Below are 126240 nucleotides of genomic sequence, written 5' to 3' on the forward strand. Positions count from 1 at the left end.
ACACTGATATATTGCAAAATTGATTGGCACTTCTATAGTGTTTTTTAAATTTACCTATTTTTTCCTTGTTGGTAAAATATGCATAACATAAAAATTACCATTTTTAAACATTTCTAAGTGTGTAATTCAGGAGCATTAAGTACATTCACAATGTTGTGCAACCATCACCACTACCCATTTATAGAATCTTTCATCTCATACAGAAACTCTGTACCACTTAAACAGTAACTCCCCACTTCCCCTTTGTCTATAGTATTTTTTATTTTATTTTTTTTAGTATTTAAAAAAATATTTATTTATTTATTTATTTATTTATTTATTTATTTAGAGAGACAGAGATACAGAGAGAGCAGGGGAGGGCCAGAGAGAGAGGGAGACAGAGAATTCCAAGCAGGCTCCATGCTGTCAGTGCAGATCCTGATGCAGGGCTCTAAATCACAAACTGTGAGATCATGACCTGAGCTGAAACCAAGAACCAAATGTTTAATCAACTGAGCCACCCAAGTGCCCCTAAATGTATGTAGAGTAAATACTTAAGACAATTATAAACAGGGAGGGCAGAGACATAAAGGGAGTTAAGGCTTCTATACTTGAGCTGGTAAAATGATGACACCAGTAGACTGTGATATGTATATATACTGTAATACCTAGAGCAATCACCAAAAAAACTATACAACAGGTAAAAAATACCCTCCCTGTTTATAATTGTGTTAAACATTTACTTTACATACATTTAAATGTACATATATGTATATATGTACATATATATATATATATATATATATATATATAGTTTGCTGTTTATTCATTTTTTGATAGAGAGAGAGTGAGTGGGGGAGGGACAGAGAGAGAGGGAGACAGAATCTGAAGCAAGCTCCAGGCTCTGAACTAACAGCACAGAGCCTGACGTGGGGCTTGAAGCCACCGACCATGAGATCATGACCTGAGGTGAAGTCGGACGCTTAACTGACTGAGCCACCCAAGTGCCCCTACTTTACATACATTTAGAACCACATAAAATAGTGTTATAATTTTTGCAACTGTAAACTTAGAAATTTATAAAACTCAAGCAGAGTCTATTGTATACAGCAATATTTTTGCTTATTGTGTTCTTTCTTCCTGGTGTTCTAAGTTTCCTTCTTTTATCATTGTCTTTCTGTTTAGAAAATATTCTTTTTGGGGTGCCTGGGTGGCTCAGTTGGTTAAGTCTCTGACTTCTGCTCAGGTCATGATTTCACGGTTATTGGGCTCACTGCTGTCAGTGCACAGCCTGCTTGGGATCATCTGTCCCTCTCTGTCTCTGCCCCTCCCCAGCTTGTGCTCTGTCTCTCAAAATAAATAAACTTTAAAAATAAAAATAAACTAAAAATTAATAAAATTGATTTCTCTTTCATTATTGAAGAATATTTCACTGGGTATAGGATTCTGGGTTGACAGTCCTTTTAATATTTGAAAAATATTGTGCCACTTCCTTCTGGCCTCCACAGAACCTCAGGTAAGAAATCTGCTGTGTTTCATATTGGTGTTCCTCTATAAGTAAAGTTATTTCTTGCTGGCTGCTTTCAAAATATTTTCTCTGTGTTTAGTTTTCAGAAGTTTAATTGTATGTTTTGGAGTGGATTTCTTTGGGTTTGTCTTTTTTTGTGAAATAACTTCTTAAATTTGTAGGTTTATGTATTTTGCCAAGTTAGAAAGTTTTCAACTATTATTTCTTTGAATAGTTTTTTAGTTCTTCTCTTTCTCCTCTGGTGATAATGATATGATTGCTACTTTTTTTTTTAAGTTATATATCTCAAAGTCCCTAAGATTCCATTAATTTTATTCCAGACTATTTTCTCCAATAGTTCAGCTTGAGTAAGTTCCATTGGTCTGTTCCTCAAGTTCACTGATTCTAAACTCTCTTATCCTCACTTTATTACTGAGCTCTTATGGTTTTGGTTTTTTTTAAATTTTACTCATGTATCTTTCAGTTCTATAATTTCTAATTAGTTGTTGCTGGTTTGTTTTGTTTTGTTTTGTTTTGTTGTTTTTAAGTAGGCTTCATGCCGTGTAGCCCAACGTGGGCCTTGAATTCACAACCCTGAGATCAAGACCTGAGCTGAGAGCAAGAGTCAAGGGATGCCTGGGTGGCTCAGTCAGTTAAGTGTCCAACTCCAGCTCAGGTCATGATCTCACAGTTTGTGAGTTTGAACCCGCATCTGGCTCAGTGCTGACAGCTCAGCGCCTGGAGCCTGCTTTGGATTCTGTGTCTCCCCCTCTCCCTGCCCCTCTCCCATTTGTGCTCTATTTCTCTCAAAAATAAATAAACAAACAAAAGAATCAGATACTCAACTGACTGAGCCACCCAGGCGTCCCTCATTTAGTTTTTTTATACTTTCTGTTTCTTTGCTGTAATATTTATTTTCAATTTGTTTCAAAAGTATTTGTAAATGATTGATGAAGCATTTTCATGATAGCTGCTTTAACATAATTATCAGGCAATTCCAACATTTGATTTATCTCATTATTAGCATCTATTGATTGTCTTTTCTCATTCATTCACGTTGTGATTTTCTTCATTCTTGGATGAGTGATTTTTTTTTCTTTTTTTTAAATCTTAGACATTTTGGATACAGTAAAACCTTGGTTTGCAAGCATAATTCGTTCTAGAAACATGCTTGTAATCCAAAGCACTTGTATATCAAAGCTAATTTCCCCATAAGAAATGGAAACTCAGATGATACATTCTACAACCCAAAAATATTCATATAAAAATTATATGATTTAATATAAAATAATAGCAAAAATATAAAATATAAAGAAAAATAAACAAATTAATCTGCACTTACCTTTGAAAACCTTTGTGGCTGGTGTGAGGGAGACAAGAGAGAGGAGGGTTATTGTGTAGAACAACTTTCACTATCACTAAAGGAATTACTGCTATCTATTGGCTGAATAGAATTTTTTCTTTTTGTGTAAATTTAACAACGAATGTATCCAATGAGGATTTTTGCCTCCTCTTGAGGATTTCGCAGAAATGTGACATTTCATTAGCAATCACCCACAATCCCGCAGTGAGAGAGAGAGAGAGAGAGAGGAAAATTGCTCAGTTGCGATCATGTGATGTTTGGCATCACGTACTACTCGTATTGCAAGACATTGCTCGTTTATCAAGTTAAAAATTATTAGAAATATTTGTTTATCTTGCAGAACACTTGCAGAACAAGTTACTTTCAATCTAAGATTTTACTGTATTATATTATAAAGCTCTAGATCCTTTTTAATCAATTATTTATGAATTTATTTTTAAAGCAGGAAGTCCCCTGTTGAGACTTAGCACATGGGCTGCTGGGTGTGTATGCTTAGCTTCTCTCTGAGCCCTGCCAACCCCACTTTGGCAAAAGTGGAGCACTGACTCACACTGCCTTGTTGCAAATGGGAGGGGTAGGAGTTCAGCTCTCCCCTTACTCCATTGACAACTTCCCAGTGAAAGTGGGGCACCAACCCCCACTGTCTTGTTGCATCTGAGTGGGGGCATAAACTCAGCTCCCCTACCAATCTGCTGATACCACCTGCTGGGGAAAATGGAGCACCACCTGCATTTGCCAGGCAGGAGGTGGAAGGTCAGCTCCCCACTCCAGCTATGCCAAAACCATCCTGCAGGGGAACTGGAATGCTGCCTCTCATGTCCATGTATTATGAAAGGTCGAATGGAAAATTAACTCCTTGTTTGCTCAGCTCTGCTGAAAACCATGTAGCTTTTCTGTCTTTGACTTTAGGACAAAATTGCCAATAAGGCTTTCCTTTGTTAGGCCACTCTTTTTTCTATCCTTTGGCTAGGGAGAACAGGCTGAGCTTTTATTGCCTGTGCTCATTCATAGTGTTGGGTTGGAGGATTTTATAGTGCTCTGAGATATGAGAGGAAATACGGAAACTGGGAAACTTACCATTGTGTCATTCCTCAAGTCTCCAGATTCCTATGCAGCCCAACTTCTCCTTACCTTCTTACCTTCCTAAATATTACTGTGCTTAGTTTTTGTGCCATGTCTAGGGTTTTTTAGGGAAACCCAGAGGAATGGGATTACTTCATGTCAGTTGAACTGGAAGTCTCCTTAAAAGGACATTTTTATTTTTATTTTTTTTTAATATTTCTTTATTTCTGAGAGAGAGAGAGAGAGAGAGAGAGAGAGACAGAGCATGAGTGGGGGGGAGAGAGAGAGAGAGAGAGAGAGAGAGAGAGAGAGAGACAGAATCCAAAGCAGGCTCCAGGCTCCGAGCTGTCAGCACAGAGCCCGACGTGGGGCTTGAACTTGTGAACTGCAAGATCATGACCTGAGCCGAAGTTGGACGCTTAACCAACTGAGCCACCCAGGTGCCCCAAAGGCCATTTTTAAATATTTGCTTAGTTTACTACCTAGAATCTCCCCAGGTTGTCAAAAGTCATGAATCTTGTATTGTAGCAATTTACAGCCTAGACTCTGCACTGAACAGATGCACAGGAAGATACCTAAATAGATGAATCAAATGCATACATAAAACGAAGAAATAACAATACCTTAAGTTTTTATGGGGCTTAATAGTTTACAGAATGCTTTGTATACATATATATATTGTATACATATATACATATATACTTAACCAGTAAATATGAGTGTGTGTATACATATATACGTGTATATACATATATGTGTATACACACACTCAATTTACTGGTTAAGTGTATATTTACTATATATTCATATCACTTCATAAATATAAATATTACTCTCAACAATATTACAAGGTAGGTAGAGCAGATATTGGTATTAAAAAAAATAAAGGCTGTTTGGTTAAGGTTCTTGCCTAAGGTTGGTAAGTAGAAGTGTTACAATTTTTGTGACTCTTAGTCCTGAGCTCCTGATACCAAACCACACTACCTAGGGTAAATGACCCTTTGTTGTAGTAGAAATCCTGTGCTTAACAAATAATCACAAAGCATAACTTTGCTTTTTGGGGGCATAGTGGCTTGTGGGCTATGGAGTCAGACAGATTCAAATTCAAATTCCAGTTCCACCATGTCTTATTTGTGTAATCTCGGAGAAATTACTTAACCCCTCTACACCTCAGTTTCTTCATCTGTAAAATGGGGATAACTGTAATAATATTTACTTCAAAAGGTTGCTTTGGATAATCACATATTTAAAGCAAAGTGCCTGGCATATGGTAAGTACTCAATAAATGGTAGCTATTATTATAATTAGGGCTAAATAAAGCAAAAAAAAAAAACCCACTGCATTTCCATAATGAGGAAATAATGATTCAGACTCAAAGCTTTCAAAAGCAGAGAGGGTGCATCTGTTCATTCCTGTTTGGTTGTGTCACACACCTCACATGTTGCTTAATAAACATCGGCATCTCTGTAATTTTAAAACTGGAAGGACCTAAAAGGTCATCTATTTCAAGCTTCTCATTTTATAGATAAGGAAACTTAGGTTGGGAGGGGTTGAATGAATTACTTCAGAGTTACAGTGTTAGCACCCTTCCTGCTACACCTGGTAAAGCATACAAAAGAGCGAGCAGGAAATAAAGTACAGAAAGACACCCCAGATTCCAGAAAGAAAAAGATTTGGGCCAATAACATCTGGGGAGGTGGGGACAGGTACAAAAGGTATAAATACTTCCCTAAAGGTTGGTCCCCATGAATGAGGGCAATGCCTGCACACCATCCTCACAGAGATCTATGGGGGGGTAGCTTACTTGGTGGACAACAAATTACAAGTGTCCTGGCTCCCGGAAGCAATGAAGGCTACACTGGAGAAGTTTTGCTGGTGAGAGAGGCAGTCTGTTACAAACATTAGTGGGGTTGAAAGAAGGGGGTGGTGGATACAGAAGACAAGTCATTGTCAACACTGCCCATCCAATTCCTAACAGTAGGTCATAATGGCAGGCGAGTATCATCTAACCAGCCAGCAGACAGGCATTTAAGTGGCAATGTGCCCCAAACCACAAAGGAGACGTAAAAGAAGTGGAAAACATTCACAAGGATATTTTTTGCTTGTCGTGGTACTTTTACCTACTTATTAAAGTGGTCTTAGTAACAATTTCCAGCAATGTGTGGAGAGTTTTTTTAGCTTGAAAATGATGAACATTGACTTTTTTTAAGTGATGAGAAGGAATATTTTTTGTAATTCAGTATTTCATTATCCATTTTGTCAGTTTACTCTTACTTTTATATTAACCATGAGCTACAATAGTCAGTAAATTAGCAAGATCTTTTCTACAAGGTCTTTATGATTATGATTAGAAACAATCTTTCTTAAGTGTATTTTTCATGAAAGTACATTTTTAAAGCAGTTTTTAAAAATAGTCTTAAATCTGAAAGATGAAATTTTGACTTTTTCTCATATTGTTTTAAGTTTATTTATTTATTTTGAGAGACAGAGCCTGAGCAGGGGAGGGGCAGAGAGAGGAGAGACAGAATCCCTAGCAGGTTCCGCGCTGTCAGCGCAGAGCCCAATGTGTGGCTTGATCCCATGACTGTGAGATCATGCCTTGAGCCAAAATCAAGAGTCAGATGCTTAACTAACTGAGCCACCCATGTACCCCTTGACTTTCTCTATCTTGCCTTTGTGTAATTTCAGGTTTTTAAGTATAAATGAGAATGAAAAAATATATATGAGATATGTTGAATAAGGGTGAGTGCTAAGCTCTAGTTATGTGCAACAGCTATTAAACATTTCAAAGGATGTCAAAAGCAGTTCTGGGGCACCTGGCTGGGTCAGTCAGAAGAGTGTATGACTCTTGATCTTGGGGTCATGAGTTCAAGCCCTATGTTGGGTGTAGAGATTACTCAAAAAAACAAAAGCAGTTCTAAGAACTTTTTTTTTCCTTAGAGAAATGTTAAGTGTACAACAAAAGCAGTTTACAAAATATATATAAAAAGAGCTATCTTTTATGAGAATGCACATATGGGTATATGTACACACACAGGAAAAATTCTGGAAATTCACCCCAAATGTAAAACATTTTTTTCTGGCTTCTGTGATTTCATGAGATCACAAAATATTTATGTATTTTTTTTCTTATTTCTTTACAATGAATATGTGTTTTGGTCAGAAGACGAAGGGTATACATTTTCCCTTTCTTTTCATTCATGTTTACTTAAATGTTACAGAGAATCCAATTTAAAGTGAAGGGAAAGACCAAAGTCCAGAATGATTGTAAATGAGAGGTTCTCCAGATTGAACAGAATAAGTGGGGCAGGAGTCCATTTGATACTAGAGTGGGGTTTTTGTTTGTGTTTGTATGTGAATTTTTTTTTAATGTTTCTTTATCTTTGAGAGAGAGTGTACACAAGTGGGGGAGGGACAGAAAGAGAGGGAGGCAGAGAATCCAAACCAGGCTCTGTGCTGTCAGTGCAAAGCCTGACATGGGGCTCAAACTCACGAACCGTGAGATCATGACCTGAGCTGAAGTCGGATGCTCAATGGACTAAGCCACCCAGGTGCCTTGTGTGTGAATTCTTTTTTGTTGTGTGGTAAAAATGCAACCATAGATAAATAATTTGCAGTTGTTCTGAAAACTGATTTTTTTCCCCTCTTGCTTCTAGAGATCCTACTCTGAGAAATCAAGGTATAGGCTTAAAGCAATTATGCACTGGGTAGGAAGGGCCAATACAAACTAAAGAGGGAACATAAAGATCTCTGCCCTTACAAGTACTATTTTTCTCTCCTTGGTTAAATTTGAAGCCTCTTCTCTTATTTATGCTCTTTCCTTTAACACCTAAAACACCTTTTCTATTCTGATTAAATAAAAAAGAAACATTAGCCCCGACCTAGGAGCTAACAATCTAATTGAGTAAACAAGGAACATATTGGAAAAGTTAACCAAGAAAAGAGCACTATGCACTTATGAATTAAATGACTTAACACAGAGAAGTCCTATAGCAGTCCTGAAGCAGGCTGGTAACTCCACTGTGGTCATGGTCTAGATCAGCACTGTTCAATATAACTTTCTACCGTGATGATAGTGTTCACTCTATACTGATTAGAACAGAAGCCCTTAGCCACATGTAGTTACTGAGTACTTGAAATGCTGCCTGTACAACCGAGGAACTGAATTTTTAGTTTTATTTAATTTAAAAAGTTTACATAGAGTTGGTGACTTACCATATCGAAGAGTGCAAGCCAAGATCTAGAAGGTACCAATAAAGTAGGACTTGTCTTGTTACTTGAAGAAAGGGGGAAGATTTGAATGGCTGAGGACAAAGAAAGGCATTCCGGGAGAAGAAAAAAACATGAACTGTGCTTACTTCACATTGAAAATGTGAAAACGTCCAGTGTTTGGATGGGGGGATTGTGATGGGTTACTACACCGGGCAGACCAGTGTAGATGCAGCTTAGAGTTAGGACTTGGAGCTGCAGGAAATGGGAGCAATTGGTTATTTCTTTTTAAATTGAGGTATAATTGATATGTAACATTATATTAGTTTCAGGTGTACAACATGATTTGGTATTTGTATGATTATATCTGATCAGTGTATAATAATAGCTCTTACTGTGGGTCAGGCATTATGTTGAGTGCGATAGATGGATTATATCTCAATTATTATAACAATCTTTTTAGGGGAATGAAGATTTATTTGATATCACCGTAGGGGTAAAAGAAGCAATTATAATCTTGGAAATATCTCTGAGGTACTGATGATGAGAATGTGGAAGTTAAAAAGCCTCATTAGGACATTAGGAAGTTAGATTCAATAGAACGTGACATCTGACTACATGTAGAGGGTGAATTGAAAAAGGGAGGAGACAATCTGTATCCCTAGAGATACTGATGAGGACAAAATCCTGGGGAACACCAAGGATTCTGGGGTGAATGAAGGCAGTTGACTTAGCAAAGCGATCTTGGCAAGATAGGTGGCAATGGAAACACATTAGTGGAGTTGACGAATCTGATAAAGAAAAGATTTTTGAGAGTCCTATAGGTGAATTAAAGACGAGAATGGAAAAGTGGCAGTCGTACCTGGGAGTCAAGGTAATGCGGACAAAAACTGAGTAAAAGGGAGACAAGTTGATTTTGAAGGGAAGTATCAATATTTTTTGACATGCTGACTAGAGGTAATGAGTCCTCTGGACGATGATGTCTTACTGGTTGGAGGGAATGTGAAGTTAGAGTTTATGAAGCAGATCAAGGCTGGAGATGGGCAATTGTAATATGTTGTCCCAGGACAGCAGGTAAAGAGAAACAAGAAGGTTGAGAATAGAACCTGGGGCAAATGCCCACCCACCCAGAGGGCTAAATGAGAAACAAGAGCCAGCAAGGAAGAAAGGGTGACTGAACCATACTAGGGCAATGTCAAGGGAGAATTTTACAAGTGGAAGTGAGTCATAATTTTCTTGCATTGCAGTGAGGTCAAGGGAAAAAAAAAAAACCACTGTGAAAAAGGTGACCGAGCTTATCAAGGAGATCCTTGGAGAAAAGGGAGGAACAAGTGTGAAGGATTTGTCTGGGCATTTTGGCTGTGAAAGGAATGAGAGAAAAAGGGAAACAGCTTGGAAAGGGATAAATAAAGATTACCTCCACCCTCACCGCCCCCCCCCCCACCCCAACTCCCCAGATAGGCGAGTTCCATTCAGTCTGAAAGCAGAAAGGAGGAACCCAGTGCAAAGCAGGGGAAGAATATCTGAACAGAGGTGAGATGAAGCCAGCAGGCCAAGGGTTGGCAACTTAGAAGGGAAAAGAGGCTCCTGTTCCTCCAGGTACTTGACAACAGTTCACAAAATTGATGGTGCAGACAGAAATACTTTGAGAAGAGTGGCAGAGGATGCTGGAGCTGAATGTTTTTTTATCTTCTCAGTGATACTGCAATCAGGGCCATCTGTCAAGAAAGAGAAAGTTAAATGGGTTAGGTGGGGAGGAGAAAGGAGATATATAACAGCAGTCTGGGGCTGCCCTTGAGAATCACCAAGAAATGAATGGAAGGATTGGGGACTACACCAACCTGATTGCATTTTAGGTTGCCATCCCAGATTTACACCTGGGAACTGACAATAGTAACAACCACCACCACCATTTATCATGTGGCTATTGCGTGCTTACTACAAGTGTTTTGATCTATTATCTCAATTTCCCAAGAATCCAATTAAGTATTAATTCCAATTATTTGCAAGTTATAAAAAAAGGAAATTGAAACACAAAAATATTTCACCTTAATTTAAATTAAAAAAAAAATCCCTACTACGTTGCCAGGCACTGTTCCTGGGCCAGGAAAAAGACAGGCAAGCCTTGCCTTTATAGAGATTTACTGGAGAGGTGCAGGAGAAAAGTAAACGGATAAATGAACCAGATCATTTAAACTTTTAATAAATGGGGTGCAAATACGAAAACTGGGGATACACTTGATAGCATAATAAATATGATTAAGATGATACAGCCACGGAGGAGTGTGGGAAGGTAGAGGCTTTATTAGTGGTCAGGGAGAGGGCCCTCCTCAGGGGACAAGTGAGCTGAGAACTTCAGGATGAGAAAGGTGTACGGTCAAAGGAAAGGGTAAATGCAGAGGCTCTGAAGCAATTTACTAACATGGCTTTTGGAGGAAAGGTAACGTTTGCGCCACTGAAGCTTAGTGAACCAGGGGATACAGGCCAAGGTTGGAGGCACCTCGGCAAGTCCGGGGAAGAATGTACGCAGAGGAGGTAACTCAATTTGTATCGATGGAATAAGGCGCCCGACAGCGGGAGCCAGGCTGTGGAGCCACTCTCCCACGAGAGTTTCCACCGCGGGAAGCTGCCTGTCCGCGCGGTGGGGAGGTTACCGGTCCGGAGAGGTCCCAGGCCTTGGGGCCATGGGGTTGAGGCCCGCGGGGGGTGGGGAGTGTGACCTCCCCGCGGCGCCAGCGTCCGGGCTTCACCGTTGGTCGCGCCGGGCCCTTCCCGGCGCCGGCCCGCGCGGGTAGCAAACAGCTCTCCTCCCCCGCCCTCCAGCATCACCTCCGCCTGGAATTGTCGTCAGTGACTCCCGCCCGCAGCACCACCCGCCCCGCCCGGCTCGGTTTTTCGTCCGGGGCGGCGAGTCCAGCCTTCAAAACTTCGGAATGACAGTGCTCCCAGGAGTAATGGGGAGATGACATAAATTATGACCTGGGCGAACTCCTACAGGAAACAGACCTTTTCATCTCTGTCTTATTTTCCCTCATGGGTTTCCAGAAACAACTTGGTTCCAGTATGTACTCCAAAGTCACCCCCTCCAACAGCGATACTATTGGTTTGGCCCCTAGACCCGGATTGGCTGAAGGTTTACGCCTCGGTCAGGGATTGGAGGACGTTTGTCCCTTAGGTATACTCCGCGCCCATTGGTTCTTTTTCCCCGTTTCTGGGCGGAGTGGTTAGGGACGGTTTCCACCCTCTTGTTTACGGAGAGCGTAGTTGTAGCGCTCTGCAAGCTCCGGGGCTGTCTCCAAAGTTCCTTATTTAGCTCCTTGGACCAATTGGGTTCTTGCTCCACCCTCGCCCTCTCCCTCGCACGCTTACCCGCGTGGTACTGCCCACACCTTTAGAGCGGCGGCGCGAGCGGAAGCCCGTCGCGTTCCTCCGCCCGCGCTCTCCAGGCTGCCCCCCCTCTAGTGTGCGCTTGGTACGGCCCGCGCCGCCTCTCTCCCTTGCTGGGGTGGCTGCCCCCCCCATCGGGTCGGCGGCGCTTGGTGCCGCCCGGGAGAACCAGGTCATCGGTCGGTTTCCGTGAAAACAAAAACAATCGGCGGCGCCGCTGCGGGCAGCCGAACGCGGCGAGTGAGGACCAGGGTCGCGGGGCCGGGTGGGGAGAGCAAGCGGGAGCGGCGGCGACGCTCCCGGGGGCCGTGGGGGGGGCATGGGGCAGGCGGGCACTGGCTGCGCGGGGCTACCCCGGCGCCGCGGCTAGCGCGCCCGCTGCCTCGGCCGCTTCAGCCGCCCGCGCCGCCCGCCTGGGGGACGAGGAGCAGGACGCGGCCTCGGCCGGGCCCGGGCCGAACGGCTGCGGATACCCGGGCGCCGGGGAGCCTGGCGCCGCCGCCGCCTCCGGGATGGATCAGTGCGTGACGGTGGAGCGCGAGCTGGAGAAGGTGCTGCACAAGTTCTCGGGCTATGGGCAGCTGTGCGAGCGCGGCCTGGAGGAGCTCATCGACTACACCGGCGGCCTCAAGCACGAGATCCTGCAGAGCCACGGTAGGGCGGCCCGGGTGGGCGCGCGGGGCAGGGCCCGGCCCCTCGGGCCCCGGCGGGCCAGCAGGGGTGCCCTCTGGAGGGCCGGGTCCCCGCCTCCCCCCGAAGCGCGGAGACCCCCTCCTCCTCAGCCCTCTTGTGACTTTTCCTCCTGTTTCCCTCGAACCTGCCCCGACCTCGTTGTCAATTGAGAGTGAGCGCGATCCACCCGGAAACCCATCCCCGAACCGCGAGTTCCAGCCGGGTTAAACGCGTGGGTGGCCAGTCCGTGGCACCTGCAAACTGCCGCCCTCCCGAGGTGGGCGCCCCTCACCCAGCCCGGCGCTCTCCGGTTGTCCCCGCGGGCTGAAGGTGCGCTAATTGCGTTGGACCCAAGGGTCTGGGTGATAAGAGGGTCAGTGCAGGAAGCCCCTTTTTCCTCTTCTCATGCCCCAGATCCTTGACCCAGGGACTTACTTTCCAAGTCTTTTTTTTTTTTTTTTTTTTTTGTCTTTCTTTTCTTTCTTTCTTTTAAAATTAGAAAGTCGAGTGTTATTCTTAGCTGCGGGTTAACAGAACAGCCGCTGCTGCAACTTCATGATTTGACTGCTGTGTGGAAGGAAGCAGCTCTTCAACTCCGCAGCAGCACAGACCTGATTCCTAGGAAGCTAGCTGAATCGAGCTGTTCAGCTCTCCTAGTGTAGCATGAGGAAGAACAGGCAACTTTGCTGAAGAAAATTGTGGCACGCGTTGTTAGTGACTTGCCTTACCTGGTCAGGTTTTTACTTGTTTTCCCTTTAGAAAACAGATTTTCTATAGAAGGTGTTTTACCTAGATTATTTTGTTATTGCTCTAGGACCTGGGGGCAGATACTTGACCGAAGTTTGCTTTGGAAGCTGATTGGGAAGGGTTTTTGGTTTTGTTTTTTTTAATAACATTGAAGGTCTGGTACCTTTAATTGCAGTATTCATAGAGGTGATTTCTTCTGATCAAAAAAGGATTTTATTTAATGGACTTATTCAAGAGTTTGGGGCAGTGTTCTCAGCTAGGTTGAACAGAAATTTATGGAACGGAAAGTTTGGTATTTGGGGTGAAATGCAGGACTTTGGCAGGTGACGTGAAGGCAGGGGCACCACCTGAGCTGCTGCTTCCTTCTGTGCCCTTCTTTCATGACTCCTTTCAGTTGAGAGCAAGTGCTAGCCCATGGTAAGGGAGTCCATAGCATCCCATTCTGGACATGGCAGTCACTTTGGAACTCTGGGGAAGGAGCAAGCCTGCAACCATAGTGGGAATAGGAGTTAAAATATTAATGCGGAAACATAAGCAGACCTAGATGGCTGCCTGTAAAGGGTGAAGTGGCGGTGGGAGTTGAGTGCGAATCCTGGGAAGGCTCTGGTGGATTTGGTTGTGGGACAAAGCGGAAGGGCTAAGGAGGATGGAGGCAAGGGCTTAATGTTTACTGGTGGCTAAAGATGCATAGTTAGAATCTGAGGGGAAAGTGAGGTCCAATATAGATCCCTGGTGTATCATTGCTACAGAGGAGAGTGAAGGAAGTCATGTAGACTGGAGGGAGGAAAGACTCCAGGGTCTAACCACACCTTGAACTCTTGGAGAGTGGAGGGCCATGGAGGAGCCAGCAGAAACAGAAAAGGGTAGGAGCTTAGAAAAAGAGAAGTTGGTCAGCTGGTATTGGGCCGTTGGGAGTCAGGGACCCTCTGTGCCTGGAGCTTCATAGAGTTCAAATAAACTAGATTAGTGGGAGTTGAGAAAACTGTGTACACAGAAGTGTAGGGAAGCCTACACTTTAGGGAAGCCTAAAGCTGTTTAAGTAAAGCGGTGGGAGGTGTGTGTGTGTGTGTGTGTGTGTGTGTGTGTGTGTGCGCGCGCGCCCTTGTGTGTCCACCTGCTTGTCCATCCGTTCCAGGGAATCTATGTCTTCTTAAAGGCTGAAAGGAAGAGAATGAGTCAAGGGTCTAGACTTGAAGAGGTGGAAGGAGCATTTCCTTTTTAGGGACCAGGTCAGGATTGAGGGGATGGATAGGCAGAATTTGAGAGAGAAGATGAAAAGTGAAATACTTTCCTGTAAGGGGGGGGGATGTTAATTGAAGGGGATGTGGTCGCAAGCCTCATTTTAGGGAATTTGGGACCCATCCTGGACGGATAAGATAATTGCCAGAAATTGCTGGAGCAGGAGTTTGTTTTAGACAAATTGTTTTTGCTTGGTATCAGCTAACTTTGCAAGGAATATATGTGGTCTGAGGGTATTAGCCACAGATTGTGCCATACTATTCAAACAGTCTGACTTGGTGAATTGCCTGTGTTCCACTTTCAACCTATTTTTTACTGTCTTGTCTACCAAATTGCAGTTTGATATTGCAATTCTTTAATTTTCTTGAATTCTTTATTAATAGGAACAAGTGACTAAAGGGAGTTATGAAACATAAAAGAAAAAATAAATACTGCAAGTGCCAGGTCTAGTTTCCAAAACAGAATGGTTTTTCTTATGGTGTTCTTAGGTGTGAAGGCAAACATCATGCTTTGGTATCTGGGTTATGGTAATTTTCAAAGCAGATAATTTCTAATGTTCCTTGCTCAGGATGTGGTGGGTATTACATTTGTATCTTAAATATACCCTTTCTAAAGTTAGGTCTACTGAAATCTGAATTTAGAACTGCATTTTCAAGTGAATATGCTTGTCTAGGGAATTGATCTTGTGGGCTCCTGTGACATGAGAGAGGGTCTCCAATTGGGACCATCTGTCAGGGCTTTGGATCTCACTCTCTGGGGTTATTGTGATAATATTCTCGTAAGAATGTAATGTGCATAAAGTAGAATCTCGGGAACCATATGGATTCCCCAACATGGCATCATACTGATGGAGAGTAACTGTCTGATTTGGAAGTATCTTTTTGGCTACAGTCAGGGGATCAGTATAGTTTTTGAGGGTGATTTACATTTTCTTGGGTTTAGATGTCTTTTTTCTAAAGTGAGCAAACCATACTAAAGGAGGACAGTTAGGATAGTTTGCGGTGGGAACTGATCATGCATAAATGAAGTTTAGTTAGGAAGCCCATTGACAACTCTTGTCCACCCTCATCACTCTTATTCCAGATTGTGAGACTGCCCAGAGGGGCTTGCCTGGCAGATGGCCTGGCAGTAGTCCTGCAGTGAGCCCTACAATCTCTTTTCATCTGCTCTAAATTGCCTCTATATAGCCTAGAATTCTTTCATATAAACTTTCTTTAATTAACTGTTTCTTTTAAAATGCACTTTTCTTAATTCAGATACCTTTGGGAGAATAAGGTGAGGTGGATGGTCACTCACACCTGGAGGATTAGTTTGTGCTCTGCCATTTAATCCACTCCTCACCAAGTCCAGCCTGGGAGAAGGAAATTTTTTTTTTTTTTAATTAATTTTGTAATGGGAATGTGAGGCCTGAGACCGAGGAGTAATTTCAGAGTATAAGGCTCTGACAGATAAGTGCAGGCTTCGACTGGGTCGTGGCCAGTGTTTTGGTGGTTGAGGGGCAACATAGCAGTAACAGAAGTGCGAAGAGGCAGTAAAGAATCACAGAGAATACTAAACAGAAGTTCTGCCGGAGCCTGACTCATTCCTCTTCCTGGAGACTGATCGACTGTAAAGGCTTTCTTCAGGCCCTAGAACTGCCTTGGAAACCTTAGGGTGGTAGATTGCAGGATGGGAGAGTGAGCCAGAGCCTGCAGAGTGAGGTATCTGAGGTAAAAGGGATTAGAGATGACTGTTCACAGCACATGAAAGGTCTGTGGAAAGGAATACCATTTTTTAGCGTCATTAGCCAGAAGTTCAAGGATTGTACCAAGCTCTGAGTCTTACCCTTACTTTATTTAAACTTCAGGTTTGCTTAATTTCCGTAACTCTTAAGAAAGAGGAGAGCACTGGTATCATTTAGTTGTACCAGCTTTTCAATGAGTTCCCCCGTATGCATGAAGTTTGAGCTAGTTTAGGATTCAGTATGGTTGATTCTGTTTGGTGATCATTCCTGGTGAGCCCTTGATCTTTGGGTAATGCACAAGTGGTTCTCAAACTTTACTCACACATACGCACTCTTTTTTTTCCCAGATAGATTCATGATTTCACTTAAATAGATTTAGCCTCATTGTAAGCACTAGTATTTGTGAAGTCATTGATTTGGTGTACTAGGTATAATAAACTATTAAAAGCAAATTCATAACTATTAAAATATTGTTTCACATACAGTTGAAGTCACCATTTGCATCAATGGTATGGAAACCATACTTTGGACAACCCTTAATTAACAGTATGGATAAATGTTGGTGATTTGACTTGTGATTATTTGTATGCTTTTTAGCAATTTTTTTCTTTTGGCAAATACATTTTGTTTCCCACTAGCACTTCTGTTCTGGAAGGGAGAGCAAAAAAGAACTATATATCATGTTTTGCTGGTATTCTGATTTCACATTTGGTGAGTAGAGAATGGACTGAAACAATAGAGTAGCATTTATGATGTGTCTGAAGTATATTTTGGAAAATTACTATCTTTGTAAGAGTCAAAAGTGTGTAGTATTTTAAAAAATTATTTCTAGGCTATTACAGACAGTTATAATGTAGTTTCTGAAAATGAGTCTAAGTGAATTTTCTAAATTTTAATTTTATTTGAGTAGGTAGTACGTTCAAATGGTATAAATTCAAATAATAAAAAAGGATACTCACTAAGAAATCTCCTTCCTACTCTTTCTTATTTCTGGACCACCTAGTCTTCTACCTCATACAAAGATGCTAGCTTGCTTCCAGGAAAATTTTAAAGAAAATTCAGGGAAATGGTAATTTGTCACTATTCCTTTTTACTTTGAGGTACGGAACATGTAGTTCTACTTACTGTGATTTAAGCTTAGTATTATTGCAGTTTGCAAGCTGGTAAAGACAACTTAATTTGTAGGAGTGATCAATACATGTATTTGTTAGCTTCTAAAACTCCTTGTGTGTGTGAGAGAGAGAGACACAGAGAGACAGAGAGAGAGAGAGAGAGAGAGGGAGAGAGGGAGAGAGGGAGAGGAATAGGGAGAGGGAGGGAGGGAGAGAGGTATGACTCCTAGTAGTAAAACTCATTTAAACCATAATCGTCCATCTTTCTCTCTTTGGTGATTCAAAGAATATTTAGTTACTAGTTGCAGAACTGCTTCCAGTTTTTAAAATTTGAAGGTAATAAATGAGAAGGTAAGTAGGCAATTAAGCATGAAAGAAAAAGCAAATTATGGTGGTCATGTTTTTCACTAATTTCTATGGTATGGTTTGTATCAGTAGACAGAACACAGATTCAGGGCCACATGGTAGGTATAACTTTTCATTCTAGAATTTGAGTTGTATATATTGAAAAGTATGCTTATTTATGCACGTAAATTCTCTGTGCTTTTTAGAGCCTCCCAGGGTCAAATGTGTTATGTTGAATGAATTGTTAAAGGATCAAAGTTTGGTAGAGGAATAGTTTACTTATTCAGTCTCACTCTTTGGTGTACTTGGAGTAAGCTACGGTATCTGGTCTCTCATTTGTCAACTGAACTTTTTGCTAAATATTAACAAGATTGAGAGATAAGGACTTTAAATTTTGAATTGAATAAAATTTGATATCTACATTTAACATCTAGTGTGGAAAGTAGCAGATAAGTAGGTCAGAAAAGTTAGGGTGGATAACAGTAGTCATTGTTCAAATACTCTAAGAGAAGAATAGAGCAGTTAAGGCACTACTTGGGCTGTTTTAGATGGTGAGAAGAATAGGTTCATGTGGGCATTTCCAGTTAGGTTTAGAAGCAGATTTAACTTTGTCAGTCATTCCTTTCCAGGCTCTTTTAGGAGATAATTCTTTGTTATTTGGCTCATTATTCATTCATTCAATACACCAGGAGACTAGTATATTACTCAGGATTCTTTTGATTGCAAGTGGCAATCAAATAGTTTTAATTAAAGTGGGCTTTGTTGACTCATGACTCATGAGGTAAGGCCAGCTGGCTCCAGGACTAGAGAAGGTACCATAAGGACTGGTCTTTTTCTCTTCCTCACTCACCCGTGCTTTCCATGGTTGGCTTCATCCTCAGAGGAGCTTTCTCTACACGGAAGTTAAAGGTGGCCAGTGGAGTTCATGTCATCCTTATCCTGCTAGTGATCCTAAAGACAGGAACATGCCTTTTTTCCCCTTGTATTTTCAAAAACAAAATTACCAGGGAGTGTCCGTATTGCCTTGGTAAGAGTCATAAACCTTTTCTTGAATCAGTAACAGGGGCCAGGGCATGGAGTCCATTGGCCACCTTGGGCTGTCTTTGCTTACCCTGTGTACGGAGATGTACGGCCGTGTGATCATAGAGAGGAGAGAGTTCTAAGAAGGAAAACTTGTATCCAGACAAAAGTGATAGATGGCTATTATAGTTGAGCAGCTGCAAGTTAGACTAATAGCAATGTTCTTTGCAATGTTTTCTTAACTAGCCAAACCTTTATTTCTCAGTTTTTGTCTTGCCTCCTAACTGTAATGTTCAAACAGTTCAAATACTGAGTTGTTAGGACAACTTAATCTATAGATTAAAAAATATAATTTGGTTCATGTTACCTTTGGGAACTTACATGAAATTGCCTGTATGCTTGGCATAATAAAATCATTTTCCTAAGGTTATTTTATATCTTAAGTAGTTTCTAACCCTGGATAATAATATTTGTGAAGGAGAAGCTTGCTAATACTTCTGTGATACTATCATACTAGAGTATATAGAGAAATCTCCATTGTTTCCATGTCTTAGTCTCTTAGTTGTTAGGAAAGTGAAAATGCTGTTTTAGTAAACTATTCACTTAGGACATTGAAACTGACTTGTTTTTATTTGGGGCCCTGCTTCTTCATCTGTAAAATCTTTGAAAATGACCCTAAAATGCAGTATAGGGGAGAATTCTAGAGGGTCCCGGCCCTGCGCTGTGTATTGGAGCCCCATGGTACTCTGTGTAACCCCCAGAAGTTGATAGATACCCAGGGACATGATGCTCTCTAGGCTGGCATTTTTTGGAAAGCTCCAAGAGTTTGTAGAAGAGTGGCATAAACATCTGTCGTTTCTCTTGGATTCGATGCTCGTCTAATGCCACAAAGAACAGAGACTAGAATCTCCAGCAAGACCTGAAGCTTTTAGAAATAATAGTTTCACCTTATTTGGGTTTGGTGATAGTATGGCTGAGCTCAGAGTGGTTCTTAGGTAGCCTTATCCTGGGAGTCCATAAGACTGTATTGCAAAGTCTTTTAACACCTAACATTGAGCCTGAATGGTAATTTATTCTCATTTTGGGGCACAGTGTCTGGCTGTGTGTTATCTTTGAAGAGTTTGCTCTATCTGTGGGATCTATATAGATTCAGTATCTTATTGTTTTTTTTTTTTAACTTTTAAATTTCATTTAAATCCAGGTTAGCTAACACATGGTATAATAATGAACTTATTAGTGATTATATGAAGGTATTCAAGAGGAGATAAGGAGTGATTTAAAAGAAGGATTATACATAGCTTTAGCCCTCTAGGAACTTGGAGGCTAGTTAGGGAGATAGAAGATGAGAAGATGAGTCTGCCACTTGGAGAGTAGACCATGAAATATTGTCCTTGAGCTAGGGAGATCTGGGTTTGAGTCTTTGCCACTTTGCTGAGTGGTTTTATAATCTTACTTAACCTATTTCCTCTTCAGTAAACTGGTAAGTTACATTGCAAGAGTTAACGGGCATTAAATAGTCAATAGGTATAAACTGGCTTTAAAATCTGTGAAACAAGGTGTATTTGTTATTTTTAAGATCAGTGCCCCCCCCCCTTTTTTTTTTTTTAGGTCTGTGCCTTTAAGTAGTGTTAAGCACTGTCTTAATTAAGACGTTTTGACTATTAGGTATCTTTTTTAACTGGTGTATGTTAGCTACCATTCTGTGCCCAGTGGTCTGCCTGTAACACCATAAGGAATATTCAAAAGGTATAAGAAACAATCTTCAAGGAACTTTGGTTGGCTAATGAGACCAGACATGTACATTTGAGAGGGGAAAAGAAAGTCATGGTCTTGGCACAGTATAACAGTGTTTCTGGTTGGTATAAATACTAGCAGTTCAGAGAAATGGGAGGAGAAGAAACCTTTAGAAAGAATGGCTGGGGGTAGGGGGTTGTTATTTCACTTGAGTTTCAGAGCACCTGGTCAATAGTTACTAATCGCCAATTATATATATATGTGGGACTAGGCTAACTCTTGTGGGGGTTAACAAAGGACAAGGAATCGTTCTCGTGCTCTAAGAACTTTCTGTCTAGTCAGGGAGATGACATTGGTGTGTTTTTAACAAACAGTGCCCTATAATGCAAGGCCATGTATATTGGCCAATGTTGATTGAGTGGTACTGGCAAGAAGGGGTGGGATTTGAAACCAAGTCTTCTAACCTGTCAAGTTTCAGTAACAGAGATTGAATGTGGATAGTAGGAAGGTAGGACAAAGTGCCAGGAGTGGAGGTTGGCAAGAAAAAAGATGCAGAAGAATGAGAATACAAGAGGCATTCTGGGAACAAGGAAGGACCAGGGTGGGGAGAAATAGAATAAAGAATTAAAATTGGAATCAGGGTTTACAGACTCTTAGATACCAGGGAAAGTAGTGTAGTAGACTGAGAAGACTTTGAATGACTTGGGTGGGTGGTACATTTCGAACAGGGACTGGGCAGGGACTTGATCGGAGACCAATTAGCAGCATTTAGGTTGACTGGAGTTGGGAGTGCAGTTTGGCTACAGGCAAGATGACTAGTTAAGTGCCAACTTAGATCTGAGGAAAGAGGGACCTGTCTTTGGGTAGTGGTGGTAGAGATTGTAAAGGGACCCATGCATGGGATCTCCTGAGGGAAAGAATTGCCAGGACTCGGTGCATGGATGCAGTCTGGCAGAATCGGAGAGAAGGGTTGGAAAAATCAAAGGTTAATCTAAGGTTTGAGCATGAGTGAGAGGTAGACAGTTATGGAACTAAGAAGAAAATAGGAAGTTTATGAGAGAGAAAGGTGGAAATTTGAGTTTGATTTTTAAGTATGAAGTTTCACATTTAAAGACTAAAAGAAACTTGATCTGGTTCAGTCATTCATTTCAGAGATAAATAAGGAGATGGTTAGAGATTAATTCTATTTTGAATTAGAAGGGAGTGAACAGGCTCTATAAAGTGGGACTGTCTCACAGACATTTCAAACCTGGTGCTTTGTGTCCTCTTTTTTTTTCGGTCATCTCTCTCAGTCTTGCCTCATTGTGTATTTTTGAAGTCTTCCCTTTCTTCCCTATGCCACTCATTTTGATCTAGCTCTCTGCTCTAGGAGCACTATTAGTCTGTACCATGTAATTTCATTTTTAAATATAAAATCCCCCCCCTCCCCCCATGGTTGGTTTTGCAGCACACTAGGCCGCGATTTGCTGCACTGGATCAGAACACACCTGTCTGAACCTTTATTTTGTTCTGAAAGGTCAGGGTTGACCCCCAAAATACTGTACTTTGTAGATTTACCACCAATTAATACACTGAAAATTGTTTTCAGTGTATACTGCCCCTAGAAACAAAAAAGGGTGTGTTCTATTTGTGCCTTCCCTTTCCTCCTTTGAGTGAATCTCTGTGAGCAGCTGCTGGGCCTTAGGTGCTGAGGTAGCTCTTAAGAAGCCCCAAACTCCAATCGGCCACAATTTAGTTTGCTACTCACAGTATGAAACAGTCCTTTTATTGTTTTTTAAATACAAACCTTACCTTTTCAGGATTCCAGTTTCTCTATTTTAATATTTTACAAGTAGATTCATGTTTACCTTGCCAGTGACTTTTGTTTTGTTTTGTTTTTAAATGCTTTATTTACTTATTTTGAGAGAGAGAGGGAGAGAGAGAATCCCAAGTAGGCTCTGTACTGTCAACACAGAGCCTGGCGCTGGGCTCCATCCCACAAACCGTGAGATCATGACCTGAGCTGCAATCAAAGAGGCCTTTAACCAACTGAGCCACCCAGATGGCCCTTTTCAGTGACTTCTTTAGAATCAATCTTAGACCATTTTATTCTTTCTCTTTTTATTCCCATCCTAAATTTCTTAATCTGTCTAAAATACTTGATCTGTACCTTGAACACTACTGACATGGGTATTCTGCACTCAGTAAATTGACTCTGAATGTCATGGTTCTCCCTTTTGACTTTAGTGTTTTGTTGTTGTTGTTGTTGCTGTTGTTTTCTGTTTTGTCTTTGTCTAGTCTCATTTTGTTTATTTTAAGGTATTAAGACTTTTAAAAATAAGAGTGGTATAATGTAATGGGATAATGTAGCATTTTTTGCCCCCTTACAGCCTTCTTTTGACTTTTTTTATTTTAATATTTTTTAAGGAACTAAACTAGAATGAATTCTGGGGTATAGCTCTATGAGGTCTGGGTTTTCATTCAGACACAGTTATGTTGACTAAATGAATTATGTTTACTAAGTGGATTTCTTTGTATTAATATAAAAACTTGTGTGCCATTTTGCTTTCCAGTTAATTCCAAATTTAAGATCTCTGTCCATTTTATGAAGTGAAATTAACTTTTAATAATGCAAAGGAGCTCAAATGCAATATATATAATATTTATAAACTTGGATATTTAAATTTTTTTCTGCCTCCATGATATTCATAAGATTGTAAAGTCAAGTCTTCGTGATTTCTGGGGAATGCTACTATTTGCTTCTATCAAAATATTGTAGTCCTAGGTGGTAAGGTTTTCAGCCGTTTTGGACATCTGGGTAATCATCATCATAGTAGTCACCTTCCTGTGTTGTGCCTCACCACTTTTTTATAGAATGCTCTTAATTATAGTCTCATGTGTTGGACTCTTAGGCAGCATGCACTGCATAGTGTAATTGACACCTTTAAGCTGCCTTTTACAGACCAAATTAGAACTTTTAATTATCTGTCCATGAGCAGACATATCAAGCCACACCATTATAGTGCTGCCTACCAACAAGCTGTTTATCTTTCTTTAACAGTATGTGCAATTATTTGAGGTTTTTTTTTTTCCTCCTGATACCATAAAAATAAATGGCAAACAAATTGAAAATGTAAACACTGAGTAGGGATGAGAACATAGCTTTCAATCATCTTTGTCTTGATTATATTAGATTAGCCAAAGTGATGAGTAAATCTTGTCACATAGTTGGACCTATGGTTGTCTTAAGCCATGTGATTAGTACTGAAGGGAAATAATTGAACAAATAAATGTAAAAAATGATAGACTGCATTGAAAAGTTATTTATAAAAACCAAGGTATAAATAGGAATTTTATAATTTTTCCCTTTGTGGGAACAGGGCACTCTTAATTGTGTAAGTTTGTCCTGCCTTCCTACATTTTGACTTGGGGTGTACTTTTATAGGAACATGTATCTACTAAAGTTGAAATGTGTTTCATTTTTTTCCACACACCGTGGCATGATTTTGTTCTACAAACACAAACTGGCTCAGACACAAGCCTTTAATTTTTTTTCCAAGTCTTTACGTACTTATTTAAGGTTTTTGAGGGGAGGGATTGGTCATTATCTGGAAAGGGGAAGGTGCTTACAACTGTGGGGACTTTATTCTATGAATGTGTTTTATTTGGAAATTTGTGTGTGTGTGTGTGTGTGTGTGTGTGTGTGTGTGTGTGTGTGTGTGTGTGTTTATTTGGTATTTGGAAAATTTAAGCCGTAATGCTGTTGTGTAGTATGCACTAAACATCCTGGAAGGAAGTGGAAGGTGAGTGAGCTGCTGAGTGTGACACTGCCTGCAGTTTCAGAGGGAGTTAGTTCAGAGTATGTCATAGTGCCAGGGGTCTCCAGTGCTGGGCTTGAAAATTAGAATATGTAATAACATAATTTTTAGGGGCCCTTGGCTGGCTTGGTTAGTAGAGCATGTGACTTTCGATCTTGGGGTCATAAGATAGAGCCCCACGTTGGGCATGGAGCCTTCTTAAATAAAAAAAAAAAATATTATTTTTCTATTCCTTTGGTAAATAGTTATTGGATGCCTAATATATGTCAGTTACCATGCTAAACACTGGAGATTAAGCAATCGAGTTTCCGGTCTTCAAGTAATTTCATGGGGATGATAGACAAATATTTACAATTAAGTCTGAAACTCTGATAGGGAAGTACAGGATGCTATGGAAATAAGCATTTTTCTAGTTTATTTCTCTGAAACTAATGGACATAAATCTTGAAATCGCTAGGCAGTAAATGAAGCCCAAGGCAGAGCTTGAAGTCATAGCTGTGCTCTATTAAAAAAAATGGTTTAGGAGTTCACTCAGATATGTTTAATTTAGTTTGTCTGATTTTGGAAGAGACTATGATTATTCTAGTTTCTGAGAATATCATTCTGTTGTATTGAAAGACCAACCATGTGTGTTGGTTCTTTGCTTGGATTTAAAATCTCTTATGGATGTACCAATTATTTTATCTGTTGAATTAAATAATGATAAAAGTAATTTTAGGGGTGGCTCAGTCAGTTGAGCATTTGACTCTTGATTTTGGCTCAGGTCCTGATTCTAGGATTGTGGTATTGAGCCCTGAGTTGGACTCCACACTGAGCATGGAACCTGCTTAAGATTCTTTCTCTCCCCTGCTTTCTCTGGCTCTAAAATTTAAAAAAAAAAAAAAAAATTGTAAAAAGTACTTTTGTGGTACAGCCACTTTGGAAGACAGCTTGGCAATTTCTTACAAAAGTAAACACTACTCTTACTATGAAATGCAGCAGTCGTGCACCTTGGTATTTACCCAAAGGAGTTGAAAACATGTCCATACAAAAACCTTCACAGACTGTTTATAGTAGCTTTTAATTCATAACTGCCAAAACTTGGAAGCAACCAAGATGTTCTTTAGTTAGGTGAATGGCTAAAGTGCAGTACATGCAGATAATGTAATATTATTCATTGCTGAAAAGAAAGGATCAAGCCATGAAAAGACATGGAGGAACCTTAAAAATGCGTATTACCAGATGAAAAGCCAATCTGAAAATGCTACATGCTATGTGATTCCAACTATCTAACCTTCTGAGGAAGGGAAACCTATGGAAGGAGACAAAAGAATTAGTGCTTGCCAGGGGTGGGGTGGAGGAGAGAGATGAAGAGGCAGAGCACAGAGGATTTTTAGGGCAGTAAAAATACTGTGCATGATACCATAGTGAGGGATATATGCTCTTACACATTTGTCAAAACCCATAGGTGCAACACCAAGGGTGAACTCTACAGTAACTGTGGACTTTGGGTGATAATGATGTGTCGGTGTAGGTTCATCCTTGGTTTAAAAATAAAGTACGTTTCCGGGCGCCTGGGTGGCTCAGTCGGTTAAGCAGCCGACTTCGGCTCAGGTCATGATCTCGCAGTCCATGAGTTCGAGCCCCGCGTCGGGCTCTGTGCTGACAGCTCAGAGCCTGGAGCCTGTTTCAGATTCTGTGTCTCCCTCTTGCTGACCCTCCCCTGTTCATGCTCTGTCTCTCTCTGTCTCAAAAATAAATAAAACGTTGGGGCGCCTGGGTGGCGCAGTCGGTTAAGCGTCCAACTTCAGCCAGGTCACGATCTTGCGGTCCGTGAGTTCGAGCCCCGCGTCGGGCTCTGGGCTGATGGCTCAGAGCCTGGAGCCTGTTTCCGATTCTGTGTCTCCCTGTCTCTCTTTCCTCCCCCGTTCATGCTCTGTCTCTCTCTGTCCCAAAAATAAATAAAAAACGTTGAAAAAAAAAAAAAAGAAACTTGACAATAATTTAAAATAAATAAATAAATAAATAAATAAATAAATAAATAAATAAATAAATAAATAAAACGTTAAAAAAATTTAAAAAAATAAAGTACATTTCAGGTGGGGGATGTTGATAATGGAAGAGGCTGTGCATGCATAGGGGCAAGGTGAAAATGGGGAATCTCTGTATCTCCTCAATTTTGTTGTAAACCTAAAACTGCTCTAAAAAAAAACAGTCTTAAAAAAATACTTTTGGTCACTGTAAGTAATGAGCACTGCCTCAGAACTATTTCTTTTATGCTTGTGCATGGCGCTTGAGTCCAAAGAGGTTTACTGCATGGAAAGGCAGTTGGCACAGGACGTCATTCTGGGTAAAAAGTGACCCTTGCAGCGGCCAGTCGGGGTTCTAACATATACTTTCACATCCAGTTTAGTTATGGTAAAGATGGTTGTCACAGTAATCCTCCCACTTTATTTCTAGGAACTAAATCCAATTAGATTTCTTTCACAGAAAGGTTCTCCTAGAAGCAGGTTTCGTTTTAAGACAGAGAAATCAGAAGAACATTAGAACTCTCCCTTTAGCACTTAGAGGTTTGGTCTCAGTCAATTTGATTATTATAGTGATTTCTAAACCTGTTTTTACCTTTGGCTGCTTTCCACTAAATCCATTTGAAAATGCATTAGTGGAATCTTTCTCTTTGAACAGGGCTTTCCCAGGGTTCTCTTTCAGATTATTCCATTGTACTTTTCCTACACTTCCAAATACATTGTAGAAATTACTTTTCCTTGGGGCATACTGAAAACTCTGTGTTTATTAATTGACCTTATGCTACTAGTGTCTGTCATTTATAAACTTGAAAAACAAAAAGTGGCGGGTCTTGTAGATGGTAAAGGAAAAAAGATGACAAAGGCACCAAACTTCAGACATTTAAGTTGCTGAGATTGGAAAATGATGGATTTCAAGATTGGGGCTTGGAAGTTCAATTGGTAAATTCCAGATGACCTCTATCCTCTGCTTTGGTCTTTGCCGTTTTGTTCTTTAACCTTTTGCTTACTTTGCTGTCTACTGAGTGTAGGAAAAAAAATATGATAGAATGGATAGGACTTACAGCTTGCATTTTTAAGATTTTTAAAATTGAAAAATAGTTCACATACCATAAAAGTCACCCTTTTGAAGGGTATGATTCACTCACTGCCTTTCAGTATGTTCAGAGATGTGCACCCATTACCGTTATCTAATCCCAGAACATTTTCATCACTCCGAAAAGAAACCTCATACTTATTAACAGTCATTCCTCATTCTACTCTTCCCCAGCCTCTGGCCCCCATGAATCTACTTCTGTCCATGGACTTGGAGATTTCATATAAATAGAACCACACAACGTATGGCCTTTTGTGTCTGGCTTATTTCAGTTAACACAGTGTTTTTGAAGTTCATCTGTGTTGTAGTATGTATTAGTGCTCCATTCCTTATGGCTAAATAATATTCCATTTTATGGATATGCCCCACTTATCTATTCATCATTTGGACCTTTGGATTGATTCCACTTCTTGGTTAGTGTGAATAATGCTGCTGTGAACATTCATGTACAAACTTATGTGTGGACCTCTGTGTTCATTTCTCTTGGGTATGTACCTCAGAGTGGAATTCCTGGATCATACAGTAACTCTTTAACTTTCTGAGGAACTGTCAAACTGTTTTTTTCAGTGCTACACCATTTTACAGCCACCAGCAATATATGAGGGTTCTAAATTTTCCGCATCCTCCCCAACGCTTCTTGTTGTCCATCTTTTTCATCATAGCTATCTCAGTGGGAGTGAAGTAGTTTCTCATTATAGTTTTGATTTGCATTTTTCTTTTGACTAATGATGTTGAGCATCTTTTCCTGTTTTTATGGTATTTTGTCTTATTCTCTCTGGGAAGAAAATGTCTATTAAAAATTCTTTGCCCACTTTTAAATTGGGTTGTCTTGTAAGGTTCTAACAGTTCTTTATATATTCTGGATACTAGGCCCGTATCTGACATATGACTTGTAAATGTTTTTTCCCATTCTGTGGATTATCTTTTCACTTTCTTGGTAGTATTTGGAGCACAAGAGTTTTTAGTTTTGGTAAAGGCCAACTGAACAAATGAAGGAATTAAGTAATTAATTTATCTATCTGGTTTTTGTTGTTGTTGTTGTTGCTTGTGCTTTTGGTATAATGTCTAGGAAGCCATTGCTCAATCCAAGGTCGAGAATGCTCTTATTCTTTTCTAGGGATTTGATCGTTTTGGCTTTTATATTTAGATCTTCATTCCATTTTGAGTTAATTTTTGTATATGGTATGATTCTTTTGCATGTCTGGTTATTCCAGCACCATTTGTTGAATATGGCATTCTTTTTAACTGTTTTTTTCTCTCTGCCATCAATCCAAATACTTACATTAATAGTGCATGAAACTGCAAGACAATAGGATAAGACTGGAATACACAGTTAACAATAAGAATCTGTCTTCCCTTCAGGACTTGTATCTAATTGAGATGGATGATGGGATTATACATAAAATTGTTGAGTGGGATATGATTCAGTGCCAGAGGAATGGTGGAGAGAACAGAATTCATTAGGAATTGAGAAGACTGAGTGAATCGGTGAACAGAGAGATTTATAGAGGAGATGAAGCTATTGACGTTAGGTAAGGTTTAGATACAGAAATGGCCACAGTAGAGCTACTGAAGCAGTTAGATTCTTTTGGCTCAAGGTATATATGGAATACCTTTTAGACAGATTTTGAAATTTTCCTGAATTTCCAGGTCTTCTCTTAGCTTAAATTATGTTATTAGATGTTGGAAGCACCTGATACATACTTCGTATAATTGTAAATAGAGATCAGGGCAATTTATTTTGGCCACATCATACTGGATTGCTTACTTTATGGACACTATTTTCTGTCTGCTTATCGTTTTTACTTCTCTCAGTGGTTGTCACTGAACCAAACATATTCCCTTCTTCATAGTGCCTAGAAGTCCCTAGGTTTGGTTTCTTCCCTCCCTCCCTCTTTCCCCTTTCCTTTCCTTTCCTTTCCTTTCCTTTCCTTTCCTTTCCTTTCCTTTCCTTTCCTTTCCCCCCCCTCCCCCTTATTCTTTCCCCCTTCCCCCTTATCCCTTTCCTTTAATTTTGAGAGAGGGACAGAGAGAATCCCAACCAGGCTCTGAACCGTCAGCATAGGATCATGACCTGAGCCAAAATCAAGAGTCAGACAGTCAACCAACTAAGCCATGCAGATGCCCCTTCTAGGTTTCTTTTCTTGAAACTTGAGAGAAACTGTTCTTGTCATGGTCACTCTTAACTTCCACATTATAAATCCAGTGGTCAGCTCTTAGTCCACATCTTACTTAACATAGCAGAGCATTTAATACACTCGGTTACTTCTTCCTCCTTGACACATTTTCTTTACTTGGCTTCCCCAGCACCATACTTGATTTTTCTCCTACATCACAGTGTTTCAGTTAATCTCCTTTTCCAGTTCGACTTTATCGTGGTCTTATAAACTTGGAGTTTCCAGGACTCTCGTCTTTTACTACTTCTTTGTGTCTGTACTAATTCTTTTGATGATTTCATTGATTTAGCCTCATGGCTTTAAGTATCATCTACATGCCAGTGACTCACAAGTTTATATATCCAGCCCTGTTTTTGCTCTTGAACTCCAAGTTTGTATGTCTAACTCCTCCTCATGTGCACTGAAGTGACTACTCACATACGAAATTTAACAAGCTGAAACTGAACTCTATCTCCTCTTCCTCTCATACCTGCTCAGCTTTTCATCTATATTCTTCTAATTGAAGACAACTCCATCTTTCCAGTTGACTTAAGCTAAAAAGTTTAGAGTCATCTGTAAGTCCTTTTCTTTCCTCATACTTAAGTCAGGAAATCCTGTTGGCTTTATCATCAAAATATATCCAGAATCCAGCCACTTCTCACCACCTCCACGTCTAACACCCTGGGCTGAGCCACTGTCCTCTCATCTAGATTGCTGCCACAGCCTCGTAACTACTCTTCCTGCTTCTGTCCTTCTACTCCTGTCCTGAGCCAGAATGGCCATACTAAAATGTGTCAGTTTTTGTACCTGCTGTGTTCAAAACCTTGCAGTGGATATCCCTTTCACTCAGAATAAAGTCTAAGAAGCCTTTTATAATGCCAAAAAGGCCCTGCACGATCAGGACCCCGTAATCTTTTAAACATTTTCTCCTCTTTTTCTTTGCCAGACATCTACTTTAGCCACACTGGCTTCTTTGCTGTTCCTTGAATAATCTAGGATATTTCTGTAAGGGCTTTTGCTCCTTCTGCCTGGAATGCTTTCCCCTGAAGGAGAGAAAAAAGAATTGTTCCTCTAACCTTGTGAGTTCTTGGCTGAGACCCCTGTAATAAAAGGCAGATTAACAAGAGAAAAACAGTTTATTAACATATATACCTCATGTATACGTGGGAGGTTCCCAGAGAAAAATGAGCAAGTCAAAAAGGTGGCTTAGAGTTCAGGAAAGGTGTGGGGAGACCAGTTTATCAGGAAAAGCACAGTAAGAGTAAAGTTTGTTACTCAGATATAAATCTGAGCCTTCTTCATTGATAGGTTTCTTATGATTTAGTGCCATTTCTTCTTTTCGAGGTATAGAGAGGGAGACATTCTTACTGATGGAGATTTCTAAATGTAAATTTCCCTTACAAAAGGGTAACTTTTACTGTTTTCAGTTTTTCCTGCATCTGCTGTTTCTCACAATAATACGCTCAAAATAATCCTTATGCCAAAGAAGCTAATTTTAGGGTGGCAGATATGCTGCCCTTCAACCCCCACAGTAGCCCCAAGGCTGGTTTCCTCATTTCTTTCAAGTATTTACTCAGATACCACTTTCTCAGTGAGGCCTATAATGTCCACTCTAAGATTGTGATTGTTCAGCTCAAATGCACTCCCCATCTGTTCTACACAACTTTTCCTCCCCCAGTAGCATATATCATCTTTTGTCATACTGTATATAATTGATACTTTGTGTTGTTTATCTTGCTCACCAGAAGGTACGTTTTAAGGCAGCTTAGGTACTTGATGGTGGTACTTGATGGTTTTGCGTCACTGCTATACCTGTCACATAATGAGTTCTCTATAAATATTTGTTGAATAAATGAACATCCTAGGACTACTGTAGTTTTGGGGTTGTTCTTGTTCGGATTCTTGGGCCCCATCCCAGAGCTCTTGAATTAGAAACTGGGAGTGGGGGGGGGGGGTCAACTCTTTTGTTTTAACTAGACCTTCAGGTGATTCTGATGTAAATTACAGTTTAAGAATCACTGTTATAGTGAGTAGGGGTTTAGAAGCCAGGCCTGTTACTCACAGTGGGGATATGTAGATAGATGAGGTAATTGACAACATGACTCAATTTGTTCTCTCTTCCTCCCATCTTCTTTTCCTCCCTTTTTCCTGAGGAGGTAGCACTGGGAAAGAGGATTTAAATTCTAGTAACTTTCCATTGATTTGTCATGTGTATCAAGGTCCCCAAGACCACCTTTAGATTCCAGTGATCACTAGGAAGACACATAGGACTCAGCATGTAGTCACACTCATGGCTAAGGTTTATTATATAGCAAGAGGGTACAAAGCAAAATCAACCAAGGGAAAAGGCTCATGGGGCAAAGTCCAGAGGAAACCAGGAGAAAATTTCCAAGAGTCCTCTCTCAGTGTAGTGTCACACAGGCAGGGCACATTTAATTCCTCTGACATCAAATTGTAGCAAGTTTGAAGTGTTGTCCACCAGGGAAGTTCTCTAAAGAGGTAGTGCTCAGGGTGTTTATTGGGGACTGGTCATATAGGCACTCTCTGCCTTAGCGGATAGCGTAATTCTAGACTCCCATAAGGAAAGCAGGAATTCATCATAAACCACATTGTATACACTTTAGGGCACAGTAAGCCTCTGTTATCAGGTAGGGTGGTGGGAACCCTTATAAGAATGGCTCACTGTGCCTTATACATGGGGATATGATAACTTTTTCTGCTATGTTCATGCTTTTCAACATGGTATCCAAAGAAGTTTGTTGGGTTTTTTTCTATCTTTCATATAGAATATAAAGCATTTGGACTAAATAATCTCTTCAGGAAATTTAGTAACGATGAAACTGTTTTGAGAATAATTTGAACAGTTTAAGTGGATTGAATAACTGAGTTTATTCACTTAGACATATTTTTTGAAAAATGCCTTGGCAGTATTATTCACAGTCTGTGCTATTTTGGTAATTACAAAAGTGGTTTATTTCCTAGTAAAGTTTTCTTATTTATTCCAAAAAATAAATTAAGATAGCTTTCTTAGCATTCACTTGAAAAATGTTATCTGTGAGTGTGACCATCTGCTTCAAAGCAGATATTTGTTTTTCTTCACTTTTCTTCCAACTCTCATGTTCTAAAGGGCCCATTTGAAATTTGCTGTCTTTTGGGTTTGCTTTCATGAGTAACCAATCTTCCTTCTTTCTTTTCTTTCTTTCTTTCATTTTTATAGGCCAAGATGCTGAATTATCAGGGACACTTTCACTTGTTTTGACACAGTGCTGTAAAAGAATAAAGGATACTGTTCAAAAATTGGCCTCAGACCACAAAGACATCCACAGCAGTGTTTCTCGGGTTGGAAAAGCCATTGATAAGGTATGGTGTTGAAGGAAGTGTTTGAGATTTTTAAAAAGCATCCTTCATCTCCTGTCACTGCTTTGATAACATTTGCTTTCTCCAATTATTTTATGCTTGCTTTTAACAACTTCTGCAGATCTGGTTTTATTATGTTATTCTTAAAGTTTTCTGTTGATATTTTAAAAAAGAAAAAGAAAAATACAGCAAACCTTGTTACAGCCTTGTTGTTTATCCATTTGCTTGTATGATTGCAGTTCCTAGTATCATGATGAGTAAATTTACAAAGAAATTTTAGCTACTATGAGGGAGTGTGTTTACAGGGGTAACTTTTCCTACTTCCTGAGCAGTTCCTTGGCTGTGTCTCTCTTATGGGGCAGTTAGAATAACACCCTTGCATCCGTCTCCCCTGCATCATCCTAACTGTTGTCTTCCTGTGGACATGCTAGCTGCTTTTCTCCAGTGTTGTGTTCTGTGTGAGTGAGTGGGCTGGCTGCTAGCCGGCAGGGCCAGTCATTTCTGTTGGGTGATTGTTCCAGTGACATCTCTTGAATCTTCCTTATAAGCAGTTATTTTTAGCACTGGACCACTTTTGCCTTTGGAGTTCATAGTCCTAGTGGGGCCTAAGAGAAGAGGTATAAGGTTACTATGTGATACCCCTGACTACATCAGCCATTGGGGAGTTTGTAACTGGTTATGGACGTTTTTGTTGACCCATTGTAAACTTCTGGGAAGGTAGGAAGAACTTTTGGGAAGAGCTTTTTGTAGCAAAAACAGTCCTAGGAGTTGCTTAGTTTGTATATAAGAGAGCTAATAGCTATGATGTAGATGGAAACTCATGGAATCCAGAGAGTGGCTTTGTCTAACTCAGGGGTAAACCTAGCTGTTAGAAATTACCCTATAAAGCAGTAGTATTGAAGGGCTAGACAAAGCAGCCTAAGGCAGAACTATATGCTTCTAAGGAGATAGATCTCTTTAACTGGTAGGTACAGTGTGGCAGGACTGTGTGTGTGGCAGAGGCTCTCGGGATTGTTTGGGTAGCTGTGGTTTACAGAAGTGTTAGCGACCTTTCAGAGAGCTTTTGCCACTATCGTAGTGCTGAGGGTTTCAACTCAGCAAACGAGGCCAGAGAAGTAGTGTTGGCAGCAGCAGCCCCATTTTGGGTTAGTGATGGCATTTGCTAGCAAAGGCTGGGAAGGCAGTGAGTATTCTCTGAAATAGCTTTGAGGTTGTGATGCCTATTTGGTGACTCCAAGTGAGTGAACACAGCATTGGAAGTGGCTTTGGCATTAGACTTTTTGGGGGCTATGGTATGGAAGTCTTCAGTTGGCCTATACTGGCTTAAGTACTTACTGGAATGGTGATGGGGCCTTTAGAGACAATCTTAAATCACTGTGGGTGAGGAACTGTCAGTTTCTCTAGGTAGAGTAACTACTGGTGGTATTTAGGAAGCTTCAGGTTTTGGTGGCTCACAGTGGTCAAGGCAATCTAATGGTTCTGATGGTTCAAACCTAGAGGTTGGAGGTTCCTAGACGTTCCAGGAGGCATCTGCTTGACCATCAGGCTGCCTGTAGTTATGACAGAGTGGGGGGAGAGTAAGACCAGAAGATGGCCATGACAGTGACAAGAGCTGAAGTTTTCACAGCCAATCAGAGAAAGAATCTGAGAAGAGATCTGAGAATCGGGAGAGGTGAGGATGGCCTCAGCAGCCATAGCTCAAGTACTTGGACTGCTGGCCACTAGGATCTGGAGCATTTGGGCCAGTAATTCACTAGCTCTGTATTCTACCACTGACAGGGTGACCACCTGTCCTCATTTCCTAGATTGTGCCTGTTGTCCTGTCATGATTATCAGAATCCTCTTCTTAATTCTTGTTCCTCAGCTATCAGTGAATTGGGAAGTATGTCTTCCTTCTGATCCACCAGGTCTTTACAAATATTCATAATGCTTGTCAGATATTTTGGCTAATCTTTGAGACAAAACATTTAAGTGTATTTGGTACTAGAAACAAAAGTGTCCCTTTTTGTTTGGGACAAACAAACATGGATACCCAGGGAATGCATGAGGAGTAATCTACGTTCTGGCTTTTTTGGTGGGGATGTGTTTGAGGTGGATATTCCTAGTTATATATTTTAATTTACTCATTTCTCTTTTGAGGACATTTTTTTTTCATGTATGTGGAAGTTATAAGGGCTTTTTCAAGTAAAAAAAAAAAATGTTTTTTTTGTAGCTTTGTGTTGCTGTGAAAGTAGTTTAGGTTCTAGGTGACCTGGATTCCAGATTCTTCTGATCCGTCCTATGAAACTACATTGTTAGGTTGATACTGATAACTGTTTGTTGAATTATAGTCCTGGATAACAGAAGAAAGCCTGGATCTTTTAGCCCACTTCCACTTCTCTAACATGTTTCACTGCATTTTCTCCTTCCCTCCCCCTTTTTCGGGGTGGGAGTATCTGCTTGGCCTCAGCTGTAGGAAGCTGTTACCCCACTAGAACGAACCAGACATTGTGCTTCTGCATACATAAGGAATTCTGTGTAGGCTGTTGTAGAAGATTCCACTGACTTGTAAAGTCTTCCTTTTCTTTTAGCTTAGAGCTGGTAAATAAATCTGTACAAGCTTCCAGGGCCACCTGTTGTAACAGGGCAGGGTGGACTCCTTTGGGCTGGCGGTGAGCAAACAGGATGAAGCTGAAGCCATTGCGGCACAAGCCTTTAAGTACCACAAACAGACTTGAGTAATGAACTGGAATGCTGTGAAGCAGCCTGTGAGCACCATGTTATGGACACATTTTTCCACCCTGCCAAGAGGAGGACAGAGAAGCTGGTGACTCCTTTATGAGCAGGCTGGTTTTGAGTGAGGAACATGAGTAAATTTTTGACATGCTTGATGGTTTTTCTTCTTTAATGTTTTAATGCTTGTTTTAAAGTTCTTTAGTCATCACTTAAAGTAAGCAGAAAAGAAGTTTGTGGCATTAGCTAAGGCACTTTCTGGCTTTTAATTATTGTGAACATAAAAAATTATTGAAGATTTCTGCCTTAATGTGTTGACTCTTTTCAGATGCCCACAGTATGATCACTATTTAAAATAAATAGTATCAGCCATTGGGTTCTGTGGCAAATTATTTTTAGTAAAAACAATGTGTTGGGCTATTTCTTATTTCCTTTCCCATTTTAAGAACATCTAGAGTTCTCTCCTGCTTAGGGCATTTACTTTAGTGTTTTACTTAGTCTTTTGGCTTTTTTTTTTTTTTTTTAGTTTACTTCCTAAGTAAGAAAAGTCAATAAAACCATTACTGCTTTAGATATGTGATTACTGTTTTAGGTGTGTGTGTGTGTGTGTGTGTGTGTGTGTGTGTGTGTGTGTGTATTAAAATAAATAGTGTTAAGATTTGAAATTGTCTGAAATTTGCTGTGGGGTAATTGAAAGCAAAATACATAGTCCATGTTCTTTAGAAGATTATGGTCTAGTTGGTCACATAAGAGTGCTGCTTGTACACGTGAAAGAACTGGAAAACTTCTGAGGCAATGTAAAATAAATTTGCATGGGATGGGCTTTGCTTACTGTAAATGGAAGATCATCGTGCCCTTGTTTAAGTTTTGTGGAGTTGGTATCTTAAATTTGACTTGGAAGAACAGGTAAGATTTCAAAACAGCAGAGTGAGGTGTGGTTTTCTGCAAGGCTGAGAAGGAGGCTGAACAACAGTGAAATAAATGCTGGACTGTGAAAGACTCTCAGGGACTGACTCAATTGGAGTGGCTGCCTTATCAGGAAAAAGCAGGATCAGGTTGATGGAAAGCCTAATGATTTGAGATTAGGGGAAAAGGGAGGGAATGATTTAAGCAGTTGAGGATTTGCTTGCCCTCATTAAATAGGGTGAAATTAGACCAAGGAGAAGTCAGGAGTAGGAAGATAATAGCTGTCACTTACTGAATTTTGACAATGTTCCAGCTACTGGGCTGAGTGCTGTACATATATCTATATTCTATGATGCTGGTACTTTTTTCCCATTTTAAGACTCAGATATTAAGTAACATACCCCAGGTGTGCAGCTTGGAAGTGCTGAATCAGGTTTTGGAAAAAGATCTCACTCATGAGTCTATGCTTAAACACTGTGCTAGGAAATCAGTTAGGCCTTTGCCAGGGCAGTAGTGTTTTAAGGGCGGAAAATAAGGGTTAAAAAGTAGTTTTAAAAACTATTGGCCTAGGTGCGCCTGGCTGGCTTGCTCAGTTAACTGTCCAACTTCAGCTCAGCTTATGATCTCACGGTCCGTGGGTTCAAGCCCTGCGTTGGGGGCTCTGTACTGACAGCTTGGAACCTGTTCAGATTCTGTATCTCCGTCTCTTTCTCCCTCTCCCCTGCTCGTGCTCTCTCTTTCTCTGTCTCTCAAAAATGAATAAACATTTAAAAAAAAATGATAAAATAAAAACCATAAGCCGAAGCTGATATTCTACCAGTAGATGGAGCATCTGCATGGGTGAGGCAAAATGCTGACTATGTTAAAAAATGGCATGAAGCTATAAAAAGTGAAATGTAGAATATTTAAGATAGTTCTGTGTGAACCATCTGGAACTGCCTTTTATGTAGGTTTGACTGTGGCATGAGAGGAGAAAAAGATACCAATGGGAGAAAAGGTGTTGGATTTAGCCATATAGATACAGAGTGGGTGAAGTCAGATATGTACTAGCTCTAAAGTTTTGTTATGTAATGGATAAATCCTTATGTAGTAGAGAGATGTTACTGGTAATGAAGGAGAAAGGAAATTAAAATGACTAGAAATGGAAATTTCACTCTGAGAAGAAAAAGACCTAAGTTGAATTCTGAAATATAGACAGATAATTTGATAATATATTTTGAGTGGAATTTTTAGAATTACTGAAAAGGAATGGTTAACAAAATTATGAAAAAGGCAACAATAATAAAAAGCCAGGAATATAGTCCCCTAGAAATAAAACATGTCAAACTAACTCCTCTCCCCAAATTACTACTTAGTAATGCAAGGAAATGGAATAGACTATGTGTTTAAATAAAAATCTCATACCTTTGTGGTCAAGATGGAAGATGTTTGTTTTTAAATTATGTGATTTGACTGGGAGCAGCTGCATTCTCAATACCTCGTTGGGTTTGGCCACAGTGCATGGTCTGAGGATGGATCTGACCCCCCCCCCCCCCAGGCTTGGCCACAATTGTTTGCTCCAGGGTGAGTACCTCAAAGTCCTCTTGTAGGACCTTTTTCATTAGAGCTCTTAATGGAAGGAAGGGCTGGGAATATGTGAGCCTAGAAGTGATTAGTAGTCCTTGAAAGAGTCTGGTCTGTTGTGGAAAACAAAATGCTTTCGCAGAGAGAAATAGAGGCAAAAGGTGGGGAGGGAACGAACATTTTTTGAGGTTCAGTTACCCTCTTACCTACCCCTGGTTACCTGGGCGTCCTTCAAATCCAACTTGTGTGGGCAAAAGAGACTTCTGTTTATAAGAACGAAGAGTCCTGACTCATATAAACAGCTAGATGCTCTCTGGGTCTCTTCACTTGTGTTGGGCTCCATTTTCTCTGAAACAATACTGGTTTTGCCTTTTTCAGTCTGAAGATCATTCTCAAAAGCGAAGATGAGTTAAGTTCTGTTTTCTTTGCCATCTGTTACATTACGACATTAGCTGTAAGCTCTGGGCCTGTATTGTTCTTACCCTGTTTCAAGCGGAATGAAACTATATTCTTTAGTTGGTAATGATAATTATTTGCATTAAAGTATAGTCCACAGAGGAAAGCCTACACCTTTGCAATCACTTCTCCTATTAGGATACAGGATCAGATAATCCCACTGAACCTGGAGGTGGTACAGACCCACTTTGGCCTGAGGCTAGAAGATGAAATAGCTAGCTTGTTCTAGAGTCCTGGTCAGGTTGGGTTGAGAGGGAAAAGAGATCTTACACCCAGTAAGTTGTGCCAACTAATCCAGTGTGTAATTGTATTCAAGTGATTTTTAAATTAATGAATTTGTTATTAATGCTTCTGTTAATGTGTTTTTTGTTTTTATTTACGTTTCCTAAAATGAAGACTCTCTTAAATGTAGAATCAGGATTTGGTGGCAAGGCCTGGTTTTTGATTCAGCTACTGTGTATTGAAGGCTTGTTGTGGGATAGGTCCCGATAGATATTTTAGGATAAGTTTTTATCAACACTTTGTAAGATAGGGATGATTGTCCACAGATACAGATGGGAAAACTTTGATCAAAGAACTAGAAAACAAATGGAGGAACTGGGTAAATACTCAGATTTTATGACTTTGAAGAAACTTCCTCAGTTGGAGTTCCTTGAGAGAATTAACTCCTGGTGTCCTTGGGTAGCCACTGTATGTATGAATTTCTCTCGTGTGGAAAGAGGTAGGTGACATCTTTGGGAGAATTAGTAAAATAGTCCCTCAGATTTCTGTAATCTGTTCAGATAAGGAGGCAGTCAGACCAGAGCAGGAAGGTATGTAAAATAATTGTGAGGGATAAGGATGCAAATGTGACAGATGGTTAGATTGTGGAGCATTTTAAGGATTTTAAAAAGCCCAGCGCAGAAGTCTGGCATATCTCTGACCACACCACATTACTCTCCCCTTCGTTTACAAGGTTAGAAGTTACTAGTGTGACTTTCCCCTCCTCCTTCCTTGATTTGGCACAACCTACCTCTCTATTTTGAAAATAAAAATAGAGGTATGAATATCCTACAGAGGACAGAATGGAATGTCTAAGAAGGTAGTATCTACATCTAAAAATTCATCTACAAATGCTTATTATGACACACTACTGAGTTTATTTTCCAGCCATAGTTTGCAAGGCACTGCTGGCTGGTATATGCCCAAATATGGGTTATTTTCATCTGAGGCCTTGTGCCTCATCATCAGCTTTACTAGGTTTGCTGCATTTTTCCCTGAAAAGCTTATACCAAATTCCAGTCCTACCAAACATGTACGGTAGCAGCCCTGTTTTCTCACTTCTCACCTATACTTGGTATTATCAGATTTAAGATTTCTTAAATTAATCAGATGTGAAATATTATCTAGTTGTATCAATTTGCATTTCCATCACCATCTTCGGGGTTGAACATCAATTCGTGTGTTTGACTATCAGAATGTCTCTCTTTTGTGAATTTCTTATTCATTGTTTGTCCATTTTTTTCAGTTAGGTTGTTTGTCTTTATTATTGATGGGGGGATTTTGATTGTTCTCATTTTGGGAGGAATTTAAAAAAAAACACCTCTTTTGGATGTATGTAAAATATGTACATATGTTAAGTAGATTTCTTTCTCTAGACTGTGTGTAACCAGAATTCAGGTCTTTTTATTCCCTATTAAGCATTTTTTGCAGTTTATCTCTTTCTCTCACTGCTAAACCAGATTGACTGGATGCTTAGAAGGGAAATTGATTCCTGGTATGTGCAACAATAGCACATTGTTAGGTTTATAACACCAATTTTTCTTCAAAAGTAGGTAGTTTTTTAAAATATTATCAATAGTATTAAAGAATTTGTACTTAAGAATTGAAACATATACTGAGTTTTATCATGTATTGTTACCACTTTCTCAATAATTATAATCTCATGAACTGTATTTCGGAAGTGTATTGGTTTTGGATGGTGAACAGTCAAAAACAGTCCTTAAAGTTTAACCAGTGTGTAAGCATGTTCGTGATGTGGCCAAAGAGGATGATCTGTTTAGATTTCATAGTTTTGTAATTTTTTTTTTAAGTTTATTCACCTATTTTTTTTCAACGTTTTTTTTGTTTGTTTGTTTTGTTTTTTTATTTTTGGGACAGAGAGAGACAGAGCATGAATGGGGGAGGGGCAGAGAGAGAGGGAGACACAGAATCGGAAACAGGCTCCAGGCTCTGAGCCATCAGCCCAGAGCCTGACGCGGGGCTCGAACTCCCGGACCGCGAGATCATGACCTGGCTGAAGTCGGACGCTTAACCGACTGCGCCACCCAGGCGCCCCTATTCACCTATTTTGAAGTAGAGAGAGGGAGCACAAGTTGGAGAAGAGCGGAGAGAGAAAAAGAGAGAATCCCAAGCAGGCTCCTCACTGTCAGTTCAGAGCCCGATGAGGGGCTCAAACTTAAGAACCTGAGATCATGACCTGACCTGGAATCAAGAGTCGGCTGCCTAACCGACTGAGCCACCCAGGCACCCTTCATAATGTTTTATTAAAGCTATTTATTCCTTCTCTGTCTCAGCTTCCAGATTTTAAAACTTAAATTCATCAAAAATATGAATGACACGAAGTACATATATGAGGTAGTATATGAATTCGTGTATCCTTGAGTTTCTTTCTAAGCTATAACATCCTCTTCAGACAGACACACCCTTGAATGTGTGCTCTTTTGCTTTTGATTCATGTTTGAATCCTGCTTTCACCTTTTAAGAACCTCTTCTCATGTCCTTTTTTCTTTAAAAATATGAGAGGGAAAAGTACAGTAAAACAGAAGTACTAATAATAGATATTTCTTTTTATTAGCCACTTCTTGGCTTCTGTGCAATGCTACTGATTTCCTGCAGCCATGCAAACGAATTTGGTCACCTAGCAACAGAAGCTGGAACTGATCCTAGCACTGATGCAACAGTAAGAACGTGCAGTTATAACAAAAGGAGTTCTAACACTGTGTTGCATTTCCTCAACCTCTTTTTATAATTTTAGCTGTAATTTTTACTATAGGTGAACAGAAAATAAGCTATGAAAGTATTTTATTTTCTTAGTAGTCTATACTGGAAAGTCAGAATGGCAGAAGGAAGCTCAGAACATTTCATCTAGTGCATTGCTTATTCATGCTTAGTTATATTTTCCGAACCTATCAAATAAGTTATAGAACTTGAATGTAGTAAAAAGACATCCTGAGCATGAGTGTTTGATTTTTTTCTTACCCGTATAACAGGGACCATGGCATACCTTATGGAAATAAAGGTATGTGAGGGGCATAGTAAAATTGTTCAAATTTGTTTAAATATTAAATTCTAACATTTCCAAATGGTCGAATTTTACTTTTTTATGTATATTAAGAGAAGATTTGAAGGATTTTTTTTTTTTTTAATGTTTATTTTGAGAGAGAGTTGGGGAGGGAGGGAGAGAATCCCACCAGACTCATTGTGGATCCCGACTCGGGTCTTGATACCATGAACTATGAGATCATGACCTGAGCTGAAATCAAGAGTTAGAGGCCTGACTCAGCCACCCAGGTGCCACAAAGGAATTCTTGAGCAGTTACTATCTGATGGTAGCTCTTAAAATTTGGACTTAATGTATACTACCAAATGAAATAGTTTCTTTTCACATGTCCTGTCCTTTGAGCTGATGAGTATGTCTTCCAAAGTTGTTTCATTTCTTTCCTACAGAACAGATACCTTATAAATTTGTTGGAGATTGATGGGATTGGAGAATAATTATTAAATGAATATTTGGAAGTCTGAAGACTATGTTTGGATTGAATGAGGTCGACAGATCAATGAGGAATCTTTCTTATGTAGTCTCAATAATTCTTGCTTATAGGTTACACTTAGACATTTAAAGAAATACTGGCAGATTCCTGAGTTTGTTATAAATGAAATATATAAATATATAATATAAATGAATATATAAATATGTATGAAATATATAAATAAATGAAATATCTATAAATGAATATGTAAATATATATAAATCAAATATATAAATGAAATCATCTTCAGATACCCATTCCTTTATTCGTTTGAATGACCATTTGCCTGGGGCTTTGTGTACCCACAGATACTGGACAGTATTAGAAGAGGAACAGAATTAGCACCACCTCTACTTCTAGCATTCTAGTGGTCATAGATGGCATAAAGCTACAATAATCTACTCAAAAGCATTGGTAAACTGTTATGAAGGCATCTCTCAACAGGCAGAATCTCATAAGCTGATTTGAAATTAGAGAGCCTAATCCAAGCATTTGTGGCCTTTTCTTCAGTGCTAGGGGCAACCTAGATTTAGTACGCGTGTGGAAGCTATTGCTTTAGCATCTCGGTGCTTTGTATTATTAATATTCTTTACGTTAAGTACTAGACCAAGAAAGATGTTTATAAAAAACAAGTAAATAAAAATTTAGACTCTGACAGTAATTTTGGATTGTTCATTTTGGTTTTTGTCTGAATAAGTCTTAGTCTTAATATATGTGTTGACATCTAAAAATAGGGTAGATAGGTCTTTAAAGAAAGAGATGCTCAGTTTGGGAGAGGACAACTCCTTCATTGTGGTAATTGTAAATGGTAGGTGATTAGTAGTTCCTGCCTGTTGTTGTATGTGCTATAAAATAATCCTGTGTTTCTTGGTCTGATTTAAGCAGTGATTTCCTAGGATTATAATTTCAGTTAAATCTAAATGATCTTATCTAATTAAATTTATGTACTTAAAAAACGCAAGAAGGTTATTAGGGGGTAATGCCTATGAAAGATTTAGGGAATGGAAATAAAATTGGTCAGGGAAAGCTTTTAGACCACAAAGTAGACTTTTCTTCCTTTACTCTTGATGTTCAGAGTTTTCTTACGGTATCATTTTCTATCTAGAGAACCTATTATAACAGTTGTTTCAGAGCAGGTCTTCTGGCAACAAATTCAGCTTTCCTTTATCTGGGAATGTTTTTATTTCATCTTCATTTGTAGAGGATATTTTTACTTGACATAAAATTCTGGGATGACTGTTCTTTTCTTTCAGTACTTGAAAAACATGCCGCTTCTTTCTAGTCTCCATGGTTTCTGTGGAGAATTCTATAAGCAGTGCATCACTTTTCTCTAGCAACTTTCAAGATTTTTTCTTTGTCTTCAGTTTTCAGCAGTTTGATTGTGAGGTGTCTGGGTTTGAATTTCTTTGAGTGTATCCTTTTACAAGTTTGATGAGCTTCTTGAGTCTGTAGGTTTATGTCTTTTGCTAAGACTGGGGAATATTTTTTTCTACATTACACTCTTCTCTCCTTCTGATACTCTGATGAAGTGCCTGTCAGGTGTTTTTTGTCCCACAGGTCTCTGACGCTCTCTTCATGTTTTCCAGGGTTTTTTTTTTGTTTATTTTCATTATTTTCTTAATGTTTATTTATTTTTGAGAGAGAGAGCACGAGCAGAGGAGGAGCAAAGAGAGAGGGAGACACAGAATCTGAAGCAGGCTCCAGGCTGCAAGATCATGACCTGAGTCAAAGTCAGACACTAACTGACTAAACCACCCAGGCACCCCTTTTTATTGTTGTTTAGATAGTTTGTATTGATTTTCACTGACTTTTTGTGTTATCACCTCCATTCTGTTATTGAGTCCATCCAATGAGTTTATTTTGATTACCGTATCTTCTGTTTCTTTGCTAAGACCTTGTGTCTTTTGTTTGAAAGTGTTTGTTCTTCCTTATTAGAGCAGTTTTATAACTTGATATCTAAAGTCTTTGATGATTTCAGTGTCTTTGTTCTCTTGGCATTGACGTCTGCTGAACATTTATTCCCATGTGAGTTTAGATTTTCTTAGTTCTTTGTATGCCAAGTAATTTTGAATTGTGTCCTGGACATTTTTAAATACAGTTGACCCTTGGGGCGCCTGGGTGGCTCAGTCGGTTAAGCGGCCGACTTCGGCCCAGGTCATTATCTCGCGGTCCGTGAGTTTGAGCCCCGCGTCGGGCTCTGTGCTGACAGCTAAGAGCCTGGAGCCTGTTTCAGATTCTGTGTGTCCCTCTCTCTGACCCTCCCCCGTTCATGCTTTGTCTCTCTCTGTCTCAAAAATAAATAAACATTAAAAAAAAAAAATTAAATACAGTTGACCCTTGAACAATATCCTGCACAATTGAAATTCTGCATATAACTTTTGACTCCCCCGAAACTGATAACTTACTGTGACCAGAAGCCATACTGATAACATAAACAGTTAACACACATTTTTTAAAATGTTTTTATTTTATTTTTGAGAGAGAGAGAGAGAGCAAGCAGGCGAGGGGCAGAGAGAGAGAGGGAGACACAGAATCTGAAGTGGGCTCCAGGCTCCAAGCTGTCAGCACAGAGCCTACCTGACACGGGGCTCGAACCCACAAACTGTGAGATCATGTCCTGAGCCGAAGTAGGACGCTTAACCGACTGAGCCACCCAGGTGCCCTAACACACATTTTGTATGTTGCATGTGTTATATACTATATTCTTACAGTAAAGTAAGCTAGAGAAAAGAAAATGTTACTGAGAAAATCATAAGGAAGAGAACATACATTTATCTTACTGTATTTATCAGAAAAAGAATTCACATATGAGTGGATCTTGGGGCGCTTGGGTGGCGCAGTCGGTTAAGCGTCCGACTTCAGCCAGGTCACGATCTCGCGGTCCGGGAGTTCGAGCCCCGCGTCAGGCTCTGGGCTGATGGCTCAGAGCCTGGAGCCTGCTTCCGATTCTGTGTCTCCCTCTCTCTCTGCCCCTCCCCCGTTCATGCTCTGTCTCTCTCTGTCCCAAAAATAAATAAACGTTGAAAAAAATAAAAATAAAAAAAAAATAAATAAGTGGATCTTTGTAGTTCAAACCCATGTTGTTCAAGGGTCACCCATATTATGTTACGAGATTCTGGGTCTTGTGTAAATTCTATGGAGAATGTTAATGTTTTTGTTTTAGCAGACAGTCAACCTGGTTGGGTTCAGGCTGTAAGTTCTGATCAGTCTTCTCTGAGTTGTAATTTCAGTGTCTGAGCTATTTTAATGTGTCCTGTTTGTATGCCAACCAACAGCCATTCTGGGACCTGGAATCTAGTTCTGTCCCCTAGTTTAGTTTTCAAAGTCTGGCATATTCCTTAGGGTCAGACCCATGCACGTGAAACTTGAGAGTGAACCTAAGGGTTCAGAAACAACTTTAAAGGGTCATGTTGTTTAATTCTTCCCTCTCTGGGATCTCCCTATGACTTTATGGTTCTCTGGGGCTGCTGTTTTGGTCATTCAGCCTGAAAGCTGGGGCTTTGTTTACCCTGCTCTGTGCATTTACAGAGATTATGCCTGTACCTGGGGGTGGGTGGTAGAAGGACAGAGAGCAGATGCAGTAGAGGTTTTTGCCCCTCCTTCTTGGGACCACAGCTCCTCTGATTAGAGAGAAAGGACCCCCCCCCCCCCCAGAGTTTTAGGTTTCTCGCTGTAGAGGTAGATTTCTAAAGATATCCTCCCAAGATTCTTGTCCCCTGGTTATTCAGACATTAATCTAGTTACCGCTGTGAAGGGACTTTACAGGTATAATTAAGGTTACTAAGCAGTCGACCTTAAAATAGGGAGATTATCTAGGTGAGCCTGGTATAATTCACATGAGTTCTTAAAGGCAGTAGAGGTTGGTAGAAAGAAATTCGAAGTGTGAGGGATGTCACCTCTGTTGTTGGCTTTGAAGATAGAGGGGGCCATGAGCTAGGGAATGTGAGTGGCTTCTGTAAGCTGAAAACACTCCCTATGCCAGTTAGGAAACAAGGACCCTGGTCTTAAAACTGCATGGAACTGCATTCTGCAAGAACCTGAATGAATCTGGAAGCAGATTCGTCCCATATTCTCAAAACAAGAGCCTAGGTCACTGACACCTTGATTTCAGCTTCGTGGGGCCTGGAACAGAGAAACTGCTGGAGCCTGTTGGACTTCTGATCTATCAAGCTGTGAGATAATAAAATTGGTTTAAATTAACAGTCAAAAACTAGTGCACCTACAGACTGCCTTGAGCTAGAGTTGCAAGAAAATGGAGGGGAAAAACATGTGATTTCCCTTCCTGTCTTTCTGAACAGTAGGAGAAACCCATTCCTGTTTCTCATGCCAGAACTAGAGGGCTTCTTCTGGAGTTCTGTGTCCATATTCTGGGTGCCTCGTTCAGTGTTTTGGCTGTATTGCATCCAGGCTGAGAGGTAGTGGTGGGAGAAAAATAGTAAACTCACTACTAGTTCTGTGACCCTCTTCTCAATCCACTTACTACTGTTATGGTCCCTGACTTGCGATGATTTGACTTAAAATTTTTTGACTTTATGATGGTGTGAAAGTGATAGGCATTCAGTAGAAACTGTACTTGGAATTTTGAATTTTGATCTTTTCCTGGGCTAGTGATACTTTGCAGTATGATCTGCATTACAGTATTCAGTAAATTACATGAGATATTCTATACTTAATTATAAAATAGGCTTTGTGTTACATGATTTTGCCCAACCATAGGCTAATGTAAGCATTCTAAGCATTTTTAAGATAGGCTAGGCCAAGTTATGATGTTTAGTAACTTAGGTGTATTAAATGCATTTTCAATTTACCTTATTTTCAACTTATGAGTTTATCAGGATGTAATCATAAGTGGAGGAACATATGTAATTACTTTTTTAAAAATTAATTAATTAATTGAGAGAACAAGCAGGAGAGGGGCAGAGAGAGTGAGGGACAGATGATCCAAAGCAGGCTCTGTGCTGACAGCAGCGAGCCTGATCTGGGGCTTGAACTCGCAAACTGTGAGATCATGACCTGAGCTGAAGTCGGAAGCCTAACTGACTGAGCCACCCAAGTGCCCTTGTAGTTACTTTTTAATGTCCTTAAATGGCTGCTGCATTCATTCTGTCCTGATTTTATAACTGTATTCAGTGGGATAGAGTAGAATGTGTTTACATGATCTTACCCAGAACTGGAACTCAACATGTGTTTTGAAAAAATCCTTTATTTTCTTATAAAAGGAACATTTGTTCTTTGTGTGGAGAGTGGTAATCTCCAGTGATAATCTCTGCTAAAACTTTAATGTATATTCTTTCAGGCTTTTTCCTAAGCTTTTACAAGAATTTCTTTCTTTCTTTTTTTTTTAAACAAAAATGGGGTCATAATTTTGTAAAACTTGCTTTTTTCCCCCTTAAGGTGTCCTGGGCATTTTTCTGTGTTAGTAGATGTAGAGTAATGAACCACACTTTTTCATTGTGAATGGTAATACTAGAATAATAGCAACTACCATTTCATTTAACCAATAAGGGAATGTATTAATTTGCCAGGGCTGCTGTAACAAAATGCCACAGACTGGGTGGCTTAAACAGACCTCTATTTTTCCACAGCTCTGGAGATTGGAAGTTCAAGATCAAGATGCTGGCAGGGTTGGTTTCTTCTGAGACCGGTCTTCGTGGCTGGTAGATAGCCATCTTCTCCCGGTGTCTTCACATGGTGTCTTAGTCCATTTGAACTGCCAGAACAAAATACCATAGACTAGGTTATTTAAACAACAGAAATTTATTTTTCTCACAGTTCTGAGCACTGGGAAGTCTACGATCAAGCTGCTGGCCAATTCGTTTCCTATTGAGGGCAGACAGCCTCCTTCCTGGCTTATAGATGATTGCCTTCTCACACTGTCCTCACAGGGTAGAGAGACAGAGAACACTCTGATGTTTCTCCTGTTGTCTGATAAGAGCCCTAGCCCTATCAGATTAAGGCCCCACCCTTGTGGCATCATTTAACTATTATCACTTCCTCACAGATGTCTCTAAATACAGTTACTTGGTGGTTGGGGCTTCAATGTAGGAATTCGGGAGGGGTGGAGATGGGGACATCTAGATATTCAGTTAATAACACATGGCTTTTCCTCTGTACCTGTCTGTGTCCTAATTCCCTCTTTTTATAAGGATACCAGTCCTGTTGGATTAGGGCTCACTGTAATGACCTCATTTTAATTTAGTGAGGTACTGAGAATTAGGACTTCAACGTGGGAATTTTGAGAAGATGAAGTTCAGCCCATAATAGGAAGGTACTTTTATTTTCTCCACTTAAGGAAGCTGAGGCTCAAAGACTTTGACTAATTTGGCGAAGATCACACAGCTAGTAAGAGAGAGAATGAGGATTCAAACCCAGGTAGATTAGTCTCAGAGTCTGCTCTCTTAATTACTTGGCCATTTTCCCTCCCCCCAACCCCTACCTTGGCACGGCAGTTGTTGGGCCTTGCCATGATTATTTAATCCTGTGTTGGACGTATGGGTTTTCTCTCTTTTCCAGTTAGACAGTGCTGTATTGAACATGTTTGTATAGTTAGCACTGTATACCTGAAAATATTGCTGTATTCACTAGAAATCAGTTTATCCACAGAAATGACTAAATGTATGTATTTTCCCAAATCCCCTCTGAAAATGTACCCATTTACTCTTCCAGCAATAATCAGTGAGGGTGACAAGTTTTGGAAAGCAGTGGAAAAACTACTTCTTGTGGTAGGCTGCAGATAATTTGAATTGGGTACTTACTGTGGATATCTGAGTGAAACGAAGGGTACTCTTTCTGTTAGGTAGGGTGAAGATCATATAAAATGGTATATCCTAGTCAACTCATGATTTGTTTTCTTTTTTTCAGAATTTTGATTCTGACATTAGCAGTGTGGGAATAGATGGCTGCTGGCAGGCAGACAGTCAGAGGCTTCTCAATGAGGTGATGGTGGAGCACTTCTTTCGACAAGGGATGCTGGATGTAGCTGAGGAGCTCTGCCAGGTAACGGTGTGCCTGCTAACAGTGTGCCGGTGGGTGAGAACATGATACAAAATGAGGGAACTCAGGGGAGTTTTGAGTTTTCTTTTGGCCACAGACAGATTTTTAATATTTTAAGTACCAGGGCCGACCTCATTTTACTAGGAAGTCCTTTTTTCTTTTCTTTTCTTTTTTTTTTTTTTTGAAGAATTTTTTTGGTTTTATTTTTGAGAGAGAGCGCATGAGAGTGCGAGCAGGGGGAGGGGCTGAAAGAGAGGGATACAGAGGATCCGAAGCAGGCTCTGCACTGTCAGTGTAGAGTTCAGTGTGGGACTGGAACTCATGAACTGTGAGATCATGACCTGAGCTGAAGGCAGATGCTTAACTGACTGAGCCACCCACATGCCCCATGTTCTAGAACTTCTTATTTGAGTTGTTTTTTTTCCTTATCCCTGCCTCATCACAGCGGTCCCAGGTAATCAACCAAGGGGTCAAAAGTGATACTACTTTCTCCATTTCCTCTTTTGTTAGGGAAGGTAGTATAGCAGAGAAGAAGAGGATAAAGAAGTTTACGTATGTTCTGCTGATCTGGCCCAACTTGCAGCATTTTGTTTATCAAATAAGTTTCAAGCTAAAATTTACTTCAGTGAGCAGCTTTGCCTTTTATTGCTAGTAGATATGAGCTTAAGGATCTCAGAATAGTTCATCCATTCTACCTAGTTGTAATAATGGCAGCTGCCATGTATTTAGAGCCACAGGCCAAGCCCTGCCTTTATTCCTCACTGCAATCCTGTGAGGTAGAAATTGCTTCCATTCTACAGATAAGGAACCCGAGGTCTGGAGAACTAGCTTGCCCAAGGCCATATGGGTTCTTCGTGAAGAAACTAGGATTCAGTCCCAAATTCATGTGTCTTCAAACTCCCTTTTAGTCCACCATATGTTACTGTATTTTCTGTTTAGAAAAGTGAAGGACTATAAAAATTAAATAGTTTAATGTCAGTGTGTAAGCTAGACTTCTAATCTAAGCCTTTTCTTTTTTCTTTTTTCTTTTTTCTTTTTTAAGATTTTATTGTTAAGTAATCTCTACACCCAGCATGGGGCTTGAACTTACGCCAGGATCAAGAGTTTCATGCTCTACTGACTTAGCCAGCCAGGCACCCCTTCTATTTTAAATAATTCGGAAAGCCAATAATTCAAGTCTTTCTCTGTACCTTTATGGGAATTTTGTGTGTGTCCATGTAAATTTCCTAAAGTGAATTGTGTCTTTTAGCATTAAGCTTATTTATAAGTAACAAAGACCCAAAATACCACTGGCTTAAAAATAATGGATTATATTTCTCTTGCACAGAAATAGGAAGTAGTAAGCCATCCACAGCATGTATAGTAGCTATGCTCCATGAGGCTTTTGGGGACCTAGCCTCCATGTAGCTCTGCTGTTACTAAGGTGTCCCCTGTCCTTATGGTCCAGGATAGCAACCAGAACTCTAGGTACACCTTTTGGTATTCCAAGAAAGGGCAAAGAGTACATGTTTGTATTTCACCGGCCAGAACTTCCATCTCGCAAAGTCATACTCCATACAGTTATGGAGTACAGCAGTACAGCTTTATTCCATACAGTTATGTACTCGGCTAAAATCTGGGGGCTCTGCTACTTTGGGAAAGAAGAAGGAATGTTAGTAGGACTCAGTCATCAGTCTGTACCATAGAAACACACGTTAAAAATTATTTTTTAATGGCTTGCCTCATATTTTATAATTTAGAATATGCTTTTAATATATTTCTTTGTCTGATTACTGCTAACAAAAGTTCTTTCTGTTTTTTCAGGAATCTGGTCTTTCTGTAGACCCAAGTCAGAAAGAACCATTTGTGGAGTTAAATAGAATTTTAGAAGCATTAAAAGTCAGAGTTCTGAGACCTGCTCTGGAGTGAGTTCCTATGTTTGTTTTCTTTTGAATACTTGGGGAGAACTCTCTGTAAGGAAACTTAATTAGAAAACACATTAGAGATTTTGACATATATCTGTACCCTCTATATATCTCACCTGGGGTAGACTTCAGAGAAAGTGAGGAAGAATTATTTTCTTTCTTTTAGCAAAGTGAGAATGGGGGATGGACAAATATGAGAAAATGGTTAGAGCCTTCTTATCAGTTGATCTGAATTCCCAGAAGAGAAAAAGGGTTTCCTGTATCCAGGCTATTCTACTGCTTTAGACTAGCATTATAACTGAAGTACTATTGTTCAAGTGGTCTCAGTTTGATATTTGAACCTCCATAATGTGCGGGGTTCTGTGCTAGCATTCTAAAAAAAACAACTTAATTGGCTATTGGAACTAAGTGGTATGCAGGAAGACTGCAGATATTGTTATGAAGGAGTTCTGTGCTCATTACTACATTATAAAATGTAATGATTCACTGTGAACTTGTCATTGATATGAATTATCTTAAATTACTGAGTAAGCTATGATAAGTAATACCCTAGAGCAGGATCAAGAAAGGTTTTTTGTCAAAGGCAAGACAGTAAATATTTTAAGTTTTGCAAGCCACATAAGGTCTCTGTCACATATTCTTCTTTGCTTTATTTTACAACCCTTTAAAAATGTAAAAAAAAACAAAACAAAAAAACCCACAAAACCATCTTGGCCATCTGGTATATAAAATGGGCAGCAAGCCATATTTGAACCTTAGCCATAATTTGCTGACCCCTGTCCTAGAATTTTTTAATGTGAGGATTACCAGGTGGTTTAAAAAAAAAAAAAACAAAAACTCATAAAATAAAAGGAAGAAACTGGATGATAGAAACAGTGATACTGTTATGGGGTTCTAGGCATAGAATTCTGGTATTTTAAAATTGGAAGTATTTGAGATTATTGTTTTCAGAAAAAAAAGTAGGTGGGGAGATTCTTGATTTTTTTTTTTTTTGTAAAATTCCACTAACCTATTTAATTCTGCATATTTAGTTTTCTGTTTCTGATCATTTATCAGTTCTTAAAAGATTTGCAAAGTTTTGAAACCAGCTCAGATGAACATGTAGAGATAGATTCCTGTGTACATTTATAAATGATAAATTCCTGTATACATTATAAATATGAGGCAGGTAGGTCCTGTATCTTTATTTATTTATTTTTTTAATTTTTTTTTTAACATTTATTTATTTTTGAGACCGAGAGCATGAACAGGGGAGGGTCAGAGAAAGAGGGAGACACAGAATCTGAAACAGGCTCCAGGCTCTGAGCTGTCAGCACAGAGCCTGACACGGGGCTCGAACCCACAGACCGCGAGATCATGACCTGAGCCGAAGTCGGATGCTCAACCGACTGAGCCACCCAGGCGCCCCTAAGTCCTGTATCTTTAAAGATAGACATCAAATTGTACCACTGTGTATGGCATACATTACCTTTACAGTTTTTTTGGGTTTTGTTTTTTAGCAGATATTAGATTTTGACACACCTGGGAGATTAAATTCTGTCAAGTACCAGTCATAACTCTTAAATAGCCACTCTCCCATCTACTTTCATGTTTTACCCATATGATTAAACATCTATAGAGAAGAGTGAGGGAGCCTAAATATAGAAATGTATGGGTTTTCCAGTTGTTTCATAACGATTTGGAAATAATATTTGGGTTATTCAACTGATAGTCATTTATCCGTTAATTTCTCAGGATTTTTTTCATCAAATTTTTGTTGAGTGCTTACCATGTGCCACAGACTGTGCTGAGTATTTAGACCACCTCAGCTCTCAAAGTACTCAAGGCGTTTCCATTTTGGAGTGAAGAAAATTGATAACACCCTTTTAACTTTGTGCTTTTTCTGTAAAATCTAAGATTCTTACTGATAACCATATCATATGTATCAATGATTTCGAAAGGAACTTTGGAGAGCATTAGCTATCAGTTGCAAATGATAAGAGACAATGGAAAGAAGGAAGAAAAGAATGTTGGTATGGCAGAAGTGGCAGAACAACAGCTAATTATATACACAGAGCTGGTTAGGACACTGCCTACTCTTTTGTTCCTGCCCCCTTATATTTCTGACTTTGTATATGGGTTTTTCTTCTCCAGATTGCCTTATCTATTTTTTAAGTTCTTCTTGGCACCTGGCATGGTGCTTTACTTCATAAGCGTATGGCATACTTCAGTAAACGATGGAATAGTTAGAAGGAGAACTTTGAGCAAACGTGAGACCTCTTCCTTCATGGGGGAGATAGAGGTCAAGCCAAAAGTAACTTGTGTCGACAAGAGAGTAATAGCAACTTAACATAAAGGGATGGAGAAATATTAGAGAAACAGAAACTGTTGTTATAGGTATGAGCCAGTTACTGACATTTTAAGTGCTGTCTTCAGGGGAAGCCTGTCTTCAGGTTGCCTGCCTTAAAGGTGTTTCAAAGAGTAATACCACCTTCTTGGATTTGCCACAGTCTATGGTCTGGCTTACAACCTTGCAGACTTGGAAATCTGGTTTTTCAACACCGAGGAGTAGGCCCAGGGGCCCCCAGCACTTGTTTAGAAGAATTTGCAGTTTAAAAGAGTTTGCAAAGCCTCAGTAGAACACTGTGAGGGAACAGAAAATAACTGAATGGTTATGAGAAGGAGACAGAGAGAGAGAAATTAAAAGAATTTTTCACAGAAGAGAGAAAAATATTCTGTTAGTTTAGACCACAGAAGAATTTTAGATTGGACAGGCCATGAACAGTATGAGGCAGCCTGTTGAAAAATGAAAGGACTCCATCTCTAAGCCTAGTGATTAGGTGGGGCTAGAAATAAAAACCACAGAGAGATTATGATGAGCTTAACCATTGTAGTTTCTTTGTGGTATGAACAGTGGATCTAAGGAGAAGGAAGTGTTTGCCAGACTTAGAGAAATTGTAGTATCTGTGAATAAAACACCAGTTATAAGCGGAGAAAGTTTTTAGAAAATGAAAATGAAGGCAGCAAGCTGAAGTACCTGATCACAGAGCCTTGACTACCACTGGCAATGAGGGTGACAATGATTAGGCAGTTTCTGGTATTTGTTTTCTTGTTTTTAGTTTTGGCTTCCTGTAGGTGGGCAGTCTTGCTGACTCAGACATTTTTTAATAGCCACATAGAACCACAGAAGAAAGAAGGCTCTGATAGATATACCATTGGAGAAAAGGAATCCAAGTTGGATTTTTTTTTTTTTCCCAGAGCTTGAGTTTTTTGTTTTTATTTTTGTTCTTTTTGGGTTTTTTGTTGTTGTTGTTGTTCAGGATGGTTCTTAATTCTGAAAAGGCAGAAAAGGTGAGTTAAGTGATACATTTTTAACTCACTGTGCCCATGCGCTAAGTCTGGTGGAGACGGAGCTATTCTATTAAAAAGAAACCAATTGAGGTGCGCCTGGGTGGCTCAGTGGGCTGAGTGTCTGGCTTCGGCTCAGGTCATGATTTCATGGTTTGTGGGTTTATTTATTAGCAGTAAATAAAAAGCATGTCATATTTAAGAACTTTATTTAAAAAAAATCGCTAATTGGTAGAACTGTGTCGTCCAGCATGGTGGCCACTTGCCTCACATTGCTTTTGGGACTCTTACCAGGCACTGCATTATGGAGAGGCTCAAATTAAAAGTGTACGTGTTGTTTGTTTTGTTTTGTTTTGTTTTGTTTGAAGTAAATTAAATGCGTAACACTATAGTTTGTATTTAAAAACAAATTTTGTTTTTAACGTTTATTTATTATTGCAAGACAGAGACAGAACATGAGCATGGGAAGGGCAGAGAAGGGGGAGACACAGAATCCAAAGCAGGGTCCAGGCTCTGAGCTGTCAGCACAGAACCCGACCCAGGGCTCGAACTCACAAACCAGGAGATAATGACCTGAGCTGAAGTCGGATGCTTAACCGAGCCACCCAGGCGCCCCTGTATTATTTTTTAAAATAGCATGTAAGAAGGACAAAGATTCACACCAGTCTGAGATGAGTAAAATGTTAGTAGTTCCAGTGATGAACTCAGTCCATATCTGAGAAACTGCCATTTGCAAATATTTCAGAAAAGAAATGTTAAGCTATTCTTTTTGGTCTCTAAAGCAACGTTATAGGATTCTTAACCTTTTTTTGGCTGAACTTTGATTTTTGTCATTTTTGCCATTCTCTGAATTTTTTAAGCACTTGATTTGGTCACCAATAACATTGAGCCAAGTCCACGTCTGTGGAGTAAATAAACGTCATTCATTTCACCGAACTTAAGCTTGTACACCATCCCCCCCCCCCCCGCCCAAGAATATAGCCCTAGAGGAGAACAGAAAAAGAATATATTTGTAAGCCTTTTAAAAATGTTCTGAAAGGTTATAGTGGAGTGTCTGTGGGAATTGGCAAGAGATATTTTTCATTATTACCAGAAATAGACACCAACCCAGATTGGCAAAATTATAAAAGGAGTGAGGTAAATAGATGAGGCTGTCAGTTAGGTTCCTGGGGGACAGCAGCTAACTGTGAAGGTGGGATCTTGTTTTAATTATTTTTGGAATAACATGGAAATTCTAAATATGGAGCTAACAATGTGCCAAGTCTTTTCAGAGGCCTGACAGTTAGGATAATTAATGCTTAATGCTTTGTGGGATAATTGTGTGGAGTGGGTTGCTTCTAACTTAGTCACCTAAGTCAGTAGTATTGTTTTGGGGTCTTTTTATGGAAGAGGCACAAAAGGTCTCTTTATTAGGGAATGGAGTGGCAGTGAACAGAGATAATTGTGATATCAGTGACCTTACTGGGTGCCTTTTAGCCCTTTTGGGGGGGTTGTCTACAGTGTCTTTTTTTTTAATTTTTTAAAATGTTTATTTTTGGGGGGCGGGGGAGGACAGAACAGGAGACACAGAATCCAAAGTAGGCTCCAGGCTCTGAGCTGTCAGCACAGAGCCTGACGTGGGGGTCGAACCCACAAGCCGTGAGATCATGACCTGAGCCAAGGTTAGACACTTAACCGACTGAGCCACCCAGGTGCCCCTACAGTGTCTCTTTAAATTAGGAATAGTTCTAAAGCTCATGGTGCTCTCAATAATCCACATAGGAGATTTGGGATCAGAATTTTTTTTTAACAAATCACAGTGAAGTTACAATTGAATGTTTAGTTGGCTTTTTGGTTGTGTATCGTACTAGTTGTTTTCTTTTAAAAATTAAAAATCAAAAGTTTTCTGCTGGAAATGCCATTATCTAGAAAATAGCATTCTATTTCTTAACATCTCAACTATTTTTTTGTATGTGTCTTGTATTGCTTTATAGGCAGTGGGTTAAGTTTTGGGGGCCAATTATGTTTCGTGCTTTTGTAGTTTCCTGTGCTTTGGATTTGGTTATTACCAGGTTAATTAAGGCTCTGATGGTCTTCTACCTCTTATTCCTGCTCAGAGAAGCAAATACCCAAGTGAATATTCAATGTGAACTTCTAGCTATAAAAACTTGAATGTTTTGAAGAGGATTAACTGATACATGGATATCATCATATTCCCACACAGTTGAGACTATAAAAACCAAAGCAGCACTGAGTATTACATGGAAGCGCCCAAATAATTCTTGTCTTTTAAGTATAATTTTCTTATTAAAAATAATGACTTTGAAGAACCATTAGAGTTCATTCATTCAGTAAATACAAATTAAGTTGCTTATTATTGAATATCTATTTGTGCCCATCTCTGTGCTCAGCGCTTTAACTAGCCCCCTTGTTCGATGCCCACAACCCTTTGAGGTACCCCCATTTTACAGGAAGGAAACAGATTTTAGAGAATTGAGTAACAGTTGCCCAAATTCACACTGCAGAGCTAAGATTAAAGTCCACGCATAGTTGACTCTACTAACCTGTATTCTTTATCAGTATACCTCATTCAGAGTAGGCAGGGTGTGCCGAGATGAGCAAGACAGAGTCCCTGCCTTATAAAAGACCAGAAACTATCCTACAAATGTGAGATGAGCCATGTGAGAGGTTCAGATACAAGGGACATCAAGAGTTCTGTGGCTGCAGAGATTATTTAGGAAAGTTGTAGAAAATGTGGCAATTGAGCCTGGCCCTTGAGTTTTTCTGCTCTATTCTCAGCTACTCACTTTTTGTTTGATTGTTCGTTTGCAAAAAATTAACCAGCACCTCCACTGGGAGGTAGGATCATGGCTTCTCACTGCACAAAGCAAACAGGTCTTCCATCTAGACCAGCTTTCATTCACTTGGACACACCACTCTTGATGGTAATGAAGTTTGCTAAATCAGGTTATCTGAATGTGTTAGGTTCAGATGTCAGGTTCTTGGCCTGAACCTCTGTCTCCATTCTAGTCTCATTATTTTCCTCCTTTAATTTGTCACACCACATGACAAACACCGCTAATTTCTCCTATTGGCCAACCACTTCTTGCTCCTGCCGACACCCACCCCTGTGCTGCTTAAGAAAAGTGGAGGGGCAGGGATCTTGGTGAGAAAAAGAAAACTAATCTAATTTTCTTTCTTTAAGAGTTGTGCCGTAGTGAGGGCGCCTGGCTGGCTCAGTTGGTGGAGCGTGCGGCTCTTGATCTCAGGGTCGTGAGTTCAAGCCCCACATTGGGCATGAAGCCTACTTTAAAAAGAGTTGTGCCATAGACATGTGGACTTGCTTATTAGTTCTTCAAACATTGCATCTTTCTCCTTTGTGCCACTCTGGGCCTTCTTGGCTTTTATAAAGTTGGGGTGTCTCGGTGGCTCAGTTGGTTAACCTTCTGACTGCAGCTCAGGTCATGACTTGCCGTTGTGAGTTCGAGCCCTGCATCAGGCTCTGTGCTGACCGCTCAGAGCCTGGATCCTGCTTCGAGTTCTGTGTAAACTGTAAGTAATTGCATAAGCTACAAACCTTACTCCCAAATCACCACATAAATAACAAATCACCACATAAATAACAGATGTGCATCTTGATCACAGCCAACCACATCACGTCTTCCAAGTCTGTCAGTGATTGGTCACCGCACATTCGTTACCCCTCAGCAAGCGTGTAGTTGTCTTGCCTCCTCATCCCCCAGAGATAAACACGTGCAACGTATTACAGAAATGGATTTTTGAAAGAGGAGCTTGGTCAACAAAGGTGAATTGCTAGAAGTGAAATTGCACGTGATTAGAAAGAGTTGAGGGGCGCCTGGGTGTCTCAGTCGGTTAAGAGTTCAACTTTGGTTCAAGTCATGATCTCACAGTTCGTGAGTTTGAGCCCCACATCAGGCTCTGTGCTGATGGTTCAGAGCCTGGAGCCTGCTTCGGATTCTGTGTCTCCCTCTCTCTCTCCCCACTGCCCCCTGCCCCCTACTCACACATATTCTCTCTCTCTCTCAAAAATAAATAAACATTAAAAAACAAAAAAAAAAGTTGAAAATGCCATCGACAGAGCGGAGCCAGGATGAGATGCAGGCCTGAACAAAGTCATGATAGAAGCCGTACTGAAAAAAGCACTATGAATGTGAAAAATCAAGGTAGAGCCACTTTGACATTCTTTAATTTAAATTGCACTAGGAACGGAAAGCTGCTTATGGTTTAAAAGGAATGTTTACTTCTACTTTGGATTGCAATTTTTTTTTTTTTTTAAAAGGTTAGTTTGGCCATGTGGCAGTTGGCCGTATTGAAAGAAAACAGTAATCATAAGGAGATTGAAGAAGAACTTTACTGCCAAAGACGGTTTCATCAATTCAGAAGTCATCATTAACTGGCTAACGTTTAGCTCTCTGGGGAGGCTGCTGGTGTAGATAAAAATGCTGCTGTGAAATTTGTACCCAGATTCCAGAGATTAGTTAAGGCAGATGTTCTGATTGTCAAGGAAGGCAATCATTAAGAACTTCAAGCACAAAAGATACAGGATCATGAAGTGATCATGAAGGAGATAAGGGATAGATGAATTCATTTATATGAGACACCACAAGAGTGTGACTTTAAAACCCATGTTTACCTGGCCAGTCAACTGTGGCCAAGGAATTGGGGTCAGGACAATACAAATGTGGGTGCCTGGAGGTATGAGGGAGAGGTGCTATAAGGCAGGGTTTTCACCTTAATGCTTACTTACATATGTTTACACGTTTGAGAGCAGAGATCCTTAGTGTAGAAAATGACATTTTGCCAGGAAGGGAGAAGCTTAGAAATGGTTAATCTAATGCTTTGCTTTGTGAGATTTAGGCTTAATATAATATTCAAAAGTTAAGTGAAGATAATACATTGTTTCAAGACAGAAGGTCAAGAAATGTAATTTAAGAAATACATGACAACTTGTATTCTGTGAATTTGGAGTTTGCATTTTCCCCACATTTCTCCAGCTCCTTTTTGTAATGAAATAGCTATTTACTTTTCCTGAAAATTTCTTGGTGGGCCTGGGGTTTAGGAACTAGCAATGTTAGCTTTTTTTCTGATTATTTTATAGCCTTGTTTATAGCTAAATTTGAAAGTGAGTATAAATAAGTGATAAATTAGGAACTACATTGTCCAGTATTTAAATACCTCTCCAAGTTAAATGGGTTACATATATATATATATATATATATATATATATATATATATATATATATATAGTTTGCAGAGCTTAAAATCATATGTGGAATCATTAGATTGTGTACCTGAAACTGATACAACACTGTATATTAACTATACTGGAATAAAAATAAAAATAAATGTACTCCTTGGAACTGGAAATCATGAAGGTCCCTGACAAGCTAGATATTGCCAGACACTCAGTACTTTTGGTACTGACAGTTGGCGTTGGGCATTCATGAAAGATCGCTGCCAAAAGTACGTTGCTGGTGTCAGCAGGATTTATCTCAGACTTGGTGTTGCGACCAGGCAAGCTTTCAAAGCTTACTTAAATTTAAGTAAATATTGCCAAAGTCTAAGTGATGAATATAGTTTTAAAATATTTTTAGCAAGAACCTTGATTTTGAAGTCACAGAAACTTCATGTTTGGACTCTAAGATGGGGATGCATCAACAGGTTGATTAGAATACCCATGTGCATGTGGAACCCTTAGGGTAGGATCCTGTAACAGTAGAGTTCTGTGAAGTCTAATCCCATTTAACTGATCATTATGAGGAACCTGAAACATTTTACTTTTGTAGTTTGCAGAGCTGCTCCGGGTTTATAATCATACCCAGTTCACGTTCCATTGGTCCTTGGTGAAATGGGTTAGAATATTTGTCCAACTGAAAGTCAGATGAAAAATATGATATGGCTCCTACATCTTAATCTGTTTAAAGAGATAAAGTAATGCTTCCTTACCATTTGATTGCAAAATTGATTTTAACAGCTGGTTGGTACACTTTTCTGCCTAGTGCCCACCTGGAGTGGTAGACCCAGCTCAACATTGGTTATCCCAACTGTGTGTACTGGAGAGTCCTGAGTCCCTGTACTTTGGATCTTTCAGAATTGGATATTCTTTCCTTCGTTAGCAGTATGTTTGTACAAATCATTATGGCACGGTGTGATATAAATGTGATATGTATGTAGTTTTATCTGCCGGATTAGACTGAAAACACCTTGAGGCACAAATAACCTTGTTTGCTGTTTTCAATCTCAAAGTGTGCAGCACAAAATCTTGTGCCCCCAAAAAGTCTAAAAATAGATGGTTCCCTTTCAGAATCTTATGATTCATTTATAAATATGCCATGCCAGTTTAACAGGAAAAGAGTAGTGGATACGGGCAATTGAGTAGTGAATCTCATGGCTGACACCTGCTTCAAAGTGGGCCTTGTACAAGTTCCAAATATATCCTGTGACTCATCAGAGTCCATCTTGTCTTGGTATAAAACCTTACTAAATATTTAATTGTCATCTGACTTACTATTTTTATCTTACTTTCACTAGCTGAAGTGTCTCTTTGGGTGTAGTTATGTTTATTTTCTTTACAAAAGTCTCTGGGCCAAGGGATTGATGTTACCACTGATTTCCACAAGATGGCAGACCAGACCCTTTTTTGTGTGTTGTTAGGTTTCAAAGAATTTTTGACACTCTTTGCCGGCTCTTAATTACTGTTAAAATCTTTTCTGCTTTTCCTTTAGATGGGCAGTATCAAACCGAGAAATGCTCATAGCCCAAAACAGTTCCTTGGAATTTAAACTACACAGACTGTATTTTATTAGCTTGTTAATGGGCGGAACTACAAATCAGCGAGAAGCATTACAATATGCTAAAAATTTTCAGCCATTTGCCCTAAATCATCAAAAAGGTGAGTCTAGAGTCAAATGTTTTTAATTGGAGCAGACCTATAGCCACCACTGGGATTTAGGTTTATCTTAAGGAGATCTAATACCAATTTGCTAAGGAACTAAAATAATTGTAGATGCTAATCGCTTAGATTATTATTAGATCGCTGAGTGGACCTAGAACAAAAGTAAAACATTGAAGCCTCTTGGATTCAAAGTCAGAAAGAGACATTGCATTTTGGGGATTCTGTATGTAAGAGATAGGAGAAAGAGCAGGCAGGCATGCCACCACAAAGTATCCAAAGTGGCAGCAGTGACACCTAATGTCAGTGTGGGAGTCCTGGCCAGTTCTACAGCCAGAAATGTTTGGTGGCCCCATTTACGACGTTATCATTACTCATCTAGATAATGGTAGTTACACTATGCTGTGTATAAGAGTAAAGTAACTTGAAGTTCGTATTCAGTGTTTTCCTTTTCTTCCCCTTTCTCTCAATGCTGTTTCTTTGATTTACAGTGAAGGGATAAACCAAGCTTAAGGACCAGAATTTTAAAAGACATTGTTAATAACTTAGGCTATGTCAGTTGGGGGAATTTTTGCCTTTCTCAGCTTCCCACCCCCACGTCAGCCCCTGTTTCAGGAGTGCTCATTCATACCTCCAAATTGTCACTGGTTTTGTTTAGACATTCAGGTTTTGATGGGAAGCCTTGTGTACCTGAGACAAGGGATTGAGAACTCACCATACGTTCACCTACTTGATGCAAACCAGTGGGCTGACATCTGTGACATTTTTACTCGGGACGCCTGTGCCCTCCTGGGGCTCTCGGTGGAGTCCCCGCTCAGCGTCAGGTATGGAAATGGGTCCTGCTATTGAAATATGCACTGCTTGCTTTAGTTTTTCTTAATTTCCTGTCTCGCTTTTGAAGAGAACGTTTGTCTTTCTGAAGAAGAGTACGGTTGGTATTTCAGGAGATCATCACAATTGGTGATGAAACAGTCTTAGAGCAGTGTCATCTGTGAACCTCTGGGGGTCCCCCAGAGCCTTTTTCACTGTGCCGATATTTCCACAGATGGTGCAGCAACAGTGGTGTATTAAACTGCTTGAGCCTTAGCTCGCAGATCAGCAGAGCGGTCCCAGACTCCTAAAGGACTTGGCATATTCCCCACACATCATATTTCACCACACACTTCCAGTTTAAGACACACTAGTTTTACTTAAGACTGTTCTTAAAAAAAAAAAAAAAAAAAAAAAAAAGATTGCTCTTGACAAAACATTTAAAATTATTAGTTTTATTACATCTTCACTTTTGAGTACACACCTTTTTAATATTCTGTGTGACAAAGTGGGAAGTTCTCATAAAGCACTTCAACTTCAAGCCAAAGTATCCTCTTGTCTCAGAAAACACCTGTGTATGTTGCTTGATTTTTATGAGCCAATACACTAGTTGTTGTTGTTTTTTAATTTTTTTAACTATTTTTGAGAGAGAGAGAGAGTGTGTGTGTGTGTGTGTGTGTGTGTGCGTGCGTGCACGCGCGCGCGTGCAAGTGGGGGAGGGTCAGAGAGAGGGAGACACAGAATCTGAAGCAGGCTCCAGGCTCTGAGCTGTCAGCACAGAGCCTGATGCGGGGCTTGAACTCACGGGACCATGAGATCATGAGCTGAGCCAAAGTCGGGACGCTCAACCAACTGAGCCATCCAAGTGCCTCCACTAGTTGTTTTTTTCATGAAATAGTTCTTACTTGAAAAAAATCACTACAGCTGGGGCTCCTGGGTGGCTCAGTTGGTTAAGTGTCTGACTTTGGCTCAGTTCCTAATCTCACAGCTCGTGGATTCAAGCCCTGCATCGGGCTCTGTGCTGATGGTTCAGAGCCTGGAACCTGCTTAGGATTCTATGTCTCCCTCTCTCTCTGTCCCTCCCCTGCTTGTGCTCTGTCTCTCTCACTCTCAAAAATAAATAAACATTAAAAAAAAAATTAGAATCACTACAGTTAATTACACTTCGGTTTTTGGCAGCTGTTTTTTCACATGTATGAAGTGAGCCTGTCATGTCAAGGAAAGCAACTGACTATATCTTTTTGTATCTTTTAAATTCATGAGTTTAAGCTAAGATAGCAATTTTGGAAAACTTGTATCTGCCACTGTGGGCATGCAGCTTCCCAATACTGTTCTTTCTCCTTGCCTCCTTCTTTTCCTTCCTTCCCTTATTTATCTGAGAGAGAGCATGCAAGCGAGTGCACAGGTGAGGTGAGTGAGGGGCAGAGAGAGAGAATCCCATACAGGCTTTGTGCTGACAGTGCTCCTGCAGTGGGGCTTGAGCTCACCCAGTGTAGATTTGGAACTCATGAACTGTGAGATCATGACCTGAGTTGAGCCAAAGTCAGATGCTTAACTGACTGAACTGCCCAGGGTCCCTTCCCAATACTTTTCTGATGAGATTGGTGATATTAATGAATTTGATTTTTTTGAGATTGTGTAATGAAATGTGTTAACACTTAGAAGATCTTAATTCACTGTGATCTTATAAAATCGTGCATGAGTAAAAGATTCATTCTCAGTGTGAGACAGACAATTGGATTTTAATGTAGCAGGAAACAAAAAAATTCAGTGGCAAGGATTCACTACACTCTGCAACTAACCTTTAAGAATCTACTACTTGTTGAGTTTTGGTGTGACATTAAAGGAATATCACAATTATCTGAAAAGGCAATTAAATTACTGCCTATCTGTTTAAAGCCAGATTTTTTCCCCCATTTATTTAAATCAAAAGAACACATTGCAATAAATTGAATGCAGCAGAAGATATAAGAATCTGTCTTCTATAAAGCTAGGCATAAAGAGATTTGTAAAAATGTAAAACAGTGCCAGTCTTGTCACAATTTTTGGATTGGAAAATACGGAGTTTTTGTTTTGTTTTTTGGTAAGAATGTTATTTATAACGTGATATATTTATTATTTTAAACAAATTGATATTTTTTAAATGTGTCAGTTTTAATTTCTAGTACAATAATATAACCCACAGAAACAAATGCCTTTGAGATTCTTAATATCTAAGCATGTAAGTGGGTCTTGAAAACAAGAAGTCAATGAACCTGTTTAAGAAAATAACTTCTTTAGCTCTCCTATTTATTTAATGCCTCAAGTGTTTTAGATCCCTGCTATGTGCCAGGCATTGTATGAGCTACAAAGGTGAACAAGGTACCTTCTGCTTTCCGTGGGGTGTTCCAGCTGAGCATAGGAGACACTGAGGCAGTTTGTTATATAATGCATGAGCAGGCTGCAGGTCAGGTTCTCTGGGGGAAGAGTGTGAAATGGTGGAGATGACACGAGGGAGGTCTGTTAGGATGAGCCCCCGTGGCAGAATGAAAGCATCAGGATTAGGGTAAGTTGGACTGCAGAGTAGTCTTATCAGAGGCCTCAGCACATCCCTGAGGAGCTCTGGCGCCATGGTGGGCCTGTGAAGCTGTTCCAAACAAATTAGGGCGACAAGCTGGGCTTCTGTATCCTCACCCAGAGCAGTCATCAGATGTGACCCTGGTCAGGTGACTTGCTTCAACTGAGGGCAGTCCTGAAGAGGGACTCGGCTGAGAGACGACTGTGAGCATTTCTGGGTCTGAGAAATGAGCACTTCTGCCCTGGACAGGGGCATCCTGGTCTAGGGTCTACAAGGAGGCTGAGCAAGAAACTGTTTCAGGATATCGTTAATGACTGATAAGCAGAGCCTATTGAATCTGGTGGTTTTGTAAAATGTGAAGGTTTTTTTTTTTTTTTTTTTTTTTCTTGGCACTGATTTAACAAAGCAGAGGGCACTGTGCCCTGTCCAATGGCCAGGACCCTGTGCACATGGAGTCTGGAGGGATTGATGTTTCCTGGGACCAAGCTGTCTGACACCTGGCCTGGCACTGACATTTCCTCTTCTCTCCCAGTTTCTCAGCAGGTTGTGTGGCACTGCCAGCGTTAATTAATATCAAAGCCGTGATAGAACAGAGGCAGTGCACAGGAGTTTGGAACCAGAAAGATGAATTACCTGTGAGTTCCACTTTCTACCGTTCTGTTTTTTCCTGCCATGAGAAGAACATGGATGCTAAGAGTTTAAAATGCCTGTTTTGCCTTTTAACGAGAGAACGTTGTAGCCGTTCAGCCAGGATTCTTGTATGTCATGTGTAGACATGATTAAAAACAATAGAAATGGGGAGCTAGTACATTTTGGAGGCGCTGGAGTTTCTGGTTTTTAATTTTGACGTAGAAAAAAACGAATACAATTTTGACGTAGAGAGCTAGTGAAGGAAGACATCACAGGTGTGCGTGGCGTCTGTACTGTGGCATGCAGTGTGTTCTGCAGGGCCCTGGAGAAACCACTCGGACTACGTTTTTTTAAAATAGAAGAGCGGTGAGTCAACTGGTTGAATTTAGTTTTGTGTTAAGCATCGATATTTATGAAATCATGGGTTTGTGCTTAATGAAAATAAGCACAGAGCTGCTAAAATAAAGGTTGTCCCTGGTACACGTGCAGTCCTCAGCGGCCCTCCAGTGCTGCGTGTCCACTGCTCTCCTGGCCGTGATTTTAAACATCACCTCTAGTCACTTGCCAACCCTATTACTTCTCTAAGCAGTAGTTTGTGGTACCTTCCTTCCCTTTCTGGGGCTGTTAAAGACTAGAGACAATATTGGTATGCTTAGAATAACATGGGACACATAGTAGGGACTCCAGCTTTGCTGCCATAGGATTTATGACATGGAGTGGCAAAGGCCATTGTATGTGACCTTTGACAGTAAGCACTAAAACTTGGACTGCAGTTATCATGCCTGTCACGGTTGTGTCACGGACCCTAAAAGGCTAAATACGCATTTGGCTTTTGCTTTTTGTCTGCCACGCCTGTGCACAGGTTTATCCACAGTCACCTTCCAGCTGGTAACTGTCGGTTGGCTGCCCCAGCTCCTCCTCAGAGATCTGTTTTGATTAAAGACACAGGTGCATTCCCAGTCTGAGTGTGGTCAGGACACAGGCAGCACCCCTCCTTGACTGCTGCTTATTTGAACAAGTGAAAAGAACTTGAGCCTGCACTTGCTTTGCTGAGGAAGGTGCCTGCAAGAATCTGGCAGCTTCCCAGCTGTGCTATGTGCATCTCTGACATTTGTGTATGAGCACAGAGCACGCTGAAGTCTGAATTCACCTGACACCTGTGTAAAGCAATGGGAGGTGATGATCGGGCCATTATTTCTCAGGATTGTTCTGTTACACTTGGTCAACATTCTTGAAAGAGTCTGGGTAATAGACTTTATATTGATAACCATTTTGGAAGGAAAGAAAACAGAAAGAACTGACGTTTGTGGAGCCTGCTGTCGTGTGCCAACCATTGTGCTAGGTGATTTCATAGCTTCTGTTTGTTTTGTTCCCTGTGAAGAGAATTGACTGGTACACCTACCATGGCTCTGATGTACAGATTGTGAGAGGTCTTGCTGAACTTGAGCTTAAAGTCCTTGTTTCAGGTAGTTTCTCTGGACCATTATACACAGAACATGGGAAACTCAGATCTGAACCTTGCATAAAAGTAAGCCTTGTTTATTCTGTCTTTAAAGGAATTATTACACTGAATTTTACCACCTACCTGAGTGTGCTGCAAAACAGGGTTTCTGGTGGGCTTTGCTCTTAGGGTATATCTATTCTGACAGATTTTCAGGAGTGTTCGACATCTAGAGCATTGCCTGCCTTTGACTCCTCAGACATCAGAATTTAGTTTGAAAAGTAGTGTTATAAATAATCTTGAAGGTTAATTAGAATTATGAAGTAAGCCTTGAATCCCTAAGACTGCCTGTCTTTGAGGTAAGAGTGCTGTAAAAAGATACATTTGGATGAGTAGACTGATAAATGTTTTTGCTTCCCAGTGCATATTGACATGTAGATGGTTTTCCGAGACGTAACTTGAGCCTTTTTACTGTTTTTTGAAGATTGAAGTGGACCTTGGTAAAAAGTGCTGGTATCACTCTATATTTGCCTGTCCCATTCTTCGTCAGCAAACAACAGATAACAATCCACCCATGAAATTGGTCTGTGGTCATATTATATCAAGAGATGCCCTGAATAAAATGTTTAATGGTAGCAAGTAAGTGATTTTTTAAATGTTGGTAAAAAAATTTTCTTTTGAAACTTAGTGGGAAGGTGGTATCTGATGTTTTTTCTTTTCTTTTCTTTTCTTTTTCTTTTCTTGTCAGTCTTTTTATTTGTTCATGAATTTGATGATTAGATTTATAAGCATGATCTTTAACTCTTAACTTTTGGGTAGGCAGTACATTGTCATTTCCGCCCTGCCTTTACACAAATGGTAACATACCCTATATGGTACTCAAGTTTGCTTTTTTTACTTAATGATGTATTTTGAAGGTCTTTTATATGCTACAGAAAGAGCCCTCATTCTTTTTTTAGAGCTGCAGAGTATTCTACCATATGGAAATGTGATAATTTATTTAACCAATTCCCTATCAATGAACATTTAAACGTTTTGTTGTTGTAAAGAGAATTACTTTATCTACATGTGATATATAAATTGTAGACTTGGAATTGCTAATTCGCAGGGTATATACATTTATAATTTTTATACTCATACTGGGCCCAACTTATAATAAAAAGAAAAAAGGCACAAAAGCCTATTTCTAGCTTAGGCAGTTAGAACATTTTTCATTGGAGTTCACTTGAGACCTGTTATGGTAAAGTCTTTCTTTTAAAAGAAAGTCTTCTCATGTAATGAAGCTATCTGTGCCCTTCCCAGACCATGCAGCAACCCTGGTGGTGCCGGTGGGTGGTGACTAGACCTTGCTGGTTCTGGGCGTCGTTCTTGGTAGGCAGCAAGCCTTCTAGGCTCAGCCGCTGGCATCAGATTTGCTGCACTTGAGTGGATTGTGTGACCAGTCCATTTGAAGCTTGTTCAAAGACAGGCACAGCCTAAACTTTGGAGGAGGAAAATTGGGCTTACTTTTGAAACTGCAAGAGTAATTTTCAAAACCGTTGTCTTTGTTTTGTTTACAAAACAGTTTTCACTTATTTCTGCTGGAGGAAAGCCTTCAGTTTAGCACCTGGCTTGATTGGTATTTATTTGTGACCCTTCAGAGCTTGGCTGGTATAATAAGGGAAAGCACAGTTAACCCTCAAAACAAAATACAGACGTGAGTGTGTGGAGAGTGTGTGACTGTTAAAGACATTGACATTCCGTAGAGGAAAATTGAATGCTCAGTACTGATCCTGTTCCTTGATTCAATGTTTTCTTTCTTGTCTTTAGATTAAAATGTCCATATTGTCCAATGGAACAAAGTCCAGGAGATGCCAAACAGATATTTTTCTGAAGAGATAACTTTAATTTGCGATTTGTAAGTGAAACTGAATTGTGGCGCATTTCAGAAGAGAACGTTCCATTTAATGCAGCTAACTGAGGACTCCCGTGTTTATATAAGCTAATGCTCCAGAAACTTTGCCAACATTTTAGTGTACACACACTGAGGGGAGTGCTCCAGACGAATATTATCATAGGGCTTTATTATATTCTTGGTCTTCATTTTTGATCAAGTAAATACACCAGCAGTTGTCATTCAATGCAGGTTTTTGTACTTAATTATATGGTGATTTTTTTACTTTTTAAGAGCAGAAACAGAAATCAACCTCCCTGCCATGTGTTTAATATTTCTCCTGCTTTTACTTTAGTCATTTCTTGATAATTGTAAGGTTTGAGAATGTTTGTGAAAAAGTTTTACTTCCTGTTATGTATACAAAATTAAATGAAAATTCTTCAGAAAAAGTTTGAAAAACTGAATTGTGGTTATAAAACTAATTTGCATTTGTTTTGCTTAAGGAAGAAAGCTGTGATAGATGCCCAGTTTGCTTTTTGGTGTTTTCCTCTGCTCCAGCTCTCCCCGAGAAGTTAGCAGACCTGCATTTGAGCTCTGCTTGTAGCCCCAGTGGGCTGCCTGTTTCTGATTCCATCATGAATTTAGCAGGTTGGTGTGAGAAGTCTTCCACTAGAACAGAGTGGAAGGAGTACTCGTGTTTCTTTGCTTTTATTGCCAAGAGGTGCTTGTTTTAAAAGGTGTGTTCAATAAAATGAAATTCTGAAGTTAGAGGTGTTCTTAAGTTAATATTTGCTCTCTTGGTCTTGGTAGCCCTATTCTCTGAAATCTGCCTTCAGGACTTGGCTGTCTGTCTCTTTGTATATCATTGCAGACACAGTGTTGTGTGTGTGTGTGTGTATATATATATGTGCACCGGCATCAAACATTGTGTCCCTGGAAGGGAAGAAGCATGTTCCAGTCCTAAAATGCAGTTACCAGACTCATTACTTTAAATCCTTAAAGTTAGAAGTTAGCATATTTTCTGTAGTGCAGAATATGTTTATTGCTGTTTTTGTATTTGAATAGTATACCGTTCAATGCCTCTCTTCTGCAAAGTGTATCATCTCATTGACTGTGAATCTGTATATTATTCTAATGGATACAGATAATGATCTTTTCTCTTGTGAGGTATCTTCGTTTAATGCACTGTCCAGAAATAGCCATGTGTAAGAGTCTTTCTCTATATGATGAACGAACTACATGGAAAGGACTTCTTTGGACATACTTCTGACTTAAGCGCGTTAAGTCAGTTTGACTTAAGCGCGTTAAGTCAGTTCATTACGAGAAGAATGTTCTGTGGAAATCACCAAATATTTTGCAACTTTATTTCATCTGATGTGGAACTGAACGTCAATATAGGAAAACTTTGATGAGAAAATGGAGAAAGAAGAAAACACAGAAGTAAAGAGGACTGGGACACTTTGTGTTTTAAACTGCAGATTGGTTTCTTCCGCAGGGAGGGAGAAAACAGGTTTGGTGCTGAGTTCACTGGAAAGTGTCAGCATTTGCAGTAGCGTACCAGCCCATACCAGACCAGGCGGTTTGTCCTGAAATGTTTGTCTGGGAGAGCGGGGGTGCGTCTAAAGGAAAGGAGTACCTGCAGGAGAACGCTGCTTGACTGCTGTGTGTGGTCAGGCTTCCGGGTGACCGCTTTGGGCAGCGTTAGGCTATCCAGGCACGACGCTTGCTCTCTCTGGCCTCAGTCTTGGCCCCACCGGGACTTTAGCCATGTTTCTGCTTTCCTGTTGGAACCCTCCCTAAAGTTTCCCCTCTATCCGGTTAAGCAGTGAAGGAAGAGAGCAGAGAGAAGCTCGTTGGACTCCATAACAGAAGGTAGAGAATTCCAGGCAACTCTGGCTGAGGATGTAAAACAGGTTTATGACCTATATTTTCCTTTGAATTAAAATCCAGAGGTTGTTTGTTTGTTTGTTTGTTTGTTTACTTCTTTTTTCTCACTAGGCCAGATTTAGCTTTACTCACAACTCTTATTCTCACCTTTCCACCTGAAAAATGTATAAAATATTTAGGCTTCAGATAAGATTTGTACAATATAGATGTTGCTCTAGAGGCTGGTGGTAAATATTTCGGGGGGCCACACACTTCATATAGTTGGCTCAGGCCACTTTTAAGGACAAAGTGCTCTGTCCCTCTCCCAGTGTTGGGAATCCTGTTGACAGTTTTCTATGCAGCTCATGAAACTTTAAAAAGAGCATGCTTTTCACTGAAGCATTGGATTTTACAGTTTCCTGTGTAAGGTCCTTACAGTCCTACTGGGCAGGGTAGGGCCAGAAATTTGAAACTCTTGATTTGACATGAAAACTATGTCTTGTGACCTTTAACTAAAGGCATGGGCTTAAAACATTGGTGACTAAATGGGAAGGAGAGGTGGATTTGACAAGGCCAGACCTTAACCAAAGATGCTGAAATACAACATGTGGTCCTTTCTGCTCTGGAACCCCCTTCACCAGTGGCGTCAGGACCTGATCGCCGAGGCCGTGTAGTCAACAGTGCAGGAGGATGCTCTTCGCCATGCTCTTCCTCTGTTTGCAGAAGGCCATGACAGAGCCAAGGGTTTTTTTTCTAGGCAGACTAATTATAATAATATACATCGAAAACAGAATTGCAGAGTGGTTTCCTCAATTACCTTAGGAACCATTCCATTTACCAGTCACGGACAAAGGCCATGGGACTATGCGAAACCAAGAAAACCTTATTAGAACCTTAGATTCTAATTTAGCCAGAGCGTCTGTGCTTTCAAGTACAGTCTGAAATATGGCGGCTAAGTTTATCTTTCGATCTTTTTCTCCTTTGTGTGATCATCACCAATGCCATTTCTGTCGTTTTGGTGGTGATTTTGTGAGACTTCTAATACATAAATGAACGGGTATTGGTGCCTCTTGATTTTAAAAATGTTGAAGAGAAGAGCCACCTCATATTCATAGGGCGTGTGACTATTTTGTGAGTGTATGAGCATTTAATTGAAAATAAGAAAGTTACGGAGTTAATCTTTTTTTTTTTTTCTTTCTGTAGCAGCTGATGTACACAGAGACACTAAAACCCACAGCACATCCTGTGGGGAATGAGGATCCTCTTTTCTCTCCAGGCAGTCCCGCAGGCTGTGTAGTTCGTTCAGTATTCTTGATGCTGTGAGTTCTTTCCACCTCAGTGGTTCAGCCTTTGGGACAATAGATACTGCAAAAACCAAGAACTCTTGGTTATCCGCACAAGACAAGCTGCTGGTAGACATTAGCCCTCTGGTTTTCCAGCTCAACCTCTGATTAGTGGACTGACAGTCGAGCTGGTCAGTTTGCGTAGTCAGCAGACTCAGGTTATTTTCAGGGAAGGCATGGTTTGGTTAATTTCATCACCAGGATGTGTAAGGTGAAGACACAAACCAAATACCTTTCGTTACTTAACTCTACGTACATTATCCTTGGTAACACTAGGATGCTGTGGTCTTGAGCGAATGTTAGCAAGGAACACACACGTAGAAGGTTTGGTGCTTCATAAGCCTGTCCAGCCGTGGTGGGTTTTATGTGGTACAGTAGTGTTTACTATAAGCAGGTACAAACTTCATGAACTGTTCTTACTGAACTATGATTGAATAGATACCAAAAATAGAATGACAAATGTATTTTAATAGCAGATGAGGCAATTAGTTTTAGGGTGAGTTTTCCGCTGTTGATTTTACTTCAGGGGATAGGGAGGGAAAACAGTTTTGTTTTCAAGACCTTTCCCTCTACAGTTGTAAACTGTAGTGAGCATATGCTTCGTTTACTTCCAAAGAGGCAAAAGCAGCTGGAATTGGCTTACGGCACATGCTTTGTTTCATGTTGTGGGTGAGGATTTCTACTCTTATTTTAGCAGTCCCTTCACGTTCTCCAGCAAGGCAGATGTGGGGTTCACTAGGATTTAGTGCCTGATCTTTTCTTTGGGGAAGGGGTGGGAGTGAATGTATTGGGGATGGGAGGGAAGCAGGAGTAGATGGGAGTGTGAGTGCGTGTGCATGTGTCTGAAATTCACCATAGTCCCCCACCTGTGTCTAGCAAGGAACAGGTATTTAATGTATTTTGCTCATGACTGCAGTGTGCATGTATCTTTTTTTTTTCTCCTCCGTGTTTTCTAAACTTACACTAAAAGGATTCATTAAATCATCTTGTTCAGATGGCTCAGGATTGTATTTCTTTTGCTTACGCTGTGCTCTTGGGTTCTATAGTATTTCTATAATTATGTAACAAAAATAGTGTTGCACTGTAATCTATCATATAGAGCTATATGTATGGAAAATTTTGATCAGTTTTTTAAGAAATGTATCCTGTTTGCAAAGGCACAATAAAGTTGCATCTTATAGACTATAGGCAATAAAGCTAACAATAAACCTTATTTAACACAAACCATATTCATATTCTCTGTTCATTTGATTTTGGAAAAAAGTCCACTGCATCCAGTAGTTTCAGGGATTTCATTTTGACTTTAAAAGTTCTGCTATACTTAATTTATAAATTTCAGACTGATATAATAGAATTTTGGAAAACTATAACAAATGCTTTGTTAATGTGTGTATTCCTATGTAAAACACATGGCTTCTCCTGTGTATATTTTTAAAAATTAAAGAAATGCACATTTAAAAAGTGTTTTGTGGAACCCGTCTGTATAAATGTGACAGCTGACAGAGGTACGAGGGCAGGGGAGCATGGAGGCGTCAGTTGTAAGAAGAGGACACTGCTGCCTGTGTTTGTGAAGGACCTGCATGCCAAGAATTTAAGAGAATCTCTTTGTCTCCATCCCATCCTGTTCTGTGCCATAGCAGTGTAAGAAGAGGAGGTGGCTGGTCACCATCCCAATTCCTAGGGCAGGCTCACATCAGTGTTTGCAGGCTCCTGTACCCTGTGCATAGCCGGGACCCTTTGATGGGAGTGACCGATTGCGTGTCACCTGGAAGAGGAGCCCTGAGACAGCTGTACTCGGGCTGTCGGTAGAGTGGGGCACGCACGGTCGGCATTGCCAGGGAGAAGAAGCAGGCTCAGTTGTCTATCCTGTTCAGTGATGAGCTAAGGTGGTAGAGACCAAGGATCCTTGTGTGCTGCTTTTGTGTATTTTTTAAGACTCATTCTTACGGGAGATTTCAGAATGTTTCCTACTTGGGAACAAGTGGGTCCTGGCTTGGGTCCCACCCCGTTGCATTTGGAGCTAGTGGCTCAGGTGGTATATAGGTGAGGTCTGGCCAGCCCGGCCAAAGAGCTCGCCACCTATCCCTGCAACGTGCGGGGCTCTCTCGGACTCAAAAGTGGAGTTTCCAGCAGTGTCGGCATCACCCGAGAGCTTGTGAGAAAGGCAGAATCTCAGGCCTCAACCCAGATCTGAATCAGAATCTGCAAGCTTGTGAGAGAACTGGCTTCCCTTACGAGGAGCCTCTCAGATGCTCCCTATTTTCTGAGGTAAGGCCCACTGGACAAAATTTACCCTTTTCTTGATGATTAAGACTTGAATCCTCAAGAAAAGTTAAATTTAGTGTGCTTTGAATTCAGTTTGAGTACAGTTACTTTAAAAATGAGTGTATTTCTTTAAGCACCCAGGCAGTTGAAAGGAGTGTTGTATTTGCAGCATGGCAAAATGCATTTCCCATCCCCTGCCCACTAAAATGGGCAATGATGATCACCAAAGATGGAAAACTGGATTTTTTGTAATGGCAAGATAAAGCCTGGAGACGCACCCTTAGACCAAACTAAACAGTAGCTTGGTGCCCCTCACCCTCTCACAGAGGACACACTGTTTTGTGGCAGCCAGTAAGAAAATATAACCCTGTGTACACATAAAGTTTATAGTTCTGAGACAAGTTTTACAAAATGAATGCTTCTAAAGTGTGATAACACTGATACTTTAGATTTCTTTGTTAATGTTCACCAAGTCTCTAAGTTGATTTTATGACCTGCTAATGGGTCGAGATCCAGTTTTAAAAACTTTGCATTAAAGGACAAGAGAATGATCCATTCGCAAAGCTACTTTGAAATCTCTGTCAGTATATGTATGACAGAAAGTATTATACTCATTTTTTTTTAATTTTTTTTCCAAAACTTTTCCTTGTAGTGGGGTGTTCTTAACACTCCTATGAATCTTCTATGCTAACGTAACATACCTCAACATTGTAAGTAGTGCTAGGAAAGCGCTATGTGACAGAGAATTTTGAGTTTCCTTGGAAAAGAAAGTGTTTCATTCTAAATACTGGCTTGTGCATTAGAATCCTTTCGTTTAATAACAGACAGATGTGTGTATGGTTTTTTTGCTTTTTTTAAAAGTCATTAAAAAATTTTTTTTACATTTTTATTTATTTTTGAGAGACAGAGCACAAGTGGCGGGGGAGGGGGGGCAGAGAGTGAGGGAGACACAGAATCCGAAGCAGGCTCCAGGCTCCGAGCTGTCAGCACAGAGCCCAATGCAGGGCTTGAGCCCACAAACCATGAGATCATGACCTGAACCAAAGGCGGATGCTTAACTGACTGAGCCACCCAGGCGCCCCAGATGTGTGTATGTTAAATGCAGAAAACATCTTACATACAATGATATGGCACCTTCAGTCATTTGACGTGGGTTTTTTTTAAGGCATTGAGAGAGAACAGGGCCCTGGGCCTCCTGCAGCTTAGGACTGCTGGGAGGTAGAGAAAAGTAGAGCACCAAGACCCTTCTGGTGAGGTTAATTCCCACCAGTGACCTAACTACTGGAGGACAATGGGAGGGATGAGAAGGGAGAGATGTAATAAGTTGTGTATTTTTTTAATGTTTACTTATTTTGAAAGACTGTGCACACGTGGGGGAGGGGCAGAGAGGGAGAGAATCCCAAGCAGGCTCTGCGTTCAGCATGGAGCCTTATGAGGGGCTCGATCTCAGACCATGAGATCATGACCTGAGCTGGATTCAAGAGTTGGATGCTTAATCAACAGCCATCCGTGCACCCCATAAGTTGTGTATTTTTAAGGCCCACTCTGGCTACAGTAGGATGAAAGATGGTTGGGGAGGGGATGAGGTTAGAGCATGGGAGGCCAGTACAGTAAGCAGTTAAAGTGAGTATTGAGCATTGTATGTCCTGAGAATAGAATGGTGAACAAGACAAACTTGGTGTCTACTCAGTGGAGACCCAGATACTGTGAGAGTGAGAAATCCAATGAAGAAAACCCAGCAAGATGTTTTATCATAAAATGTCAGTGCTCTGAACGTTTTTATAATTTCAGAGAACCAATTTATGGTGAGGTCTCTTAAATGATGGGCTTCCTTGCCCTGGTGTTCTAAAATACACTCTCCATTCTTTCTGTCGTCTACATTTTCTAGAAGGGTGAATTTCTCACTTCAGACTCTATATGTTGGTCTCTACACTACATGGGTTGTATGATTTTCTGCCAATTTCTAGTCAGGAGGGATCTTTTTAACTCCGTTTGAAGGCTGCATTCAGCCACTGTGCAAGGGCCGCCGTTCAAGGAAAGGACTTTGATGTTGTTTCCCCTCTAGAAGAAAAGTGTTCTTTAAAAGGAACTGTTATTTGTCAGTGTTCAAGACTAATCATTTTGGGAGTTTCTGAACATGCATTTTAGGTTTCCTTTCGTTCTTAAGACCCTGTTGCTTCTAGTGATTTTAGATTAGTGAGCTCATCAATTAGTCCTAAAGAGGAATTGTACAGGACATTATTAAATTGTCATGAAAGCTTTGAGAAGTAGTACAGGAAATTTGGGCAAATAGCCTTTGACTTGACTAGTGTGTACCAGTGGCATGTGAGGAGTAGGCAGTCTAGGGTTTTTGCCGTCAGGGGCCCGGGCTCCTGTTCTCCACAACCTTAAGGTGTGGCTTCAGTTTCACCTCTTTGTTAGACATATAACTGTGTTAGGCAAAAAGAGGAGGAAAGGGGTGGGAAAAGGAGCTTGCAGTTGAATTAGCCCCTTTGAAGAGTCTCCTGGAAGCTCCAGCCAATGACTTATTAGCCACACTTGGCTGGGGGCAAGTCTGGGAAATGTCTGGGCACGTCACCCCCTGTAATACAACAAGGGTTCTGCTGGTAAGGGAAAAGTGGAGAATGGTTGGTAGGCAAGCAACCTGCGAATTCTACCCCCATGCACTGTGCATCTCAGCCAGGAAACAGGTGACATTTCATTCACATAAAGGAATAAACCATCAGCACCAGCGGTCAGTGCAGCCTTCCACCTGCCCTGAGATATTAGACAAATGAGGAGTTAGCTATCCCTGAACCATCTCCATGAGCTGCATTTCTTGGCCCCTCTTGGTATTTGTTTTAGAAGCAGAGCCCTCACCCTAACTTCAGACAGGATCCCTACTCTACTCTTGTTCTAGAACATACTCTTTCCCATTTGTTTGATTTCAGAGCAGGTGGTAACCCTCGTTTTCTACCTTGGGCAGCATAGGTGAAAAAAAAAATACTTTTGGTTTGAGGTGCTTACAGAGAGTTTAGAGAACTTCTAAATTTTAAAATTAAAAACAATGTAGGGAATATAGTCAATGGTATTATTAAAACATTATATGGTGACAGATGGTAGCTACACTTGTGGTGGCATAGCATAGTGTATAGAGTTGTTGAATCACTATGTTGCACACCTGAAACTAACATCGTGTCTTAACTATACTTCAATTAAAAAAAGGTGGGAGGGGGGGCGCCTGGGTGGCTCAGTGGGTTAAGCATCTGACTTCGGCTCAGGTCATGATCTCACAGCTCATGAGTTCGAGCCCCGCGTCGGACTCTGTGCAGACTGCTCAGAGCCTGGAGCCTGCTTTGGATTCTGTGTCTCCCTCTCTCTCCCTCCCCAGCTCATGCACTCGCTTGCTCTGTCTCTCAAAAATAAATATTAAAAAAAAAAAAGGCAGATAAGATACTCAGTAATAGCGTAGCAGCTGAGAGTTTGGGCTACAGGATTGGACCTGAGTTCAAACCTTGATCCCACCAGGTTCTAGTGTGATCTTGGGCAAATGACCAAAACTTCCTATGCCTTAGTTTTCTCATCTGTAAGAAGAATAGTACTAGTTCCTACTTCATCGTTCTGATGAGGCCCGAATGAGAGAGCGGGCCCATGCCGAGTGCTAAATAACTGGTAGCTATTATTTTATTTCAGTCGCTAAAACATAAGAACAAATGACATCTGCAGATCACAACCACCTAAAGGAGAGCAGAAAAGGGGAATTAGTAACTGGCCTGCAAAAGTGAGGTTTCCCAAAGTGGTGGGGGCTTCAGTAGGTGGTGAGGTGACAAAATGGTAGAACACACAGGCTTTTTCTGCTCTGCCAACTTTATTCGACGGCTGTAAGCATGGTGGAGCTCTCTTGCAGCAGGGCGGTGGGGGGCGTAAGGGGTGGCACTCAGAAGGTGAGGCTGAGGGGAGCTTCAATGACAGTGTGAAGGCTGTGTGCATCTGGGAGTGAGCTCTCCTGAGGTGAGCTGCGCAGGAAGGGCTGTCCTCCCTAGCACTGGGATGCTGAGATCCCTGGGTACATACATAAATGTGTATCTGTTGGAAATGGTTACTGTGTGCCCATTTCTGAGAATAGGAATTGGGAGAATCAGGTGACTGCATTCAGAGTGTAATAGGTACTACACCAGTTTTGAAAAATTCAGTACTTTTTTCGTATACATCTTGTTACTATGTTCCAGGAGCTGTTCCAGGAGCTTAAAAATACATTTGAACTCATATCCTTCCCAACAACCTTTGAGGTAGGGACTATCATTACCCCCATTTTACAAGTGGGGAGACAGAAGTTTTGAGGCCTTAAGCGCTTGCTAGAGAACACGCAAAGTAGCAGAGCCAGGAAGCTACGTTCACAGCCTCTGCATTTAACTTAATCTAAGGCAATCGTGGCCTCCTTCAGTTCCCTTTGGTGGAGAAACATAACTCAAGCCGCTTTTAGGAGCAGGTTAGGTGGTACCTAACCCTGGTGGTCACAAAACTGTGTGCGGGGAAGAATCTGCCCCCGGGGCTGGAGGAAGGGGTGGCTTCTTGCTGGTGAAAAAGAGAGACTTCTCCCCGTCTCAGTGGTTGTGGAGTCATGCGGGATGTTCAAGTGTAGGGTGGGGATCTCTGAAGAGCAGTGTCACAACTGGAGAAAGAAACGACAAAGTTCTCTGACTTTTTTTCTTCTGCCAATGGGGTATGTTTTGTTGAATGAATGAATGTTAAGTGAACTGCCTTGGAGCTGTTTCCAGCCAACTGTGACCAAGTTAACTGCATAATGGAGAACTCATTTCTCTACTTCCTGTTTTTCAGGGTCCAAAGAATGTGTTGTCGGCATCATCCCCCAGGGGGAGTTTGTAGAACCAATGCTTCAGGCTAGAACTTGCAAGTGAACCATGACCTGGACCTGAGGCTGCCGACTTTGAACCATGAGGTGCTCCTTGTGCCTGTGCAGGATGAATGGCGAGGTGCTTGTGGTCGCCAGCAAGCCCTGAGCCTAAATTCACAGCCCACCTTGAACATGCTTTAGGCCTCAGCCTGCACATTGTTTTTCTATTTTCTCCCTGGTCCTGAGCGCCAACTCTAATGCATACCTTTTCCTATGTTGATACTTTGAATCCCCAAAGTAGTGTTTACCATCTTAGTTGTGGTAAGTATGGTGTGGTAAGTTAGGGAGTATGAAAAAATCAGTAAGTCTTGAACCCTCTCCAGAGCCTCCCCAGTGCGGCTTCCCCGCTGCTCATCACCTGAGCTGAAAGCGGAGGAAAGGAAGGCCCTTTTCCTGCCTTCACCCTGGCCCTGGTTCTTTGACATTGGCCCTCCACAGCCAGCGCCATGAGGAGGCCGGATGCTCCTTGTCACCCTTTTCAGGGACCCAGGGACAGCTTCCACAGGCAGCTCGGAGCCTGGAGCCAGCTCTGAGCTGAGTCTGAGTCCCTGGACTGGCGTCTGGTTCTGGTCAGCTGATGATGTTCGGGGAGGAGGGGGGCAGGGGCAAGACTTTGTCTTACGAGAAGTTTCTTAGCTTTCACAACTGCCTTTTCACATCTGCGACACTTTTGCCTCTTGATTTCTGTTCCTTGAAACTGTTTTGGTTTTTGAAAATTAAGGTTGCAGAAGGCAGTTTTAGGAAGGCAGGGAAAGTTCTCTGTGGACCTGGTGCTGGCTATGTTGAGTGTTTTCACGTAATGATGTCTTGGAGCTGCCGTATACTTAGGATTTGGGCACTTTTCAGTATGTATATTTGACCTCAACCACAGCCTGAAGATTTTATGCTTCCTTATTAGAGGTATCAGCTCATCTGTTACCACGAAAGAACAAAAGACAAGATGTTGCGAGAAGACGCTGATCAGTTTTTCTTTTTAAGTTTATTTATCAATTTTTGAGAGAAAAAGCACAAGCAGGGGAGGGGCAGAGAGAGGGAGGGAGACACAGAATCCAAAACAAGATCCAGGCTCTGCCCGAGCTGTCAGCACAGAACCCAATTCGGGGCCCAAACCCACAAACCGTGAGATTATGACCCGAGCCAAAGCCAGATGCTCAACCGACTGAGCCACTCAGGGGCCCCAAGGCTAACCAGTTTTAACTGATGTGGAAATAGGGGAGTGCACAGTGAAACTAGGGACCAACCCAGTCATTTTACTTTTAGGTTTTTACCCTAAAGAAACAAAGCTGTGTGCAAAGTTTTGTCAGCGTTATTACAGTAGTGAAAAACTGGAAACTTCAATCCTGAGTAATAGTTAAATAGATAAAAGATGCCACAATCAAAAACGGAGTGCTATCTTGTCCTTAAAAAGCATGCCATAAATGTTTGTTTTTTAAAGCCATTTATAAACACACAGTGCAATCCCACTTTTAAAAAACGGAAGTATGTACTTCACATACATGCATAGAAAATAGAGAATGTACACCGTAATATTAACAATGGACTATACCCGAGACAAAGAATTACAGGTGATTCTTATTTCCTTGTCTATGTTTTTTTCTTCCAAGCAGCACTCACTGCTTCCACAAGTCCATAAGAGAGGAAGTGTGCATGTAGGGCAGCACGCTTGGCTCTCAGCTTCCTTACCAGACTGACACGCAAATCACACTCGGAAAGGAGTGGTCTCCCCTCCTTCAGGGGCCCCTCTGCAATGCAAGGGCTGGGCGAGCAGTTTTGTCCCCCTCCCCTGCAGATTTCACAGAGATTTTCTTCATGTGCCAGGATTCAGTTAACCCTTTCCATTTTGAGGCATTCCTGCTCCATACAGTTTCACACTTCATAATTTAAAAAGTCTGATACTATTCAACTACATTATCGAACTCTGAAAGGCAGAAGTTCTCTTATTCCCTTACCTCTTTGGGGCTATGGCTCTATCACTGGTGCTCAAGAAATAATTTGTGCCCTTGAGGTTTGAGACACAACACCCCACGCTGAAACAGAAGTCTCCAGAAGAAAGATCTGAATGGCTGGAGGAAGAGCCCTGAACCTTGCTGTGACTCTGATCAAGCTGCCCCCCATCCCTGGATGTCCACTGAAGAGGTTTGGGCTAAGCTATGTCAAGGCTCCCTCCTCCCCCACCAGCTCTAACCGCCAGATTCTGAGAAGATGGCTCACAGTAGCTCTGGCCTGCCCACCCTTTACCCCAGTGCGTGCACACAATGGTCTCGTAACCCTTGTGGTGTACTGTAGATATACAGTCTTGTTTTGTGTCAACTGAGGAAAACACGTAAAGAAAAAGTCACTTCCCCACCCCACCCCCATGAAAATAATAATGAGAACAGATACATTAAGAAGGAAGCTGGAAAAACTGAAAGGGAAGGACTGTTAACTGTCCTCATAAAGAGAGTTTTATTTGGTCTTGTAGTGGCTGGTGCATGGGGCCCATCTCCATGTTAGACGTATCTCTCTGACGGGCTAGGCTTGCCTCCTGCTCTGACCACGGGCCTGAAAGAGAGACAGGCGACCAACTGTTACTGCAGCAAGAGCCCCCACGGTGTGATGCAACATCCATGCATGTCTCCCCACCCTCTCCAGCCTCCCGGCCCCTACAGGGCCTGAGGACTTGTCCCTGGAACACCAGCATGGGGCTGGGTGAGTGATGTCAGCAACCCTGTCAAGCATCACGTGTCTGTCGTCTCGCGGTCACAGCTACCTGAAGAGTGAGGGGCACTGGGAATGAGAGACTGGAGAACTTGCCCAAGGTCACATATCTAGGAGGTGGTGGAGCCAGGGTCTGAACCCAGTTTGTCTAGCTTCTTGGAGCCTTTGTCAGGGTACCCATGGAGGTGACAAAAAGAGGCTGATAACCAACATCATCAGTTGACCTGATTCTCAGCCCCTGGGAGGATCACAGGGATAGGGGAGGATGTGAGCAAACCACCACCATCAGCCACGAAGAGCTACTTTATCTCACACAAACAACCCACATTTGATGTCACACTAAAAATGTGTGTTAATTCAGTACTGGGCTAGTGCCTCCTAAATGGGCTAATGCATCATGAGTGTCATGTCTACGCACACCATCCTCCCAAACGTCTCTGTGGAAGCTGAGCTACCCTCAGTCATCACTAGATATGTTAACTCATGCATGTGGATCCCTGAGATATGCTTACTCAGTATAGCTTTGCATTCTAGGGCAGAGTTGTGTTCTCAGTTCCTTTTTTTTTTTTTTTAAGTTTATTTATTTTGAGAGAAAGAGTGCATGGGAGAGGCAGAGAGAGAGAGAGAGAGAGAATCCCAAGTAGGGTCTGCACTGTCAGTGCACAGCCTGATGTGGGGCTCAGACTCACCGTGAGATCATGACCTGAGCCAAGATCAAGAGTCAGACATTGAAACAACTGAGCCATCCAGGTGACCCTCTCAGTTCATTTCAAAATGAGAATTTTCAGAAAAGATACAGATAAGGGATGATCCTCCTCCAAAAGCTCCCAACTGCACCCCAAGTACTTGAAAATGCTAAAAATCTTTCTCTGTTTTGAAAGGGTCTTTATCCCCTTGTTATAGCATTTAAAACAGGCATTGGAAATTCATTACATTTCCATTGTTATATATATATATATATATATATATATATATATATATATATATATATATATATATATAAAGATATATGAGATAGTGAAGTTGGCTTCCTGCAGGGAAATATCAAGGAGTGGGAAATGCAAACCCTAGGAATGAAACTTGAAATAATTTGGGGGCGCCTCAAAAATTAATGACTCGGTTAAGTGTCAGAGTCTTGATCTCAGCTTAGGTCATAATCTCACAGTTGGTGAGTTCAAGCCCCACATCGGGCTCTGCACTGATGGTGCAAAGCCTGCTTGGGATTCTGTCTCTCCCTTCTCTCTGCCCCTCCCCTGCTTGTGTGTATGTGTGTGTGTGTGTGCGCACGCCCATGCTATCTCTCTCTCAAACTTAAAAAACAAACCTTGAAATATTTTTATCTACTGAAAGAAACCAGTGAATATAATTCTTATATGTTATCCTTAAACAACCCCATCCCCCAACCCCCCAATCGTAGGAAGCAGCCTGAGTTTTGGATAGAAGTCGCAGCTCTGCTACCTGCTGATTGTATGGCCTTGGACAAGTCACTAAATGTCCTACCCATTAGTTTCCTCATCTGAAAAATGGTGGTCATGGTAACTACTTGTAAAATTGTTATGAAACTTGAAATTAATATATATATGTATATATATGGCTAGTAGTTGGGACTCTGCAGGCTTTTATCAAGTGGTTTATTATTATCAATAATCTGGGTGTCATCATGTCTCTGCCGTCTTTGGTGGGTTTCTTGAGCTGAGCTGCTAATCTGTGAGATGGGACTGTGGTATCTCTCACATGGGGTTGCTGTGTGGATAAGAGAGATCCTGAGTGTAGCCCCACCACAGTGCAGGGCTCCAGTGGTGCCAGTGAGATGTTAGGGCAGGGCTGCCTCAGCCTAAGTTCAAAGGACTGTGGAGACGGAGACCTCTCTTCCAGACACTGGTTTTTGTTTTTGTTTCTTTTCCTGATCATTTCAGAATGATCACAGCCTGGAATTGGATCAGGGAGTCACTTGAGCTGCCAGATAGTTAACTGCCCCTGCCTCTGGTTCCCTTTTCTTCCAGTCCACTCCTTGGTCATAAATCCAGGCCCTGCACTGACACAGGGAAATTAGGAACCTAGACCATTGTTTATTTGGTTCCCTGATAGAAGATTGGCTCTCTCTCAAAACACTAGACTCTCAAAAAATCTAGAACAAGCAAGTGGGAAGGAAAAGTTTTCTTAAGAAAACAATAAAAGCCAGCTGGAATCATCCAGATGAAGAGACCTCAGGTCTTTGAGGAGCTAGGATTCTTTGGGCGAATGCTTCAGACGGGATTTCTGGTGCTAAGCCAAATAAGAGGGAGATTTACTATAGTCACACTGCTCTTCCCGTTAGCCCAACCTGTGCCCCCATTTCCCCCACAGTGCCTGCCTTGTGCCTCTCTTTGCTCAAGAACTATGCTGATTCCCTGCTCCCAGAATTCCACTGCTGTGGCCTCTCTCTGGGAAGGGTTCCCACCGACTGCTGTTTGGGAAGCCCGGCCTCTGCCCAGGGCTGCCCAGTGTTAGGCCCAGGGATTACAAAACACTCACCTCGGACATTTGCAAACACGTCTTCGGGTCCCTGAATAAGAAAAAGAAGGGGTAAAGCGACTGACTCCCCCCCTCCACCAATAGTCCCCAGATAGAGTTTCTCCCTCCCTTTTCCTATTTCTTTAGGATTTTAACTTTTGAGAGCCAGGTAAGGGAGTTTTCCTTCCCTCTTCTCATCAATTTTAAAAAGCATTGAAAATACAGATGTGGGTTAAGATGGGTTAGTACAGTCACCCACGGTGGGACCCAAAGTAGTAGGGGATTCGCGAGGAGGTGGCTAAGGGTCAGTCTCAACTCGTCATGGTTTTGACCAGCCTTCCTGGGCACTGGTCCCAGGGCCACAGCGGCAGCCTCCCCCGCGGGCGTTTGTGATAAGCCAGGATCTGTGCGCTCGCTTGTCCTTAGCCGATGGACTCACCACAGCTACGGCCCCTGGGATAAGGGCTCTGTCGTCGGGAAAATGTCCCGGAGAGTGGAAAGCAGAGGGACAAGGGACTTTCTTGAGTTCTGTCTCCAGGAAAAAAATGGGCTCTGCCTTACCCTACAGTGCAGCTCGGAGTCCCAGAAATCTCCATCCCGTCTGCGGGCAAGGGCTGCCTGGAGCAAGCCGCGGAATCGGAGCCAGTGGAGCAGACCGCTTCCCGTAACTCCGCGCTTCCCTAGGACTTACTGTGGTTGCAGATGACGGTGATGACCAGCGACAGGAGAAGGAAGGCGCAGGTCCCAGCCAGGGGTGCCCAGATGTAGATGTCACAGGACAAATCCAGCCCACTTGCTTCCACTGAAGACACCGAAAACGCCGACATTTAGGAGCCGGCCCGCGATCCTCCCACCCCGTACCACCAGCTTGGGCCTGTCTCTCGGGTCCGGGTCTGTTTTCCCACCACGTGGACAGCTTTCGCCTCTACCTCCAGGATCAGGGCTGGCCCTAGCAGGGGCTCTCCCTGCGGTCCGCACGGCCCCTGGCCGGTTCCCGCCCCGGGACCTTGTGCCTGTCTCACCTGTGCTGCCCGCTGAAGGCTGGCAGGTCCCCGGGCGCAGAGACACCCGCTGCGACGTGGTGATGGGCGCCTGCGTGGGCGGTCGCGGCGCGGGCGTAGTGGTGGGCTTGACTGCGGGAAAAACACAGCCTAGTTGGAGTCGGACCGGGGACATCTACCTTAACCCTCCCCACTGCCCCACGCGCCTCTGCCCCAGGGGGCGCCTCCTCCGCGCTCGCGGATCTCTGCACTCAAGGCGGGGAGACGGATTAGGGACTTGGAGGATTCGCGCTCACCCCTTTGCGGCGCGCGCGGTACCCTGCCGAGTCCCCGGCTCCGCCAAGCGCACCCGGCGTCTCGGACCGGAACGCAGGAGCCCGCTCCCGGTCACCCAGCCTCTCTCCATGGCTCAACCCGCAAGCTTGCGGGCTTGGGTTGATATCCGCCGGTCACTGACGAGCAAACGCTGGCTCACAGAATTTAAGTAACTGCCCAGGAGTAGACGAGCACCCGGACTCGAGCCCAAATCGGCCGGACCTAAGAAGCCATCTTCAGCCTCGACCCAGCCGCACCTTAGCCTCAGCTTCCTCGTCTGTGAAATGGGAGCAGTATTAAGGAGCCCCCCCCCCCCCACACACACACACAAGGTCTCTAAGAGGCTCGAAAGCGGGGGGTTCGTGTGAACACGGGTTCAGAGAGGAGTCCTAAACCGCACACCGAGAGGTGCCGCGCCCTGGGCGCTCGGACCTGGCAGGAAGACCGGGACGAAGGCGCTGAAGTACAGAACGGAGTTGCTCACGACCAAGCAGAAATAGTAGCCTTCTTCCTCCTTGCGGAATCTGTGCAGGGTGAGACTGTAGAGGGTGTCCTGAATCCTCTGGCCCGAGATCTGTTTGGGGTCCAGCTCCTCGGCCAACTTGGTCCGGCTTCTGGAGAGGTACGCCAGGAAGATGGGGCGGGCGGCAGGTTCGTTCTTCTGGAAGAGCCAGGTGCAGCCCGGCGCCGCGCTGGACAGCAGCACCTCGCACTTCAGCTCCACCCGCTGGCCGAGCCTGCCCTCCACCTTCACGGGCGATAAGCGGAACGGGCTCGGCCCGGCGGCTGCGGCGGCATCTGCGGGTGGCAGGTGTCCAGACTGAGCCGGGAGCCCGGCGCCCCGCGTCTGCCCCGCCCCCGCCCTCCCCGAGGGTCACCAACTCACGAAGCAGCAAGGCCAGCGGCAGGAGCTGGGCAGTCACCGGAGAGGCCATGGCGCACTCGGCGCTGAGCGACACGAGCGGACGCGCGCAGGAGCTGGTGGGACCCCGAGGGGGGAAGTTGCGCCCTTCGCCGGCCGGCCGAGGAGCCAGATTTCGCGTTCGGAGGATGTGATGTCACCCGAAGCCCCGTCGAGGAGAGTGGCCCTGTTTTTCCGCGGTTGCCACCTTCCAGCCCGGTGAGGGGGCTGGGAGGGGGGAGTGGTGGTCCATGATCTAGATGGGCCGTCGAAGTAGGCTTTACAGGACAGCTGGGGTCAGTGGAGAACTGCGGGTTTGTGGATGAAGAAAAAGGCTTGCAAATGACCCTTGGGAAAGGCTCTCTTGTGGGGGCGACGGAGACAGAGGTTTACAAGAGGTGAGGGTGAGGGTGAGCAGGAAAGCAGAGCACACACGTCCCCTTCCTCTGTAGTCACTCAGAGTGTCTCTAGCAAGATGGGCACTGAGGGTTGAGGACGGAGAGGTGTTGAGGATTTGCAAGCTTCTCTGGCCAGGAGCCTCTGGGTGTTCCGCCGGAAGGAGACTACCATGGGGCAGGGGCCACTCACGCCTTGTGTGGTACTGGCAGTCAACTGCTGACCACACCCGTGGAGATTTCTCCCTGCTGCTAAACTTCACCTCACAGGTTTTTTTTTTTTTTTTTCTTGTATGGTGTAGCCACTGCAAACAGTGGGGCCTCTACACCAGTGCCTCTCTTGGCTAGACCTTGGTGACCTGTGTCACCCTGCCACAATCATTATTCTCATAAAGGGGATCTGAGAGTGTCACTCCTAGAGGTGCCTACGAAATCCGGGACTGAATGGAAACTGAAACAAGGGTTGGCTGCTCCCAACCTCTGCCCAGTCCCCTGGCCCTGCATTCTCACGGGGACTTGAGGTCCTCGAAACTCCTCTTGCCTTCCTTGTTCCCTTTGCGGGAAATACCATTCTGTTTAAGCCCTGGGGCCGGCTCCAGTGCTGTGGGATTTAGACCTCATTCCTCTGTGTATGTACCTGACTTTAGGTGCTTGGCAGGGACATGTGTGTAGCCTGGGTGAATGCCTGGGGGGAGACAGTTTTCTTCCCAGGCTCCTGCACACCGTGTCCCCTTCCTTTTTGCAGATTGCGGTCCTGAAACCTCCCTCCACCTCCAGTGGATGCCCCTCCTCCCTTTTCTTACGGTTGCCTGAGCCTTTCTGCTTTGAATCCCATAATGAATGTACCTCACACTGTTGCTACTTCATTCTAGAGTTGAGCCACGTGGCATTATCTGTGCCATGTGTCTGCCCCACCTGTGAGTTTTGCCTGGCGAAGACTGTGTCTCAGACACCCCTCCCCACCATGTCACATCATAGCTTGGGGTGAGCTGTGCTTGCAAAACTTTAAGTGTTGAATGGGCTATAAAAAAAAAAATTTTTTTTAATGTTTATCTCAGAGAGAGAAAGACAGAGCATGAGCAGGGGAGGGGCAGAGGGAGAGGGAGACACAGAATCCGAAGCAGGCTCCAGGCTCTGATGCAGGGCTCGAACTCATGGACCATGAGATCATGATCTGAGCCAAAATCGAGATGCTCAACTGATTGAGCCACCCAGGCGCCCCTACCTGTTACATTTTCAAATGGAAGATGAGGGAGGCTGGGGAAGGAAAACCTTTTGTAATGATGGTTATGACTGTGGCTCACAGTAGGGCATCATCCCCTGGCATATAGATGTATACATGTGTGCGTTTGTCCCTGGCTGTGTATACACCGTGCTGTGCCTTAACTCACATGAATGAGGGTGATGGAGAAAGAGCCAAGACCAGACAGGCCATGTCTATCTCCTGAAAGAGAGCTGCAGCTGGCTTGGAGGCCTTCCAGCCTTGCAGCTAAGAAAAGTGTCAGCCACGAGGGTGGCAGCCCCTTTGTACAGAGCACTACAGAGGGTTGAGGGGAGGGGGATGCCAAGGCAACGTGTGAAACAAAGGAGGCTTTGTGATATTTTTTTTTACAGAATGTGGCGGATTCTCGATGCAACCACGAGGACATCCGCTCCGCAGCAAGCCGGAGAGCAGATGCAATCCGCGCGCAAATTCGGGGGATACTTGCATGCAGTAGGGCCAGGTGTGCAGAGGGCTGAGCGGGGCCTGCCCTCCCCTGCCAGGTGCATCCCCTACCCCAAGCCACGGCACTCCAGTGGGGTGGCGTGAAGACCCGAGAACTACACTCCGCCAGGCGAGCCCCTTCTTTTTAAAAACATCCAGAGAGAGACAAGGTAGGAGAGTCACCAGTTTCTGTGCTGAATTGAAGCAAGTCTTTGTTTTTCTGGAGGTGTTCGTTCTTAAAACGTGGAAATAAAATCATCTTAACTGACATGACACGAAGACACTCAGAAGGCATACACGGGCAGGGCAGGGGTACGAAATTAATCAGGGCTCCGTGCCACAGCTCCTAAGACACTGACTACACGGACAACTTGAAATCAGTGGCCCTGCTGCCTCCTCTTGCCAATCCAGCTCTGTGGGGACAATACTGTCTCCTTGGAAGGAGTTAGCTTGTTTGGGCCTAGAAAGGCCTTTGGGTTCTAGAGTTGACAGGGCTTTGCTTTACCTCAGTGACAAATACCTGTCAACGTCACTCCCACTTTTTCTGGAGAATGTTTCAATCTACAGACACATTGTCATATTGTATGTCTTTGAGTTTGCATTGTGTTGTTACATATAGATTTAGTTCATTCATTTAAAATGGTGTATAGTAACATTATCTTGTGACTACACGACAGTTCAGGGGTCCTCAAACCAGAGTATTCACACCCCTGGGGGACAAGGAGGCTGTCTGCGGGGATGCACGATATTTGAAGGGGCTCATTTTCCAGATCCTCAACTGCCATTGGTTCTCTTTCCTAAGACGGATCTGCCCAGGAGCAGATGTCTGTGTCTTGTCTTCGTGTTGATTCTCTTTCCCTGCCTTCTTTTTCATAATTGCCGTTTGCTTGCTTTAAAACAAAAAGGCAGACCTGCTACCATCCCGTACGTTACTGTGGGGCAATGCCCAGGAGGTTCGAAACCCTCTGTGGGCAACAAGGGGAAACACCCAGATATTTTTCGTTCCATGCCCATTCCTTTAGGAATAAGCATTTCTCCTGAGGAGAGTCCCTGAGATCCTGGCAAAGAGGGTGTCTGGGAGAAATGCTGGAAGCGGAGCACTTTATGGCCAACTCCTTGGCCCCATCACTTTACTCACCTCTCTTTTGGAGAGCTACAATGCAGAAGCCACACAGTTACTATGGCAGGTGCGCTCATTCCTAACGTGTTCATTAGCATTGCATTGCAAAGGGAACCAGGCTTCCTTTTCTTTCTTTCTTTCTTTCTTTTTTTTTTTTTTTTTTTGTTTATTTCTTTTGAAAGAGAGAGAGAGCAGGGGAGGAGCAGAGAGAGATGGATAGAGAGAGAATCCCAAGCAGGCCCGCTCTGTCAGCGCGAAACCCAATGTGGGGCTCGAACTCCCAAACCGTGAGATCATGACCTGAGCCAAAGTTGTATACTTGACCGACAGAGCCACCCAGGTGCCCCCAGACTTCCTTTTCAACACACAGTCTGATTTGCTACTTGGTTTGACATTGAAGACTGGCTTTGCCAGTGACATTAGTTGGCAGCATTTTTATTTGTAACGAATCAAATGAGGTAAAAATCCTCAGCTCCAAAGTTTTGATGAAAACAAAGTTTAAAGTCTATGATAAAATAAAAACATTTAATTAAAATATAGTTTTGTCAAATCTGTATTGAAATTAAAAATATTTATATTTCCCCAACCCCTTCTAAGTCCATCAGTGAGGGCAGTTGCTTCTAGGTGAGATAAGAATGGTACAGTTCAGGGGCACCTGGGTGGCTCAGTCGGTTGGGCGTCCGACTTCGGCTCAGGTCACGATCTCGCGGTCCGTGAGTTCGAGCCCCGAGTCGGGCTCTGGGCTGATGGCTCAGAGCCTGGAGCCTGCTTCCGATTCTGTGTCTCCCTCTCTCTCTGCCCTCCCCCATTCATGCTCTGTCTCTCTCTGTCCCAAAAATAAATAAACGTTAAAAAAAAAAAAATGGTACAGTTCATAGGTATGAGTAAATAGGTCTTGGTAAAGCCTGTCTTAGTCGGCTTCCAGAAACTGAGAAGTGAGTAACTCTAAAGATAGTAATCAAGCCACTTGCAGTTCAGTGGTTCCCAAGTCTTTGCTTTCAACACAATTGAAAGAAGACCTACTAGATTTGCCAGCTGTTAGGGGCTGAAGTGTGTATGTCCCCTGAAAATCCTAATTTGAAATCCTAACCCCCAGTACCTCAGAATATAACCTTATTGGAGATAGGGTTTTATTAAAGGTAAAGTCAAATTAAAATGAGGTCATTAGGGTGGGTCCTAATCCAATATAACTGGTGTCCTTCTAAAGAGGGTACATTTGGATACAGACACATACCCTGGGAGAATGGCATGTGAAAATAAAGGCAGAGATCACAGTGATGATTCTACAAGCCAAGAAACCCAAAGATGGTGGGGAACGCAGCAGAAAGTAGGGGAGAGGGAAAGCAGATCTTTCTCACAGCCCTGAAAGGGAACAAACTCACCCCTGATCTTGGACTTGTAGCTTCCCGAAACTGTGAGACTATATACATTGCTGTTGTGGAGCTGCCTGGTTTGTGGTACTTTGTTTACAACAGCCCTTGCAAAGTAACAGAGTAACAACTAGATCATTAAAATGGCTTTTTGTTGGTAGCTCACTATTGTGGTTTGTTTTTTTTTTAAATTTTTTTTAATGCTTTATTTTTTGAGAGAGAGACAGAGTGTGAACAGGGGAGGGGCAGAGAGAGAGAGAGAGAGAGAGGAAGACACAGAATCCGAAGCAGGCTCCAGGCTCTGAACTGTCAGCACGGAGCCCAATGTGGAACTTGAACCCACCCATGAACTGCAAGATCATGACCTGAGCTGAAGGTGGATGCTTAACTGACTGAGCCACCCAGGTGCCCTGTGGTGTTCTTTTTTTTTTTTTTTTTTTTTTTTGAAAAAGTTAAAAGATTTAGCGTCTCTGCTACAACCAAACCATTTATAAGAACAAGATTTCTCAGTGCTTACACTGGATGAAAAGAAGGTAGGAAAATAATTGATGTTGAACCCCGTCTCATTTTAGCAATAGGTAATAATTTCTTATGGGTTCATTAACTAATTGGGCCTGTCCATCTCTTTAAGAGCTGAATTTCCCCTAAAAGTTATTTTTTTATAAAAGTTCTTATTTTGGCACTGCATTATAAGAAACAATACAGAGCTCTCATATACTCTTTACCCAGTGTCTCCCAATGGTAACATTTTGTAACTATAGTACAGTATTACCAAAGGCTACTTTTTATGTTTAACATTTCATTTTCAATGTAACTTCTGTTGTTTTTGAGCAGTCTGCACTGCCAATAGCTGTAATGATGGCATCATCTAAATACACTTTTAATACTTGGAAATTCATGGTTATAGGAAATTAAGATTTCATTTTATATGCTTTTCTGGCAGAGAAGTCTGATCAATAAAAGCTCTTCAAGCATAAAAACATACTACATTAGGATAAACTTCTATGCAGGAAGATGGGTAGAATTCATAAATTAGAGGGAAAAAAGGAATGATGAAAAATTTTCAAAAGTTAAAGAACATGTTCTTGCTTTTAAAAACAGGTGAGGGTTGGGGCGCCTGGGTGGCTCAGTTGGTTAAGCCTCCGTCTCAGGTCATGATCTCACGGTTAGTGAGTTCGAGCCCCGCATCGAGCTCTATGCTGACAGCTCAGAGCCTGGATGGAGTCTGCTTCGGATTCTGTGTCTCCCTCTCTTTCTGCTCCTTCCCCTGCTCATGCTGTGTCTCTCTCTGTCTCTCTCAAAAATAAATAAACATTAAAAAAAAAAAACAAAAACAGTGAGGGTGGAAATAAAATTGATACATTATTCATATTCTATCAGAAAAAGTTAAAAAGTGATGTAAAGGTTTTATCTTAAAACATTAATATTTACAACACATTGGAATTATATATTTTACATCTATTTATGATGAAAAATGCTTGATGTCAAGTTAAAATGGAGTGAAGGAATATACGTACATTCATAGCAGCATCATTCACAAGAGCTATGACGTGGAGGCAACCCAGGTGTCCCCCGATAGATGAAAGATAAGCAAATGTGGGAGGTCCCCACAATGGAATACTATTCAACTTTTAAAAAGGAAGGAAATTTTGACATATACTACAACGTGGCTAAACCCTGAGAACCTTATGACGAGTGAAATAAGCCAGTCACAAAGGGACAAATACTGTGCTCAGAACCATAGAGACAGAAAGTAGATTGGCAGTTGCCATGAGCTGGGGGGCAGAAGGTTGGGAAGTTATTATTTGATGAGTACAAAATAGGAGTTCTGGAGATGGATGGAGATGGATGGTAGTGATGTCTGTACCATAATGTGAATGTGCTTAATACCACTGAACTCGACACTGAGAAATGTTAAGATAGTAAATATTATATGTATTTTACCACAATAAAAACTTCAAAAAAAAAAAAAAAACAAGTAAAGGAGCACAGAGTCTTTTGTCTTTGGGGTGGGATACAAGAGCAGTAAAATCTGATAACAACTGCCACTCTTTATTTATCCATTCCTTTGTGTTTTTTTATTTTAAAAAATTTTATGTTTATTCATTTTTGAAAAACAGAGAGAAACATAGCACAAGCAGGGGTGGGGCAGAGAGAGAGGGGGACACAGAATCCGAAGCAGGCTCCAGGATGTCAGCACAGAGCCCAACGCGGGGCTTGAACTCACGAACGCAAGATCAAGACCTGAGCCACAGTCAGATGCTCAACCAACTGAGCCACCCAGGCACCCCTCTCTGTTCCTTTCTTAATGGATCTTCAGGCTGTTTCTAGTTTTGCCGTTATAAACAATGCTACAGTGAGTATCCTTGTGAATATTTCCTACAGTCTATGTACAAGATTTTCTCTAGGGTGTCAGCTTGGGAGAGGAAGGGTTTCAAGAGGATGCCAACTGACCTGGAACATGGGCTTCTCTTCAACCTCCCTAGCTATTGGCAAGTTTCTCTCCAAAGTGAGGATACCAGTTTATCCTCACACCAGCTGTGGATGAGTTTCCATTTACCCACGCGCTTTATAATTCTCAGTTTGGTCAGTCTTTTCAATTCTGTCACTCTGATAGATGAGTTGGTATCTTGTTGTTTAAACTTGCATCTCCCTGACTAAGGTTGAGAGACAGTGTGTCCTTCCCATGCGGCCATTCAGCTGACCTCTTCCGCCAAATGCCTGTCTGCATTCTTTGCCTACAGGTCTGTTGAACATTTAAAAGACAAATTTTGTTGGTGCTTAGAGAACCTGATTTCTTTCTAACCAGTTGTGCAGTATTGATTCCACAATAAATGAGGCTTCAGCTCTCCTTTTTCTTTCTGGCTCTGCTGAGTCCTGCTGTACTCATGGTTAAGGCTCTGGCAAAAACAAACAAACAAACAACAACCCAGGTGCAAAATAAACTTACAAAAAAGGCTCACTTTCTTCCTTTCTTCCCTCTTTCCTTTCCTCCTTCTTTCCTTCCTTTTTCTTCCTTTCTTCCTTTGTTTTTTCTTTCTCCTTTCCTATCCTATCCTTTCCTTTCCTTTTCTTTTCTTTCTCTTTCTCTTTCTTGAGACAATTTGTTGTCTTGACCCAGTGTATCCAAGAGAGAAACTTGAAAAGTCAGTGGAAATGTTTCTTTGTACACAAGATGGTTACTTCTTTACTTGGGCGCTGGTGGAGGATCCATGAAGCTCAACGCAACCATGAAGCTTTCACTCTCATGTTTTATAAACTGTGACCTTGCCCGTGGGAAGCCCCCGTGCTACTTTCTGAGGGCATCTTCGCGGTTCTCTTCAGATACCTGCTGGGTGAGCTGTGGAAGCTGGAGGGCGCAGCAATGGAAAATTGCAAGGGCGGGGTGGGAGGCGATTGTTTCCACAGCTAACCACCCTCGCCTGGGGCAGGCGGAAAAGGTTCCAACTCGTCCTACAGCCCACTGACCCATTAATTACAGTTTCCTCCTCTGCGAACAGGAAGACTGGAGAGTGAAGAGGAAGGTAGAAGGCGAAGCTTGAGAAGGAGAGAAAAGACCTGGAAACCCGAGGGCTCTCCCCATCCTCCCTCCCTCCTCCTGTAGTCCTCCAGCTCCTCCCTCCTCTTTCCGTTTTTCTGGGAGCGGGGTGAAAGGGGTGAGAGGGTTTCCCAGGAAGGTTTGCAATTTCTCAGGTTAGCAGGAATGGGAGAAATGAGCCTCCTCTCCGCACCTGACATTGAGGCGAACTGTCCATCAGGAACATTCCTAGCGCAGAGCGGTGCAAGAGGACTCCCTAGGCCCCACAGTCAGCTTCTAACTTGGACTGTGGAGAATGTGTTCCCATGCCCCCCCCCCCCAGGCGGGTGTGCAGTAGAGGGGAGCTACTTGGAGCCGGGGTGCGGGTGGGGCCTGCAGCTGGTGTCCTGCTTCACTGCACCGCTTCCAGTGCTGCAGGTCCCCAAGCCAAAGGGGACAGGCAAGGAAACACGTGATACCAGATGGGGGGTGCCAGGATGTGGTGGGTGCAGCGAGGACAGGAGCCCAGCCAAAGTCGCCACCCTTAGCAGGGGGGCGGAGGGAGGCTGGGGGAAGGCGACCAGGGCGACCAGCGCAGCTGCACCTGAACCCAGTCTTCACCGAGGCGGCGACGTGCGGCGCTGGGGAGCCAGGCTGAAGGCGCACGCAGCTGCACAGGCACGGCGGCCTAGGCGGAGCGGAGGGTTTGGGGAATCCGCACCAGCCAGGTCGCTTGAGGCAGAGTTGAGGGACAGGAGGTGGGGCCATTGTAAGGGGTTTGCACCCCCTTCCCTTCTCAGTTGCTCATTCTGCACCATTCTCTGGGCCAGCCTGGGCAGATGTCTAAGGTATCCACCCTGCTTGATCCAGGGCCGGGATCCCTCCTACCATTTCGCACAGGATTTATTTTTCTGTGCGTAGCAAGCTCCCGAACAGAAGCAGCCAGCACATTTCCCACTCTTACCCCAGGAGACAGTGGCCCCTAAAGAAAGTCAGGGCTTGGCCTTCTGCCCCTGCCCCCCCCCCCCCAGAGAGGAAGAAAACATTACATTACATTACATTACATTACATTACATTACATTACATTACATTACAAACGTTACATTATAGAGGAAGAAAAACGGAGTCCCAGGAGGGTGAGCATTTTACTACAAGTAACTCAGGAGGGCCTCCCTAAACTGGGCCTCCCTAAACTGGGTCTAGCAGCCCAGGACGCTCCCCACCACGACCGCCCGGTGCCCACCGTGGATGAAAGCTAACGCGCCGCTCCGTCCAGCAGGGGGCGATGTTGCTCTGGTTTTTACCCCCCTCTAGTGGGGAGTGGGGATGAGGGGTGAGGGGTGGCGGGGGGTGGGTAATCCGATTCAGTCCGCGCTTGACCACAAACAAAACGGAAGCAGGTGCGAGTTCCCACCGAGTGCCCAGCCTCGTTCAACCTCCCCACATTGCCTCAGTCTTCCCCGGCTGTAGCTCCCCCCCACTGCCTTTCTCAAGATCCCCACTCTGACTCCCTAGTCCTTTTCCAGGCTCCTTAGAGCCCTATTTTTCTTTGGCAACGGGGATTAGTATTGGGAGGGGGGTGGGGTGGGTGGAGGGTGGGTTTGCATTTTAACAGGGGATCAGATGACGAGTTAAAGATGGAATTTCTGGCCCAGTATTGGGGGAGGGGGAGAGATTTCAGGTAGACTCTTAATTGCCCCCAATGTCTGAATAGCTACCATTAGTCTCAAGCCATCTGTGCAATGCCTTGTCCCTAGAAATAGCTAGAATGTCAACGCTTTAATGGTAGGTAGGAATCCCCACTTTGAGAACCCCTCTTGTTTGGGCCAGGCTGCGATTTCTCCCAATTCAACATCCCGAAAAGGGACCGACTGGAGATCGGAGATCCCGCGCCATCCCGGGAGCCGGGAGGCCCGACTGGGGGGTGACCTGGTCGCTGTCTGGGGCTCCCCAGGTGGGGACGGCTCGGCCGAGGTACGGAGGGAACGCGGGCAGAGGTCCCCAGGCTTGGTCCTCCGGACCCGGAGCCCCGAGAGGGGGCCCTAGGCCAGGGGCGGGGGCGGGGCCGTAGGAGAAGGGGAGCGTCGGGCAGGAAGCGGTTGGGGTCGGTCGGGGGCGGGAGGGGGGGGGGGAAGGGGCTCGGGGTTGTCCTTGGGGCAGGCGGAGCATCCGGTCTCCGGCCTCCCACCCACTCGGGGCTTGGAGGTAGCTGTTCTGGGATGGGTCCGGGCGGCGGGTGCAGGCTCGCGCGTCCCGGACTCGGGTTGGGTTTGCGAGAGGGGGGGAGTCTTGGAGCGCTAAGGTGGGTGGTGACAGGAGCCGTGCCTCTCTGAGGCTCCCGCGACCTGTTCACCGATTTCATTCCGCGTTTGGTTTCAGTCTACTGGAGGGCCCGGCCCTGAGCTGGCCCTGGCGGTGCTCGGAGCCAGGGCCCCTCGGTCAAAATGCGTCATGCTGTCAGCTACTGACAAGTCTTTAGGCCCCGTCAGTTTCTTCTGCTGGCGTGAATCCTCGGTTTTGGTTATTCACGTGGATCCCGAGCTGATTAGACCCAGCAATGGGGGGGGGGGGGGAGCAGGGGTAAGGGGTGGACAGTGCTTCGCTCAGACCTCTAAATCCCTCCCTGCCTCAGATGTACACAATCGGTATTTACCCTAAAAAAGTTTTGCCTTCTTTCTCAGACTAAAAATATTTTGGAAAATATAAAATGGAAAAGAAAGAGAAAAATAATCACTCATGGTGTCAACAGTTGGTTTGGTATCATTTTGTGTCCTTTTTTGTTCTGATCCTATACTGATGTATTTTTTATTTTTTGTCCCATCATTGTCATCATATTTCGTCTTCAGGTTTCCAGCCTGCTTTTTAAAATTCCTGTATCATACACATTTCTTTGATAACAGGTGCGTCATGAATCTCACCTGATATCAGCATAATATTCTGCTCATATTTTGCCCAGCCAGTCCCCAGTTAGCCGGACATGTAGGTCGTGCCTACTTTTTCATTATGACATAGTGATTTCCAAATAGTATGTAATTTTTAATATTTTTTCTTTTTTTTCTAAATAGTATACAATTTCAATTTTTACTTAATTACCTCAAGAGTTCTTAAAAGGTGTTAACAATTTTCTAAGTGGGTAGATTTTCCCCATTTGTTTTGCATTTTATTGCCCTCTAGTCTGAGAATGTGGTCCATGTGGAAGCTTTCTGAAATTTTTTCAGCTTTTGATTGATGGTTGATTTTGTCAATAACTTTAGGCATACTGTTGAATGAATGATTGAGCACGAAATTCTGTATATTAGATCAAGCTTAGTAAAGTACATTATCCATTCCTACTCTGTCCTTTATTTTTATCTACTTGATCCGCTAATTTCTGAAAGAACGGTAAGTTTTCAAACTATGTTTGTGCATTTACCATTTCCTTTTTATAGTTCTTTCTAACAGTTTGTGCCTTACATATTTTATTTATTAAGATGTTTTCCAGCTTCATTGAGGTGCAGTTGACATGTAACATTGTGTAAGTTCAAGGTGTACAATATAATGATTTAATATATGTATATATTGTGAAAATGATTATCACAATAAGGTCAGTTAACACATCCATCACCTCACATAATTACATTTTTTCCCCATGTGTGTGTGAGTTGAGAACATTTAAGATGTACTCTTAGCAACTTTCAAAGATACGATACAGTATTGTTAATTGCAGTCATCATGCTGTACATTACATCGCAAAAATGTATTCATCTTATAACTGGACTTTGGACCCTTTGGCCATTTTATTTCCATGTTACGATGATAAACAAATTGGGACCATCTGAGTGCCTTAGTGGGTTTTGGTTGGGGTCGTTATCTTACGGGTTCATGAATTACTTCAGGGGCACTTGGAATGCTCTCTTTCCCCATCCCCTCCCCCCACCTGCTGCCCCTCCTCCCTCTCAGAATAAGTAAACTTAAAAAAAGAACAAATAAACAAATTGGCTTATATATCTTTTTATGGATTTTGAATTATTTTCTCAGTCTGGATTTTTGGAAGGAAAGGGTGTTGAAAGCCGAACTGGGATTTGACAAATCCTGAGGATTTGACAAATGCACACTGTAGGCTGCCACAGTTGGCTTGCTTTACTAACTCCGGTCGGCAGCAGGTAAAAAAAAAAAAACAAAAACCCAAAAAACAAAAAGAACAACAAAAACAAAAGAAAAAAAGAACAAAGAACAAAAACAAAAGCAGGACATTATTATTTTTGAGGTAGGATATGGGATATTTTAAAAGATTTGCTTTGATATTTATTGAAGTTGACTTTTTTCCCCCTGCAAGTCTGATAATCAGTTGAGTTTTCTTTGCTGTGTGTGGATTGTTTGTTCGTGTCCTTTTGTGTTTCTGTTTTCTAACTTGTAACTTGAGGAGTTTAATCTCTTTCAAGTCGTACATTCTAAGAATTATGTTTGCATTTATTTGACTGCCAAACACCTTATTGAAAAAGAAAAAAATCCAGTGATCAAGCCAGATACCACAAATTCTCCCTGACTGCCTCCCACCCTGCTACCCCTGGACCTGAGCAGACCTTTCAGTGTAGCACACAAAGCAGGTAGGGGTACTGTGGAGCCTAAAGTTTACACAATTAAGGGGGAGGGTGCTTTTTAAGATTTTTTTTTTTAGAGTGGTGAGATTTTAGGGTAACTGGGCTGAAATATGGAGGAAAGTGATACCCACTGAGATTACACGATTTTCCTGGTATTGATACATTCCTGTTTCATTGTCCCTAAGGTAAAGGGAGTTTGGTGGAGAGGGAGGAGAAAGTAAGATGTGGGAAGCTGGAGGGGCACCTGGGTGGCTCAGTCAGTGGAAGCGTCAGCTTCAGCTCAGGTCTTGATCTCATGGTGTGTGAGTTTGAGCCCCGTGTCGTGTGTCGTGTCGTACTCTGTGCTTGCTGACAGCTTGGAGCCTGGAGCCTGCTTCAGATTCTGTGTCTCCTTCTCTCTCTCTGCCCCTCCCCTGCTCACGCTCTCTCTCTCAAAAACAAAATAAACATTAAGAAAAAAAATTAAAAAAAAAAAAAAAAAGGTGTGGGAAGCTGAGTCTTATGCTTTTTTTCCAGGACTAAGAAGATGAGGAATAGCCCAGCCTGTCATACGCAAGTGGCCCCATCCATTTATCCTGTCCAAGTGATCAGTAGAGATGACCTTCTTTCATTTCTGATATTAGTAATTAGTGTCTTCTCCCTTTCTTTCTTGGTTAGCCTGGCTAGCAATTTATTAATTTAATTGATCTTTCCTAAGAACCAGCTTTTAGCTTTATTGATTTTCTCTATTGTTTCCTTGTTTTCCATGTCATTGACTTCTGCTCTCATTTTTATTTCTTTCCTTCTGCTTTGCTTTAGGCATAAATTGCTTTTCTTTCTTTCATTTCTCAAGGTGGAAGCTTAGGTTATTGATTTTAGATCTTCCTTTCTTTTTAATATAGGCATTTAGTGCTGTAAATTTCCTTAGAGGCACTGCTTTGGCTGTATCCCACCTATTTTGATAAGTTGTATTTTCGTTTTGGCCTAGTTCAAAATATTTTTAAGTTTCTCTTGAGACTTGTTCTTTGACGCATGTGTTATTAAGAAGTATGTTGTATGGGGCGCCTGGGTGGCGCAGTCGGTTAAGCGTCCGACTTCAGCCAGGTCACGATCTCGCGGTCCGCGAGTTCGAGCCCCGCGTCAGGCTCTGGGCTGATGGCTCGGAGCCTGGAGCCTGTTTCTGATTCTGTGTCTCCCTCTCTCTCTGCCCCTCCCCCGTTCATGCTCTGTCTCTCTCTGTCCCAAAAATTAAAAACAACAACAAAAAAAAAAAACAACAAAAAACGTTGAAAAAAGAAGTATGTTGTTTAGGGACTCCTGGGTAGCTCAGTTGGTTAAGCGTCCGATTCTTCGTTTCGGCTCAGGTCATCATCCCACGGTTCATGGGTTCGAGCCCTGTCAGCCCAAGAGCCTGCTTGGGATTCTCTTTCTCCCTCTCTTTCTGCTGCTACCCTGCTAGCACACATGTGCACACACACACACTCTCTCTCTCTAAATAAATAAACTTAAAAAACTAGAAAAAGAAGTATGTTGTTTAATCTCCAAATATTTGGGGATTACCCAGATATCTTTCTGTTATTGATTTCTAGTTTAATTTCATTGTAATCTGAGACCATACTTTGTACGGTTTCTATTCTTGTAAATTTGTTAAGGTACGTGTTATGGGCCAGAAGGTGGTCTGTTTTGGTAAATATTCCGTGTGAGCTTGGGAAGAATGTGTCTTCTGCTCTTGTTTGATGGAGTGTTCTATAAATGCCAACTAAATCAAGTTGGTTAAAAAATGCTATTCAAGTCAATTAACTCATTACTGATTTTCTGCCTGCTGCTTAGAGAAGGGTATTGAAATATTCAACAATTATAGTGGATTTGTCTCTTTCTCTTTGCAGTCAGGCCATTTTTTATCTCACATATTTTGACGCTCTGTTGTTAGGTGCGTACACGTGGAATTGTTAAGTCCTCTTGGAGAACTGAGCTCTTCAACATGATGTAATGACTCTTTTTAATCCTGATAATTTTCCTTGTTCTGAAGTCTGCCCCGTCTGAAATTAAAATGACTACAAAATAAAGTGCTTTCTTTTGATAAGTATTAACATGATGCAGCTTTCCCCATTCTTTTGCAGCCCATATGAGTCTTTCCTTTAAAGTAGGCTCCGTGTATGGGGCACGGGGGTGACTCAGTCCATTAAGTGTCTGACTTTTGATTTCAGCTCAGGTAATGATCTCACAGTTTGTGGGACTGAGTTCTGCACTGGGCTCCGTGCTGAGTGTAGAGCCTGCTTGGGACTCTCTCTCTCTCTCTCTCTTTCTCTTTCTCTTTCTCTCAAAAGAAATAAATGAACATTTTTTTTAAAAAAAGAAGTAGGCTGCTTATAGACAACGTATGGTTGGGACTTGCTTTTTATACTCTGAAAATCTGTCTTTTGGTTGGTGTATTTAGACCATTCCCATTTAAAGTGATTATTGCTGGGGCGCCTGGGTGGCTTGGTCGGTTGGGTGTCCGACTTCGGCTCAGGTCATGATCTCACGGTCCGTGAGTTCAAGCCCCGCGTCGGGCTCTGTGCTGACAGCTCAGAGCCTGGAGCCTGTTTCGGATTCTGTGTCTCCCTCTCTCTCTGCCTTTCCCCCGCTCATGCTCTGTCTCTATCTCAAAAATAAATAAACGTTAAAAAAAATAAAAAAAAAATAAAGTGATTATTGATGTGATGGGATAAATACCTATCATATTTGTAACTGTTTTTATTGTATTTTTGCCTCTGTGGCATCCATATAAATAGTTATTTCTCAGTGTTTTCCTGGCATGTGCCTGAACAACATCATGCCTACCTATGGGTGCAGCAGAATGTGCTTCCTCACAGCCATCCATAAGGAGGCAGGTCCAAAAATGTTCATGCAGCACGGCCTATAAAGTGGATTTTTGGAGAAAACCCAGTGTTCATCAGTGGGGCAGTGGGAACTTAAATTATGGTTCACTGACCTCAAGGGATACCATCTAGCAGTTAAAAGCAAGTCAATATGGGGGCACCTGGGTGGCTCAGTGGGTTGAGTGTCCGACTTTGGCTCAGGTCATGATCTCACAGTTCAGGAGGTCGAGCCCCGTATTGAGCTCGCTGCTGTCAACACAGAACCGGCTTTGGATCCTCTGTCCCTCTCTCTCTCTACCCCTCCCCTACTTGCACTCTCTCAAAAATAAATAAATATTTTTTAAAAAGTAAGCCAATAAATTTGTATGTCCTGGAATAAAACAAATTCTAACATCTATTAAATGACAAATGAGTTGCAGAACAATGTATACATTAGGACTCTTTTGTATAAAAATTATGGTGTGTGTGTGTATGTGTATAAATGCACAGAAAGTGCTGTGGTGTTATGTCAACTAATGTGGTGACGGTGGATTTGGGAAACAAAGAATTATTAGTTACTAATGGCAAACTATTAGTTTTTCTGACAAAATTGTATTCGTAAGATTTGTATGAAGCTTTAAAAAATGAAAGGAGATTAAAAGTGCTTTTCCTCAGAAGGAGGTCACCTGACATAAGCAACTTTCTCTAACCTCAGATTTGCTGCTCATCGGAAGTAAGGGAATCATATCCGTGGTGATCCCCTGCCAGAGATGCAGGAACAGAGAGGTTCCCAAGTGCTTGCTGATTCCAGTGCTGCCCTTTCCCCCATTCTCTAGGACTTTGGGCAAATTTATTAAAGGTGGACACTCTGTAGATCATACAGGGTGACCCCTGTCTACAGGGCTCACCAGGGCAGAACTAGAATCTCCTAGGATTTGGGCTGGGAGTAGGGTGCTGGAACACCCTTATGGGAGGGCGAGGGAATCTGGTGAAAATGTGAAAGATCCACCCGTGTGGACCCTGCACTTCTTGCCTCTGAGTCTCATGATCCTGCAGCCAAGCAGCTTTGGTGAGGTCACAGCACGGCTGTACTTCCTAGGTAGGCACCATGAGACAGGGATTATTGAGATGCCTTCCCCTTGAGGCCCTGCAAAAGGCAGGGTCGCACCAAGGTGGTGACAATCTGTTGGTTACTTGCTAAGGATGATGGATGATTTACTATGTGATTTAGCTCACCAGTCCGATGGTATGTCAACTTAAATAGAAGGAACCAGGATTGTAGCACCCCACAGGCCTAAGGGCACAAGAGGATCCCCTCCCCCCATTTAATTTAAGACCTGAAGCCAGAAACCTCTGATTCTGTTTCTTCTGAATTCTCCTCAGAAGGAGGAAATCACACAGAACCACTTACTGTAATTGTGCCCCCAAGGTAAGCAAGTTCATCTCATTTGGCAAAGTAAAGTGAGGGTCCCACCCTTCTCTCCCGGCCATCACCTTGGGTTTTATCACCGTGGTTAATCAAGGTGAATTTCAGTAGTGTGTGACCTACAAATGAGTTCCCTGACATTTGGGGTCAAGGGTAGAAAGGTCTGTAGGTGAAAGAGACAATCCTCATGCTCTTAAAATTTCTCCCAGCAGAGTTGTGAAGTGGGTCAGTATTGTCATCTCAGGTTGGAAGACAAGCCATTCTGTCCCAAATGTCAGTGAGCTTGTTCTGACAGAAATGTCTTCGGAGAGGTACACCCTATTGGACAAGAAGGCTCAACTTCAAGACGTCTGTGTTCCCCAGTTAATATTACAGATCAGTGTACTCTAAATGTGAACTAGACCTTCTTAACAAACTGATTATAAAAATTCATGGGAAAGTATAAAGGACCAAAAAGGGCTAAGATAAGTTTGCTGAAGGGTAAGGGGAGAACCTACTTTTCCAAACATCAGGATCATAAAATGTAGTAATTTTAATAGTAATAAATCAAAGAGGAAAGTAGAGGGCTTAGCAAAGATACATATGAAAATATTGGAGATGGCTGTACACATCAATGGGTAAAAGATCTAGTAATGGGCTGTGACCATTGGCTTTCCATGGGAAAAATGTAAAATCTGACCTATATCTTCAACCATTTACAAAGGTATATCCCAGATGGACCCAGATGGAGTGGAGACTAAGTGTGAAAATAAATGCTTTAAAAATTTTGGGAAAAAAAAATTTATGACATAGGATAAGGGCAAGATTTCTTGATCAAGACCTTAAAAACACAAACCATAAAGGTCTGACAAAATATTACCATATTGAATTTTTAAAAAAGAATGTGGTACAAAAACCAGTAAGTGCAAAGTTTAAGAACAGATCTCAGATTAAAAAAAGATACTTTCAGTGCATAGAAGCAGCATGATCCATAATGTATAAGACTATTACAAATTAAAAAGATAAAGGCAAATAACTCAATTGAAAACGAACAGCTCATGAACCAACCAATATCCATATAAAAAGACAGTAAGCCTTAAATGAGTAAGGGAAATGCAAATTAAAACAACTGATATTACTTCATACTCAGATTAGCAAAAATTAACAAGACTAATAATATCAAGCATGAGAAAATGGCCAATGAATTTTATGCAGTGTTGATCGGAATGTGAATGGGTGCATCTACTTTGGAGACAATTTGGCGATATCTAGCAAAAGTGAATGTACTCATCACCATTCCCACCCCCTGCTTTCCGAACTGCCCCCCACACCCCCGGCCTTCCACTTCTAGGTTCATCATTCAGAGAAACTTTGAAGTATGAGTGCTCACAGAGGTAACAAGAACAGAAACTGGAAATTTGTAATAACAAAAATTGGAAACAACTTAAATATTGAATAATAAAGGAATGGATAAATAAATGTTGATAAATAACACAGTGAGCAAACCAGATTCACAGGCATCAACACAGATAAGCTTCAAAAATATGCCATTTAATGAAATACGAAAATATCTAAAGTGTACTCTCAACCTGACACCATTTATAAAAAAGAAAAACACATGGACCATAATGTTCTGTATTATTTTTTATTATCATTATTTATAAATACATACATATAAAATATAAGTATAAAAATGTAAAAGCCTGACTAGAACCAGGTAGAATCCACAAACTTCAGGATGGGGATTACTTTGGCGGTGAGTGGTACTGGAGGATGGAATGGGAATGAAGTAAGTGTTACCATTTTATATCTTGAAATAAAAAACTGAAGAAAATTTGGGAAAATGTTAAATTGTATAAATCTGACAGTGGGTATCTGGGCATCTATTATAAGACTTCCAGTGCTTTTCTTTATATGTGAAATATTTAATAATTTAAAACAAAAATTTAAAAACTCTGTCCTTTTTAGAAGGTTAATAGACTAATCATATAATGAGTATCTGCTGGGTTCTGGGCACTGTGTAAAGTACTTGAATTTCCATGGAAACAGGCTTTGCAGACTTGTCAGAGGACAAACTTTAAGCTATTCAAAAATAGCCAGGCAAATCATCTGAGAAGGGGCTAACATCCAAAAATATAAAGAACTCACACAACTCAATAGTAAAAAAAAAAAACCCAAACAATCTTATTTAAAAATGGGCAGAGGAGGGCACCTGGGTGGCTCGGTCGGTTGGGCGTCCGACTTCAGCTCAGGCCATGATCTCGCGGTCCGTGAGTTCGAGCCCCGCGTCGGGCTCTGTGCTGACCGCTCAGAGCCTGGAGCCTGTTTCAGGTTCTGTGTCTCCCTCTCTCTCTGCCCCTCCCCTGTTCATGCTCTGTCTCTCTCTGTCTCAAAAATAAACAAACGTTAAAAAAAAAAAAATTAAAAATGGGCAGAGAAAGTGAATAGACATTTTCCCAAAGAATACATTTGGATGGCCAATAATCACATGAAAAGGTGCTCGACATCACTAATAATTAGGGAAATGCAAATCAAAAACAATGAAATATCCCCCTCATACTTGTTAGAATGGCTATCATCAAAAAGACAAAAGATAAAAATGCTAATGAGGATGTGGAGAAAAGGGAACCCTTGTGTATTGTTGGTAGGAATGTAAATTGGTGAAGCCATTATGGGTAAACAATATAATGATTCTTCAGAAAAGTAAAAATAGAACTACCATAGGGGCGCCTGGATGGCTCAGTTGGTTAAGCACCTGAGTCTCGATTTTGGCTCAAGTCATGATCTCAGGGTTGTGAGACTGAGCCTCCCCACCCCCGCCTCTATGCTGGACATGGAGCCTGCTTGGGATTCTCTCTCCCTCTCTCTCTGCCCCTCTCCTGCTTGTGCTCTCTCTCTAAACAGTAATATTAAGAACTACCAAATGATCCAGCAATCCCACTTCTGTGTGTATATATATTTACCAAAGGAAATGAAATCACTATCTCAAAATGGAATCTGCATCCCCATGTTCATTGTGGCATTGCTTACAATAGCCAAGATATGGAAACAACCTAAATGTCAATGGATGAATGGATATATATGTTACAATGAAATATTCAGCCACTTAAAAGGAGGAAATCCTGCCATTGTGACAACATGGATGAACCTTAAAGGCATTATGCTAAGGGAAATAAGTCAAGTGGAGAAAGACAAATACTGTATGAGGGGTGAAATGGATTAGAGATATTCTACATATATATATATATACACGTATATACATGTATATGTATACATATATACGTATGTAAGTATATATATGTATACATATATACGTATATATATGTATATACATGTATATACGTGTATATATATATATATGTATATATAAAGTTTATTTATTTTGAGAGAGAAAGCGCAGATGCGAGTAGGGGAGGGGCAGAAGGAGGGAGAGAGACAATCCCAAACAGGCTCCCCGCTGTCAGCACGGAGCCCGCCTCAGGGCTCAAACTTACAAACCGTGAGATCATGACCTGAGCGGAAATCAAGAGTCAGAGGCTTAACGGACTGAGCCACCCATGTGCCCTGAGATGTTCTTTCTATATATTTATTCTCAAAAGGTATGAACCCATATATTAACAGGTACAAACTTCCAGCTGTAAGATAAATAAGTTCTGGGAGCATAATGTACACCATGGCAGCTATAGTTAACAATACTGTAGTGTATGTTTGAAAGTTGCTAAGAGAATAGAGCTTAAAAGTTCTCATCACCAGAAAACAACTTATAATTATGTGAGATGATGGGTGTTAACTAGACTTATGGTGATCATTTCATAATATACACAAATATCAAATCATTACATTGTACACCTGAAATTAACATAATGTTATATATCAATTATATCTCAAGAAAACTGGGGAAAAACAACAGCCACGGTCACTTGGCTGGGATCACATAAGCAGCCCAGGTTTTCTGGATGCCAGCCTTTGCCTTAAACATGGAGCCTTCCTGTCTGTCGCTCGAGCTCTGGATTCACCCTCCTCCAGCCTTACCTCTTTTCCTGAAACATTCTGTATTGCTGGGTTTACCTGATTTGAAAGCCAACTTAACTTTTTTTCTCTCAGACAACCCCAAACCTCAGACCTTTAAATCAGGTTACACACGTTTTCTCCCAAGTTTTTCTCCAAACTCCTAGGCTTGCACTTCCTCAAAATCTAGAGAAACAGCTTGGCTGTGCCTGGCAAGCGTGGGGGGTAGGTAAGGCGTTGGAGTCAAGCTGCCTGGGGTTGAATCCTAGCTCTCGGATTTAGTAAACGCTGTGTGATTTTGATCATGCTGCAGAGCCTCTCTGGGCCTCAATTTCCTAAGAAGTTAAAAGGGTTGGTTACTAGACCACCCACCCTGTTAGCCTGTCAAGACAGGAGGCGAGAAAGAACGTACTTCTCCGGGCACAGTGCTGGAGCCTGGGAGCAGAGGGGAGTCTTATTATCCTTATTTGTCTTGTGCTGAGGAAGCAGATGGGGTCTCGTGCTGTCGGGCACACTTAAGACACACGAGCTCTTTTACGCCCCGGCCCATGCTGGGATGCCAGATGTGCTGGGCCCACTGCAGACGAGCCTTGAATACAGAAAGCAGGTGGAGGGAGGGATTGTTTTTAAGCCAGTGCAGACCCTCAAGTGGAACATCTTCCCTCCCAGGGCAAACCCCTTCAGAACCCTTGAAAAATTATGGTTTCACTTTTAGCAAGACCCTGCCACAGTGCGGGGAAGCCCCCCACAGTAACCAGTCCTCTCCAAAGCAGGGCGGTGGGGGGGGGGTTCCTCTTGGAGGGGCTGTGTTTGTTTCGTGCCCCCTGCTAACTGCACTCTTGCCTTCCCGCTGCTTAATTCCTTGGCTCCATCCTGTCCTGCCTTCTTTATTCTTTTGCCTTTTCCAGCCCTGCTCCTCTCTCACTTTGGAGGGCTGGCGGAGCCTTGGCATTGCTGGCAGGTCCCGGATGGTCTGTCTGCCGCAGGCTTGGCGGGGATCCTCTCCCCAGCAGCCTCGGTGCAGTCTCGTGCTGTGTCTCCGCACAACTCCATGTAACACTGTGCTTAGATTACTGCTTCTGAACAAGCCCGCCGTGGTGTGCCCCCAGGCACGTGGCAGAAATGAACCAGGTACCCTATCTAGGGTTTTGAGTTCCTGCCATGTGAACAGCATACGCTCTATACTTCATCTCCACAGCACAGCAGGCAGGTCTGTGTACCACAAGGAAAGATGTTCCACTTGGGAAACACAGAATTTTAAAATGCTACATTCTTCCAAGGCATGATCCACGAAAGAAAGAATTGATAAGCTGGATTTCATTAAAAGTAAACACTTCTGCTCTGCTGAGACAATGTCAAGAGAGAGTGGTAAGACAAGCCACGGTCTGGGAGAAATTATTTGCAAAAGCTATATCTGATAAAAGGCTGTTCTTTGAAACATACAAGGCACTCCTAAAATGCAACAATAAGAAAACAAAGAACTCAGTTAAAAAATGGTCCAAAATATCTTAGCTAACATCTCACCAACAAACATATACAGATGGCAAATAAGCATACAAAACAATACTCCAGGGGCACCTGAGTGGCTCAGTTGGTTAGGCGTCTGCCTCTTGATTTGGGCTCAGGTCATGATCCCATGGTTCGTGGGTTCAAGTCCTGTGTCCGGCTCTGTGCTTGAGATTCTCTATCTCTCCCTCTCTCTCTTGCCCCTCCTGCATATGCTCGCTCTCTCTCTCTCTCTCTCTCTCTCTCAAAAATAAATAAATAAATAGACAAACAAACAAACTTAAAAAAAAAAGAAACGTTATTCCATCTAATATGTCATCAGGGACATACACATATTAAAATGACATATCACCCATACAGAGAAAGACAGATACCATATGTTTTCACTCTTATGTGGATCCTGAGAAACTTAACAGAAGACCATGGGGGAGGGGAAGAGGAAAAAAAAAGAGAGAGGGAGGGAAGCAAACCATAAGAGACTCTTAAAAACTGAGAATAAACTGAGGGTTGATAGGGGGTCGGAGGGAGGGAAAGTGGGTGATGGGCACTGAGGAGGGCACCTGTTGGGAGGAACACTGGATGTTGTATGGAAACCAATTTGACAATAAATTTCATATTACAAAAAATAATAAAATGACATACCACCACACACCTACTAGAACTATCAAAAGCCAGAACGCTGACCATCCCAAATGCCAATGAGGATGTGGAATGACAGGAACTCTCAGCCATTGCTGGTGGGAATGCAAATGGCATGGCCACTTTGGAAGACAAGTTGACAGTTTCTCTTAAAACTAAACATACTCTCATGCCTTGGTATTTACCCAAAGGAGTTGAACACTCTTATCTTCACAAAGACCTACACAGATATATATATAGTAGCTTTATTCAGAATTGCCAGAACTTGGAAGCAACCACGATGTCTTTCGGTATGTGAATGGAGAAGTCGACTGTGGTACGTGTAGGCAATGGAATAGAATTCAGCACTAAAAAGAAATGAGCCGGGCACCTGGGTGACTCGGTCCGTTAAGCATCCAACTTCGGCTCAGGTCATGATCTCGCAGTTCATGGGTTCAATTCCCAGGTCAGGCTCTGTGCTGACAGCTCAGAGCCTGGAGCCTGCTGCAGATTCTGTGTCTGCCTGTCTCTCTTCCCCTCCCTCGCTTGCACTCTTTGTCTCTCTCAAAAATAGACAAACGTTTAAAAAAAAGAACAACAACAACAAAAAGAAATGAGCTGTCAAGCCATGAAAAGACATGGAGGAACCTTAAATGCATGCTACTAAGTGAAGTTAGCCAATCTGGAAAGGCCACATACTGTGTGATTCCAATGATATAACATTCAAAAAAGGCAAAAACAATGGAGATGGTGAAAAGATGAATGGTTGCCAGGGGTTAGGGAGTGGGGAGAGACGAACAGGTGGAGCACAGAGAATTTGAGGGCAGCGAACTACTCTGTATGATGCTATCATGTGGATACATGTCATTATGCATTTGCCCAAGCCCATCGAATGTACAAGAGTGAACTCTAATGTAAACTATATACTTGGGATGATGTGTCAATGTAAGTTCACCAGCTGTAACAAATGTACCACTCTGGTGGGGGATGTTGAAAATGGGGGAGGCTGTGCATGTGTGGGGGCAGGAGGTATATGGGAAATCCCTGTACCTTCCTTTCAATTTTGCTGTGAACTGAAAATCGCTGTAAAATATAAAGGTTTTTTTTTTTTTTTTAAAAAGTAACCGTCTTCCAATACAAAATTATCACACAATGCTGAAAAAGTATTTCCCAACCTATAAGCCGGTAGGGAAAATAAAGGTGATACTTGTTGTGGGTGAAAGTGTGGTACATGCTCGTGGCTATAAAATGTTTACACCCATATGAGCTCAGTAATTTCAGTCTGGAACATTTCTCCAGTAGGTATAATCTTTGATTAGGTACGATAGGGTATGAACAAGATATTAAGTGTTAAAAACAATGGAAATGTTTACAAGTAACAGATAATTTAGGTAAATCGTGATAATCCATTCAACACAATTTTAAACATTAAAATTACGAAGTATTGTAATTATGAACACTACGCAGGAACAAGGAACGTGCTGAGAGTATACTTTAAAAAAACATAACATGCAGCGAGATTACAACCATGTAAATAATATTTCAAAACCATTAGAAGAAAATGATCAAGATTCCCTTCCTTTGCTCCTTTTTTTCTAGTTTCTAAATGTCCGCAATGTGTATGTGTTATTGCAGCTAGATGACTTTTACAAATGGAAAGCTTAAGAATAACTCACTTCCCTTCTGGGGGGTGGTGTCAGTGCAAAGCCACACTCCGCCTCCGACACAACCTTCAGAGTTGGACTTTTTTCTTTTCAGGGGCCGGACTGAGCAGAGTGTATCAATCTTTGCCTGATACTGTCTGTGCCATTGATTCAGATGTTGTCTGATCATTCTCCAGTTGTTTGCTAGGTTTATATCTTTCCCCACAACCATTTTAAACATTTTTTAATTGTGACAACATACATATGACAGTAAGTTAACCATTGTAGCCATTTTTAAGTGTCCACGTTGGTGGCATTAAGTACATTCGCAATGCCGTGCCACCTTTGCCACCATCCACCTCTGGAACTTTGTCATCTTCCCAAACTGAAACCCTGTCCCTATTAAATGCTAGCTCACTGCTACCCCCCGCCCCTAAACCCTGGTATCCACTATTCTGCTTTCTGTTTCTGTGAATTTGACTACTCTAGGAACCTCACGTGGAATCATACATTTGTCCTTTTTCCACAACCACTTAAAAATTTTTTTTAACATTTATTTATTATTGAGAGACAGAAAGAGACAGAGCATGAGCATGGGAAGGGCCGAGAGATGGGGAGACACAGACCCAAAGCAGGCTCCAGGCTCTGAGCTGTCAGCACAGAGCCCGACGTGGGGCTCGAACTCACAAACCGAGAGATCATGACCTGAGATGAAGTCAGACACTTAAATGACTGAGCCACCCAGGCGCCCCCTCCGCAACCACTTTTAAAGCTTTTTGAGGAAAAGGACCAAATCCCTGATTTGTTTTCATTTTAGGCGTAATGTCTATTTGCTCATTTGTTTCACATGTATTATGCTGGGCACGGGGTTAAGCAATGCTCAAGAAATACATGTGGTGTCCAAGACTGACAGTGTAGTGGGACAGAGATAATAGGGAAACCAGAGGGAGAAGAAAGAACCACAGAGCGTGAGGAGTAGTGACTCAGAACCCGATGGGGTCTTCTGGAAAGTCTAAGTGTTTGTGGGATGAATGGGGGAATGATCCGGGAGGAAGTCTGAGGAGGAGCCCTGGGGTTCCAGGCAGAAAGAGGGGGCACAGAGCCTGAGGAGGGAGGGGCCTTCTGCGGTGTGTGTGTGTGTGTGTGTGTGTGCGCGCGTGCAGGGGGCCTATGGTAACTGTGTATTCTAGATGCAGTGGGGAGCTGTAGCGGGATCCCCCATATCTGAGAAGAGGAAGGGAATGCACAGCCGACATGCCAACACCTCGCTCTGGGCACTGAAGGCCATACTCTTTACCCACGTGTCCTCCTGGGCCAGGTACCCTGAAAAGCCCTGTTCCTTAGACACCAGGATCAGCGCAGCCTCTCACGCGGCTACAGGCGGCTAAATGGGCGCGGCTCATGCTCGGATCTACCATTTGGTTCCGTGTCTGTTCACAGCTGGGCAGCTCTGTTCACAGCTGGGCAGCTCTGTGCACAGTGTCTGGCAAGTGGCAGGAAGGTGATTGTTACCTCCAGTTTGTAGAAGTGGAAACTGAGGCTTGGGGGCAAGGAACCACCTGCCCAAGGTCAAGGAGCAAGTAAGTGGATGAGGAGTAAACTTGTCACTGAATGAGCAAATGAAACGTCTGAGCCCATCCCCACCCCATCCTTCCCTCCTAGGGGCCTGAAGGAGGGACTTTACATGGCTGACTGTGGCCCCAGGAAGAAGCAAGAGGCCTGTGGGTGAAGGCGGGAGCGAAGCGGGGAGCGGAGCCCACCACAGAAGATGAAAAGAAGATTCTAGTCTCTCCAAAGCACATGCGAATTTGCTTTCTTGTGCTTCTTTCCTAAGCCTGTGTTGACCTTACTGCAAATGCAATGTTATGTCCTATTTTTCTTTTACTTATTTGCATAAACATTCTCAGTCTCTTTTTTTTGAAATTTTTTTAACGTTTATTTATTTTTGACGTAGAGAGAGACAGAGCATGAGCAGGGGAAGGGCAGAGAGAGAGGGAGACACAGAATCCGAGGCAGGCTCCAGGCTCTGAGCTGTCAGCACAGAGCCTGACGCGGGTTTCCAACTCACGAACCATGAAATCATGACCTGAGCCAAAGTCAGACGCTCAACTGACTGAGCCACCCAAGCGCCCCCTCAGAGTCGCTTATAAAAATCTTTATGGCCGCCATTTTTGAACTTTGAGTAATTGTCTACCCAAGAAATGGATCACAATTTCTTAAAATAGCTTATTAAGAATAGCTTATAATCACTTATTATTGATCATTTAGGTTGCTTTCAGTATTTCTCAAATACATAAATAGTGCTAGTAAATAGTGCTAAGCACACTGAGAGTAGTGTTTCCTGAGGATTAATCTCTGCGCTGGGTTTCCAAGGTCTGAGTGGTTTCTTTGGGCCCTGTCGGGTTTGACTATCCACGGTGCCTAAGGCGGCTGTGGGCAGGCCGAGGAGGCCAGGGACAGACCGGGATGACACTGCATCTGTGTTTGTAAATGAACTTGTTCTTTCCCTCCCAAGCAGTGGGGTAGGGGTGGCGGGCCGCTGCTGGAGCAGGGAGGGGCGCCCTACATAGCATCCCCACATAAAAGGGCAGGTGTTCAGGCAGGACCTGGAGTGATAGTGGTTTGGCCTGACTCCCGGTGCTTGTTGGGGCGACGGCCTGCATCCGCTCCTCTCCAGCCCCTCCTTGGTCTATTCCCGTTAGCTTCCTTGGGAAAGAGTCCCACATTCAGGGATTCTTTGCCCATTTCAATGTGATCCTGCTTGAAGAGCAGCCCCAGAGTCTGTACCGGTCACAGCAAACCCCAGGCACGCAAAAACAGAGGCTTGTGGCTGGTTTGAGGCGGCTGTGATCACATGGAGTCAGAACCGCTGCCCCCACAGGTGCCACTCAGCGCATCCCAAGTGGGAAAAGCCCTGTGCCAGTGGAAGCCGTGAGACTCTGGGAAAGCCCCCAGCCCTGAGACCTTGGGCTCCAGCCAACGCAGCCTCCTATTGGATGATGCCCGGGGTGGGGGTGGGGGGCAAACACCTTTAGGAAGAAACTAACAGAAAATGCATGTGGAAGCAACGCGGGAGAAGAAAAGTGCTGTGGCCCATTCTTGGCTGCCACCTGCATGGTTAGCAGACCTTGACCAGTGGTATAGAAGCTTCCCAGAGAGACACTCCCTTCCTAGCTGCTCACCTCCAGCCCAGACACCTCTGCCCTTTATTGCCATTACCTGACTCTGTCAGGCTGTGTGACTCAGCATGTGCCTGCCAGCCGTGCCCCCCCCCGGCCCCCCCCCCACCCCCCACCCCCCCCCGCCCCCCACCCCCCCCACCCCCCCCCACCCCCCCCCCCCCCCCCCCCCCCCCCCCACCCCCCCACCCCCCCCGCCCCCCACCCCCCCCACCAAAGCACACCAAGGAGAGCGGCTGCAGACCCTGTCCTCAAGGAAGGGCCACCAGGGCATTTCAGTCATGAATGGGAACGTACCTGAATGTGTGGATACTGACGGCTGGAGTTTTTGGAGGAAAGCATCCAAGACGGCTCCTCCAAGCTTTGATAAATCCGTAGACTAAGCCGACTTAGACACCTGTGTTTTTAGGTGGTTTTTTAGAAAGTCTCATTTATGTTATACTGATGTAGCCTTGAAAGACTGGGAGGAAGTGTGGTCTTGTGGGGGGAGCGCCGTGCAGGCAACACCAGGGCCTGTGTTGTCTTCTCAGCTCTGCCCCTTGTTGTCAGGGGAGTCCATCTGGGCCACGGGAGTGAAGGCAGGTCACACCTGCCCCCTGCTTAGCCAGCAACACCTCCCCAGTTGTGTGGCAGGGTGACGGAGTTATAAAGCCAAATTACCCCTTCCAATAAACAAAACAAAGCAAAAGAGGGCAATTCTAAAATAGTGATTTTGCAAACAATGAAATATTCTGAGAATCTGTAATATGTGTGGGTTTGTAAATGAAGCGGAAACAGAAACCACTGATCATAATGATACCATTGAAAGCTGCGTTGGTTCTGGGCCAGGGGGCACCAACAGACATTCTAGGAAAGCAGATGACCCAGGCCATGTGGCAATGCCTGGGCCCTGTCACGTGGAAAGAACCCCAGCTTACGTTCTTAACCTTCTCCATATGGGTACCTTACTTTGTCACTGCTGGATGTGAAGTGTAACAGAAACATACCTCCTTAAAATAGCAGAGCATGTTCAAGGTTATTCCTATAAACTATAGTGCCACGTGCTTACTTGTATCATGGTAGGCTCCCTTGAGTGGGCTAGAAAGGGATGGAGTGACAGCTGGGAACTGGCCATGGAAATAAATGGTCACACGTGGACATCAATGTGAATTTCGTGGCAGCAAAAAGCTCACCTTGGTGCATTAGGAATTCAAAACTGCAGTCAAGTGTAAGCCATTGAGTCGACTTGCTTTTGAGGGGTTCTTGGAAGCTTGCAGGGACTTCCTTTGAGAAAAAAACACTTTGGGGTAGAATTAGTGAAATGGGAAATGGTTGCCCAGAGAATGTGCGTTCCGTGTCACAGGAAATATTTAACTGTGGGGAGGACAAACACTTGGCGGGGCTGTCGTAGAGGGTGTTCAAGTATTATTTTGGAAGCTGAACTGGATAGGCTAAACTCTTTTCCAAACATAGAGATCTAAACTTCAAAGAATCAGATTTCACCAGTTGCGAAGATTTTGAATTTTAGTTGCAGTTTGCTGCTGCTTCAAGCGGAGTAAAGAGCCCACAGGACGGCCGTTAGGTAGCGATCATGAACTCTGGGCCTTCATGCAGTGCTAAGATTAGGTAAGCTTGAGCAGGACCCGAGATTAAACTGCTCTTGCTGCTGTTCCCATGGGTTCGGGTGGGGGGCACAGGATATCTCATAGGTATCATTGGGTGGTGATAGTCAGGAAAGTCCTATCTCTGCCATTTGCTTTTTAGCCTGGTGACCGATGGTGCTCAGGCTTAGCATCCTGCTTGTCAAACGGCAAGAGTGCGTAAAGAGTTCTTTGAGGGAGTGCAGGTAAGACAGTATAGTAGTAAGCACATAACAAGTGTTTGATAAGTACAGATGGTGGCTGGCAAGTGAGGGCAAGTGTCAATAAACGAAGGGCAAAGACAGGGGTCATCTGGTCACGTTAAACTTTAGCGGGATTGGATGTGGGCTACCCTTCTCTGAAAACAAGTAGAAACAGGTGCACATGTGTGTGTGTGCGTGCTCAGACGCCAGACCGCTTTTTAAAAATAGATGTACGAAGTGGATAATCTCACTTATAGTTTGGAAATGTAAAATTTATTTTTTGTTATTTGGTGATTATTTTTCTCCTCTCGAAGGAGATTTTGCAGCTGCAGGAGATGTTCTTGTTGAGCTCGCTTCTGAAGGTAAGATGCCTTTAGAATGGCCGTGAAGGTAGAGAGTGAAACCCTCAGAGCAGCCGGAGAGGATGAGCCTGTGATATTCGGAGCCACCGTGGAAGTGAGAAGTTCTGTTCAAGTGGCTACAGCCTTAAAGACATTATTTTCTTATATCAGAATCAGGTGTCTTTTCAGGGAAACTCTAAGCTCTAGCAAAGCAAAGAGGAGAGGAAAAGAAAATATTCATATAGTCTTACCCCAAAGACACAACCAGCAGCTTCAGCTTTCAGATTCACATTCTCTTAAAAATGGGGTCATGGGGGCGCCTGGGTGGCGCAGTCGGTTAAGCGTCCGACTTCAGCCAGGTCACGATCTCACGGTTGGTGAGTTCGAGCCCCGCGTCAGGCTCTGGGCTGATGGCTCAGAGCCTGGAGCCTGTTTCCAATTCTGTGTCTCCCTCTCTCTCTGCCCCTCCCCCGTTCATGCTCTGTCTCTCTCTGTCCCAAAAATAAATAAACGTTGAAAAAAAAAATTTAAAAAAAAAATGGGGTCATGCCAGTTGCTTTAATATTTCATAACTTTTTTTAAACAGTAATTTCTCTCTTGTCATTATACAGTCTCTCTCTCTCTCTCTCTCTCTCTCTCTATATATATATATATATATATTTAATTGAAATTGCTTTATTGTTTTGTCTGGTTATACATGTCATATGCAGATGGAAGTAATCCACATGCATGGACAAGAAGGTAAAAGTCACCTGTCGTCTGCCACCTCCCCCGGCCCCTCGGGCAACCAGAGCTAACGTTGACCGTCTTTCTATTTTTTCTAATGTAAGTTTCTGACACACAGATGATTCCCCTCCCCTCCAGGATTGGGTTCATATGACATCTAATGTTTTATAACCTGCTTTTTAAATTGAAAAATACATTCTATCTTTCCTGTTAGTAAGCATTCTTGCACAGCATGATTTTAATGGCTCTCATGACACTGTATGGATGTATTCTCTTTTGTATCACCAGAGGATAATTAGATTTTTAGTATGTTTTCAACATGCTCACAATAAATGTTTTTGCCATTATTATTATTATTATTATTATTATTATAATCTTTGTGATAACCGTAGTAATCTTTTCATGATAGATTCATTTAAGTGGGATTCCTGGGTCAAAAAATATACATGACTCTAAGGCTCTTGGTACCTATTGCCAAATTACCCTTGGCAATGGTGACACCATTTATCAGCACTCTTCTCATCTATATGAAATATTATATTTTGGTATAATCTGGTATAATGCCTTTTAAAAATTGAATTTCTTTTTAAAATTTATTGTTTAGACAACTCTAATCTATATTTGAAACAAGTTTGTATTTAATTGTTATTAGAGTTTATTATTCATTAAATTACTGACCTTCTGGTTTCTTTACTTATTGGGGCGCCTGAGTGGCTCAGTTGGTTGAGTGTCTGACTTCGGCTCAGGTCACGATCACATGGTTTGGGTTCGAGCCCTGCATCGGGCTCGGCTCTGTGCTGACAGCTCAGAGTCTGCAGCCTGCTTTGGATCCTTTTTTTTAAATTTTGTTTTTGGAGCCTGCTTTGGATTCCGTGTCTCCCTCTTTCTCCTCTTTCCCTGCTCGCACTCTGTCTCTCTCTCAAAAATTAATAAACATTCAAAAAAAATTCACTTATTTAAGACACCTGAACTCGCTTTCTGTGTAAGATGTGAAGGACAAAAACCTAATTTTTTCCAAACAGCTAACCAATGATCTCAACACCTTTATGATACAATCTGTTCTTTCCCCTTGTATGTGAATGCCACTGGTGTCGTGCACTCTAATGGGGTCAGTTCTCATATCACTTTAGTTTAGGTCTTAGAATCCATAATTATAAACTGGCCAGTATGTATTTAATAGCTGATAACCCCTTGGGAGGAAGAGGCTCTTGCCTTTGAGGAAGAAAGACTTCTTGATTCCAAAAAGATGGGCGAATCACATTCCTGCCTGTCTGCAATTTTTCCTTCTGCTAGGACCCAAGGATAGGAAGCACAGGACATCACAGTGAGGCTACAGGAATCCAGAATTCAGAACCTGGATGACCAGTAACAAAGCTTATGGGAAAACTTAAGCTCCCCTTCCTTGGGCAGGGAGGTGGGGAGGGGATGAGGGGAGTGGGATGGGAGGGTGGGAGATGGTCACAGTAATAGCTGAAGATGAGCCTCCGGGAGTCTGACACTTTGAGAAGCCAGCCAAGTCCTGGGACCCTGAGAAGAAACTAAAAACCAAGAGTTTGGGAGGAAGTAGTGTTCTCATGCTATTACTGATATGAATTATTAAATGAATCCTATAACAAAACAGATAAACAAAATGATTCATAGAGTCATGCCTTAGTAAGTCAATAACCTCATTGTACCTATGCTTGAAATGCCATCGTCTTAAGCGTAGGAACCGACAATATGTTTAGCTGCTGTCCAAATTCTACTTCTCGGGGAACAAAAGTTTAAACGAGTGGAAATTGCGTTCTCTCATGTAACCATACTGCTGAGCAGCTGGGGCGTTCACACCACGAACCCACAGCCGGAGCAGCACGGTGTATCTGGGGTGGTGAATGGTAATTTTAGGTCAACGTAGAGGAGAAAATAAACTATCTGGAGTGACTGGAAAACTAAAAATAGAGAGAGGTTGATAACACATCAAGATGAAGGACATAGTACCACCAGATCTTCCCGTGGTACCGAATGGCTCGGCTTGAGTGGGAACCCCATGTTGAACCCTGACAGGTGGTGTTGCCACTGTGATGTTCCTGTTTCGTCCCCACCCTCCGTTGCGTTGCTGGTTTGCCCTTTTTCACGGTTCCCTTTTTGCGTGTGTAGCTTTGTAACCTGCCCCAAATTATTTTTGAAATTGGGGAGTGCAAGAATGAATAAAAATATTGATTCTTGTGCTTTCCACTGTATTATAAAATTGCATTTTAACAGTCAAGTTAATTAATAAGAAATAAAAGGAAGAGTTGTTTTGTTTCAATTTCTCATTACTTCAGCGAGACTCATTCCTTTTCCCGGGGAATGTTTGCTTTTTAGGGCTCATGCCCAGGATTGGTGGTCAGGTGGGTGTCCTTCTACAGGGGCACCCGTCTGGCTCTCAGCCCTAGACGTGTAAATGGTTTACCACAGGTGCTTACTTGCTCGACCAAAACAGGATCATATTGTAAATTCTTCCCTTCATCCACCTTTTCCTACCTAAGGATTTCTGGTAATCTCACCAAATCATTCTCTTGAGTCATTCTTCTGATGGCTACATGATATTTCAGGGGGTGTATAGGTCACAACTTATTTAGTCATTCCCTGTTGATGAACTTGGGGTTGTTTCCAGCTTTTATTTTGCCCAAATGAAATTGAAAGAATCATCTTTGTATGTTTATTCTTTTGCAATAATGTTTTTACTTTATAGGGGCATATTCCCTGGATTGCTGAGTTAGAGTATGTGATTTATATTAGGTCTTACCAGATATTGCCAAACTGTTTTTCCAAAAGACTATAGTGTGTCACGATACCATCAGCAACCCCTGTGAGTGCCCTCGCCCACGTCCTCTCTGGCAGTGCGTGGTATCACTCTTCTACATTTTCACCCAACCAGTGACACGTGTAGGTACCTGACAGATTTCCATTTTCCTGGGAAGTGTATTCTTTTTTATTTTATTTTATTTTATTTTATTTTATTTTATTTTTTTAACGTTTATTTATTTTTGAGACAGAGAGAGACAGAGCATGAACGGGGGTGGGTCAGAGAGAGGGAGACACAGAATCCGAAACAGGCTCCAGGCTCTGAGCAGTCAGCACAGAGCCCGACGCGGGGCTCGAACCCACGGACCGCGAGATCATGACCTGAACCGAAGTCGGCCGCTTAACCGACTGAGCCACCCAGGCGCCCCAATGTGTATTCTTAACCTTGACCGAATCACCCCTCATTCTCTGAAGGTGAAAGTTTGGTGTAAAGGTTATGGCAGGAGAAATGAGACCATGTGACTCAACCATCCTCTCTTAAACGTGCAGACACACTCAAAGGTCTTAATTTAGTTTGGATACTAAATGCAGGGCAGGGAAGAGGGCAGGGAGGTTTTGAGTTAACCTCGGCAGGGTCTGCCCAGGCTCCACTGTGGGACAGCTGTCCACTGAAAGGCCCTGTATGGCACAGTAATCAGGAATAGTTTACGAGGCTAACATCCCTGCCCCCACCTTGCCCGACACACGCAGGAGCGCATTCCCTCCGAAGTGAAGTAGACTAGATCCCAATAGTATTATCGCTCTTTCATGGATAAGCTCTGTAGTTGCAGAGACCCATTGCGCAAGCTCGGCTCCCATCTGAGCCCCGGTGAGCCCTCCTTCTCTCCTCCTTTAACACCCACACCTCAAGATGGACCGTGAGAGATGGGATGCTGAGTTTCTGGCCAGATGGGCTCAGAGCGTGGTCTAGGAAAGGGCTTCCACAAAGGCCTGGGGTGGAGTGAGGGTAGAGAGACAGGAGTCACGGCCTCCCTTTTACCTGGCCTAGTCCTACCCACACAGCAGGTCTAGCCAAGCAGCCAGCTTTTGGCCCACAGGATGCTGAAGGGGTGCTGGGGAGGGGTGTGTTGGGGAAGATGGGCCTCCGCCTCCCCACCAACACTTCAAATCTTCCCTCTTAGCTTTGCCCCCACCCAACCGCAGAGACCTCCACAAAATCTACTGCGAAAGGCCTCACACTCTTTTGTAAGGTGGCAATTCATGCCTTCAGGCTTGTGTTTACATCATCTGGGTATTGACCTGTTCACTCGCCCCGAGGACACTCACTCTTGGAGTCACACAAGTGCCGGACCTGCGTCTGGGTTCCCCACGACGGTGTGAGCCCATGGGGCTGGGGACAGTGTGTGTGTTGAACGCATGGTTAGTGCCAAGGACACTCAAGGTGCTCAATTCAGCACCAGTTCATTGAGCTCGTGTTCTTCAAGCGGTTTGTCGACCGTACCTGGCAGAGCAAACACTGAGAAGTGGGGATAAATCAAGTTCTCACAGCCTTGGGGAGCCCCGACAGGCTGGGTTGGGGAGCCGGCAGCAGAGGGCTGAGGGGGTGCCTCAGGCGAACTGTGTTCCTAGCTCAGCAAGCGAGGAGCGGGGCCCGCTTGTGGGAGCCCTTCCTGCCTCGCCCATTTATTCATATTGATTCTGGCTTCGGGGCTCGGGAATGCGGACTTGAGTGTGCAGATGGCAGGACAGGCTCCCACAGGCCTTGATGTCCCCGGGAGATCAGGGACTGGCCAGTAGGGAGGGATCAGGGGCCAGGCTGCATCTGTCCTGGGCCCATAGTCCCAGCACAGGGCCAGCCGGGCACACAGAAGGTGCCCCAAATAAATGCATTTGAACTGGCACCAAGAACCTGAGGAAGGGGAGCACGAACGGCAGACAGGAGGCAGGCGATTAGCCTTGTCCACGGGGGACAGGACAGGAGATGGTCTGTGGTTAAAAATATAGGAAAAGACACGTAGACTTTTCCGTTCAAATTCAGAAGCCCAAGCTAAGCTAAAGACGGGGACTTGCTCATAAAGGGCAGTACATGAACGCGAGAAAACAAGATCCAGGAGAGTCAACGACACCGTGCAGGAATAAATTCCTTTTTCAGCACTTCCGTGTTCAGCACGACGAGAATCACACGGGCCAGCTGTCTGTCTGTCTGTGAATCCCAAACCAAGGCGGGGTCGGAGGATACGGCTTCCTTCTGTTTGGACTGAAGCACCAAGTTATGTAGCCCGGAGGACTCCAGGAACCAATGACTCACGGTCACCGAGGAGAGTCAGTGACGCATCTGAGGAGGTTTCCCAAGAAGTGATGGAGGAAATCTCTTTCGTCCTCCACACCTGGAAAGGCCTCTGAAGACAGGGCTCTTTCTCTCTTTCCCTTTGACTGGGTGGTAGATTCGGATCAACGTTGCAGCCCACACAGGGCTGGGGATCACTTTGTGAAAACAAGTTGCCCACTTCCTACAGGTAGAGACGCGAGACGAGGGGGGCCGGGGTGGGGATGAGGAAGGATGAAAGGGAGGGGGTGGCGTAGAAGCCCCCTCCATCCTTTGAACTCGTGCTGCTGGGTGCCACACCTGCAGCCTGGGCGCCCAGAATTCTCTACCCTTGCTTCCCACTGAGAGGAAGGCTGGCCAAGGAACCACCACGGTTCCCAGACCCTGCCATCTGCCAGCCTCACAGCAAGACAGACCGACACTATCGTGGCTCCCATTGCAAAGGAGGGAACTGAGGCTCACGGAAGTTACAGGGCTTGGCCCAGTTGGCACAACTGGTAGGCTCAGGCCCCGCTGTCCTGCAGCCCCCACATGCGTCACATGATTCCCACTGCACGGATTTTTAAACACTCTCATTTATGAACAAATCTCTCATTGATGGATATTTAAGCGAATTCCAATTAAAATTTTTTTTTTAATATTTATTTACTTTTGAGAGAGAGAGAGAGAGCAGTGGAGGGGTAGAGAGAGAGAAAGACACAGAATCCAAAGCACTGAGCTGTCAGCAGAGAGCCCAATGTGGGGCTCCAACCCATGAACCGAAAGGTCATGACCTGAGCCGAAGTCAGGCACTTAACCAACTGAGCCACCCAGGTGTCCCTCCAATTTTTTAACAGGTTATGATCTCATCGTTTGTGAGTTCAAGCCCCTCATTGGGCCCTGTGCTGACAGCTCGGAGCCTGGAGCCTGCTTCGGATTCTGTGTCTCCCTCTCTCTCTGCCCCTCCCTCTCTCATGCTCTGTCTCTGTCTCAGAAATAAATAAACATTAACAAAAAATAACACGATGATTGGAGTCTCTTTTTAAAAAGAGGCTGTTTTTTCCCAAAACCATTTTACCCCAATTATAAAATTAATACATGATTGTTATAAAAATTTACACAACACAGAAATGTACAATGCAGAAGTAGAAATTCTTCAGAGTAACTACCATTAACGGCTTGGAGTACATCATTCCAGACCTTTTTCTATGCATATTATACAAATATGTCCAGAGGCATTGATATATATATTAAAGGGAAAAAAATCAAATTCGCAGAATAATAAGATTCGATTTTTTTATATTCCACGTCTTATGTGTTACATATTACATTTTATAAGGTTTCAATTTTTTGTTTAAAAAAGTACACACAGGAAACATCTGGGAGAACAAGACACTTTCAAATACCAATGTTAACACATTGTTGCAGTGCTCTGTGCTTAAGTATTTAAAATATCTCTTTATTTAAGTATAATCTATTGTCTATTTCCATATGTATACATGAAGGGTTGGCATATCATACGTGTATAGCTCAGTGACTTTCCACGAACTGACCACACCCGTAAGAGCAGCTCCCAGATGAAAAGCAGAACATGCCAACCCCCAACCCCCAAACCTCATACTCTCTCCTACCGATCACCCCTGCAACCACGGTAAACATATCCAGACTTTAACATATGTCTGCTTTGCCTGTTCTTATCTGTGCTTGAAGTTTCACAGTGGCCACATGTGGCGCTTGAAACAAGGATAGGGGTGCCTGAGTGGCTCAGTTGGTTAAGCGCTGACTTCGGATCAGGTCATGATCTTGCGGTTCGTAGGTTTGACCCACGCATCGGGCTCCATGCTGTCCACGCGGAGCCTGCCTCGCATCCTCTGTCTCCCTCTCTCTGCCCCTCTCCGCCCTCTCTCGCTCAAAAAATAAAATAATAAAAACATTAAAAAAATAAAATAAAACGAGGATAATCAATACAGATGTTGTTAAAATATATGCTGAAGCCGTGGCCGTTTGATGCTAGCATGCGTGAATCCAGTTCATTCCTTAACAGCTGCAGGGAGTCTCTTGTATCACAATTGATCTAACTGGCTTTTTCTTTTTCTTTTTCTCTTGTTTATTTATTTATTTTTGAGAAACAAAGACAGAGAGAGAGCAGGAGCGAGAGAGCACATGTGGAAGCGGGGGAGGGGCAGAGGGAGAGGGAGACGGAGAGAGAGAGTCCCGAGCAGGCACCTCACTGCGAGTGTGGACCTAGACGTGGGGCTCCAACTCATGAACCGTGAGATCATGACCTGGGCTGAAGTCAAGAGCCATATGCTTAATCCACTGAGCCACCCAAGTGCCCCCTAATTCACTTTTCCTGATGGACATTTGGATTGTTTCCAATTTGGGACTAACAAGCAGGACTACAAAAAAAATTTTTTTGACATGTATTTCTTTGTACATGTAGTTTTGAGACGTGGTTTTTTTTTTTAAGATGATGTCTAGAGATGGAATTGTTGCCGGTCAAAAGACAGCCAGGTTAAAAACATTTTTTGGTAAATACTTTTGCCGTAATGGCCTTCCCCAAAGTAGTAAATGCTCTGTGCCTTCTTCAAAACAAAAGTCAGGTGCTGGGTGCAGACCTCTTCACCACAGCCCCTGCCCCTGCGGCTGGCAGCCAAGCCTGCTCCAGCTCTCTGGGCGGACCAAGCTGTAGCAGGTGTCTGCCGCACAGAAAACAGACGGAGGTGCACCCCCCTTCACCCTTGGTCCCCCAACCTCACCCCCTGTGAATTTGCAAACAACTAAACACAACTGCAAAGGCGGCAATGGGGAGATGCTGTTAGTTAGCAGAGCCTGGAGTGGGACAAGGGGGCCTTGAGGCCTGTTCTGACTTCCGCTGCGGACTGGGTGTGAGCCTGCAGGGACGGTAGGCTGCATATCTGGGCTCTGGTCGCGTATTAAACGGGATGTCTTAGAGCAAGAAGCCCACCTTCAATGTGAACCCTGGAGGAGTCTGGCCCAGGCTACCCTGGCCCTGCCCCCCTCCCCTGGGCCCTGGGAGGCAGCCTGTCCCGTTGTCCTCAGAGCTGATGGGCAGGGAGTGTTCGCTTCTCTCAAGCGCCTTCTGCATGGACACCCTTCTAACTCCCACCCACACCTAGTTCTGTGACCTTCGCTCCACAGGCGGCATCCCTGATGCTGCGAGAGGGCCACGCGGCCCCCTCCCCTCGAGCCATCTTTCCTTTCCTGCTTTCTGTGGCTGCCAGAGGCCTCTGGGCAGAGCCTGGTTCCCCCTCTCCCTTCCACAGTTGCACCTCCCAGCTGGCAGGAGAAGCAGCTGGGGCTCTATTCTCCTGTGGCCTGCGCATGGCGCTTCAGTGAACACAGCCTTAGGCCGCATTCGTTTTGGGCTCAATAGCTCTCATGCTGCTAAGGCCCAGAGTGGGGAGTCAAGATAAGATCCCTGGGCTTTTACGGAAGGCACAAGACCTTCATCTCAACTCCCTCATCCAGCTCAGCCTCTTCTTGCATTTTCTTTCCCCGTCAAAGCTGAGAAACAGTTTAAAAAAAAAAAAAAAGGAAGGAAGGAAGGACATGAGGACAGAGACTCTTCTAGTTTTTTTTTTTTTTTTTAGAGAGAGAGAGAAAACATGAGCAGGGGAGGGGCAGAAGGAGAAGGAGAGAGAGAATCCCAAGCAGGTTCCACACTCAGCTCAGAGCCTAATGCAGGGCTTGATCCCACGTCCCTGGGATCACGACCTGAGCCGAAATCAAGAGTCTAATGCTCAACCGACTGAGCCACACAGGCTCCCCTCACCTTCTTTTTACTATAAGGTCACCAGCCTGTGGCTAGGAGTCTGGGGGTTCCACTCTGTACAACTGAGCAGGTGCTAGTGAAGATGGCTTGGAGTGGCCGGAAGAGTCGGCCCCCGGGGCCCCTGCCGCCTGGCTCTGGGTGCTTCCCAACCTCTGAGACTCTCTCGATGCCTCTGAGACTCTCTCAATGCCTACAATGCAGACTACAGCATGTTGTGGGGGCAGATGAGGACAGGCACATTTTATCTTTGTTACTTCTGTTTTAGCTGAGCATTAACATCTTTGCCGTACAGATGGGCTTTGTGCTTTTACATCACGGGAGCCGTTCGCATCTTTTATTCAGGGTTTTATTTTTACAACCAAGACATTTTCATAAAAAGAACAGTGAGAGAAGAAATATACAAGCCATGGGAGGGCAGAAGTGAAAGTCGAGGAACTTCCTAATGGGAGATTAAGTGAACTCCGGCTCCCACACCACAAGT

The 126240-nt window shown here is 42.7% G+C and overlaps 2 protein-coding genes and 1 long non-coding RNA gene across 10 annotated transcripts; 2 read left to right on the forward strand and 1 right to left on the reverse strand.

Moving 5' to 3' along the window:
* Positions 1-11368: 11368 nt before the first annotated feature.
* On the forward strand, positions 11369-80239 carry RMND5A (required for meiotic nuclear division 5 homolog A). 8 transcript variants are annotated; one of them, XM_045054532.1, is made up of 12 exons: positions 11380-12161; positions 32369-32511; positions 40982-41086; positions 47522-47560; positions 48798-48932; positions 50733-50833; positions 60886-61052; positions 61711-61876; positions 64952-65054; positions 66975-67129; positions 68300-68387; positions 78656-80239. In XM_045054532.1, the coding sequence occupies exons 1-11, from the start codon at positions 12020-12022 to the stop codon at positions 68361-68363; spliced, it is 1320 nt and encodes a 439-aa protein (XP_044910467.1). In that variant the 5' UTR covers positions 11380-12019; the 3' UTR covers positions 68364-68387; positions 78656-80239. The 8 variants fall into 8 exon arrangements, with proteins under 8 accessions (XP_044910469.1, XP_044910467.1, XP_044910466.1 ...); XM_045054531.1 differs by lacking the exon at positions 78656-80239 and adding an exon at positions 68867-72801; XM_045054530.1 differs by lacking the exon at positions 78656-80239 and adding an exon at positions 68871-72801.
* A 916-nt stretch (positions 80240-81155) lies between these two features.
* CD8A (CD8a molecule) lies at positions 81156-86181 on the reverse strand. The gene is given in 6 exon segments (NM_001009843.2): positions 81156-81272; positions 83943-83973; positions 84613-84723; positions 84944-85054; positions 85670-86035; positions 86124-86181. Coding segments are annotated over 6 exon segments (720 nt in total). The 5' UTR covers positions 86173-86181; the 3' UTR covers positions 81156-81220.
* A 724-nt stretch (positions 86182-86905) lies between these two features.
* Positions 86906-88883, forward strand: LOC109498250. The gene is made up of 2 exons (XR_006595721.1): positions 86906-87517; positions 88148-88883. It is a non-coding gene; the product is annotated as an uncharacterized LOC109498250 (long non-coding RNA).
* The last annotated feature ends 37357 nt before the right edge of the window (positions 88884-126240 follow it).

The sequence above is a fragment of the Felis catus genome, chromosome A3 (assembly GCF_018350175.1).
Source record: "Felis catus isolate Fca126 chromosome A3, F.catus_Fca126_mat1.0, whole genome shotgun sequence".
Taxonomy (NCBI): domain Eukaryota; kingdom Metazoa; phylum Chordata; class Mammalia; order Carnivora; family Felidae; genus Felis; species Felis catus.

What these genes read in the sequence shown, in the direction of transcription:
- RMND5A (XM_045054532.1), top strand. Translation starts at nt 12,020, where the DNA reads ATGGATCAGTGCGTGACGGTGGAGCGCGAGCTGGAGAAGGTGCTGCAC. An exon ending in GTTCTGAGACCTGCTCTGGA is followed by an intron (nt 50,834 to 60,885) that starts GTGAGTTCCTAT and finishes CTTTTCCTTTAG; the next exon opens with ATGGGCAGTATCAAACCGAG. An exon ending in GAGTCCCCGCTCAGCGTCAG is followed by an intron (nt 61,877 to 64,951) that starts GTATGGAAATGG and finishes CTTCTCTCCCAG; the next exon opens with TTTCTCAGCAGGTTGTGTGG.